General features: G+C 49.9%; 2 protein-coding genes across 2 annotated transcripts; one reads left to right on the top strand and one right to left on the bottom strand.

Annotated features, from left to right (window-relative positions):
• Positions 1-59,311: 59,311 nt before the first annotated feature.
• Grip2 (glutamate receptor interacting protein 2) lies at positions 59,312-88,630 on the top strand. The gene is made up of 23 exons (XM_051203317.1): positions 59,312-59,416; positions 67,048-67,128; positions 67,372-67,507; positions 68,091-68,236; positions 68,866-68,952; positions 69,584-69,659; positions 70,575-70,720; positions 71,454-71,601; positions 71,686-71,855; positions 72,256-72,378; positions 72,650-72,793; positions 74,132-74,318; positions 74,738-74,883; positions 75,485-75,857; positions 75,949-76,094; positions 77,168-77,312; positions 79,130-79,269; positions 79,783-79,962; positions 80,743-80,914; positions 81,900-82,005; positions 85,855-85,998; positions 87,419-87,565; positions 88,448-88,630. Exons 1-23 carry the CDS (start codon positions 59,377-59,379, stop codon positions 88,604-88,606), a joined length of 3,342 nt encoding a protein of 1,113 aa, XP_051059274.1. The 5' UTR covers positions 59,312-59,376; the 3' UTR covers positions 88,607-88,630.
• Positions 88,631-93,164: 4,534 nt separating this feature from the next.
• On the bottom strand, positions 93,165-139,724 carry Slc6a6 (solute carrier family 6 member 6). Its single transcript, XM_051203307.1, has 14 exons — positions 139,585-139,724; positions 128,240-128,479; positions 126,897-127,031; positions 125,248-125,482; positions 116,419-116,551; positions 111,610-111,744; positions 110,662-110,765; positions 110,416-110,540; positions 106,785-106,897; positions 103,349-103,486; positions 102,411-102,513; positions 101,866-101,966; positions 99,706-99,876; positions 93,165-97,229 (listed from the first exon to the last, which is right to left on the bottom strand). Exons 1-14 carry the CDS (start codon positions 139,601-139,603, stop codon positions 97,083-97,085), a joined length of 1,899 nt encoding a protein of 632 aa, XP_051059264.1. The 5' UTR covers positions 139,604-139,724; the 3' UTR covers positions 93,165-97,082.
• Positions 139,725-143,164: the final 3,440 nt, after the last annotated feature.

The following is a 143,164-nucleotide window of genomic DNA, read 5'->3' as shown; positions in this document are numbered from 1 at the left end:
ACTGAGCAGACGCCTATATCAGAGTAGCATGTTTACGGGGCATTGTCTTGATTGTTAATTGCTGTAGAATGGCCCAGCCCACTGTGGGCAGCGCCATTCCCTGGGCAGGTCATCATGAGCTGTATAAGAAAGTTAGCTAAGCATGAATCTGTGAGTGAGCCAGCAAAGCAGTGTTCCTCCATGGTCTCTGCTTCAAGCTCCTGCCCAGACTTCGCTTGGTGAGGAATTGTGACCTGGGAGTATAAGTCAAATAAACCCTTTCCTTCACAAGTAGCTTTTGGTCAGGGTGTTTTACCACAGCAACAGAAAGGAAACTGAAGCAATAGCCAACCTAATCAAACCTGTACAGAGCTTTCACATGGGTGCTGAGGGAGGAAGGGCGAGGGAGGGGTGTGTGTCTGTGGCACATCCTAAGCAATGCTCTGAGGCAAGCTTGAGGCCTGCAGTGGTTAGACCTCACTTCTCAGCAGTTCATGGGCCTCCACTCCCTCTGGAAACTCCCTGAGGAACAGACTCCCACAGGTCTCCTGCTTTAGTGGCCTCTCAAGATTATCCTTCCAAAGCCATCCAGTTCTCCCAATTGCACTGCAGTGGTACTTAGACGCCTCCAGACTCCATCCCTTTAATTTAACTAGAGCCTAACAGGAGACCCCTAAGAATTAGGATTCACAGAGTGAGACAAAAGCTTTGAGTAGGTTGCCTGAGGCCACATGGCCTGCATTGGTCTGGCTGGTCCAGGCTCACTCTGAGCTCTGAAACTGCCTGGCACACCCTGAAGCATATCAGATATATGCAATGCCTGTGACATCCAGACCCACTGAGCCACGAGTTGCACTTAAATAAATCCCTAGGGACCTGTGTGCACATCCACCTTTAGAAAGTGTCAGTGGGCTCACACTGCTTGAAAGCAGCCACACAGAAAATTACCCAAGCCTAACCGCAGTGGGGGAAGAATGAGAGCTTAATAAAGAGTTACAGTTCTCTTCTGCACATTCCAAGAGGGAGTTTTACGACTTTCATAATGAAAAAATAAACACTTAAAATTGAAGAAAGTTGAAACCACAAAATTATATGATATTATAAAGCCAGTAAATTATTAAATGCTTATTTGTATTTAAAAAGTAGGCCCACTTACAGTTTGTTATTGCTTTTTGTTTTAATTGTTCTTTCTGTCCCCACACCCATCCTTTTTCTTCTCTCCCTCCCTTCTTCCGGCATCCAAAGCTTGAAGCTTGGGTAGCAGCTTGGGCCTTGCTGTCCTGAGCTGGTCAGAACAAGAAGACCATCTTTTGCCCACACAATGAGTACATTAGAGCATAGGTCTTACCACAGCTGGATACAGATGACGATTTCCATGTTTACTGACGTGAGCAGCAGGTGTACTTGTGACTGGCCTACCTCAATGGTGACTCTGCCCACAAAGGATGAAATCAGATATTCCTGAATCCTTCATGGGTTTCAGATTCCCAAACTGCTGAGTTCACACATGATCTCTTATCTCCTCTTTTTCTTGCCCTTCAGTGCTCAGCATGAATGTCCCTTCTCAGGGTAGCCTTCTATGACCCTCAGCATCTGACTAAGCTGTCAGTTGCAATAGATGGAAATTGAACTTAGAGAGACTTAAGCCAGAAAGGGTGATTGCTGGTTCAGATAACAGAAAAGCCTGGGGGATGCCTGGCTTTGAGTATCACTGGATCTAGGATCTTAAATGGCACTGCCAGAGTCTGCCAATGACAGGTCTTTCACCTCCCCTCTTGGGCTTTGATGAACTCTCCCTTAGGGCTCCAGAGTGGCTCCAGATTTTTGACCTTCCAGTTTAGAACCCCCACCTAAGGGAGAGTTTCATTTTCTCTCAGTTGTCTTTACAAAAACTAGACTTAGGTCACAGAGACATCTCTGACCAATCATCAAAGAGGTCAAGGACTAGAATGTGCTGATTGGTTAAAGTCAGTGCTTACCCTAACTTCATCCTGCCTGGATCATGTGAGCTGATGGAGAGCAGAAGTGTCCCTAGAGGACCATCCAAAAGGTAAGAACATGAAACTAGGTGGGTGACAACAGCAGTTTCTGGGTTTTGGAGCACCCTTAATGTGCCTTGTAAGTCTGGCTGACTTTGAAAGATGTGTATTAATTCAAGTGGTTATTTGATCAACATCTGTCTCCCTAGCTAGACCAAAACTCAGCACAAAGATTCTGTATGCCCACAGATAATGGCTGACATGCAGTAGGTGCTCATCAAATATTGAACTCTTTCCAACTGCCTTCCCTATATCTCTGCTCACCAGCCTTTGCCTGAGGTGAGCTGGGAACGCTGGCGAACAGGCTTCTCGTTTTAAATCAGATATGCAGCCAGAGCCTCTGCCCAGCTATGCCCAGGGACAATCTGTGTCACAGCATGTTGTCCTTTAGACAAAACATCTGTCTAATGGCCAACAGTAACTAGGAACTGCTGTTACACAGCAGCAGACAGGCTAGGAGGCCAGGGGTTATAAATTCTGCCACACTGTAGGATGGGCATCCAAACCAGGCAAACTCCAGCCTCATCAAGCTCCAAGGACAGTTATGTCTGCCTATTTCAGGGCAGTCTGAGGTTTTCACAGTGGTGCACAAGGTCTGCAGGCTCCCACTCAACAAAGCCAGTTCAAGTTGAGTCTTTATCTACTGAGCTATCTCATCAACCTCTAAATCAAGCCCTGCTAGTCAGTAAGACAGACGTACAGACAGACAGACAGACAGACACACACACACACACACACACACACACACACAGAGAGAGAGAGAGAGAGAGAGAGAGAGAGAGAGAGAGAGAGAGAGAGAAAACCCCTTTTCTGTAGTCACACTTATCCCAACATGTATATGGCAGGGAAGAATGAAGAGCAGAAATGTAAGTGATGGTAGGGGAAGACTGCAGAGTTTTTTGTTTGTTTTTAGAATTACTTATTTTGTGTATGTGTGTGGGTGTGGATATATCACAGCATGTGGAGGTCAGAGAACAATTTTCTGAAGCTGATTCTTTCTTCTCATCATGTGTGTTCGGAGGATCGAATTCAGGTCATGAGGTTTGACAGCAATCACCCTTACTCACTGAGCCATCTTGCCGGCCCTAGAATCTCAAAGTCTGAATTTTTCATATTTCAATGATATTCATATGATAGGACTTTACATGCCAAGACCAGATTTGTGGGTAAAATGCCATTTGATTTTCCTGAGTCTGGCCTTCGGGGTTTTGGAATTTGAAGCCCTAGATCTGATCAGAGGCTCCTGTACTAGGCAATGTTCTAGAGAAGGGCCATGCTATTGGCTGTTCAGCTTTTTATTACACAAATCCAAGTGACGCATCTTTACAGTATACAAAAAGATTACTCCACAACACTGTCTCCTGGGTGATGGGAGGTCCATGTGCTGTGTCTAGCACTGGCCTGACACTTGGCTGGCACTGATCGACCTGCTCTCCCCAGTATGCTGTCATGGAACATGGGACATAGGACATGGGACATGACATTCTAGCTGTTCCCTTGGAATTATTTCTGAGAGGTAAGCTACAACAAGCAATACAATAAAGAAGTATCATGCTACCAAGGGTCTGGTGGCAGGCCTAGGGCCAGCAAAAGGGACACAGGGCCAGAGAGGGAAATGGGAATATCCACTCCTAACTCACACATCTCTCCAGCCCCCTACTTTATCTTTCAAGTTTGCAGGACATGGGATGAGAGATGTAGGCAGATGGGACATCCTCAGAGCCCTAGCATCACCATCTCTTGGTCCTCCCAGTGGAAGATGTAAGCCACACAGAGCCATCCTAGGCCAAGGCAAAGGAACATAAATCAACCAGCAGCCAGCCACCCTGACCCCAGTCACAGGCCTGAGCACAGAGTCTTACTAGCAGAGTTGCCAATGACCAGCTGTATCCCTGTCTCCTTTTTCCATTCAGATCTCAACTGAGGGGCCATGGGGCTGATCCCTTTTCCGGCAGCAGTCTCCTTCCCTGGCCACTCATTTTTCTCAGTGTTCAGTTTTCCTCCTATTCTCCTCTCCCTTGTCCTTAGGAAATGACCACCTCAGGAGTGTGGAGAGAGCTCAGATACTCCAATTCCTCATCTGTATCAGTTACTTTTCTGTTGCTATGACCAAGGCAATGTATAGAAGAAAGAATTTATTTGAGCTTACAGCTCCAGAGGAAGAGTCGTCTGTCATGGTGGAGAGGCACTGCAGCAAGCAGCAGGCATGGGAGTGTGAGCAAGCTGAGAGCTCACAGCTTGAACCAAAGCATGAAGCAGAGAGAGGGCTTGGGGGCAGAGAGAGAGAGAGAGAGAGAGAGAGAGAGAGAGAGAGAGAGAGAGACTCAGAGCCAGTGGGAGTGGGAACACACTAGGAATAGTACAAGGGTTTGAAACATCAAAGCACACTCCCGCTTGTTAGTCTCAGGCTGTTCAATATCCAAATGAGCTCAGCCCGGTCTATTGGAGAATTTTTAGTGATTAGATTAAAGCCAGCATTCATCAGAAACTTGTGAAACTGATTCCTATATGCCAAAAGGAGTCATTTCCCTGACCTCTGGTAGAAGGGACTTATGGCTCTCCATTGATCTACACCTGTGGCTGCATAGCAAAGCCCATGCTGGCCTCGAGGCTCCCTCAGTCCCAATCCACAAGTACTTTTATACACTTCAAAGTCCCCATGCCAGTGTCCTGGCTCTTCCTTCCCTACAGCTACTCACCCACCTTATAAACCACTGTTCTATCTCTCTATGTGTGTGTATGTGATACGTGTATGTGTGTATGCGCGCACGCACACACACACACACACACACACACACACACACACATACACTTTCTCTTATTTTATTATTGTCCCTCACTACGCTCTATCCTCTGTCTCTTGCTGTCTTTCCTGTTATCTCCACACTTCCCTTTCCTAGCCCTGCCACACCCAATCTACTGGCCATGCTCAGTCTACTTGTTTCTTTCTCTTTATTCTCTGGACTCTTCCAGGAGCCTCTGGATGTTTATCCCTCATATCTACAATAAAAACCCTAACCATATCATGGAGCGGTCATGTCAGCAGCAGTTTCTTCACACACCAGTGACACACTCCCTCAAGCCGGTCTCACTTTCCACCAAAGGTTCCTCAGACAGCACCACCAGCCAGCAACCTAGTGTTCAAATGCCTTGGGAGACATTTCTCACTCAAACCTGCTCACCACCCTTGGAGACCCTCCCTCCAAATTCTCCTTATTGGAGACTGCCTTTCTCTCCTGCTGCAGAGGACACAGCCTTTACCCATGCCATCTGCTGGGAGTGTGGGCTGCCCACTGCTCCCAGCTACCCTTCACTGGAGACTGGAGGAAGTCAAGGAAGAGACACTTCTACCATGGGATGGAGGTGGGGCATGCATTTTTAGCATTATTCCTGTCCTAGAGCTCATTTGGGGCTCAAGATGAGGCCAGACTTCTCCTGAGACCTTGTCCTGGCTCAATTCTGGCTGCTTTCCCCATCATGCCTTGGATTGGGGGGAGCGTAGATGGTCAGAGGACACTGGGGCAGATTACTGGGGAGTAAGGAGTTCATTGGAATAGCTATTAATGGACAGAGAGGCAAAAGAGCAAAAGCATGGCAAGGGCTCCAAGGATAGTTCAGACCCTAACACCAGTGACAGACAGCATCTTGGGATCTAAAGAGGGAAACCAGAGCCCGTGTGGTGGAAGTGGAATCTGTTCTTATACTTTCTGGGGATGGTAAGGCCACACTGCCTGTAGACACACTTCTGATCCCCAGGAAGGCAGGGAAGAGGTTGGGAAGCAGGAAGTATGGCTTAGATGTAAACTCATTTCCCAAGTAGGAGATCCTGGCACCAGATAGTCTATTGACTAGGGACTCACAAAATATGTCTCTGTGGAATGCCTGTGAGAGGAGGCTGCTGCAGGGACTGTGGCCCTAGCAGGGGCTGGGTTCTGCCCTTAGTCCTTTCACTCTGAGTGTTTGACTTTAATAAATGCAGACAGTACCAGAAGCTTGGCCCCAAAGGCACCTATCTAAGGCATCTAATAGATGATGTTCATTACGTCAAGGCCTGATCCATAAACGCCCCCAAAGCTATCCTGTCTTCTGGCTCCCCTCCCATCAGCTAATATATATGGGTATGTTAAAATGGTGGCCACGGCATGAGCTTTGGGCCCTAAATGGCTGCATGGAGAGGGTGACTTTAGACTTCACATAAGTAGAAAACAACTTCTGTCACGGTCCATCATTGTGTATTTGGGGATCTATTTGCTACAACAGCCAGCTATTACCACTGTAAGGCCATGTTAGAATGCTGCTTTGTAAAGCACTTCCATGTTGGCTAACCAATGACAAAAGAAATTTGGTTTTCCAGAAATAAAGCAACTTGGTTTTGTTATTGTTGTTTTTGTATGGGGATTGTTTTGTTTTATTTTTGCTTTTTGTTGTTGTTTTTGAGACAGGATTCTATTATGTAGCCTTGCCTGTCCTGGAACACACTATGTGGACCAGACTGGTCTCAGATTCAGAGATACACCTGCCTCTGCCTCCAAGGCTTGTTTTATCCTAATCACTCTACCGACTCCTCTATAAAGGCTGGGTACAAGAGATACTTACCTGTCACCTGACATTCTTTAAGTTACAATTCACCTTCCTTCCTTAGCTACAGCTAGAAGCCAAAAAGGGGGTGGGGACTTTGAGTCCCCTTCTCTTTTCTGTCCTGTAACTACTATACTGTCAGGCAGGGGACACAGCTTGTTACACTACAGAACCCTTCCATGGGTCTCTCCTTTGCAAAGCATGTGCTCCCATTGAGTCTCTTGTCTGTCCTGGAAAATAGCTACATCATACATGGTACCTGTATGCACTTGTTCCTCTCCAGCCGTCTCCACAGACAGTGCACCAGCCCCTGATCTGTCTCTTGCCTCTAGTGTTTCCAGTCTAAACTCCCAAAGGCCACAGAATGAGGGCTCTGCACCCCATATAAGTTGTGTTATAGTCTGTTTTGGCTTGAGTGCAATGTGTCCCTCAAAGGCTCGTGTGTTGGAACACTTGATTCCAAGCTGGAGGCACTGTGCCTTGAGCCAGGGTCTTACAAAGCCAAGACTAGCCTCAAAAATCAATATACAGCTGAGGATGACCTTTGTCTCTTGCTTCTACCTCCCAAGTTCTGGGACTATAGGTATGTGCCACCATATCTGTAATGCCATAATGGCACTGTTTGGAGAAGCTGTGGATCTTTGGGACATGGGGCCTAGCAGGCAGGCGTAGTGCCTTGAGGTTGGGTCTCGAGGCTTATAGTCTGCTTCCCCAGTTTCCAGCTTCTTGGTCTGCTAAGATGTGAGCGAGCATCCTCCCACTCTTGCTGCCAAGTATCCAGCTTCTGCAGCCACCATGCCTTCCCCACTGTGATGGTCACTTACTTGTCATTGTCAACTTGACTGGATTTAGAATTACTAGGGAAATATCTTGCTATATCAAAAGGTTTGACTGAGGTGGGAACATGGACTGGGATCCTGGGCTAAATCAAAAAGAAGCAAGTGTGCTGAGTACCAATGCTCATCTTTATCTGTTTCTCAGCTGTGGGTACGTGTGACCAGCCACTTCAAGCTCCAACTGCCATGACTTCCTATCTGTACCCTCAAACTGTGAGCTAATGGACTAGATGAACCCATGTCTCTTAAATAGTTGCTTCCATGACTTTGGAGCTGAATAATCCTAGAGTCTCCATTATTCTTTTCCTTCATAATTTGCATACACACGTACACTGTTGAATCATACTCTCCATTCCTCACTGCTACATGTCTTAGTTAAGGTTTCCATTGCTGTGAGGAGACACTGTCGTAATCCAGGCAAACCTGGCCCCACTTCTCACCCACCTGTGCATGGCAGGTGTGTATACCCTGGCTCTTTTCCTGCCTTTTCTCTGGAAGGCATGGGGCCTTTCTTGTCCCCGCCCCTTTCTGTTCTGTCTCTGTGTCTCTTTACCACCACCACCACCTCCTCCTCCTCCTTCTTCGCTAATGTACACAGTGTTCTACCTGCAGGCCAGAAGAGGGCACCAGATCTCATTATAGATGGTTGCAAGTCACCATGTGGTTGCTGGGAATTGAACTCAGGACCTCTGGAAGAGCAGCCAGTGTTCTTAACCTCTGAGCCATCTCTCCAGCCCCTACCTTATTTTCTTACCTGCCCCTCAATAAAATTTTCTATATGAGTCAGGTCTACAGGTGTCTGTTTCCCCATCCGCCCGCCATGAGACTGAGACCCTCAAGGTCCCAGCACAGGATGGGGAGCCTGACACGCTTTATTCCTAACATTTGGTGCTATGACTCTGATGGCTACTCTTATAAAAGAAAGCATTTAATTGGGGCTGGCTTACAGTTTCAGAGGTTTAGTCCATTATTGTCATGGTGTGCAGGCAGACATGTGCTGGAAAGGAGCTGAGAGTTCTACATCTTGATCTATAGGAGGCAGGAAGTGAACTGAGACACACTTACTCCAACAAGGCCACACCTTCTAGTAGTGACACTCTGTAGTCTGTGGGACCAATTACATTCAAACCATCACACACTACCTACCAATGAAAACCTTGTGAAATTTTTACCTATAATTAAAAGTCTAGCTCATATGCAGCTTTCGTCAGGAAGCCTCACTCCAACGGCAACAGCATATTACTGAATTGATCTTTCTCTCAATCTCTCTCTGTGTGTATCCTCACACTCACACAGGCGCACACACACATACACATGCTAACGTGTGTGTCCATTTTTGTATGTATTTGGTCTATATACATATGTGTATAGGTCTGCTTGCCTATGCAGGTTCATGTGGAGGCCAGAGGTTAACACTAGAATGTCTTCCTCAGTCACTCTCCACTTTATTTGATTGATTGATTGATTGATTGATTGATTGATTGATTGGAGACAGGGTCTCTCCCTGAATCTGGAATTCACTAGTTTGGGCTCGGAAATATGCCTGCCTAGCCCTGCCAGAACTAGGGTTACAGGTGCATGTTGCCATGCCAAGTTTTTATGTGGGTGCCGGGGATCCCACCTCTGGTCCTTATACCCATACAGTAAGCACTCTATCCACTAAGCTATATCTCCAACCCCTATCTTGTCTTTACATCCTTACTATTTTGCATAGCAGAAGAGATTCTGCTTTTATTATCGAGTCCACTCCTTACTCTAAGTACTTAAAATATTCACTGAACTAATTCCATTTTACATCCACCTGCTTAATATTTGTTGGATATCTTTAATCCCACATCTTTAATCCCAGAACTATGGAGGTAGAAGCAGCTGAATCTCTGTGAGTTCACATGATCTATAAAGCAAGTTTCCAGTTAGCCATGGCTATACAATGAGACCTTGTCTCAAAACAATCAACAGCAACAACAACAACAACAAACTCTGGTTTATTAGGGTGGGACCCAGAAGGCAAGGAGCTGGCCAGGAGGAGGTGAACCAGGAAGGAGGTGAGACGGAAAGGAGGGACCATGTTCTGACATTTCCTTGGGACATGAAGGGCATGGACTTCCTCCCATCAGCCCTTACCTCTTAACGGTTCTAGCACCTCTCCCCAGCTCCATGGGCTGGCAACCATGTATTTAAACACTTAAACCATTGGGGGACACTTATTCAAACCACATTTAAAAGATCAGAACCTGGAGCCCTCTAGGAACATGCTCCCTAAACGATCTCTAGGATGCTGAGATGGGCTCAGGCTGCAGTCTGGCTGAGGGAGGTGGGCAAGTGGTAGCCAGGGTCAAACTACAGGGCTGAGAACAGGGAGGCCAGTTTCCTCTATTCTCCTCCCTTCATCCCACCCTGCACCAGGCCGGGATGACTTCAGCTATATTGTGTTCAAAGAATAGAAGTCTTAGGGCTGGGAAGATGGCTCAGTCAGTAAGGTGCCTATGGCACGAGCATGAGGACCTGAATTCAATTCCCAGTCATCCGCGCAGTAAAGCTGGATGTGGTGGTGTTTGCTTATAATTCCAGCACTGGGGAGGGGGGAGGCCGAAAGAAGCAACTTCCTGGAGCCTCTGGCCAACCAGCTGAGGCCCAAGTCTCACCAAGAAACTATTTCAAAAACAAGGTGGACAGCTTGCAGGGAACAATACTCGAAATTGCCTCTGACCTCCACATACTAATGCATTTGAACACACACACACACACACACACACACACACACACACACACACACACACACACACACAATCTGTAAGTCTTAGGTGCTGAGACGCCTGGGGCCCTAGCCTTTGTTCCATTAGATGCTGCTGCTTTTATCAGGTCCTTGGAGTCTATTTCCCATAGTAACCATATGATAAAGAAGAATGAGAAAGAGAGTCAGCTTCTAGCCTGTCTGGCTAGCAGGGTAAAGCGGTTTCTGAGTCTAGAGAGTTTCCCCTCCATGCCAGAATGTCGTGGGCTTCTTTATCTCTGCCTGGATAGTGCAGACAGCCTCCCACCACCACATACCTCACTGTATGGCCTTGGATGAACCCCTGCCCCTTCATCATCTGTACTTGTCAACAGCTGCAAAAGCCAGGGTTACAATGAGGTTCTTTGTAGAAGGTCTTTCTTTGGACTGCCAGCTTCTGAATAATGACACAGACTTTTTATTAATTATGAAAACTTAGGCTTGCTCCCAACTAGCTCTTAAAACTTAAATTAACCCATTTGTACAATCTACATTCTGCATATGCCTCTCCTTATTACTTTATGTCTGACTTTCTTTATGTCTGTCTGGTGAATCCCTTGCCTCTCAGATTCTTCCTAGAGTTCCTATCTATGCCTGGGAGTTCTGTCTATCCTCTCCTGCCTAGCTATTGGACATTTAGCTCTTTATTAAACCAATCAGAAAGTGCCTTAGACAGGTGTGGTAAAACAGACACATCTTCACACTGTGTGATCAAATATCCCACAACAATTCTTTCTGGATCTGGGCACAGGGAATGCTTCTGCAAATGCACCTAACCTCTTACCTACTTTTGTCAAAGTCATCCTACAAGGTTGGGGAAGGGGGAGCTATGAGCTCTACCTACAAGGTGGGTAAACTGAGGCTCAGAGAGGTGCAGTGATTTGTCTGGGGTCGTGTAGCAGGTAAGCTTATCTGTTGGCATAATAGCTCATGAGAACAAAAACTTTGGTCCAGTCAGTGATGTACTCTAGTATGGAATATGGCGGCTCACACTTAGTAGATACTCAATAAGTATCCACATAGCAAATGTATGAAATGATGGTGTGGGATTTGGGAACCTGGTTGTGTGACTGCAAAGCCTGTGCTCTTTTGAATGTTCAGCACTGTTCCCAGTTAGACCAACAGAAATATCTGGATTATGTTGCAGAAGGCAAAGGGCATAAGCATGTAGAATACCAACTGTGTGGTGGCAATCGTCAGGAAAGAATGAAGAACAGCTAGGAACAATGGGGAGGCCGGGCCACACTCAGTTCCATGTGGTGCCTTGTACAGGAGCTGCAGTGAGAGCACAATGGCTGCTGGGAGCCTGCTGGGTCCTGCAGTAATTGCAGAGCACTGTTAGTGCTGACTGCAGGTATACTCACCCAGAGGGCCAGGCTATGCTGGGGTGATTACTTTTGCCCAGGGTTCTCTGAACTTCGGGGTCTTTTGTGGGCAAAACAGTTTGGAAGTTCATACCCCAAAATGTGCACATGGATATAAATTGAACACATATGCTGTTGTCAATCCATGTCAAATACAAGGAAATCTTTGATTTTTACATGAAGAAAGAAAACTAGCAACAGTGCCTTCCTCTGCCCTGATGTTTTGTCTCAGTCCCCTCTACCCCTCCACCCTCCACCCCTCCACCCCACCATCACCAGGCCCAATTCTGTCTACCCCCATCAAAAGCTGAAATATCCCCCAAACTGTAGTCAGTGTTTGGAGCTCTAGAGTACCTGACCCTGGCCACCCAGAGCCAAGCCCCTCCCTTGTCTCCCCAGGGAACCCTGGCCAGAAAGCCTGGAAGCCAGTCTGGGCCCAGGGTCTGTATCCTCTTGGAAATGCCCTTGGTCTGGTCCCTGTCTACAGCAGGTCATATAGCTGTCACCAGCCTTCTGGCTGGGACATGCTGGGACCTCCCTGCTCAGAAACCTAGGGTATACAGAATGGGGATGTGCACCATGTAGCAGGCATCCCAGCTGCATGGACTGGGCACACTGGAGTGCTATTGAGGAGGTAACAGCCAGCTAAACAGGGTTTTTGATCAGCTGGCTCTCCCTGTGGCTACTGTTCTTTGGGGTATTACACACTTCCATAGTGCCTTCTCTATGAGACTGACAGCAGATACTTTATTCACATGAACTCATTCAACCTTTATGCTCACCTCTGCAGGCAGAGATGACGTTACCCCTCTTTTATAGAGGAGACAACTGAGGCCAAATTTGAAAGTCACCAGTTTGGAGGACAGGTAGCACATTTCCCATTATTTTCCCTTCCATTTCTGTTCCTTTGAGTGCAACTCATGTCCTAATCTGGAGGATTGAGTTGCTTCTGGGTACCCTGGGCTGCTGGTTTGCCTGCCCCCATGACTATGTGCATTGCAGTGGGGATCTATTCACAGAAACACACTGTAAGCCAGAAGTACCCTAGGTTGAAAGCACCTGGAACACCCCTGGCCTGTGTGGCCCATCATAGCTCAGCTGCAGCTCTATGCAGATGTCAGGTCATTCCCCACTCCCCATGGTTGGCACTGACACAGAGCTGAGTACCTTACCATGCATGGCTGTCCCAGCAAAGAACAAAACAGGTTACTCTTTTTACAGAGTAATAAATGCCATTTTCACAGCCTCGTCAAGTCATGAAGTCCAGAGTCAGCCCCTCCTAACACAGGGGCCATCTGTGTATTATCATCCTGCTATCATTTGGATCTTGAGTAGACCCCCCCGAAAAGATCCATATTTTAAAGGCTTGGTCCTCATCATGGCATTCACTGGAAGTGGAAAGACTTCAAGGAGGTGGAGTCCAGCAGTCTTTAGGTCATTAGAAGCATGCTCTTGTAGGGGCTGATCTGGTCCTTTCACTCCCTTCCTACCCTTGAGAACTGCCAAGATGTGTGCCACCACTGTCCCCAAACAACTTCACCAGAGGATCATGGCTGAACCTTCCAAACCTGTGAGTCAAAAACCAATATTTTCTCTTGAAAAGTTGAAGACTTCAGCTGTGTTGGAATAACAGAAAGCTAACTAGCCCATCTCCCAAATTGGGGAGGGGGCAGTCTTCTCTCAAGCCATCTTCAAGGACCATCCCACTCAAGCTACAGATGCCAGGAACCAGCAAGGGAAGCCTCCAGAAGATCCCAGTTGTCAAACATTCTGCACCCTGTCCCATCGTTTATACCTTTGCAGAATTGTATCATACCCTCTGTGCCCAAATTCCTACCTACAGAATTCACAACAATGATGAAATGGCTATTTTATATGACATTCAGTGGCCCATTCAGCACCAATAGGTCACTGAAGACCTTTCCCACACAGGCTGTCCCTGCACCCTGCTGCTGCCAACTGTGCAGGGCCCTGAGTGTCACTGGCCTCTTCTGGGGCCCCTGTCTGAACCTCATCCATTAGCAAATCTACCCCATCCTCCTTGGCACTTTGGCACTCTAGACATAGAGACCATCATTCTGGGCACAGATGGGAGGAACTGCTGTCCCACTGCAGGGAGGCTGACCCTCCTGTGGGATACACAGCCATTAGGCCTAGCTCAGGAGCTCACTTTTCAAACTTGAGTCTGGCTGATCTATCCCTCCCTGATTCTGCCTCAGGCCTGCTGACTAAAGTGATTAATGGTTCAAAATGAATACCAGGCTGTGATGAGCTCCATCAAGGGTTGTTAGCAGCACAAACAAACGACAAGCATATATGTCAGATGTTGTGGGTTGTGCTGACTGGGCTGCCTTGAGGATGGACAGAACTGGGTTTAAATGTCAGTTCTGTTAGCTCCTGGCTGTGTGGCCTTGGGCAGTGTACTTAACCTTTCTAAGCCCTAGTATCTCCATTTGCTAAATGGACCAATTATAGCAGCCACGCACAAAGGTTGAGGCAATACTTTTGAAGGCTAAAGTTTAAATGGCTGGGTTGATAGGATCAAGTTCCTGGTTCTACCACGGAATTTGCGCTAGAACACAGGCTCCTCCTGGCTCCAGCCTAACTTGACTGCTGGGACATTACAGTGTTCTCAGATTTGTAGGTTCAGAGAGTAGGGGAGTCTCAGAGAGACAGCGATTGCCCTACAGACCACACAGTTAAGCTCTGACAGACCTGGGCTCCAGGTAGAGGCTGCTCACCTTCCCATCACTCATTGGGATAGGCTGCTTTGTGCAGTCTCCCTCCCCACTGACCAAAGAGATGCTCTTGTACCCTTCATCTCCACTGAGGATGCACACTTGACTATTCTAAGCTGTTCCTCAGAGCTGAGGTCTGCTTTGCGCAATGGCTACTAACTTGGCTGGGTGGAACCATCCCTAGGTACAGAGCAGACACCCTCCCACTCTACCCCCCACTCTACCCCTAGATCCAGCCTTTGCAAGCTTCTTCATACAAGCCCTATCCTTCCTTAGTCTCTCCGGCCTTACCTGCAAGATGCAAGCCTCAGGCCTCCTTCTAGAGCAGGAGGGAGCCAGGTTTCAGGGCAGTATCCTGGATGACTTTTGTCTGCCACAAGAAAGGCTGGAGGACATTGATTCATTTAGCAGTCAGCTACTTATTCCCTTCATTAGTTTCTTCATTGATTATTTTATAACCTCATTCATTTATTCAGTCACTTATTCACACTCCTTCAGTCTATATTATCATATTCTTCATTTATCCACCCATCCATTCGTTCACCCATTCATTCATTCATTTTTTTACTAACCCATTTATTCCTTATTCATACATTCATTTTTTGCCCCTGCATTCATTCATTTACTTTTATCCATTTATTCATGATGCAACCTTTCTTTCATCCTTGTGTTCATCTAGTCATGCCTTTACTTACTCATCCATCCATCCATCCATCCATCCATCCATCCATCCATCCATCCATCCATCCATCCATCCATCCATCCATCCATCCATCCATTCATGCACATATGCATACATTCCCCCACGCATTCGTTCATTCATGAATCCTTGAGTGGAAAGCGCTGGGGCGGGAGGCAGGTGCTGGCAGGTTGCGGTGCGGGTGCGAGGTCCTCCTCCTCCGGGTTCCCCTCCCGCCTGACTCCCGCGCCGCGCCGCGCCGCCCCGCCCCCGCCGGGAAAGCGCGCGCTCTCGGGGAGCCGCTGCTCAGCCGCGGGCGGGCGCGGGAGCCGGAGCAGAGCCGGCGGCATCTACGGAGCCGGTCGCCCATGCCCCGCGCGCTGGGCCCACGGCCTCCGGAGCGCTTCGCTGCGCCCGGCCCGGCAAGGCCGGGTGGAGCCGCCCGGTGGCTGTGGGGATGCGGGGCTGGCGCAGGAACCTCGCGTTCTGTCTGCAGCGGCTGCCGGACGAAGGTAGGACGCGGGTATGAACGGGCCGAAGGTCCGTGGGGCTGGAGGGTCACCGCGGGACGCGCGCTTTGCACAGAGCTGGACAGGACAGTGGTGCGCACAGCCGCAGCGGAGCCGGGCCATTAGCTGCCACGTGCCTCCTCCTCCGCGCCGAAGCGCAGGGACCCCGATCCCTCAGAGCTCAGAGCCCAACTTTCCTGCGCACTCCCGGCCTGCCTGCGGCGCTGCGCGCACCCGGATCCCGCAGCCGCCCAAGTTACAAAGAGACCGGCGCGATTGGGGGTCCCTTCCCGGATTCCCCTGCCGCAGCGCTGCGACGCGGCACCTCCAGACTGCCCCTCCCCTTACCTGTTGTCTACAAGGCCCGTAGGGTAGAGGATGAGGGTGAGGTGGCAGTGGGAGGACTTGGACAGGGCTGTCACCCCCAACCAAAGTTTGGGTTTAATGCTAATTAGAAATTGCTAGGGCCGCGAGTCCCAGACCAAGAGAGTCAGAAGGCAGCTGCCACCACCCACCCCACCCCACCCCGCCCCCATAGCTCACATTTGAAGGAATCATTGGGTGACACCAGCACTGCCTCACACCTGCCCTGCCTTTAACCTTCACAACCACCTCTCGGGGGCGCTGTGAGTCTTTCCACTTTTGCAGGTGAGAACGGCCTCAGAGAGGTGAAGCCCGGTTCCCAAGGTCACACAGCCTGGAAGTGGGAGTAGTTGGAATGTGAACTTAAATCTATGGGATCCAAGAGCTTTAGATGGCTTTCGGGCCCCCAAGTTGAGTCTTGCACAGTCCCGTAGGAAAGGATCCATTTCTGATGCTTGGTGGGGAGGAGTGGGCCTGGGGAACTGGTTCTGCCCATCTATTCTGCTTAGACCCCCTTCAAGCCTGAGTTGATGGTGCCTTTGAGGTGTATGGGCCTAGCACTCAGAAGCTGAATGACAGACCTGGGCACCTTAGGGACACAGAGGGAGCAGTTTCTTACCTAAGGCAAAGGAGGAGGCACATAGCTGGTGGTATGAAGTGCCCTCAGGGAACCAGCAAACCAAGGAGGAATTCTAGCTCAGTCAGGTGCACACCATCCACCTTCAGGCAGATAGGGACTTTCTGGAAACAGAGCTGTTTCGACTCGGTTGCCCTCACTGAGGCCTTAGTCCTGCCCAGACACATAGCCCAGAGCCAGCTTTGAAGTGGGGCTGTAATGTCCTGTGGGGAAAGTGCTCTCTTTTCAGCTCTCCTGCTCTATGTGCACACATAGGCCTGTAGCATGCGTCACATGGCAGGTGTGCTTAGGGCACCATATGAGGCCTGTGACACCAGTGAGGGATGGGGGCCAGGTACCTGTGACTGTTTTGCCTGTCATTGGTGCCATCTGTTGGACGAAGGCCACTCCCTTGATGACAGGCAGAACTCCACTTGAGTATTTCCTGGAAAATCTTAGTTGGGATGATCCTTAACCTCAGCATTCCAACAGAGGGTGACTGGTGCAACCATGTCAAGCCAGGAAATTACTGTAAACAGACAAAAAAATCTCTGGTTTTCTCTGGACTACAGGAAAATTGGTTCCTGTGGGCCTGCCACTGATGAGAGGCTCTGAGATATCGGTCCCATTGGACAAAAAGCTAGGTGGTGTGAGGTGAGCTAAGCTGAGGCCAGGACCCCTGGTGTCTATCAGAGAGGAGCTTTACCCAGACAAAGGGATGCTTTGAACCAGGCTGACTCCTCTGGGTACCATGCTGGGTAATGTAAGGCCTTGGGGGAGAGGAGTGGGCTTGGGGACCAGACTCAAGTCTGTCTAATGCCTCTATCCTTATGCTTATCTAATGCCTCTATGCCTCTATGCTTATCTATTGCTGTGATAAATACCATAACCAAAAGCAACTGGAAGAGGGAGGAGTTTACTTTGCTTGTAGGTACAGTTCATTATAGTGGGAAGCCAAGGCAGGAGCTCCAGGCAGGAACTGACAGAGACCATGAAGGACTGCAGCTTCTTGGCTTGTTCCCTGGCTCATGTTTAGTTGATCTTTTAAAATATGGTCCAGACTGACCTGCCTAGGGATGTTATTGCTCACAGTGCCTGGGTCCACCAACGTTAGCAGTCAATAAATTCCCCCCAGACATATGCATCAAGGGGATTCCTTCATGGAGGTTTCCTTTTCCAGGTGACTTTAGGTTTGTGTCCAGTTCACAGCTGAAGCTAACTATAACAGCTTCTCTAAGTGCCAACTGTGTGGCCTTGGGCATGTAATCTCCCCCCCCCCTCCATTTTTTCAATCTTACCTAAGCATTGAATTCTTGCATTCTTGCATGCTAGGTAAGCTCTCCACCCTGTTTTGGAATTTTATTTTTTGTCATCCTACCCTGCAGGTGTCATGAAGAGTTTCTGCTGTACTGTCCTCGTATAGGGACCAGCACACAGTAGGAGGTCTTCCTTCCTGATGGATACAACTGACATGACCTTAGATTTTGAGAATGAAACACGATCAGTGGAGAGCTCGGGCCCAAGTGTGGATTTTGTGTTGAGTAGCTTGTGCAAGTCTGTCCATTGCTACAATTTGGGGGAATCCACAGGGTAGTGTCTATGGTATATCTAATTGGTCCACTGCCTTGCACTCAGATGTTGACTTAAAGTGACAGAACTACTCACCACCTTTTTTAGAACCTGGAGTAGTAACCAGGTTCTTTGAAGAGGGAAACACATGGCCATGAAGTTGCAGGGGGCATTATGCGGCTCTTGCTTCAAGATGTTCTCTCTCTCTCTCTCTCTCTCTCTCTCTCTCTCTCTCTCTCTCTCTCTATCTGTTTGTGTGTGTGTGTGTGTGTGTGTGTGTGTGTGTGTGTGTGTGTATGAGAGAGATGTGTAATCCAGTGAACCTTCACCTTGGCCTTCATGTTCCTATAGACAGTGACACATTCTCTTCCATTCATTGCAGCAAATGCTCCATGCAAAACCACACACACACACACACACACACACACACACACACACACACACACACACACAAAGGCCAATGCCTGTGCAGTTAAAAAAATAATAGCTGGTCCTTAGCTAAAAGTTGCTCCAGTCTTGAGACAACAGATATTCAAGGTGCCCAGTTTTTGGAGGATAGTACTGAGAGACAAGAAGAGGCCCTGTACAACCTAACTGAGATGGCCAGCTGTTTACCATCAGCATCTTCCCCCTATCAGCTTGATTGGGTTGCCCCTTTGCTGGTCCTTGCTGCTCTCTGACAGACTTTTGGAATGTTAGCCTGGGGGGGTACCAGAAATCATCATGCTCTACCCTCTCCAAAGAGATGGGGAATGAAGCAGCAGCAGCCAGTATGTTGAGAGCCCTGTTCTGGATGTGAAGGGTCCCACTGTAAACAAAGAGAGGGACAGATAAAGAAGTGGCAGAGTCAGTGTGGAAGGGGCAGCTTCAGAATCTTCCCTGAAATGAGCTGACTTATGGGGGAAGATGTGCTGCAAAGTCCCAGGGAAAGGGCTTTCTTCAGGCAGGGCACATGTGGCTAAGGAAGGTGACTTCAGTTACCTGAAGAATAAAGGCCCAGTCAGGCCCAGAGCAGAGCAGCAGTGATTTTGGCCAGGAGCAGCAGGTGCAGAGAAAAGCATGGATGTTCAGGGGTTATGCATATTGGACAGTGTGACCTGAAGGCAGGAGAGGAGGCAAGAGGGGGAGTGATGGTCTGTAAGGCTGAAGGAACCCAGATCTTGAGATGCAAGGTGTCTAGTCCCTGTGGCAGGGACTTTCTGGTGAGAACCTTGGGAAGACTTAACCCAGGGCTCAGGCTGGCTCCACAGATAAACAGGGTCCTGAGTAGTGTGAATAGCATCTGGGAGAAACATCCTAAACAGAGGGTCTACACAGCACAGGGCAGATGTGGGAAAGCGGTGAGAGTAGAGGCTCCTACATTAGGCCCATGGCTGCTCCATGAGCTGTCCAGGGTGCTGACAGGCGCGTGCCAAGTGCCTGGAATTACAGGCTGTTAGGATGGCATGCAAGTGCGTGCACACGCACACGCCTGTGTCCTGTGGTACCCAGCTAGCTGATGTGTCCCTGTGTCGGTTACCTAGGAGACAACGGGAAAGATGATAGGATGGAATGTGATTGGCTACTCACTCCTGCTGCTCATCTCTCTGTCAGACCCGCAGGCAGGGGTTACAAATGGCCCTTGTGGGCATGCCAAATGCTGGGGAGAGCCTCCGATGCTCACAGCCCCAGGCCCTCTGCATGAGTGTGGCTGCCAGTGCATGCCATGCACTCAGCTTGAACAAAGCGGCATCTGGAGCTGATGGACGTCCTGCTGTGAAACATCTGCTCAGGGCTTTAAATCAGGTTGCGGAGACCCGATAAATTTAAGAAGAACTAGCCAGACCCAGGAAGGGATCTTTTGTTTGATTTTAATAACTGCAATGTCAACACACACAAGCTGATTTTAAATGCCTCCTTGGGCCTCCAAAAATGCAAATAAGGCTTTGAACGGCGGAAGTTATTTCCCATGACGAGGCGAGTGATGTCAGTGAGTGGCTGCCCCGCCTCCACCTGGCCTGCTGGGTGGTGTGAAGCTGTGACTGGGCTTTTATTTCCCTCCCTGTCTTTAGAACATTTCTTTTTCTTGTATGTTGTGAGTGAAGGGACATAAGATCCACATTCTGCTTAGAAAGGTGTCAGGGGAATAAAGCTGTGGGCCACCTTTCCATAGCAGTCGGGGGTGGGGTAGGCAATCATTTAAACAACCCGAACAGACAAAAGAAAACAAAACAGAAATAATTGTCTGTAAGGCCACAGAAGGTCAACTCTGTTCATCTATTCTCCTAGTGCATGCTTCAGGCCCAGCCGCTGATGCAGCAGTAAGGAAAGCAGCAAAGCCCCCTCATGTTCCCTCCCGGGTTCTCTGTCCTAAGCTCAAGTTTTCATGCACCCAAAATGAGACTGCTCAGCCTCTTCCTTATCTTTAGTGAGAACAATAACAAAAAAATGTCTTCCTGTAGTACTGGCATGCCCTTATCCCCAGCATTTGGGAGGCAAAGGGAAGCAGATCTCTGTGGTTTTGAGGCCAGCCTGATCTACATATGGAGCTCCAGACCAACCAAGATTATATAGCATAGCGAGGCCTTCCATCCTCTGCCTTCTTCTCTCCAGTCCTCTTAGGCTGTCTAATTTACTCCATTTGAACATCTGGGCGGCTCCCACTGTTTAAAATCATTCCTGCGGCCTGAGATTACTCAGAAGCAAGACAAGAGCCCACAAGAGAGCGAAGGGAGCCAGGGCTTTTTCATTCTTTGTCACCTCTGTCATACTGACCTTCCGCTGTTCTCCGATCACTTCCTTGACCTGTGCAACTGCCCCTTCCCCCTGTAGCTCACTAAGGAACTGACTTCTGTTACCCACTTTTCCCTCTAGTATGTGTCGTGCCAGCCACTGTCATGTCTATCCTCCATAACAACACACAAGTGGGAAGGCAGAGGAACCACCTCCAGTGGGCGCCTGTTGTGAGCCAAGGCCAGGGCACCCTTTCTCACATGCTTCCTGTGACATGATGCCCACAGGGAGGACAGTGAAGCTTGGGGAGAGTGACTGGTCTGGGCATCCCTGTTTAGCTGAGTGCTCTCTTCCCAGCCTCATGCAGCCCCCTCTCCAGTCCTGTTCCTACTCAAACCTCTATTGCAGACTACCACCTAGGGCTGACTTCCCTCTCAGCAGTGGCCTTCAGCTGTGTGACTCCATTGGATGACTTTGCCTCTGAGCCCAACCCCATCTTCTCTGTAAAGTGGGAACATGAACAGCCTCCAGGCAGAGGTGTGGTGAGGAGATAGAAAGATGAAGGTGGGAGAGGGGGTAGGGTCCTTGTGGGAGAGGAGCAGAGAAATGAAGTCAGAGCCTAGTTAGGGAGAGCAGAGTAGGGCCAATGCCCTCTTTGTCATGGGGCCACAAATTTGAGGGCCAGAGACCAAATAATGCAAGCTTCTATACTGGAATGGGATAAAATCTTGTCCTATCACCGTAAAACTTATAATCAATTAAAAAAAAGTGTGTGTGTGTGTGTATGCGCGCGCGTGTGTGCGTGCATGTGTGTGTGCATGCATGCATATGTGAGTATGCACATGAGTGCTGGTACCCATGGAGGTCAGAGGCCTGGGATTCCCCCAAGAGCTGGAGTTACAGGCAGTTGTAGGCTGCCTGATACAGGGTGCAGCAATCAAACTGGTCATCTGCAAGAGCAGCCAGTGCTCTTATCCGCTGAGCCATCTCTCCAGCTTTTTTTTTTTTAAAGATAATTCAAATAATCTCAGATAGAAACCTCTTGTCTTTTATGAACAAAATATTGTGAAAGAAGTAAAAACATAAAAAAAAAGAGTGCCTTGGGCCAGATGGCTCCTATAGCTACTTGTTAGCCCATTTGGACCTTAGTTTCCTCCTCAGGAAAAATGAGCAGATAATGCTCCCCAAGGAGGTGACATGTGGATGCAGTAAAATAAAGCAGAAGAAATGGTCCAATTTTGCAGAGCCTTTAGGAAGGGGGGGGTGTGATACTGTTGGTGACCCTGGAGCAGGAACCAGGTGAGAGGGGGCTAAGCAGCTCCTAGTGTGCGACACACCCGCGCTCTGTGTGCTTACATAGTAACTATTAGTTTTCATAGCAACCCTATGAATCATTACTTGTTTTAGCTCTATTGGCAGTGTTGGGATGGAAGCCAGGGCTTTGCTTATGGTAGGTAAGTGTGCTACCAATTGGTGACATCCTCAGGCTTTGGTTTATGAGACAGGGTCTCATTGTGTAGCTGGCCTTGAACTCTCAATTCTCCTGGCTTGGTCTTCCAACTGCCAAGATTGCAGCATGCAGCATCATGCCTGGCTGAGGCAGACACTATTTTTAATCCTATTTTTCAGGTGAGGAAACTGAGGCAAAAATGTTGAGTGACTTCCAAGGGTGCATACAATGAGAAGCAGGTCTGGGCCTGAACCCAGGCTGCCGAGCCCAGGGTTTGTTTTCACCACACCACCTTCCCCAAGTTGTCCCTTGGATGTGACATCTAGAGCACCTTTCCTTGCTTGAGGATGGGCTCCCCTCCCCAGGACTGTGATCTACAGAGCTTGATCCTAGGACAGTGAGTCCTACCTCTGGCCTGACCCTGGAAAAGGAGCATGATTCACCAGGCCAGAAGAACAAAAATGGTAATTCTGGCTACAAGGCAGGGCTTGTTGGATTCTCTGTGGCTTGAAATATCAGTTATTAACTTTAAATGAGAGGAGAGATTTCACACCACTTTCCTTTAAAGACATGACACATGCCTTTGAGCTTGTACTGCTCCCCACCCAACTCTATCAGCCAACAGCACACTAGAGGAATTTGAACTTCATTCTTTCTCAGATACATGACAGGGTTTCAGGTGGGAGAGTGACATCTTTAGACAGCTTCCACCGGCTGCTGGAGGGTTGCTGGGCCAAGCAGACTTGGGGAGAACACTGAAGGGCCACATTAAGAGTGGCGCTTGCAGGGTCTTCTTCACATCCTTCCGTCCAGACTGAGTTGTCAACTTATTATCAGCAGAAGAAACAGAAACTCCAAAGGCCAGTTTCACAAGGGAAGCAAACTGAAAACACAAAATAGAACCAAAAAGGAAAAAGGGTATATATAACAAAAAAAAACAAAAACAAAAAAAAAAAAAAAAACCCACCCACAAGGCTCAGGCTGCCTCCAGACTAGGAAGAAGTGTTCATGACACAGGACACTAGCAGAGGATAATATCCTATGTGCAGGAAGATCCCTCCAGTGAAAAGAGATAAGAAATCTAGGCAGTGGTGAAATCTGCACAGGGAGTTATTAGCAGCAATATGGAGAAATGAGGATGGCCAGGACAAAGAAGAAAGATGGCTGCCGCATCGTCTTTGGTAATTGTTATGGTAGCACGGAGGAGGCCCTAACAGAGATAATGGCACAACATCAATTTTTAAAAAAGGTTTTATTTATGTGTGTGAGAGTTTTGCTTGCAGGTATGTCCATGTACATGTGCACACAGGGCCCTCAGAGACCAGAAGAGGGCATCAGAATCCTCAGAACTAGAGTTACCTACAGTTGTGAATAACCATATGGGTGAAGACACTTGGGTCCTCTGCAAGAGCAGCAGTGCTTTTAACCACTGAACAATCTCCAATTCCATAATATCATTTAATTTTTTATTTCTTATTGTATATGTGTAAGTATACATCTCAAGGCACATGTGTAGGCCATAAGACAACTCTAGGGTGTCAGTTCTTGCCTTCTGCCTTTACGTGGGTTCCAGGAGAGAAGCATAGGTCATTTCATCTGGCCTGCACTGTTAGGTGGTAAGGACCTTTAACCACTGAACCATCTTTATAGCCACAGCACAGTATCAATTTTAAGAGGAAATATACAAATTCATAGCACCTAGTGTTGGCGAGACCCTGGAGGAAGCACGTGTTGACATTATAGTCAGCAGAACCATGTTAGAGGGTATTGGACAGTTAGTTATCTGCTAAACTAGAATGTGCTGTCATCCTTTGGTCCTCCCTTCCTTTCCAAAGGATTCTTTCTAGAGAACTATCAAGTACAGGAGATGGGATGAGATTTGTTTCCATGTGTCTAAGTTACTTGTCTAGTTGCTGTGATAAAATGTTCTGCCTAAAAACCATGTCCTTACCTCATCCATGCTGGGGAACCAAAGTTAACAATTTCTTGCATTCCTTTCTGGAAATTTCTTTACCTCAGTGAGCCACTGTTGATACTTTCCCCATTTTTCCATCAATACGAGCATGCCATCCCATGCTTCTGCACTCTGCTGTAAGATCTACTGCGCACAGAGTGTAGCTAAAGCAAGAGAGTGTACCTTTGGGCTGGGTGTGGTGGCGCACATCTTTAACCTCAGCACTAAGGAGGCAGGGGCAGGTAGAACTCTGTGAGTTTGAGGTCAGCCTGGTAGAGTGCATTCCAGGACAGCCAGGGTTACATAGAGAGACCCTCTCTCAAAACAGAGGAAAAACCCATGAGAGAGTGAAGCTTTGAGAGGGCACAGGGTGACCAACTGCACCCCACCCCTGCTTAAGCAACAGCACCACCAACACCCAGTACCACACAGTTCTTTGAAGGCTATTCAACCTTACCCTGCCTTTTTATTTTTTAATATTTACTTAAAAATTACTTTCACACAGTATATTTTGATCATATTCTTTCTCCTCCACAAACTCCTCCTGGATCCAGCCCTCCTCCATATCCACCCAATCAAACAACAGAGAAGAAAACAAACAAACAAAAAACACAATTAAGACAAAAATACCAAAACAAAATGCAACAACACAAAATGAGCATAAAAAGAACTCGGAGTCTGTTCTGTGTTGGCCAACTGCTCTTGGGCAGCAACCTGACCTGGAGGGTGACTGATGTGCCCAGTGACAGTCCATTAGGTTGTCCTGCCTCCTAAAAGTGGCTTATTTGGTAGGAAGAGAACTCTTATGCTGTTCAATGTCCCTGGTTATCGAGTGACTTTGGCTAGTTGCTCAGCAAGGTGGGGACCTTAGGTCCAGAACAGAGCATGTGGGCAGTGAGATGGGCTCCTGTGGAAGGCACTTGGGCTTCCTACTGGGATTTTTCTAGTCCCGAGAGCTGGGGAATCTCATCAGGCAGAGAGCCATCCAAACAGCCACTCTTCAATCAAATAAACAACTGCTCCCCCCTGGGAGGTAATTTATCCCAGGATGAGGAATGAATTCTCCCATGATGCCTCCCTGCAGCCTGAGATTTACAGCTTGCCTTCTGTGCAGAGGTCTGGGCTCCAGGTTGATATCAGGGGTACAGAGTATCTGCTTAAGGTTGGTGAAGTCTTGGATGGCAGGCAGCAGTGGCAGCAGTATTTCACTGTAAGGCTGGGCCAGGCTATAAATTAGCAGACTGAGGCTGCCTCCCCTCAGTGATGCAAAAGGGCCCAGGGAGATCATGCCTGAGAACAGCACTTAAGACCACCCTCAAAAGCTACTTGGTTTGACTTGATGATAGATGTCCTTCTGTATGTATGTTTCTCATATGGGTTGATGAATAAAACACTGATTGACTGGTATCCAGGCAGGAAATATAGATGGGGCTATGAGATGAGGAGAATTCTGGGAAGAGGACCCAGAGAGAAGCTGACAGAGAAGATGCTATGTAGTAGTTGGGTAGATAGGACACCAGACGTTCTCTGGGAAGATAAGACCATGTAGAAATACATAGATTAGTAGTTTTGGGTTAATAATTCAGAGAGAGCTAGCCAATAAGAAGCCTGAGCCATTGGCCAAACCGTTTCTAATTAACATAGCCTCAGTATGTTTATTTGGGGATAAAGGGTGGTGGGACAAGACAGAACAGAAACTGTTTCTACAAAATGGTGCCCAAGGTGGGGCTCTTGGGTTCTAGCTGGAGAGATGGGGTACTGAGGAGAAGAGCACTGGCCAGAGGTTCTCCTAGTGGATCCTTCAGCTGTTTTGTTTCTTCCAAGCAGAAACCAGCTGAGCCCCAGACCTCACTCAGAATAAATGCCTTTATCTAGCACTAGCTGACCTGACCTGGAACTTGCTGTGAAGTCCAGGCTGGCCTTAAACTTATAGATCAGCCTGCCTCTGCTTTCCAGGTATTGGGATTAAAGTTGGGTCACCATGTATGGCCAACTCTGTGTCAAGAGCCAGTGATTTCCTAGGACCATAACAGTGACTAAGAGCTTGGTGAACCCTGTCAGTAGGAATGCACAGGCTCAGCTAATCTAGTAGGGGATTGTGGGGACATATCCATGACAGGGAGGAAGGTGGGAAAGAATGTCAAAAGCTTCCATTGGCATTTGATTGTTTGTTTGTTATGCGTGACACACCATGAAGGGATTCGTGGCTGATTAATAACATGCATGGGACTGTGGAAAGCTGAAAAGGTTGGGGGACCATTCCCTGCCTACCTGTAGGAACTTGGATCTTAGAAGGTGAAAGACGGGGCTGGCAGGACACGGCTCAGTACTGAGGTGATTACTGCTCTTGTGGAGGACCTGGGTTGGGTTCCCAGCATTAGTGTCATTGTCAGGTTCAAAAGGAATGGGGCAAGTGCCGGTAAGCATACCAAAGTGCATGCTGGCCTCCAGGTTTTCTCAATGCCACAACTACCCAGGCCTAAACTGTAGCTCCTGAGCTTCCCTTCCCCCAGCTCCTCGTTACTACACAGCCCTGCTATCTCAGGCATGCGCTCAGGCTCTCCATTCTTGTCTTCCTCTCTTGCCCCTCCCTCTTGGTCTCCTTTGCCCACACTCTCTTCTCTTCCACCCACCCCCTCTCATGGACAAGTCCAGTCTGCTGGCCATGTTTAATGTACTACTTTCCCACTGCTCTGGACTCTTCCAGATACCTTTGGAGGTACCCTCCCTCATATTTACAATAAAAGCCTTCCCCTCAACCATGCCTTGGAGTGTTCATGTCCTCAGTTTATACATCTAAAGTCAAAACCCTCAGTTTATAAATCCACGTGACTCATAACTGCCTATAACTACAGCTCCAGAGGATTCAATACCCTCTAGTCCTGAAGGAATTTGTATACATGAGCACAGGCTCACACACAGACACATTTATACACAGATAAGTTTTTAAATGTAAGAAAGGAAAAAAAGATTACTTGGATATTGAGTTCATGATTAAATCCCAGTGGCTTTATAAGAAAGGGAACGAACACACACACACATGCACACTCACACACACATGCACACACACAGGTCACATGATGTCCTACATGGCCTTGGGATTTTGTAGCAAAAGGATGAGGCTCCTAAGACTTCACACCCAGAACTGTGAGCTAAAATGAATCTCTCCCTCTCTCTCTCTCTCTCTCTCTCTCTCTCTCTCTCTCTCTCTCTAATGAGGTGGGTAGCCTCAGGAATTTTATCATAGTCATGAAAAACCAACTAATGCCCTGTATTACAGCCGAGGGGCTGGAGAATTGGAAAATAGGTTGGCCTGATTCCGTCATGCCAGCCAGTGGCATGGTTCTTCCTTTGTTTTTTTTTTTTTTTTTTTTTTCTCTTTCTGGTGAAGGGAACATCACCTTGCAACATGTTTGCTGGGCATTTAAATCTTTTAAATAACGAAAAAAAGTCAGTAAACAAGAGTGCTGCCATAGCCATTTCCCACAAGATAGGTAGATGCATGATTCTCTGACATTTGGCTAACATTAAAAAAGAAAGTCTTTTTCATGCCTTTCAGATTCAAGGTTTAACTGTTATTACTGAAGACCATCTTGATAATAAAGACCCAGCCATTCTAGCACTTGTGGATTCTGTGTTTGTCTCTGTCACACCACAGGCTTCCCAAGGGCAGCATGTTCCTGCGTTATTAAAAACCCTTCTTGTAGTGTGTCCCATCCGGTGAGCATACCAGGCATGGCTTATTTACCAACTCCCCTACAGTTGGGCACTGAGGGTGTTTCCAGCCTTGCTTATAAAAGCCATGAGAACTGCCATCTGCCTGGCATGTGGCTCCTCAAAGCTCTTCCACAGATGTTATTTCTTGTACTTGTCATTTTTAATGGTCACATAATCTCTGGGAGTGCTGCTGTTCCTCACGTTCTGGGCCATTTCTCCCTCCCATCCCATGTGGCCTCCCCTTCCCCTGTGGGAATGGACCCCTGGCTTCTAGCACCCCTGGGTCGCCTCAAGCAGGGAGGGAAAGTTGCAGCTCTGTCACCAGGACATTTGTTGCCTCCCTCCTGCACTTGGGCTTCAGATGCTGCCTCCCTTTCCTTCCTGGACCCTCCTACTGCTCAGCTAGCCTGGCCTGGGTACAGGGACAAACTAACTGAGTCTCTGCCCTGGGGAGCAAGGTAGGTGGGCTGGTGGGTGGGAGATGCCAATGAATATGTGTTCCCAGAGGGGCACGAGCTGCTCAAAGACAGGGAAGGTGGTCTGTCAGAAAGGGTGACATTTGTGCTGCCACCAGCTTAGGGAAGACTTTGAAGAAGGGTTTCCAGTGATAGGAGCACTAGTTGTCCAGTCCTGGGGCGAATATGTGCATCCGGGTCTTTGCAAGATGGAGGAATGTGGCCACTATGTGTTCTAGGGCGCTGGAGAGTGAGCTAGGAGCTTGCCCACCACCTCCCACCTGTTGTGCCTTCACTGAATGGACCTTCGACTTCCTCAAAGGAACAGCAGTGTGGTCCTCAGAGGAAAGCACTGAGGGGTGGGGGTGAGTCCACCATGCCATTGGTACCTGAGAGCAGCTGCCATAACTGCCTGTGAGGGGAGTTAGGGCTGAGGTCTGTGCTGCACACAGCTGTCCCAGGCTATTTCCAGCTCCTTTGAGTCTAACCTGCCTCCTTGATGTTGCTCACAGGGCCTCCTCTGACAGGTGCCTTAGGTCAGGGTAGGTTCACACATTTTCCTTCCCTTTTCCTGCTTCCATCAATCCAAACAAAGGTACCCACAGAACTACACTTGCATTGACTCGTCCTAGCGAAGCACAGCCAACCCGGCCTCTCATAGCTATGGTAATGATGGGCACCTATTGAGAATCACAGGGAGTTAAACATCTTGAGAAATACTCTCTTACCTGAACTCTGTCCTGTTGCCTGGAGGGTGTGAGTGAGCCCTAGTCAGTCCCTGCCTGTAGGTGGTACCCTGGAGGGAGGTGGAAAGTGGCCCCTGGAGGACAATCAAATGAAAGTGCCATGGATCCCCACACTTAATTTAATGAAAAGGCAGTGCAGGGAGGCAGAGGCAGCCAGGCAGGGCTTATGGACCGAAGGCAGGCATGACTCCAGGGAGATTTATGATGCTTTATAAAAGATTCAGCTCTGGCTGATCTGGGACATGGCCAGGCTTTGCTCCTGGCTCAGTGCCTGCAGCCTTCAAGTCAGGTTCCAAACGCTGTGTGACTCTGGGCCAGTGGCAACGCCTCTCTGAGCTCTTCAGTATCTGCTTCCTCTCCTAGCCCATTGTCTTTGGCTGACAAAGTGTGTTTGCAAGCGTTTCACAGCCATGAGGTCTGCTTGTTTAGAGCCTTTATGTTTCTCCCAAGGTGCTATTCCACTTCACAGAGGAGAAAGTTAAGCATCTAGCAAACCGGAGCCAGTGCTGGGTCTGTGGTTCTTGGAGGCGGGAGGAGCCTCCACAGTGGGCTCGAGGGTCACCTGGGATTTAAGGGGGCTCTGGCTCTTCACAGGGCCTTGGCATCTGTTCTATCAGATTTTCTTTTTCCTTTTAACGGAGAAGTGGCCAGGAGAACTAAGGAGCTAGTATTAGAGGTAGTGCTGGGGCCCAGCCTTCTTCTGGCACATTGCACAGGGGCTTTGGGCTTTCCTTTTCTGGGGCTCATCTCCTCCACTCACCTGCTGTGTTACTCTAAGCAAGTAAGCTGCCTTCTCTGAGCCTCTACAATGAGGATAATAGTCCTCAGCTTTTTCAGAGCTGTTACGTGGATACCTGGATCAGGTGTTGGCCAGAAGCTTTTACTTCAGAGATTCTCATTCCAGGGCTGTGCACTCCATGTAAGGGGCCCCACTCAAAAGCTGCCGGCTCTGTGATTGCACTCTGCACAGCTCCCAGGGCAGAGAAGGGAGGGAGCTCAGTGTACTGTGGTGCAGATGGCAGGCAGCTAATTTATTTGCCTCTTCCTAATAAATATGCACAACACATAAATGAAATATTTCTCTTGTCCCACTCCTCCCGCACGCATGCAGGCAGCAGTAGCCAGCTCTACTGCACAGAGGCTTCCCCTCTGCCTTTGGGGGTGGTCCAGGTGAGAATTGGGGACTCTGCTTTAGCCTCCTTCCTGGCTCAGACTCCTATGAGTCTGTCCCTAGCTCAGGTAAGTGAAGGCCAGGGCCTTCTGTTCCCCTGGAAGGGGGCAGGACCTTACCAGACTGTCCTGGGAAGTGGTGAGTGTCTGTGTTGGTCTGACTTTGGCTGTTGTGATCAAATTCATTTTGACTCACAGGTCCAGAGGTTTCAGTCCAGTCAGCTGGCCCCATTGGTTCGGGGCTGCGAGGAGGCAACATCCTGGCTGAAGGAAGTGGTAGAGCAAAATTGCTCACCTCATGACAGACAGGGAGCAGAGAGATGGGAGGGATGACGACCAGGCATAATCCTAAGGGACATGCCTCCTCCACCCAGACCGTCCCCTCCTTGTTTCCATAACACCATAGCATCAGGAATCCACTGATGGATGAATTTGCTATTGAGCCAGGGCCTTCACAATCCACCATCCAAAGCCTCATCAACAGCAACCAAGATATTATCAGTACATGAGCCTTGGGGATGGCTCAGCTTCAGACCCAAACAGCAGTCATCAAAGCCACTGCCATCCTATGCTGCGTTAGACTGGACTGCAAGACTGTAGGGACACACTCCAAAGGGTTGTACCATGAGGGGCCCATGACTGCAAGCCTTGGCCTGTCTGCCCTGCCCCCACCTGCTTCCTCCTCCACTCAGCTCTCCTATCCAGCTATTTCCCTCCTCTAGCTGCTCCTCCTATATTCATCCTGGAGCTAAGAATCAGCTCGAGGACACGGTAACAATTCCAGAAACTGCTACCCTAGAGCCCAAAGCAGTCTAGGAAGGGCAGGGAGCAGGCACAGGTTATGAGTCAGAAGCCTGGCTCTCCCTCTGCTGAAGGAAAGTCACAAGATTTCTAGAGGGGTTTGAGGAGGCTTACAGTTGTTTTTCTTGAGCAGCAACCACACCAGGTACTGCCATAGGTCCTGGTGGTCCATTGGTGAATGGGACACACCAGGACCCTGCCCAGTGGATCAACAAACAGATGTACACACTCATGACAGGCCAGGTGATGAACATTACAGAAGCATTTGCATAACAGCCAAGATCCACAGCCAGCCTAGGTGTGCATCACCAGAGGAGAGCATAAAGAAAGGCTGGTCAGCATATACAACAGAGTCTGGTTCTAATGAAAGTGCAGGCTGGAGAGATGGCTCAGCAGTTGACAGTGTGCCCTGCTCCCATAGAGGACCTGAGTTCTGTTCTCAGCACCATGTTGGGCAGCACACAACTATCCGTAACACCAACCCTAGGGGAGCCATCTTCCAAGGTGTCTTTGTTACTTCTCTATTGCTATGACAAACCGCTGTGACCAAGGAAACTTATAAAAGAAAGCATTTGACTGGGGGGCTCAAGGTTCAAGAGGGTTAGAGTCCATGGCCATCACGGCAGTGAGCATGGCAGCAGGCAGGCAAGCATGGCAAGCTCACATTTATTCCACCGCATCAGGCAGAGGGGGTGGGAGGAAGAGGGAGGGAGGGAGGGAGGGGGAGGAAGGAGGGAGGGAGAGAGAGCGAGCTCCCATGCTCCCAGAAGCTTCAGGAAGGGCTGCATCCAGAGACTCAGCGCATGCATCCACACCTTCCCTGCACTGCTGGCTTGGTCTCAAGCAGCCTATCAGACTCTATCTTTCTACTTTCTGATGGGGAAAAATTGCCTGGATGACTTTAGCAAACATCCTGGGACCATCGCCCATTAGTCAGTACCTAATCACTTGTCTGTTCCTTGATTGGAGAATGGCTTGGTTGCTTGGATTGGATGGATTAACTAGTACCTTTCTTGGGATCAAGGTCAGCCCTTTGAACTGCACAGGAGCAGTGAGGTAGGGAAGAGGTTGCCCCAGGACAAAATAAGGTGTGAGTAACAGAGGGAGGTCTGGATGGTTTGTGAGCAATACAACTGTTCATTTTAATGAGGAGGGTGGGGCTTGGCTATGCTGCAGAACTCTTCCAGTACACACTTTGTCTATCCATCCACCTACCCACCCACCCACTTTCTATTCGTGTGTCTGTCTCTGTCTGCCTGTCATTTTAAAGAAGTAGCTCACATGACTGTGAAGTCCAGGCTAGACTGACGGTTTCTCTGGAAGAATCTTGTTCTTCTATTGAGAGCCCCTTGCTGTGTAATTGAGGCCATCGTTCCCACATTAAGGAGAGGCGACAGGTTTTTCTCAGTGTCAGTGTATGCCCCCAGATACCATTTTACTATCTGACTAACCTGCTGGGCATCGTGGCTCAGCCGTTTGAGGATCAGAGGCACAAGCTTCCTGACACCTTGAGGCAGCTTGAACATGTCCTTGTCCTTCTGGGGCTGGGGGGAGGGGCAGAGGAGGCTACAGCTGAGGAAAAGGGGAGGGGGAAGGAATGTTCTCCAGCCATCAGTGTGTTACAACTCTGCTGGGGGTGGGGTTCCCCAAGTGTTACAGCTCTGAATGGAAAGGTTCCCTAGTTGTTGGAGCTAAAGGATACCACACAATCACACCACACAGTAAACCTCACATGAGATATTTATTGGGAGGGAAAACCCCAGGAGAGTGACTGCCTCTGCTTGGGTGAGAGAGAAATAGAGGATGGGGCAAAACACAGGGTTTAAATAGGGTTTCGGCACGGGGGTGGGGACGGCAGAGCTTTCCAGGGTAGGGATTGGTGGGTTTTCAAGTACTAAGCTTGGACTTTTTATTCTGTAGGGTAGAACTTGGCTGGCTGTGTCTGGAGGGGCTGGCGCTTGGCTTTAAGGCTGGTAGAGTGTTCTGTGGGTGGAACCTGGCCATCGGAGGTCCTTGGGGGGCAGGGCTGGGGCAGGCTTGGAGGACATGGATCAGTCATAAGTGAATGTTGGTGATTAATTGCCAGCCACGCCTAGCCTAGCACTACAGGAACCCTGCCTGAAGCAGGCCCTGATCCAGCTGAAGTCTGAGCCCTGGGAGAATCCTGGCATAGGACAATTTAGCCATCAGCCACTGTGCCAGAAGGCACAATGCTATGATAGTGACAAGAATCACAATGATTAGTGACAGGGGACCACCACTTAAATGTGGCAGACAAGCTCCCTCCACCCCTCCATGGCAGAATGCTGCCCATCAACGGCTTGAGTTCCTGCCACTAGGGAGCTAAAGCCATAGGGAGGTGCTTGTCTCTGCAGGCTAATATAATTCTAGAGAACGCGGAACTAGTAAAGACCAGTTGCATACTTGGTATCCTACCTAGAGCTAAGGTGAGAGGAATATTCTAAAAATTGAGACTCAAGCAGAGAAGTAGAAAAAAATTACTAAAGTAAAGGACTGATTTGTGGCCTGGGTTAGCCTGATACCAGAACTCGAGCTGCCTCATTTTCATGGGGATTTCCATAGAACTAGTGCCTTCAGCTATGATGGTAACAACAGTCAGTTTTCAATACCAAATACAGAAATCACTACAGCCCACAGAAATCTGCATAGTCTATAGAAACCTTGGTCCACAGAAATTTGCGTAGTCTATAAAATCCATAGTCCACATTAATCTGTATAGTCTATAGAAAACACTGTCCACAGAAACCACCACAGTCCATAGAAATCACACTCTATAGCAATCACCACAGTCCACAGAAATCTGTCCACAGAAACCAGTCCACAGCCATCACCTCAGCGCCTCCTATCTGTAAAGTGTTCACAGTTTAACAAAGCTCCTAATTAGAACCAAACAATTTCCTATGTGGCACTTGTGGTTTGGAAGTCATGGCCCCTAGTGTTGGCCCTGTGCTGAGGCATCAGATCATGTTGAACATGTGGCAAGGCCACTAACTTCACCCGCCAGCAAACTAAAACCAGGGCCCACAATTTCTTTGGAGTGCACACCCATGACCTAAAGGCCTCCCACTGGGCCAATCTCATTACTGCCCAGCAGAGCAAGCCTTTAGTTTGTGGGCCTTTGGGGACACGCCATCCAAACTCCAGCAGTGCCCACCTTCCTTTCTGATCACTTGAGGCTTTCTAGAACATTTCTTAAAGTTAGCCTTATTGATATATAATTTATATGGAACAAAATGTTTTCATTTCAGTCCACAGTTCAAACGTGCACACTTGTGACCACAAACCCAGTCTGAGAAAACTGAGAACTTCCCAGTTTCCCCAAAGGTTTTCCTGAGCCCTTCTGGTCTGACTCCGGCCACCATAAACCTGTGCTATGGCAATGCACATTAGATGTTTCTTTCTAAGATTTCCCTGGAATAGAATCACACAGCACAGCCTTCTAATGCAGGCCTGGCCTCCTGAAGTTGGTGTGCCCGGGGGCACTGTCCTCTCCCTGGTGACATTAGAAATGGCATCTAGTCTGGGCTGCTCTGAACACCCATGAGTGCTGTGTGTTGTGTGGTATCGATAAGGGAGTTTTTGGATGGCTTTATGGTGAGAAAGACTAGGGGCAGAACTACAAAGCAGCTAGTCCCTGGGTGTGGAATAGCCAGATTTAGTAGACAAGTCAGAAAGAAGACAGCCCACTCAGCCCTGCCAGCAATCCTGGGTGACATAACGTTGACCCCATCTCTGTGGTGGTTTAAGTGAGAATGCCCCCCCAGTTGGTGGTGCTGTTTGCAGAGGCTTAGGTGGTGCAGCCTTGCTGGAGGAAGCACATCGGTGGGGCCTGGCTTTGAGATTTAAAAACCTTGTGCCGTTTCTAGTCTGCTCTCTCTGTTTCGTGCTTTAGGCTGAACATGTGAGCTCTCCGTTTTGTGCTACCACACCTGCTGCTGCTGCCATGCCTCCCTGCCATGACGGATGCTTAGCCTTCGAGAACCCAAATAAACTTTTTTATAAGTTGCCTTGGCCATGGTGTTTTATCACAGCAACAGAAAGTAACTACATAGAATCGCCCAGTGTGGAACAGAGACTGGGATCCTGGGGAGACACCAAGCACAGATCCCCTTAATAGGCTGGTGGGGGTGAGGATCAGGCTATTGTTTTGTTACAAATGCAGCCAGGGCTGAGGGACTGCACCACACTTGGCTGGCAAGGGGTTATCAGGGCAGAGAGATCTACAGTGTACACCAAGTGCCTACTTACCTGGGCCCCCAACTTCATAATACCCTGCAACCTTAGTCTGGACAAGGGCTGGGGCAGGTTTAACTTGAGCCTGAAGTGTTGTTAGCTGCCTAGGTCATGTTTGCTGGGACACAGGCAAGGTAAAATTTTATCTGACCTAGATACAGTTTTTCTCAGCGACTGCATGAGTTTCAGGGCAGGACCTCCCAGGCTGGGACCACAGTATGAGCAGCTGTTGGAGGTAGGAATGACCACAAAATGCCTGGAGAAGAATTAGAACAATGGAACTACTGCCATTTTATACTGGTGAATAGTCAAGAACATAAACCACCTTTTAAAATATATTGTATTAATCTGATTTCTGCCACTAAAACAAAGTACCCAGGGCTAGGTAATTTGCAAAGAAAAAAATGTTTTACCTCAGAATAGGGAGGTCCAACTCCACCAGAGCCAGCTCCTGTTCCCCTGTGGGTCTCATAATAGAATTGGCATGTGTATAAGAGTATATATAAGTGTGTGAGTTGGAAAGTTAGACAGATTTGGGGTCAGGTTTGTGCTTTTCTGACAACACACTCCTGTAGAAACTTTTTCCCAAGACCTTCAGGAACTCCTTCCCAAGGCCTGCCAGCAGGCCCTGCCTCTTAAAGGTTTCTGTTCATTTTAGGCTATGTAGCCCTGGCTGTCCCGGAACTTGCAGTGTAGACCAGGCTGGCCCTGAACTCACAAAGATCTGCCTGCCTCTGCCTCCAGAGTGCTGGGATTAAAGAAGTGTGTCACCATACCCACCCCATTACTTCTTAATACTGTCATACTGGGGGCTAACCTTCCTACACATAAACTTTGGGGGGGCAACCCATCTCTCTGTGTCCCTGTCTTCCCATCTCTTCCTATCACTTTTGCCTCCATCTTTCTCTTTGGTCTCTTTTTCTGCCTCATAAACATGTTTCAATTTCTGGTGTATAAACTTGGGCCATTTGTCTCGTGTCCAATCCATCATGCTCATTGCTAGCAGAAGTAATCAACACGAAATAAAACTGACATTGGCTAAAACCATGCACAGGAGAAATAGCCATCGACTGAAAATCGACGAAAGACTCAAACCTCAATGCCAGTTTTAAAGGCTGCACAAATCTGACACGTGAGAATTAAAGCTGACAGAAATAATGGCCCAACAGGGAAACCCAGGAGTGGAAGTGGTCTGCAATCAGTAGTGATGGATGAATCAAATCTTCATTACAAATTTTAATTAGACAAGACCCGATTGCCTTGTAATAGATCTCAATAAAGCAAAAGCGGAGAGAGGGAATATGTGTGGGCAGCTGAACCATGCTCTTTGGAGGATGGAGCAATGGCTTAAGTACAGTTGATGAGGGTCATGCCAGCTGCCTTGGGCATCATGTCTAGGCAAATTCAATCTTCTAATGGCGGGGTCACAGGGACCCTTCCCCCATCTGGAAGGAAGATGCTGGTGCCAAGAAGTGTTTGTAGAGGCTGAAACAATAAGTGGGTAGCTGTCTACACCCAGTGTCACTAGGCTATGTGGTTGAACGTTGGTCAAGTAGCCCTTTAAAAAGTGTCTCTGAGACGTGGGGTGCTGGGAAGATGGCTAGCAGGTAAAGCACCTTGCTGTGCAAGCTTAAGGACCAGAGTTCGTATATCCAGAACTCTTATAAAAAGTTGGGTAGATGTGCTGGCCTGCCTGTACCCCTACTCCCCAACACACACACATTGGAGACAGAAACAGGAGATCCCCAGAGCTAGCCAGACTAGACCAAGTTTGGCAAGAGAAGAATTCAGTGAGGGTCTGAATGTATATGGTGGAGAGCAATCGAGGAAGACACTCAGCATCAACTTCTGGCCTACACACACACACACACACACACACACACACACACACACACACACACACAATTATAATGTTACAGGCCCACACATATAAACATGCATACATTCCTGAGTGAACACATGTATACTCAACCACCCAAAAAGAGTCATTCCATGGACTGGGGTGTTGTGTGTGAGTCAATTGGTAAGGTGATGGTCTTGCATGAATGAGAAACCTGAATTCAATCCCAGAACCCACCTAAATGTCAGCCATGGTGACACATGCTCACAATCCCAGTGCCAGTCAGGTGAAGATAAGCCAGTCTAGCCTTATGGGTGAGCCAGGCTAACAAGAGACAAATGTGGTGCATCATGTAGATGCCTCTATACCAGAGTTTAGTTGCACATGTATGTTTAAAAGAACAAGTCCTTGCTGGACAGTGGTGGTGCACGCCTTTAATTCCAGCACTCAAGTGGCAGAGGCAGGCAGATCTCTGTAAGTTTGAGGCCAGCTAGTTCCAGGACAGCCTCCAAAGCCACAGAGAAGCCATGTCTTGGAAAACAAAACAAAACAAGAAAACAAGTCCTCTTTGTCCCCAGAACTAGTGAGGATATGGGTTGCTAGACAGTAGCTATCCTTCTGGTGGTAGCAGTGTGCTGTTAACATGGGGCTGCCTCTCCACATTTACAGAGAGATTGGCTTTACTTCTAGAGACTCAGACTCCATGTAGCCTATGTCTCCTAAGGCTTATCACAGAATATGGGCCAGCAGCTTCCTTGTTTCCCACCTGGCTCTAGGGAGACAGAGAGTTTGGCAGATGTCTGAGCAGATGACCTCTCCCTGATGACAGCTTCTTAATTGTTTTCTCCTTGCCTTTATTTATGTTCTTTTACCTTAAAGGGTGTCCAGGTCAGTCAGAGCACTCACCCCTTGTGAGATCTCTATGGGCTTGCTGTGCCCCTGCCCCCCACTCACAGGCACCCACACCCCTGGCTTTAAATATATCATTCCTTTGGTTTGCTTCATGGGGTGAACTGCCCTGTCTGTGTATATCACTACCTAAGGCTTGGTCTCACCTCTCCTTGAACCTCTTGTACATGAACTAACACATGCAGCTTCTCTGTGCAGTTCTTCATGGAATATCATGTGTCTGATACCCATCCATGCTGCTGAGCAAAGCAGTGCCTTCATTTCCATCACTGTAATATTCCACTGCATGGCTGAACCGCATTTTAATTACTTTTTATTCTGATGCTGAGTCTAGATGGTTTGCTTTTATTTTACTACTAAGAAAAATGCTATTGTGAGTTTATTTCCCTTCCTTTTGGGAACTTGATGCCACCCTCCTGCCTCAGTTGCTCAAGTGCTGGGGATTACAGGTATGCACGTTCATGCCTGGCTTTGCTGTGAATATTCTTAAATATGCCTCCTGGTGGCTAGATATACATGTTTCCCTTGGGGCTATGCTTTCTAGCAGGTAATTTAACATTTTTTTTTTTTGAGTTGCATTTTAGGACACACATACTTCAAAGTTCTGATTAATGCTACCCAGTGTCTTAAAATGTAGCTGCACCTCTTTACTTCCCCACAGGCAGTGGATGAGGCTTCCTCACACCTGGCACTGTCAGATCTTTAATTGTAGTTTTGGGCATGAATTTACAAACATAAACCAAGCTTCTAGGGGATTCAGATATGTTTGGCGGGAGGCTCAGAATCATAGGGTGAGCTTTGAAAGTTCAGCTCTGGGGCCTGCTGGGCTATTGTAGGGCAAGCCCCGAGTCAGAGCCATCATGCAGGTGTGTTGGCCCAGTGAGCTGCACTCCTGGTGTCCCTTAGCTCCCCACAAGTGTGACAGCTTCTTGTCACACTCTTGGTGGCCTCAGCCTAATGCCTTGGGTCAGGCCTTTCTCTGGATGGAGTCTCACATTTATGTCCCAGAGCTTGGGAAGAGGAGGGAGAGGAGGTCCAAGAGAGGGAGTGATGGGCACTGAAGGTAGCTTCACCCCAAAATGGACAGTGGTACTGAGGGCCCCTTGGTTTCCATGGCAACCTTCATGTACTGCTACTCAGTTACAGTGTGCTTACCCTATGACCTGGCTCTAAGGAAGGGAGATCTGGCAGGCATTCTAAAAGTAACAGTTGACAGCGCCTGGGGGAAAACTCAGATGCCTAAAGATACAGGCGATGTGAGGAAGGTGGGCAGGGAATAAAATACACACAGGCACACACCCAGATACCTGTACACACAACACTTCTTAACTAGGCGATGACTTTGCCCCAGGAGACATTCGGTAAAATGGCCTGGCGGTGTCTGGGGTATCTTGTGGATGAAGCCCGGGAGAAGGAAGGGTTACTGACAGCACCCTGTCAGTGGCCAAGCCTGCAGCTCAGCACTCTGATGTCCACTCAGCTTCATGCTCACAGTTCTCCCACCTCAAACGCTGACAGTGCCTGGGCCGGGGACTGTCTTGTCCTGTCAGAGCACAGCATTGACTTCTCAGCCAGGTGGACCACACTTGGGTAAGTGCTGCCTTGTGCTGCTTATCAGTACCTAGAGGCCAGTGTCTCCGATTTCCAATTCATTGAGCATTGGTACATTTGAAAAACTAAACTGGCAATTATTTCTTAAAGAAAAATTATAAAGCTAAGAGAAATACAAGCCACAAGTCAGGAGTGTGGATGCCTCTGCAGGGTCAGACTGAAGCATCAGGCTCTAGCCCACAGCTCTCCAGCTGTTGCTGCCAAGGATGACAGTGCAAGTGAGTGTGGGGTCTACAGCTTTGCTCCAGAACTCCCCACCCATGTGCTCAGATGCCTGTAAAGGTCCATGCATCCAGCACAGCCTCCTCTTCTCAAGCCTGCCCTGGACAGTACTGCTGTTTCCTTTCTTGAGTGGCTGACTATCTGATGGGGTCAGATGGGGACATGTTCTGCAGGGGTAGGCTGACTCAGGAAAGACACTGGCAGGAAGCAGCTGGTGGAAAGGGCTAACACCCCTGTTCCCAGACATTCCCCCCCACCCTGACTGTTTCCCCTGCATCCACTCTCTCCTCTTCATTAAGTTGTGAGTCAGAGATGCTGGGTTCTAATCCCAACTCAGTTCCTATCACACAGGCAGCCACCTGGGTCAGGGTGGTTACTCTGCCCTTTCCTGGCTATAAGATATGGATGAATAATGGTCCCAGAGGCAAAGGTTTGGGGAGAAAGTTCAGTGAGTAAAGAGATTTTGAAGCATCGAGCACGGCCTGGCTCACCTTGCTTTGCCACACCCCAGCCAGGGATCCAGCACAGAGCGGGGGGAATGGCTGATGGAGAAGCCCGGTCTGGCCCAGCCTCTTCCAAGTGGCATGTAGGGTCCCTAACTACCACACTCAGGCCACCTCTTCCAAGTATCATACGCCATAATTCGCACCTTCACTAACGGCACCTGCCCAAGTGTTCACTCCTAATTATTGCCTATAAAGACAATGCCAGGAATATTAACAGGCTTGCCACCTGTTTCCTGGCAGGTGGCCCTGTGGTACACCTGTCAGCCAGCTGCCTTGGTCCCCAATGAAAATGAGCTGTGTCTTTTTCATCCTGAGCTCAGGACCCTCTAGGAGCCATCAGATGGCTGGGTCAATTCTTGGGAAGTCTCTGCTTCCCTGGAGGCTGCTTCCTAGCTGAGCATCAGGGGCTCTAGAGAGGGTAGAGAGCTTGGAAATTCTCTGTCCTCTGAGTGATGGCAAGGCTTCACTTTCTCTTTCTGATGATCAGTATCCAGTCTTTCCTACAGGGCAGAGATAAAGTGGAGGCTCTCCAGTTCTGGGCCAGGACCCATATCAAAACCCCTGTTTGCTGTGCAGTGGTGGCACATGCACTTGGGAGGCAGAGGCAGGAAGATCTTTGTGAGTTCGAGTCCAAACTGGTCTACAGAGCAAGTTCCAGGACAAGATCTAAAGCTACAGAGAAACCCTGTCTCAGAAAAACCAAACCAAATCAAACCAAAACAAAACAAAAACCTTGTCTCCATTCCCCAGGGGACCCCAGATGACATCACTTCATAGGTACTGTAGCCTGTACAGTGAAGTCACTTTTTGGGTGTCATTTTCTATGAGGTAAATGATACTTTATGAGTGTCATCGCTTATAAGGTGACATACTCATGTGGGTGTCATTATACATGAAGTGATGTCACCTCAGGGTCCAGTTATCTGTGAGGCAATGTCACCTGGAGTGCCATTGCTTGTAAGGTGACATCACTTCCTGGATGCCATCACCTGTAAGGTGAGCCATGACCTCTAGTGACTCCAGACTTCTGCCAGTGAAGGCATTCTCTGTGCTGACACTTGGTGCAGAGCATGTTTATGGCCCTGTGGCTTCCTAAATGTACCTGTGTCCGCTGCCAGTCACCTGACAGAAAGGGCAGGACTTCTGACTCACAATTCAGGGCTAGTCCAAGATTCTAGCCTGTGGCAACTTGGGGAATCCTGGCTACAGGCATCGCTGTTCACCTAAGGGCAGGAAGCAAGAGACAGCAAAGGGTGGGGTTTGCCATTATCTGAGAATGCACCAACCCTGGCTTTCTCCAAGGTCCCACCTCTTAAAGCCACACAACCTCTCAATATCTCCAAGGACATGGCATTTGAGAGATAAGCTATAATTACTGAATTCACAGTAGTTTATATTGTGGAGGGGGAAACTGAGGCCCAGCCAGCTAAACTCCATGACCCTCCTTCTGACCCAGTGAAAGGTGCTGCCAATCTGACCACTCAGTCTTCCAAGATCCACAGGCTCTCCTCCCTGTTCCCCATTTCAGAGACTGTTAAATCACAGGGAAGTTGGGCCCCTGCTGCTAAAAACATCACCATTGCTTCCTCCCCCCCCCCCCACTCAGAGGACTCTGCCCTACCTCTGGCTCACTTGCCTCTAGCCCTTCTATGAGCCCTACTGCCCTGCCCCCTCACACCCTGTACTTAGCCTGTATTCCTCAGCAATCCCTCCCACCCCAATGCTCCCCCACCCCACTACAACCACAGCTCTCTTCTAGACATTCTTCAAATGTTACCTTCCCAGTATGGTGTGGATGACCCTCATCTCCCCTTTTTTATATCCATGGTTTTAAATTTTCATTTACTTCCCAATGGCACTTATATGGCAGGAACATCTTGAGATACTTTTCAGGCAAATCAGAGTTGGTTGGTTGTTTGGTTTCATTTGGTTTGTTTTTATTTTGCCATCCATATCTCTAACAGACAACAGAGTTTTTTGTTGTTGTTGTTATTTCCCATAATGGTAATTACAATAATGGCATCAACCCAAAGGAATTAACTATAAAATCTTAACATCATCTCAGGTCAGGCTTGGTCCTGGTGATGTCCTTTACCCACTACCCACCTCCTGCATACACATCCTGTCATCTTCAAAATATCTTTACACATGATGCATTCACTTTGGGATCCTGTCAAGGCCCCTGCACCTCATTTAACTTATCAGTCTCTCTATAAAATTCCTTCTCCCTCTTTTGTTTGGAGGAAACCAGGTCATCTACCTCTGAGATGTTCTCGGGGTATTTTTTAATGCATCCTCATGTACTGTGTGTGTTCTGCCCACTGGTCCTCAGGATTTGAGGGTTTCCCACCACTGTCTGGCATCCAGTCTGTGTCTGACCCCACACCTTCTTAGGATTGAAGGAGCTCCAATTGCAACCCTCACAAGCCCACAGAGCACCCATAGATGTTTAGGGACATCAACTCAGGCTGAACCAGTGATAGCCAGTGTAGTGAGACAGAGTTGGAAATGTTATTGAAGATATTTTAATATAGATTTAAGCACAAAGCTTCAGAGAAAGAGAGGCACTCAAAAGAAATGAAGATAACCCAAGTGGGAGTATGTGCTTCCCAAGGGGGAGTAGGGAAGAGTAAGACAAACCCAGGTGTTTAGGGATGTCTCAAGGCACTGAAAACAATTAATCATCTCATCATCAGCCACTTATACCATTTTGGTGACTCTTAAGTTACATCTGAGAAGGTTGCACACTCCTTCTCTCTTTCCTTTTATAAAATATACATGAGAAAGTCGGGTAATGGCGCACACCTTTAATCCCAGCACTGGGAAGGCAGAGGCAGTAGGATCTCTGTGAATTCGAGACCAGCCTGGTCTACAGAGTGAGTTCCAGGACAGGTTCCAAAGCCTCAGAGAAACCCTGTCTCAAAAACAAAAACAAAATAATAACAAAAAAGATATATGAGGGATGGCTATGGAGGTGCCATGTACGGAGTTATAATATGATAAAATCAGAAGCCACTAGGGCTGCACAAGGGGTTCAGAACTAGACCTTTCCCTGTAAACTGCTGAGAGTCCCAGAAGATTGTGGTTTTAGCTGTGCTGGAATTTTTGCTCTGCTGCTGGCAGATGCCATTCTGGATCAACCAGATCTAGAATGAAGGGCTCTTGCTCCATCTCACATCCCCAAGGCTTCCCCTGCCTTCCCTCCCTCCCCTATCAGTCTTTGTCACAACTGCTTGCTCTGGTTCTCCCTCTGGCTCTCCTAAAATGCACCCTGCTGGGAAAAAAGTCAAGGTTGCTGTCTCATTCTGTACCAGCATTTGTCCCAAGTGATCGGGGCAGTGTATGGCTCTTTCCCTTTCTTTGGAACATCATTATGCATGTATACATGGCATCCTACAGTTTTCCAGTCTTTCTTCTTTGTTCCAGCTGTCCCAGACTTGGCCAGTGGATGTCCTTCAGTCCTTCCCCACTCAGACTTTGCTGGAACCCAGGAAAGATATTCAGTTTGTCCTTCCTAGCCCAGCCTTAGGTCAGCCCTGGAGGCCCTTTCAGCCTGTAGGAGCTATTGAGAGTCCACAGTCCTGTTTCTGGGAGACAACACAAACTGTATGGGGATACCCTTGTCTTTGCTCTATTTATTTTACCTTCCATTACACTGTTCACTTATTTATTATATTGTTGTGATTCTCTCTCCTCACTGACATCAACACCAGAAAGCCTTGATTTTGTTCACTGTGGGGCCTCTGAGACAGCACACAGATTGATGCATAGTAAATAGTTGTTGAATGAGAAAGGGGATGGGACTGATAGATGGCCCATGTGCTCGCCCTCCCCCAGCCTGAGGGAGCTGTGCAGAGGGGCCCCCACCCCTTGCTGCCTCCACAGACCCAACCTTGGGTCTTATTTATATCAGCAGAGCTTAGGTGGCAGAAATGTCACCACTGGGCCTGTGGGGAAGGAAAGGCCAAGAAGATTAAAGGCATCTCTGATGAGATGCTAATTTGTTTCAGGAAGCAAGTAGGGGTGTCAGATCCCCTGGGCCTTGGAGGCTTTGTGAGGCTGAGACAGGGCTGGAGGAAGCAGAGTGGCCGGCAGAGGTTGGCCTGGATCGTTTTTTGTGGTCCTTCCTTTCTTTCTACCTGTCTTTTGAGATCTGTAAAGCTTGTATGCTGAGGGGAGTTAGACAGTTTTGTGTTCAAATCCTGCTCTCAGCAGTCTCTGGGTCCTAATGATTTGCTGTGGTTTTTAACTGCCCCTATCAGCTGGTACGCAGTCAGCAGGGGTAGGTGTGGCCTAGTCCTTCCTTGGTCAGACTTCTCACCCTGGACTCTGGTCCCAGCTCTGCTATCTGACAGTTTGTGTGATTCCAATGTGAAGCAGCCTCTTCTGCCTGTACTGAGCTGACAGGACACATGGCACACAACAGGGCTTTTTTCAAAGGCAGTTGACCTAGTCTTATGGCTAAGATATGAGACCTCGTTCTACCGCTTGCATGCTGCGTGACCCTGGTGGAGTCCTGCACCTCTCTGAGTCTCAGTTTCTTGATCTGCAAAAGGGGAATGCTCCTTAAACCATCCTGGTGCACTGTGAAGATTAAATGAGATAGGTTGTTAGTGGCAACAGGCTGTTGATTTTCCTGCCTTGATTTCCATTGTGCTTTGCACATAGGGGTGGGCCCCATGTAGAATAATCGTGCTAGTGGCTGCCACTCACTGGCTATTGAGCTCCTGTGTGTGCCAGACTCAACTGTGCACACTGCTCCTGCAGCCACTTCAGGCACAGTCTTAGCCCTTTTAGTCAGAAGGAAAAACAGCTCAGAGGGATACACTGAGCTGATTTGTGTTAAGATCTGCTCATCCCCAAAGGCTTGAGTTCCCTTATCTCTCTACTTGCTGTTTGGATTGGCTAAACCAGAGTCTTGTTGTCCCAGAAGAACCAAGACCCCTCTCTTCTGTGAGTAGGTGTATGAGAGGGGCAGTGGCAGGAAGCATGCTCACTCAAGAGCCCAACTTTAGCTCCCTGGGCTTGTCTCCACCTAGGGCTCCGCCATGCACACCCCAAAGATGAAAAAACAGAAATCTCTCGTGGGGTTGGACAAGGAACCCAGGACCCGAGGCCTCCCTCCCTACCCAGCTTTTGCCAGGGATCTTGCTCCTCTTTCCTGTAATCATCAGGAATTCCCTCCTGGAAAGAATCAAGTCAGAGCCTGCTTCCAGTTGAAGCCTAGTGGTGACAGTGGTCAAAGGCAGTCTTAAGAGCCAGGAAGGGTGCAGGCAACCCATTAGGAAATGGCCTCCTGGGAGACCTCTGGGACCCTTCCTCCCTGGGCTTTTCATTCATCACCCCCTCTATTTACCCCACATTGCTCTCCGCTCCATCTACTCTGTGGGCTACTGGCCTTGGGCAGACTGGGTATCCAGGCCTGGCGGGAGAGACTGCTGAGGAGCGATGGGACAGACCTCATACTACCTGGATCAAGGCCTTGCTACTGACCCTGAAGCAGATTTCTTCTGCTGCTGTGACTTCCGAGTAGTCCTCCAGGCTCCTCCTGAGAGTGCAGCTTGGGCTCTGACCCATCCTAGAGGGCTTAGAGCTTTAAAAACTGAGCCTAAGCAGAATGCTTAGGGGAGAGGGCAAGAGTCCCTTTCTGCTACATGCCTGCTCTGACCCTGAGCAAGTAGCTGCTCCTCTGCTTCAGTCCCCCCAAGGGTAATGATGCCTGCTCAGCCATTGAGAAGGGAAGTATGATATGTCTACTGAGCTCTTTTCAAATTCCTGGTCCTGAGGACTCCTGTGCCATCAATTTGGGCACCCACGAGGGTTTTGGGGGCATGTAGTCAGTGATCTGTGCCATGGCACAGCAGACCAGCACTTCCAGCAGCTGGCTAGCTAGGATGGGCATCTGAGGGCCAAGCAAGGAGTCTCATGCAGCGAAGTTTCACAGAGCAGTTCTAGACAGAGGGACCCACCCAACAGCTGGCAGAGTAGGAGGGGAGGAGGCTGGTGGAGCTGAGCAGAAGCTGGTGCGGGCTAGGCAACACTTTTGGCGGGAAGAGGAAATAGAGGATGGGGGTGCTCAATATAGATTCTCCACACCAGAACTTGGGAAGATAGATCTGCTCTGGCGCCCTGCTTGCTGTGGAGGAAGGGCCTTACTGCTGGCTCTGGGGAGGATTATCTATTTTAGCAACTCGGAAAGGGAGGAGGCCGAGAGCGCCCAGCCTCCACCAGTCAGGCGGCTGGGGCGCAGCGCAGAGGCGCGGGATCTGGGCTCTGAGACTGCGGGCAACTGCGGGGCTCCGGGCCTGGGACGTACTGGCGTACTGACGGGCAGTAGTGATGCTGGCGGTGTCACTCAAGTGGCGACTGGGCGTGGTGAGGCGGAGGCCCAAAGGTACCAAACAGAGGCTGCTGTGGGATGCTGAGGGGGCCACTGGGAGAGACTCTCTTACTACCCTTGGGCCCCTGTCTCCTAGCTGGCTTTTGTCTGGGTGCTTGGGTTGTCTCTGTGGCATCCCTCCTGGGGCTGAGAATCTGGGTCTCTTCCCTAGGCACTTGTCAGTTGTTAATTTCTCTGAATCCTTCTCTGGGGCTCCATCTCCCTGTGTTCCCGATACCTTCCTCTCTTTCCACACCAGCTGTCTTTGTCTGGTCCCCTAGGGGGTCTCTCCCTCTCCCTGGTCCTCCTCCCTGCCCTGATGGCTGGCCTTGTGTCTCTCCCATAAGCTCTGTCCTATTTACTCACACACGCCCTCTCCCACCTTCGCTGTCTTTGTTCAAATGTCCCTTTTAGTGTCTTCCTATGTCTTCACTTTTCTGAGCTTCTCATCCCCACCCCTCATGGGATGTGCCCCAGAGAGCTTCTCTTCCTTCCCTATTCAGACTATGGGACTGTGCTCAGACTATGGGGCAGCCCAGCAGTGTGTGTGTGTGTGTGTGTGTGTGTGTGTGTGTGTGTTCACACCTCTGCTGCAGCTGGGGCAGAGGGGCTGTGGGTGAAGCCTGAGCCTGGCTCTGGTCCAAGCTGAGTCAACTCTGAGCCCTGGTTTCCACTGGTCAGATCCCTGACACAGGTATAGCCCCTTGGAGAGGAAGAGGGACCCCAGGTGGGAACGCTTTGCAGTGGGCTGGGGAGAACAGTGTGGAGCTGGGTGTTAAGCTCCAGAGTCTGGAGCAAGGCCTAGATATCACCTGTGACCACCCTTCCATTTTCCACCACAGGGGATGAGGCTGGTAGGGATTCCTGGTCCTGTGCTTCAGGCTGAGAACTAAGAATAACCAATACCCAACCACACCTTATTGATGCCAGTGTGTGTGTCAGAAAAGCCCTCTCCTCATTTAGTCCCCACTGCACCTCGATGTCAGTCCACCCTTACCTTGTTTGTATAGCAGAAAACTGAGGTTCAGGGAGGTTAAGGAACTTGCCCTTAGGCCACACAGCTGATGCACAGATGCACCGTGGGTGAGCATTTTAACATTTGAAACATGTGAAATGGAGCTGCTTCCTTGAAAGTGGCCAAAGGGTAGTGGGTCCATGGGGCAGCAGAGGGCTCCAGGACCTGTTCTGGCCTGTGGGCAGTTGGAGTCTTCTAGAGGTCCCTGCAGAGACAGAGGTATCAGGAACAGGGTTACCCAGGAACTCTGTGCTGGGCCCCCAGGATCCCCTCTCCCTAATGCTGTTGCTCAGCTCTGTGGGTCCTGAGGATCTTGTAGATGTGATAGGTGACCACATCTCAGGGCTGCTCTCTGTGTAAGTGCTTGTATCTGCCCAGAAAGACCTGGGTTCAAATCTCACTCTCTGTGTGGCTATGGACAGCTGTCAGATATCAGTTTCTTCAACTGTAGAGAGGGACCATGAAAAGCCATCCTCTTCAGATTTAACTTAGAGTCTGGATCAGAGCCTAGCACATAGTAGGCTCTTGAAAGGTGTGGTTTATTGTCCCACCCTCTTCTACATTACACCTCTGTCCCAAGTTGTTCATGCCCTTGAATGTTAAGCTCCTCATGGGGAAAAAGGCAAAGAACATAAAAGACTATGTATCCTGGCTGGCTGAGGACCTACTGTGTGAAGACATAGCCAGGCTGTTGCTGTTAGAGGTATTCTCTGGGAGACACATAGCTGCACATCATTGCATGGAGATATTATTTGAGGGAAGACTCCTGACCTTGGTGGGAAGCAAGAGAGTTCCCTGGCTTCATATTCAAGGTTTCATATTTTTAAGATTTATTTATTTATTTTATGTCATGTATGTCATTCCAGGTGCCCATGGAAGCTAGAAAAGGGTGTTGGAACCCCTGACCTGGAATTATAGGTGATTGTGAGCACCTGATGTGGGTTCTGGGAACCAAACCTGGCTCCTCTGTTTCCTTCCACAGAAGCAGAATCCACTCTTAACCACTGATCCATTTCTCCAGTCCTTCATGGTCTTATTTTAATGTCTGGGGGCATGTTTCCTTACCTTCAGCCAATAGTCTTGTCGTTTAATTGGTATCTATTTACATTTTATTAAGTTGTGTGCCCACATGTGCCATGGTGTATGTGTGGAGGCTGGAGTACAACTTGCAGGAATCTGTTGTCTCTTTCCACTATGTGTGTCCTAGGAATCTAACTCATGCCAGGTGTGTTGGCAAGGCTCTTTACCCATCCTACTGGTGTTACAACCATGTTTTCAATGGGTTTTCCTGTTTCCCATCTTTTCTGAATAAGACCTCCAAGTACTTCACCCTTTGAGTGCTTGAAGGTAGAAATCACAGACTCCATAGCCATATGAGACCCATAGAATATTCTGTAACTTGAGTCTTTCTCTGTCTCACCAGCCAGCTACCAAATAATGACATAGAGACTTCTTATTAGTTTTGAAATCTTGGCCTATAGCTTAGGCTTTTTCCTAACTAGCTCTTACAATTTAAATTAATCAATTTATATCAGTATACGTTCTATCATGTGGCATTACCTTTCTTTCATCTTGTACCTCCTATTTCCTCTCCATGTCTCCTGGCATCTCCTGAGCACCTAGATTTTTTTTTCCCTTCTCTTCCTTTCTCTCCCCGGAAATGCCACCTATACCTCTGCCTAGCTATTGGCTATTGTTGCTGGAGTTACATTCCTACCTGGTCCCGCAGCTGATTTGCCCCCAAATAAGCACACAAAGACTTACATTAATTAAAACTGTTGGCTGATGGCTAGGGCTTCTTATTGGCTAGCTCTGTCTTAATTATTAATACATAACTACTAATCTGGCACGTCCCATCTTCCAGGTCCTTACGTGGTGTCTCTTCATAGTCTCTCTCTGCCTACCTTTCCCAGAATTCTCATTTCCTAGTCCCGCCTATCTTCCTGCCTCTATTGGCCAAACAATGCTTTATTCATCAACAAATAAGAGAAACATATAAACAGAAGGACATCCCCAACCAGGCTGTTCATCTTTTTATTACACCAATCACAGTAATACATCTTCATATAGTGTACAAATATCCTACAACAATATTCTTCAACTGAAATCCAAGGGACCAGTTAGTGTCTGTAGAAGAAAACAATGGTTTTGAGAAAGGCTAGGAGGGCTCTTGAGGTAGAAATTTGCTAGGTAAGTAACAGAGGGGACAGTTTGTGTAACCAGGGCTGTAGAACACAGAATCAATAGATGCTGACACAGGGTATACTTCTCCTGCCTCATTCAACATTTGTGGGGAGCTCTTTGTGCTCCAGTTACTGCCCTAAGTCTTTAGGAGACACGGGGCAGGATAGACGTCCTTATCTGTGGGTGTGTCCACACACCATGGTGACTTCTTCCTCCCTCGTGCTCCTGAGAAAGGATGCTCTCCAGGACCCACCCTGGTCACTACAGCTGGCTCCTGGCATTTCTTATACAGCCCCTCTCACCCCCCACAGAAGCATGAGGCTCAGCTCTGACCCCCAACTCCAGCATATTCCTTTCCTCCAATGCTCATCCATGGGTCCCTCTCTCCTGGGCCTGCCCCCCTCACGGTCTAGGACACCAGGTGTCTTAGAGACTGTGCCAGGGATAAATTCATCCTGGGATTGTTCCAGAATTGCAGTTCTGGCAGGCTGCTCTAAAGCACTTGTTCTGTGTTCTTTGCTGAGTGCTTGTTGTTTGTTAACTACCACACTGGGTACTTGACAAGTACTTCCTTGTACTCCTTGAGGGCTTGGGAGCTGTGATCTAAATTGCCCTCATTGTACCTGGGGAAACTAAGGCTCAAGGAAGAAGTAATTTTTCAAAAGTCAGATGTGTAGGAAATGATGGAGTCTGAGTCTGCCAAGGCAGGATAACTACCCAGTCTAAGCATCTTGTCAGGGTATCTTGTTCCTCAGCAGTCAGTTAGCTCATGCATTTGCTGGAAGCAGTGACCTTTCCCTGATGTCCCCACTTGTGTCCTCACATGTGCTGCTGTCCTGGCTTTTCCAGCATCACTGAGGTGTTCTCTGCTTTCTGGAGCTCTGCCTAGGGGACCTTGGCAGCCTTGATGGGCCCTGAAGCTTCTGGCTGCTTCAGCTATCTAATATTGCCCATGCCTGGCCGCTGCCTCTGCCCCACCCAGTCCTGTCTGTGTCCCTTTTGTGGAGTACAGACTCCGCTGGAACTCAGAGCTTGCAGGGCATGAGAGTCATAGGGGATAGAGCCAGCCATAGCCCTCCTTCGCCTAGCATACACTGAGTGAAATGTGCCTCCGCCTACCCACCTTGCTCACATCGCTGCCACCGGAACCTGATCTCATCAGCTAAGGCCCCCGTGCTGTCTCCGTTTGTCAGCTTGAATGCTCAGTCCAGCAGGACCATCTGCCTGCTTTAATTGCCCAGATAATTGTGAAGGCTGCTGGCCCTGCCTCCTTCACTGCTGGTCTGACAGGGCGGAAAGAACATCTATCACTCAGGAGGACTGGACAGACCCAACCCCCAACTCCCTGGAGGTCCTTGGGCAATCCCACTCTCTGGCCTCAGTTTCCCTTCTGTGCGCTGGTCCTGTCCTCTTATAAATAAAAGCTCCAAAGCTCCTCACCACAACCCGAATTCACCCATGCAGTGCCCTTGGGCTAACCTTTATCTCTGCAGCCCCCACATTCCTGTTTTGGCTGAGGTATCAGTGACTCAGAGCAGATGTGGGCAGGTGGGCGGACATGGCGGCACAGAGCCAGCAATCTCTGATTGCTGCACAACTGGGGCAGCTGGAGTCCCCAAGAGATAACCTTGGACAAGGTCCTTGTCCTTCACAGAATCTATAGGGCAGCTTTACAGAATGAGTGTGTTTGAGGCAGGGAGACAGCTGCAGGTCACTTGGGATTTATAATTTGGGCATGGAGATGAAGGGATGAGGCTAAACTGAAGCTACCCCACAGGTCCTCCCCTTCTCTCCTGGCCCACATGTGGACCCCATTTTACACATGGGAAGGCCAAAGCCACTTCTACACACAGACATCCAGCAAGTCAGAGGTGGGGGTATCTGAGTTAAATTCAGAGCCCCAGAAGGTTCCAGAATACTCTTTTCTCTTTGCCACTTGCCTTGACCCCAAGCTTTTTTAGAGGTAACATCCAGTCAACAGAAAGACCTTAGGAAGTAGGTAAGATTCCTGGAAGACAGAATAGCAGAGCTGTATGCAAAGACATATAGGACAAAGAGTACTAGGGACAGGCGTGTCTGGGAGACTATGGTGCTGAGGCTGGGAGCTGGGTTCTTTTAAACTGTTTGTGCCAAAATAGAGGGATGCTGCAGGGGAGGTTACCTGGGTTTGAACACTTCCCCTCACAATACTCCTGGTGAGCCATAGCTGGAATGTGGGTCCCTCACTTGTCAGGTATCACAGATGACTCAGAAATCCCAGACTCCAGCCCCTGCCTCAGATAATGGCTCCTACAAGACCTCCACCTTTCAACCTCTCCAGGGATACATACTCCTTGACATAGGTGTGATGACTCCCTGGTGGTCCTTTTCACCCCTTTACATAACAGCCACTGGCTATCATCAACTACAGAGTTCTCCTTCCATGTTCAAATCCTCCAAAAGGACACAAAGCCAGGTGGGGCCATGCCAGCCCAATGAAGTACTTTGGGGATCACATGCACATCAAACTGTGGCTTAATTCGGGGTCCTTACAGGCCCATTCCCTTATCTGTCAAATGGAGCTGTTATCCAAACCTCATGAAGGCAGAAGTAGTATCATGGAAGGTGAGGTCCAGTCTGGAATATGGAGTATTGGAAAAAGCCAGATGGTGTGGCCAGTGTTGCAAGTTTGTGTGCATTCTCTCAGAGCCTTAGTCTCCCCCCACCCCCCGCCTCCCTTGTATGTACCACTAGGCACTGGGTATAGAAGATTTTGGTCTGGCATGATCAGTGCTTTGGCTTCTCTCCTCCTCCCTGAGGGTGGAGAATCCCCCAAGAGGAGGTCTCAGAATAGCAGGTGAGTGGCTATCACCTAGTCCAGCCATACACGGAGGCTAGTGAAACCACACCTAATTCAGAAGAACTGTGGCTCTTACTGCCAGGCCAGAGGCTGCATTGACTCCAGTGAGGAACATCCACTAGCTCAAGACAGGCTATCTAAGAGGCGGTGAGCTCTCTGTGGAGGTGTCCCTCAGGGGATGGAAATTCTAAAATGACAGTGATTCTGAGATTGTGCATCTTAATTATTGATGTCTTAGTCACTCAGCCACACTGGTATGGTGCTTCCTGCAGGTAGAGCTCTGGGCCTGGGGCAGTGAAGGATCTCCCACTGAGAGGGAAGAACAGGGTTAGTAAATGGAAGGAATACCGGAGTCAGGGCTGGCTATTGAGTGAAGATGGGAATGAGAACATTCTAGACAGAGTAAAGTAACCAAGGACCCAAGAAGGAAGCACCTGATTCTGATCCTCAACCACCCAAGCTGTGCAAGCTGGCCACATCTTTTTTCTCTTTGGGCCCCAGTTTCTCCTCTTTTTGTAAAATGGGGCAGTGCCCACCTCAGTGGGTCTTGAGACAATGTACATGTAGTATGATATATTCAATAGGTGCTCAATAAATGCTGGCCCCTGGCCTCTATTTAGGACATTTGCTCTTAGAAGGTGATGCCTGATACAAAGAGGGAGGCAATTGGTCCCAAGTTCATCTACAGAGACAAAATGGTCCCCAAGGGCAAGGAGGGGGCCATTGACTGAGTTCAGCTGAAATCTTCACCTGTTCCCCAAGGACTCTGTCCATTTAGTTATTTTCTAAGACACTTAGCTGACCTCTCTCCCTCTATACTTTTCTATGGCTGCCCAAGTGACCCAAGGGTATAAGGTCCCTCCATTCAGAATGCATGCACTCCTGAGGCAGCTCAGCCTATGGTCTGTACAGGGAGCTGCAGGCTGGCAGGCTCTGTGGCCTTGTCAGGTCCCTTCAGGACAGGCAGAACCTTACCCTGTGCTCTCATTGCAGAAGACTCCCACGTCCAGGTTTGAGGCGGATGTAGATATCCTACTCTCCAGGGTTCATGCCCTCCAGGGGTCTGCCCAGGTGTTGGAACAAGGGGTGACAGGTTGTTTCTGTAAATACTGCCTCCATTTACTCCTCCCATGCTTCAGCAGGGCTACCACTCTCCTCCCATCCCCACAGTCATAACTTTTGCTGCACAGGAGTCAAGCAGGAGCTTGGATTCCCATCTTCCAGTGTTCTGGGCCAGTTGTCTCTCTGCTTTGTCTTCCTCTTTCTTCCTACTTTGCAACACCCCTGCCCTCCCCAACCCAGTCCCTTCCTTCTCTCCATCAAAAACCAGGTCTTGCTGCCTAACTCAGGCTGCCCTAGAACTCATGGCTATCCCTTTCCAGCCTCCGAAGTGCTTGCTGGGATTATAAATGTGTGTCCCCCACATCTGGTCCCATCTCCCACTGTCTAGCCTCTCCTGTCTGGCAGGCCTTCAAATATATGCTACTGGCTTTCATGGGTAAGGCTTTAATGTGTCCAAAAAAGGAGAATGAGGCATGGAGCAGGAAGGGGCTTGGGATGCAAGTCCCTGGCCTCTGAAGCATCCGACTCATTTTCCCCCTCTGGCTCCCTCCCACCCCAACACCAATCCCCAAGCCATCACATCTTTAGTGGCTGTCATTGACTCCCTTCAAACTGGGACACAGTTCAGCTCTCCTCCTGTGACCCTTTGGAACTGCTTCCCTGAGGCCCTGGATCCTGTCTGCCCCCAGCCACCATAAGCACGGCCCTCCTGCCCATCTAGAGCCTTCTCCCTTGCTTCTTTCTTCTCATCTGTCTCAGCCTGAAGATCACCTCCTTCATGGGGCTATCCTTGACTACTTGCCCTGAGTTCCCCCACTCAGAGTCATTCCTGTATCCAACACAGGATGTATATTTTCTTGATTCCTCGCTGGTCTCTCTTAGTTGGGGAGCTCTGGAAGTATGGGGCTCGTCTACTTCACTCACTACAGAACAGCAGATCCAGATTAATCCTGAGTGAAGTACTAGGTGCTTAGTAAATGCCATGAGTGAGATACTAGGTGCTTAGTGGAAGAAGAAGCTGCAGGCAGGGTGGCGTAGGACTATGGATGTACAAACCTGTACCACCCATCTTTATATACCCCATGCCTTGAATTTCTCAATCAAACTGTACAAGAGCACACACTTCATCATCCATCAGCCCCTGCTAGGTTGGACCCTCTTGCCTTCTCCCTCCAGAAGGGAGGAAATTACTGGCATCAAAGGAGGCATGGAGCTTATGGGAGCAGGAACCTGTGGAAGCTGCCTCTACCATGACCAGGCTCTGACTTATGGCACCCTGACCCTCCCTGGTCTCCAGAGGCTCCTTAGGTACAGCAGGGGTTCCAGCCCTCCGAACATGAGATCCTTTTGTTCCCAGTGCTGGGCTACCCAGGATGTGGGCTGCTAGGAGCACTTCTGTGTGCTTCCCGGCACTCTGGGCAGGTTAGCACTGCTGACAGATGGCCTGGCTTCCAGCCTTGGCCCACCCCTTAGTCCTGGGGAAGGAAAGATGTGGGGTTCACTGTGACCTTTGTTCCGGGTCTGCACATGGGGCTTCCACAGAAGGTGCTGGAAGGAGTGGTCGGGGTGGCTCCCATTCTGCCTGGGTCACAGTTATGTTTTGCTTTTTGCCCTCCTGAGACCCTGACCCAGTGAACCCTTCATGTTTTTCTGTCCATAGCACAAGGAGCAGGTGGATGTGTAAACAGCGCTGTCCTTGAGGGACCACAGGGATTGGGCCCGTCTCAGTTCTCTTTCCCTGTGGCAGGCAGAATGGCAGGCTGGCTCTGTTTTCCCCAGAGTCCCCACTTTCTGCAAGTGTTTAACAGGAGCAAGAGAGTCCCCTGGCCAGGAACTGCTGCCCCCCACTTGGGGAGGGAGGAGAAGGAAGCCACTCAAGCCCACAGCAATAAAGGGTTTATCTCACTGTCCTCTATTGCCATCTCAGCCTTCCTCTCCGCCAGACTTAATTTCCGCCTGTCACTTGAGGGGCCTGGGCAGGTTCACAGCTTGCTCGTGTCACAGTGGACTCAACTCTGGATTGTGAGAAGAAGGGCAAAGAGCTAGGCGTAGCTCGGTGCTGAGGGGGCCTTTAAGACCCCTCTGGGTCTCAGGTTCCCATTGTAGAAGGGGTTGTCTGCTGGATGTTGTGGTCACAGCCCCTGGATCTCTGGAGATCCTGGGAGTTCACTAGCATGACGACACCAGGGAACATCCCACCTGCAGGGCCAGGGAGAGTCAGCCACAGCACAAATGCCATAGTCTGAACAATTCTTCCAGGGTCTCACCCTCCTCCTTACAGGTGGGCCACTCGCAGCTCATGGGTAATGAAGCTTGACCATGCTGAGGCAGAGCAGCTAGTCCATGTCACAGTCTTGCTATGAGGTACTTGGCAGGGAGGTGATGGATGGATGCTTTCTCTGGCCATTAGTACAGGTGTCTCTATTGTCCACAATGGAATGAAACACCTGAGCCAGGGGTTTGTGCTTTCACCTCACTGTACTGGACCCCGGAGTCCAAGTTAGGTCAGCAGCTGGTGGGGTAGCAGTGCAGCCCCAAGAGTAGATAAAGTATAATCCAGTCCCCAGGCTTCTGTTCCAGGACCCATACACTGCCGGCTACTGTGGTCATGGCCCCTGGGTCTCTGGATATCCTGTGAGTCTATCAGTATGGGGACACCACGGAACATCCCACCTGCAGAGCCAGCATGCCTGTGAGGAGCCCTGCTCCCATCTCAGTATTCCCACATTTTGGGATCCATGCTTATGCTACCATTCTACAACTTAGGAAGCTGAGACCAGAAAGGCTGAATGAGCAAACCATCTCCTGATAATCACACACAGCCTCTGGGTTTGGAGACACAGAGTCCCTGCCAGCTAAGTGGCCCAGCCACCCTCCAGGGTCACCTTATGTGCTGTCCAGTGTGTCGGAGCACAGAGAAGTCAGACCCTATATCTGGGAACTGCAGGAGACCTGGCTCCCGGCCACTGCGTACACCCTACAATCTGTCTCCCTCTCCTCTGTCTCCCTGAGGCTGGCAGCATTGGGATAGAGGGGTGGTCTCTGGAGCAGGTCCCAGAAACAGCTTGGCCTGCACTTGGCTCCCAGGTGGGACTTCTCAGGCATTCCAAGATGCCTGAGTTCCTGGCAAAGACTCCTCACCCTCTTTCCCTACAACCATCTGTGGCACCCCCATTGCCTATAGGAGGAAAGCAAACTTAGACTTCAGAAGCATTTGTTAACAGATAGGTTTGGCCCGAGGGACCACACTTCTAGCAAGTCCCCGGTGGTGGCATGCACGGCATCCCTCAGACCTTACTTGGAGGAATGAGACTTCACAGACCTCCATCTGCTATTTCTCCCTCATCTTTCAGGAAGATTTTGCCCACAGGTTCACATGGTAGCTGCCTTCTCATTTCTAATTCTCCTTCAAAATCGGGCCCCAAAACTTCTTCCTAATTGCTTCCTAGTTTCTAGATAGCCACATGCTCATCATCTGCGCCCCCAGACCTCTTTGCTAGCCCTTGAAATCCTGAGTGGTCCCAGACCTGACTGTGGGATGGAGACTCAGCCACGCCCAGATCAGTTGCTTAGCCCTTCTGTGTCAGAGTTCACATTTAGATCCTCTTTGTTACAAGCCCCCCCCCAACAGTCCCTTCCTCACATGTGTATGGACAAAATTAAATAAAAGTGTGTGGTGGGGGGATGGGGGCAGGGCAGGGCAGAACATGTTTTCCTTTCTGTCTGCTTTTGTCTCTGGCCCCGAGTGCCCAACCAACAGGCTCGCCTGTTAATCCATGGGGTGACCTTTCCAAGGGCTTCTCAACCACAAAAGTAAATTCCAAAGGAGCAGCAAAGAGACCAAGAACTCCAGCTGAGCTTGCCACTGCCAATCAGAATCTCTAGAAACTTGTCTGTCAAGAGAACAAATGTTTTCTTAAAGAAAGAGCAGATGTCATGCCAGACGCCTGTGTATCTTTTGCCATTCTTTCCTCAAGGGGACTGCAGATGGGCAGGTTCTGCTAGAGGACCTCTGGTAACTTCTTTCCCACTGGTGTGGAGTTGGGATGCCCAGGTAGCCCTCTGTGCCCTCGTGAAGGCCCATGTCTTTATGGTCAGTCCCTCCTTGCCATTTCCAGTCAGAGGGACACTTGGAGCCTGTGTTCTCTCTCTCTCTCTCTCTCTCTCTCTCTCTCTCTCTCTCTCTCTCTCTCTCTCTCTCTCTCTCTCTCTCGATATGACTCATCCATATGGGATTCAGGCCCATCTTTTCCATCCTCACTAACTCTCCCTTGGCGGCACAGTGCCCCTAGATCTTTGACCTTGGCCTCAGTACTGATCCAGGGAACTTGCCCAGTGCCTGAACCTTCCCCTGAGACCCTCTAGTTCCCTCTCTACTCAAGGAAGGCCTCCTAGGGTGTGAGAGCAAGGCAGAGACTTGAACCTGTAGACAGATAGAGAATACAGAGCTGGCCTGGAGTAGACTGTGAGTACAATCTGACTTCCATAGTGACTGGGCAGCCAAGAGTTCCCTGGGAGTGAGGACCCTGTATCTAAATCTCGGCTGTATTCTCTGGATGCCCTGTGCAGTTGCACAGTTTGTGGATAGCCCCTGTTTGGTGCCGTGTGTCACTAATGCTCTGTCCTTCTTCTCAGTACCAATGTGTAGCCCTGGGAGGGTGGAATAGGGCAGGAACAATGAGTAGGTACCGCACCCCATCTAGAGGGTCCTGCAGCTACATTAGGATCTTGCTGGTTGGTCTTGGGACCTAAGTGAAGGAGGCCTATCAGAGTGCAGGATTGGAGCCCATCTGGGATAGGCAAGGACAGCCTGCCAGCTGTAACTGCAGCCCATGACCAGCTGCCTCTGCCCATCAAGCTTAGATGTGGAAGATCCCCGGCCTGGCATATTCAGTCCTCATCTCATGTAATATGGACTTGTGGACACTGTGTATGGTAGGCTGTTAGGTTCATGGTCCCTAAGCACCTCCTTCCAGAAAGAAAAGTGAGGCAGAGAGAAGAGGGGATCAGTGCCAGGGTCCTGGGAAGATTGTCAACACCTGTAGAGGTGCCCAGGGGTGCCATGGCCAGAAAGGCTGTACTTTGCAACTTATGGCTGGAAGCCCGTGCTGGTCCTGCTGAAATCTTCTCCTTATAAGAATAAAGTTTAGGAAGCCCTATTCTCCCTTCCAGATGTGAAAACTGAGGTTCAGGGAGGACAGTCATTGGTCAAAGCCTTGGGGCACTCTAGGAGCAGAACCTTTGTGCCCAGGACACTGTGTAAGGAGCCAGGGTCACACTCTTCTAAGAGCCTGGGTGCTGCCATATGCCCCCGGGGCTGAGGGGGTCTCATATACTCATCTTGGAGCCACCGTGATGAAAGCCTTGTCCCCTTTAAGTAGAGAGCAGGCTGCAGTGGGTGGACTGTGCCCAGCCAGTGGGAGGGAGCTCCTGGGCCCCTCCTTGGGAGAGTGAGGGAGGGACCTGGTGTGTGGCTGGGAGCTGTGGGCAGTGCAGAGACCGCGGGCATGCTGTGTGGGCTCAGCCGGGACAGCCCTGCAGAGGCAGGTAGGTGGAGCATGCAGACACCACACCAGCTGAGTGCTGCCAAGTGGGACCTGGATGGTGGGAATGGGGCTGCCACTCTAGGGGACAAGGACTTTGGAAGTTGGATTTGAAAGAAGGCATGGGATTCCTAGCCAGGCAGGTACTAAGGGTTGTCTGCTCTGGAGCTGTCCTGTCACTGGAAGGCTGCCTCTCGGGGCTGCACCTAGGGTACAGGTTACAAATTGTTTAGCCAGGAACCCAGGGAGGCTGCCCCTCCTGCCCCAGTGGGGAGTGCTGCCAGGCATTGGGAGCATGGGGCCGTCCACTAGGACTGAGCCTTCCCCAGACCAGGGTAGGTCAAGGCTTCTGGGAGCCCTGGGCTCTGAAACTCAGAAGAGGGGCGGGGCACAGCTGCTGCATTCCTAGATGGCAGTGGTAATGTCTGGGACTGGGGAGGAGCTGTGAGGTGAGTATAGTGATCCCTGTCTCTGTCCATCTGTCTGTTCCCTAACTTCAGCTAGTTGAGCCAGCCTGACACCACTCCCTGATGGTGTGATCACCCTACTCCCTGTGCCTTGGGGTCACCACCCTTCAATTCTCCCAGTTCCTTACATAGTCTACACACCCCTCAGGGTCTATGCCACTGAGTGTCACAAGTGTTCAAGAGACACTTCAGTCTTAACAGTCTGAGTTGGGAACCACAGAACTCCTGTGCTTGGCTTAAACCCGAGCCTTCTAGGCTTTTACTCCACTCTCTATGGCTTTCAGGCTCCCACCCCGGCAGAGCCTGTGTCCTGGTCTTCTGGCCTCTGGGCCCCCACCTCTAGTGGGGCCTGCGATCTGGTGTTCTGAGTTCCCAGGAGGGAGTGGCTAAGCCTGAAGTCTGATAATCGCTCCTGAGCTCTCAGGGCCTCTGATGCATATTCCCTCACTACTGTAGCCCTTAAGAATCTCCTCCTTAGGTCATAGGACCACACTATTACACCTGCATCAGTACTGGTTGACTTCCAGGAATGTAGGATCTAGGCATTCTGTCTTTCTTTATCCCTTCCCTGTTCCTCTATAGGTCAGCTTTGTTTCGGTTCCTTTTTGTTAATCACCAAGCTTCATGTCACAGAGCCTATTTCAACAGTTCCCTCAAAAGTCTCAGGACCCAACATGGATCCCATGCCCATTGCTAAACCAACCACAGGGCTTCTCACTGGCCAGGCCTAGTTGTAGGACCTCTTCTAAGCTAGGAAAGGAGACTAACAGGTGGTCACTGGCATGGGGGCTGAGGCCTATGTGTGAGTGGAATTGGGATTGGGGTCTGTGGAGCAGGCAACCTGGCTCTCTCTGGCCTGAATGGACTCTGCCAGAGTGGATCTTTCCTCAGGGACTGTCTCCTGAGAGCCTCTAAGAACTCCACAGGATGGAAGATAACATATACAGTAGGTCTGACTCAGACTAACATGGCTGAGAACCCCACCTATCACCCATCCCAGCATATACATACAGCCTTTGAATCCTGCCTGAAGGATGGGCATGTCCTCTGACTCCTAACCACAAAGATATCTTTGTCACCATGGGCTGCCAGGCTTTAGTGAACACTGGCCGCTCAGCCAGACTCAGGACAATTGAGGCAGAATGTATGCACAATGGAGGATCCCTGTTGGCACCCCCCCCTCTCAGGGGTTTCATTGGAGCCCCTTCTAGTCCTGGGCTGTGGCCATGGGGGAATCTTAGAGGCCACCCACTTGGGAGTCAGCCAGGAGCCTGGAGCCAGGGAGAGGTGGGCTCCACCCAGGCTCCATCCCTTCCTATTCCTGGCTTCCAGTCACTCATTTGGCTTCTTTGATGGCTGTTCTCCTCACCCACAAATGGGGACTGAGTTCAAGAGTTAGATGCTTACAGAACACTAGAAAGCCCTACCCCCACTGGAAGCACAGTGATGTCTTTCTGATCATGTTGAGTGCTGAAAAGAAAAACGGCAAGAGTTAATAGGGACTTTAAGAGGTTTTGGGATGAGTCCATACACAGACTCATGGGCATGGCCTTCCTGACTGGGGACATTTTATCAGGTTACTGCAGGAGGTAGAAAGAATGTCTGGATGTCTGGGAAGTCTTCCAGGAACAGGGAGAACTCTAGTCATGGCTCCAAGGAGCCTTGCCCTACCTAGCCAGCATTTCCTGCAACCTCACGTGGGATCTTTGGTGCTCTTGCTAGGGGAAGGGAAAAGAGCTAGGAGTGAAGGATGAATCCTCCTTGGGTCAGGCACACCTGGTTCCAGGATGCTCGGTGGCACACCAGCTGTCTCCCCACCACAGGGATGCCAGTGAGACTGACCAGTTTTGAGCAGTTTGTGTGGATGCTTGCAGTGGGCTGTCCCAGGAAGAGCCCAGCAGAGTGGCCAATCTGTGTTCTCTCTGGCCACCTTGGCACTGCACTATGAGGATTCCTGTTTGATGTGTGGCTGCTGGGCTCATGCCACTGAAAATGTACCATGGTTGTCATATCTGTTGTCCCATGCATCTGCCCGTGGAAAGCAAGCTTCCTGGAGGCCTATTGGCTATAGAGACCAAAGCCCACACTTTGGCCCTGTGCTGATGCAGCCCTTTGGGGACAGGGGTGTCACTGTGGGACAACCTCTCTTGGAACAGAGAGGTCCCTGAGGTGTTATCATGTTCAGAGGGAGGGGGCATACAGGGCAGGACCAGATGACCTGGGAAGCCATGTGACCTGGGCTTGAATGCATTCAGAATCTAAGTGTCCTTATTGTGGGTCCCCTAACTTCTGTGTGCCTCAGATTCTCCATCTATCCCATGATAGTGACAGTGGCACTCTGGACTCAGGCTTATAATGAAGACAGAGTGGTGGTGACTTTGAAGTTCTTAGAACAAGGCCTGAGGCAAAGCTTGCTCCATCTTTTGCCATGAGGTAATACCCTCTCTGTGCCTCAGTTTCCACCCCCCCCCCCCCCGTGTATCAGTGTGCCTAGCTGGCCTGAGTCCAAAGTTCATCCTTCCCTCTGAATACCAACAATGACTTCTGTATCCTGGTAGTGAAATCAAGGTTGGACAGGGATATGATGCAAGCAGCCACTCTCCAGGAATTGTCACTGAATCACCACTGTCAAAGTGGGATACTAAGAGACCTTGATCCAGCTGTCATGGGAAAACATGGATCCTACTAAGGGGTCTTCATCTTCAGCAGATGCCAGGCGTCAGCTAAGTTTACAGTACCCCCCCCCGCCCCATGTCCCCTTTCTGCCATTCTACTTGGGCGGCACCCTGGCACAGCAGCCTGGCAAGGGACAGACTTCCTTTTCCCTTTGTCAGAGCTCAGTAGCTCCCCGGGGCTGCAGAGAGAGAGAGAGAGAGATGTAAGGCGGATCAGCAAGATTTGACTAAGAAAAAAGAAAAAAAGAAAAAAAAAAAGAAAAGAAAAAGCCCCCCCTCCCCAGCATCCTAGCTGCAGCAGCCAAGACCAGGTGTCCAAGCCTGTGCCCTGGCTCCCTTTGGGCCCCGGAAGTGAATTTCCCTCTGAAGCAATTTCTACAGCACCAATTGACTGACATAGTGCTCATAATTGGCCATCGCTGGAAGGAGGAGACTAGAAAAATGCAGATAAAAATATCCCTGTTTTTTTTTTAAATGCACATTTCTAGCTGAAATTGGTGGGAAAGATGTTTTTTGAAAAGCCTTCATCTCTAAGCATGTAATTACCAGGTACAAGAACCCCCATCCAAAAAAAAAAAATTACAAGAGGACAGGAGAATGTGAACATATTCCCTGAGGGAGGATGCTGGGGGCCAAACTCAAAGGAAGCATCTATAAATAAAGTGGTCCCCTAACTTCTCACTGTTCTCAGCGAGGGAGACACCTCCCCCACTATGAAGAATAGAAGCTCAAGGCACGCAGCCAGTTGGCAATTCTGACCCTGCCTTGACTCTTGGTTTGAATTCTGCCTCAGTCTCTCTTATCCCAAGGTTTTCCTGGGTGGGGAAAGGTATGATGTTCCTCCCGAAAATGCATCAGTAGATACCATCCATTCCTTATGTGTTGTTCTGAATATGACTGGGGGAGGAGAAAGTCTTGGATTCAAAAGTCTCTTGCCCAGTAGACCTCCTAGCTGGTAAGACCACCTCATCTCCAATGGAGCCTCCTGGGCTCAACCTGAAATGCCTGTCTTGGATCTGGCCTCAGCTAACTTCTCTGTCTCTCTGTCTCTCTGTCTCCCCCCCCCCATATGTGTAGATAGGTGTATGTGTTTGTGTGCACTCCTGTGCACATGCCTGGATTTTTATGTGGGTTCTGGGAGACCGAAATTCAGGTTCTCATGCTTGTGTGACCCCTCTCCCCAGGCCCTACCTACTGACAGTGCCATTAACCTGTTCGTGACCTTGTCCCATCAAAGTCTGGAACTGCACAGCTGACAGCCAGCACCCAAGGCTAGCAGGATTTGTATGAAGGATAAAGTTGAGGCCGCTCAGTGTTACAAATAGAGGATCCATGTGACTTAACTGCCCCATGGAAGTTACCATGGCCAAGTTCAGCACTGGACAAGATCTGAATATTGGGATAAGAAGGTGGGGAGAGTCATTTTTAAAGATGGGTTGTGAGGACCTCAGAGGGACACTCTAGCTTTCCAACCCTGACTGCCTAGAGTATTTGGGGATGCCCAACCTTCAGTTCTTTTCCTTCTATTTTATCTTCAGGGTTCAAGTCTCCACTTTCAACCTACAGGTATGCAGGGCTGCATCCCAAAGGAGTCACTGATGTGGATAAACTTGGTCCTCAGTTTCCTTGAAACACAGGCCCCCCACACCCTTCCCCACAGATGCATAAACCTTGAAGCTTATCTCTCATCTCCCCAACATAGCCCAAGAGGGAGGAGCCTATGAGGCAGGATCTGGTTTGCCCAGATAAGACACATTTCAATTTCAGAATCATCTTGGTGAAATACTAGAGACATCTGTACCACATCGCCGATGGAACGCAGCCTTTCTAATTTTATTAGCTAAGAAATGTCTTGTTGGAGATAATGAAGGACGTACGAGGGAGCAGTAAAGGGAGGCATTATACTAAATGGTGTGTTGCCTGCATCGGCGACGGCTGTGAACATGGGTCTGGAAAGGAGGGTGAACACAGAGCTGCTGGGACCCCACTCCAGGAGCCAGCCCTAAAAATGCTGCTCATTTTAATTGCTGTTTGACTGGTTATTTACCAGCTTTGGAGGAAGCAGAAGGAGCCTGGCCATTCAGCAGAGTAAATGTAACCCAGAGAGTTTCTCATGGGTTAGATCAAAGATGATGAAGATTTCCATAGGCCTCAGGTGAGCTGTGGCCATGACCCTGGCCAAACCTTTCCCCTGTGTCGGCCAAGCATGTCCCTGACCATAAACAGTAGTCCTCAGTGGAGGCTGATGTGGCTCCCTCCAGGAATACTTGGTAATCCCAGGAATAATTTTTAACTGCCTCGGGATCTATTGTCTAGAAATGGAGAGACCAAGAATGCTGTGAATCTTCCTACAATAAAGAGACCCCTTCCAAAAACAGGAAAGAAAGGCAGTAGAGTTGAGGTTGAGAAACTCACTGAGGCCTGGATAGTCCAAGGTGTCTTGACTTAGGCTGATTTGCCCAGGATGACCCCTAATATAGCAAGACCTAACTGAGATGAGGCATGTGGCCTTCACCACCTGTAGAGGGACTATGACTTCTGTCTGACACCAGCCCTGAGGCTTTGGGGGAAGATACCTCCCTACAGCTGTGGAGTGACAGGCACAATTCACTAAGAACAATGGACCTTTCTACTCTGAGCAGGACTTGTTAAGGGACATGTGAAGGATGAAGTGAGGTCTAAGGAAGGAGTGGGAAGCTGCACATACACCTGGTACCAGGGAAGGATGCCACCTCCTCAGACAGCACAGAGAGCCTGCCAGCTTAGTGGCTGTCAATCAGGTACTGAGAAAAATGAGCCTTGGCAGATACAGAGGTCCTGGGCCATGAGGTGGGGATGGGGACACAAAGTGTACTTTGGAACTGCTGGACTGAGCCTCAGTTTCCTCATCTGTCACAGTGAGTGTCAAATGGGGCACAGCTGTGAGCATAGGAAAGTCCAGAGAAGGAATTGTGTAAAACAGAGGTCCTGCAGGGAGGGAGAGGCAGTGGCTTCGCCACAGTGCTGGTGACCCGGACATTCTGTAACTTCAGACTGTTCTGAAACACAGATGAGGGGGAGCCTGGGAAAGAGTGAGGAGGCCAATAACAGACAGGGAAAGGCACAGCTCTCCCAAGCCAGTGCCCACCACTGAGCCATTAGAGTTTCTGGGTTATGCAGGTGCTGCTGTGCTGGGGTTGTCCCCGGGTGTCCAAGATGGGATGCTTCCAAGGCCTGAGAATAGCAAAAGCTACAAAGCTTAGATCACATTCCTAAAACAATTTCATCTTTGTATGTTACCTGTATGCATCCCAAGGACAGTCAGCCTCCTATACTGCCTGTCCCTCTGCTGTGGGCCAATCAACCATGCATAAAATTATCAGGAGAAATTTGTACTGAACATGCACAAGTCTTTTTTTTTTTCCACCATCATCTTACATATTGTGTTACCCAGTCATCTAGGCTAAAAGGTACTCGTTGTGTAAAATAGTATACTGTTCTGTGAATGGACTGGAGAATCTGCACTCATGGGGTTCTTTGGGGCTCAGAGACATGATCCTGGTGGATACTGAGGGATAACTAAGCTGCCTCATCTCTAGATTTCTTAAAATGCCCAGCACAATGTCTGTGTTGATCACACCTGCCATCCTGTGTGTGCTATCCTGCTCTTAGGAATTCATGTTCAGTATAGAAGCATTTTTTTCTTCCTGAACATTTTTTCATAGTTGAATCTGCAGGTGTGGAGACAGAGGACTGACTATATTTTCTTTATATTTGAAATAACAGTATGGGGTGTTTCTTTGTTTTGTTTTGGTGAGGGCCTCATAGCATAGGCTGACCTGGAAGTCACTATATAGTTGAACTCCTAACCTCTCTCTACCTCTGGAGTGCTGGGGTTACAACGTGTGCCACCACACTGTGCTCTAGTAAGTCTTTAAAAAGTCCCCCAAAGACAAATGTCTGTGCAGATGAGACATGTCCCAGGAAGATAAGGAGACAGGAAGTGAGAGAAGGGGGGTAAGGATCTGGGAAGAGAGTGGCAGGCCGCAGTCTATCTGCTGAACGTAGAGAGGGGGGTGCTGAGAAATGATGCCTGATGAAGCAATGGGAAGGACTTTTCATTTAGTAAAGCTAAGGTTGGTGAACTTACACATCTAAATCCTGGGACAGGGCCAACAGGCCTGGGTTCTAAGCTAGGTCACAAATCCCCAGCTGTGTGATCCTGAATGTGAGTTCTTCCTCTCTGAGTCTTAGCTTCCTTTCTGGATAGTTGGGCAATATCACCTGTGATAACAATATGAACTGTGACATGGGCATGTCAGATGCTCAGCCTTAGAGTGGCTGAGAAACTCCAGATGTGGGGATCCTTAACCAAGCATTCTTAACCCTGAAGAGACCCCCAGGACGCCTTTACCAGATACCAGGTGTAACTGATGAATGGCATGTAGTAGAAAACTCCCCACGTGGAATGAAAATGAAAGTTTCTGATTATAATTTCTACCTTTCTCCCACAGATGATGGGCCTTACTCAAAAGGAGGGAAGGACGCACTGGGGCCTGATGGGGCCCTGGTGTGCCGCCGCCAGAGCATTCCAGGTATGGTGAATCGTGCTTTGCCTGGAGCTCTGCCCTGAGAATTCCAGTGACTCATGGAGTGTGGGCACTGCCACTAACTGGTCCTGTGCCCTCCGTGTGTCACTCATCCTCTCTGGTCCTCCCTGGTGGAGGCGATGCCATGCAGTCTAAAGTGGCTGAGTGCCTACCTCCCTGCCCTAGCCTCCCCAGTCTTGATCCCAGAGTGGGCACTGCCTGCTTGCTCATCCCCCTGTCTGCCTACAGAGGAGTTCCGGGGCATCACAATGGTGGAGCTGATCAAGCGTGAGGGCAGCACTCTGGGCCTGACTATCTCAGGAGGAACTGACAAGGATGGGAAGCCCAGGGTCTCCAATCTGAGACCTGGGGGCCTAGCAGCCAGGTGAGAGGTGTGGGGCAGTAGATAGGGCACTGGGAGACAGATAGGTGAGGACCTTGATGTCCGCCACGGAGGAGCCTCTAAGTGGCTGGTTCCTTCAATTCTGCTATGGCCACAGCATCCCTTCCAGGCAAGACCATGCACCCTCTGACCCTCCCCCAAAGCACGTTCCTGGCAGATTCCCATCAGGTTTCCAAGTGTACACACTGTTCTGGATGTTTCCTTAGACAACAAGGGCTGGATGTTGGCCCGAGCATCCAGACAAATCAATCAGAAGGGCTGCAGAAGACCATGGGAAGAAAATAAGGGAGGAGTGACAGATGGGACACCATGGCTCTACTTTGCGCTTATACAGAATGGTCAGAGATGTCACCATGATGCTGTCACCAAGCCAGCACAGTGGGACAGGCTGAGGAGTTCTGTGTGTCACACCTTGCCTTGGTTGATCAGGTGCTTGTGTGGCCTTGGATAAAGGAAGGACCACTCTGAGTCTCAGCTCTCTGAGGATCCCAGGGGAGGGTGGTGTGAATGTTGGTACCCAGAGGTTATCATTGGTCCAATGCAGACTCTGGCTTTCTTGCTGTAGAAGTGATCTGCTGAATGTAGGCGACTACATCCGCTCAGTGAACGGGATCCATCTGACCCGGCTCCGACACGATGAGATCATCACACTGCTGAAGAACGTGGGCGAGCGCGTGGTGCTGGAGGTGGAGTATGAGCTGCCCCCGCCCGGTGGGTGCCCTTGGACAGGGAACCCTGTCCACTGCCTCAGGCATGGGGGTCACAGCTGCCTCCCTGCCCAGGCCTAGGGGGCATTGGGGATCACCTAGACAGGGTGGGTGATGTCTAGAGGCTGGCCACACATGCTAGGGCATGAATACAGTATGTTGTCACCAGGTGGTGGTGGGACCCTACTCATAACTTGTCATTTTGCATAGTTGGATCAAAAGGAAGGTCTGGGGACATGGACTGAAAAACCTGTTCCCTAACCCTTCGCTCCTGACCCTACTGCCCTGCACTGAGCACAGAGGCCTAGGACTTCTCCCAGCTCTGAATTTTCAATGTTAGTCTAAAGGCTTAACTGGAGTGATGGGAAGCAAGCCTGGCCTAGCGCCCAGTCTTGCTTCATCCTGTGCTCTGCTGTGGCCCTCATGAACAGTCAGGTCCTCTCCACTGTCTGTGGTGGACTAGGTGTGGGCAGAGATAAGGAGCTCCCAGTGCCCCGCCTCCTCTGCCTGTAAAGTAGAGAGAGGTCAGCTGTCACTGTGACTCTATGACTGGTCACTTCACAAGTCTTGGGCACAACTATCAGCACAGAGATGTGACAGAGAGACTCAAAGGAGGCCTCGATTTCTCCATAGCTCCCGAAAACAACCCGAGAATCATTTCTAAGACAGTGGATGTCTCCCTCTACAAGGAAGGCAATAGCTTTGGATTTGTTCTCAGAGGTCAGTGTGACAGTCATCCTTGGAGTTGGGATGACAAGAACAAGGTCGTTGAGAATCCATGCATGTTCTGTGTTACATTAATAATTGCAGCATACATTCTGCTTAGAACTTTATCTCTTAGATGAAGTTCTCTTATCTCTTTATCTCTTAGAACTTTATGTCTGTGTGTGTATGCAACATGGCATGTATGTAAGGGTCAGAGGACAGCTTGTAGGAATCAGTTCTTTCATTTCATTGTATATATGGGTTCTATGTACCAAACTCAGGTCATGAGGCTTGGCAGCAAAGAGCTTTACCTGAACCATGTCTCACTAGCCCTTGCTTAGGACTTTAAAGGACCCTGGACCACTGACTGAGTCAAACATTAAGTGGACAATTGTGGGAAACAATGAAGTATGCACAGCTGATGAGAGCCCAACAACAGAGATGGTAGGGAAAGATTCGCGCCAAAGTTAGGAGTAACTGAGTAACTAGGGCAAAAGGAAGAGAGGATGAGGTCACAGGAAGTGCATGCTGTTTGAGAGGATGTGGATTGTTTCTTATTTCTCATCCCACCTGTGGGGAAGGAGGATGCTGAGCTGGCATTAAGGACTTTGCTTACCAGGGAAACTTCCTGTTGAATTCTGTCCAGGAGGTGCCCATGAGGACCTGCACAAATCCCGCCCATTGGTCCTGACTTACGTGCGACCTGGTGGCCCAGCAGACAGGTGAGCCTGCCTGAGGCAGAAGCATCTGCATCCTCTGGCCACTTGACACATGTAGATGTGGGTGCTGTGGGGCCATCTGAGGCCCTGCATCTTCACATCACTTCCCAGATGGCAGACTGAGGCCAGGAGGGGACAATCTGCCCAGAGTCACTCAGGGAATTAGTTGAGGTGGCTAGGAGAGACCCCAGCTTTCTTCTTCCCAGGGACCTTCAAACTCGGCTTGTGGCAAAATGCTGTGGGCCTTGTGACTGGCCATCACTGGGACTGTCTGTGAAAGCCTCTTAAAACCCAGCACTGCCTGGCTCAGCCCACCAGTGTCTAGAGGACAGGGTGTGGGAGAGGAATATGTCCAGGCCCTGCCCCATCCCCTGACCCCTCACCCTTGATCTCTGAACAGGAGACTCCTGACCATTTTAAGAGAAGCCCAGACTAGGCTTGTTGTTGATCTAAATTTGTCTTTGGTCTGAGGCCCTACATGAGTCACTATTCATAGAACCTCCTGGAATAGCTTTGGCACCTGTCAGGGGTGACATTCCAGGGCAGGGATTAAGCCCAAACTGGAGCCCTGTTGAGTTCTTTCCCAAGCTCATCTGTCACTAGGCCAGAGTCACCACTGGAAAATCAGGGTGGGGACAATGGGAGGAGACTCTATAATGGGCAACATGGTGCCCATAGGCCACCCCCATCTCTGATGCTGTGTGTCCCCAGCCAGATATGCCTCTGGTTCAGGAGGTGAGTGAGTATTCTTGAAGAACACCCCTAGCTCAAACATGCTGTGATGTAGAAGGCATCAGAGCTGGCCTGGCACATTTTACTTGCCCTCTCTGTCTGTTCAGCCCTAACTTCCTCAGGCTTCCCTGCATCCACTGACATCTCTGTGCCCTTCAGCTGACTGGTCTTTCACCTCCCCCACAGGGAGGGCTCCTTGAAGGTGGGTGACAGACTGCTCAGCGTAGATGGGATACCACTGCATGGGGCCAGCCACGCTACAGCAATAGCCACCCTGCGACAGTGCAGCCATGAGGCCCTTTTCCAGGTGGAGTACGATGTGGCCACCCCAGGTACGCTGGAGTCTGAGGGCAAGGGCTAGGGCAGGAAGAGGTCCCAGATGCTCAGCATTACAAAGGCTGTGTGATCTTGGACCGGTACCTTAGCCTCTCTGAGTCTCTTGATTTTGTCAGGCATCTCCTGATTTCACTGGGGATCTTGTAGGAACAGTACAGGTGAAGTCTCTGGTCCTGTGGGGGAGGGAATGTCAGTTAGCATACTGAGTAAGGCAATGTGTGTTAGGTGGCAAAGAAAAGAGCATAGGGAGAGGAAAACCAGCACATGTGTGTGCACACACACATGCACACACAAGCAGCCTGCCCATAGGTTCTAACCAGGACATGAAGTGAAGGAGTGAACCTTTGGGGAAGCTCTAGGTAGCATGTGTACATACAAAGGCCCTGGGGCAGGAGTATTTGGCCTGAGAGTGCAGCGCCAGCCTGGCTGCAGGGGAGAATCCAAGGCAGAAGCAGTGGAGGCAGAAGCCCCAGGGCTACAGAGTGAGGAGCTGTCTCGGGGAGACCTGGTATCAGACCAGGGTGCTTGAGGTGCAGATAGAGGATGTTTCTGAAATATGATGGAGGCCCAACCTGATTTGCTGGTGGCTGTATGTACCGCTTCCCCTCCATGCCACCCCTTTCCTCAGTAGTAAGGGTTAAAGGACAGGAGGGCTACTCCAGGTGGGACAGTGAACATGTTTACTTTCTACAACTCTTTCTCTTTGTTTTCCTCTCCCCATCATTCCAGACCCCGTGGCCAATGCTTCAGGTCCATTGGTGGTGGAAATAGCCAAGACCCCAGGATCTGCCCTGGGAATCTCTCTCACCACTGGCTCTCACCGGAACAAGCCAGCTATTACCATCGACCGCATCAAGCCAGCCAGCGTGGTGGACAGGTGAGACAAGGCAGGGGAGTGCAGAGCCGTGGCAGCCCGTGGCTGTGTCCCCTAGACCAGCCCCTCTGTGCCCCTGTCCCACAGGAGTGGTGCCCTGCATGCTGGAGATCACATCCTGGCCATCAATGGCACCAGCACAGAACACTGCTCACTGGTGGAGGCCACCAAGCTCCTGGCCAGTGTGACTGAGAAAGTACGGCTGGAGATCTTGCCTGCACCCCAAAGCTGTCGGCCCCTGAAGCCCCCAGAGGCAGGTAGGCAGCTTAGCAGGTCTGGGAACCCAAAGTTGGGATGAGATGGGGAGAATGGGAGAGTCACCAGAGTTCCGGGATGGAAGCCCTGAGCAGACAGGAGGACTGTGTGAAGCTCGTACGCTGCCACACTTGCCAGGGAAACTGAAGCTGCACAGGGTTCTGTGGGTAGCACTCATCTGGGAACCTCTGGGCCATGGCCTGGCCTTCCTGCCTGTCACTGCAACTGATGCCTGGGCACAGTGCTTGGCACATAGTGGGTGGCAATGTGTGTGATCAGGGTGTTCCTTGCCTCACTGGCTTGGACAGGGCAAAGATCTTGGATCTCACTGTGTGTGTTGGGGAACTAGTCTGCTGAGTGGCTCCAGACATCTGTGATACTTTCCTCTTCCCTCTGCCACAGTGAGAGTACAGAGGAGTGAGCAGCTGCACCGCTGGGACCCATGTGTCCCCTCTTGCCACAGCCCGAGGCCAAGCCACTGCAGGGCCCCCACCTGGGCACCTGGAGGCCAGGACCAGAGTCGATGTAATGTACCTGCTGCCGCAGCATGGCTGTCATCCTTCCTGGTGGGCGGCGTCTATTGTATGGGACACTGGAGCAGAGGGCTGCCCCTTGTCATTCAGCCTGTCCCTAGAGGCCTGTGGAAATCCTAGTCAGGGAGTCACACAGTAAGGGACTTTGGTGAAGGGCAGAGGGGATGCCTGTCTCTGTCTATGTGGCTGTATGGTTCTCCAACTCCACCCCTGCAGACCAGGGCCCTTCTGGGGCTCACAGGGCTGTGCTCTGATCTCCCCAGCCTTGTCCTCAACTCCCTTCTCCTCACCAACCGTGAACCCCGCCTTTCCCTGTGCCAACGCCAGCACCCTGCCCCGAGGACCCATGAGCCCCAGGACAACAGCAGGGCGGAGGAGGCAGCGAAGGAAAGAACACAGGAGCTCTTGTAAGCTGGAGGCCGTCCCCATGGGGCCCCAGTGTGGCACAGCATGGGGCTGGGGGTGAGATTTGGGGTAGTGTGCCAAGTAGGGTGAAGAATGGACTTAAACATGCAAGGCTCACCCTGGTCCCCTGGGTGTGGTGGGCCACACATTGGAGTTCCCAGCCATGACAAGAAGGAGCCTCTGAAGCTCTTGTGTTCAGTGTCTGAGGTCTGTCACCAAGAGCCTCATAAGATCATTCTTGTGATGTGTCCAAAGAAACCCGCAAGGACAGAAATAGGTTGAGGATAGATTGCCTGTGGTAAGATGCAGGTTCTGGGGCAATGGGTGAGGAGTTAGTGATTCCTTTCTTTTTCTGGTTTGAGACAAAGTCTCACTATGTGGCCCAGTCTGATGTAGAATTCAGTCTTCCTGCCTCAACCTCCCAAGTGCTATGATTTCAGCCATACACCACCAGACATGGCCAGGGGTTCCTTTGGGAGGGAGGGAATGACAATGCTCTAAGCACCACTTGGTCCATCCTGGGATGTGAACAGCATGTTCATCCAGCACATTTATCATGTATATGCTTCTCAACTGTCAATCACTCTATACCATCTCTATTGGCCAGGTTGGCAGATGTCTGCTTACTGTACTGAATAATTCCCAAAGAGCAATAGCCGTGGGGCGAGGGGTGTATCTCAGGCAGTAGATTGCTTTCCTAGCATGTATGAAGTCCTGAGTTTTATCCTTAAGTACAGAATAAATGGGCAAAGTGACATATGCCTGTAATCCCAGCATCCAGGATGGGGAGATAAGAAGGTCAAAGTCATGCTCAACTACGCAGAAAGATCAAGGCCAGTCTGAGCTACATGAGACCCTGTTTCAAAACAAATAAAAAAGTGCTATAGTAGTGATTCTAGTAATTTTTTGAGAACATACTGGTATAATAATTATATTTTATCATTAGCTACAGTTAATCTCTTTCTTCCTGAGATTTGCTTGTAGGTGAATTCTCATCATGGGTGTCTGTAGACTTCAGTGCTATCCATAATTTCAGCCATTTCCTGGGGTCTGGGAACATATGTTCTATGGATACAGGGGGTTCTGTAATATAATAAATAATACAGGCTTCTGAACCTCTGTTTTACAAAATCACAGTCTCTAACTCCTAGCCACTGGTTGTGCAGGGCAGACGCCATAATGCCCCTGCACAGACATAGAAACCCAGACCCATCCCAGGTGGCCCCGGGATTCCTGCACACCTGCCACTCTGGCTCCCAGACCTCTTGAGGACTCTCAGTGGGCAGCTCTGGAAGGCCTCACCAGTGTTCTTCTGAGCATTAAACCCTCCTTTCCCACAGTGTCACTGGCCTCCAGCACGGTAGGGCCAGGTGGGCAGATTGTTCATACGGAGATCACGGAAGTTGTGCTCTGTGGAGAGCCCCTCAGTGGCTTCGGCCTCCAGCTCCAGGGAGGCATCTTTGCCACCGAGACCCTGTCTTCTCCACCACTGGTGCGCTTTATTGAACCTGACAGCCCTGCTGAGAGGTGAGCCCACTGCCTTTATGGGCCTGCAATTTGGGGAGCTCAAGCCCTGTGGATAAACTGAGTCACAACTATGGGCCCCAGCTTCACAAATATACCTTTCTTAATCACCATATTGTCCCTACCTCCAGCCCATTTTACAATTAAAGAAGGGGAGGCTCAGAAGGGTGGGTACACTTACCTAGAATCACAAAGTACCTAAGCCCTGCTGCCTGACTGCCTCTGGGACTCGGTGTGTCTTGTGAGGACAATTGAACCATCTCCAGTGAACAGACAGAGAAACTGAGGCCCAGCAAGCTTAAGCCCTTAGCTGGAGGGGGTGCTTGTCACAGAGACCAGGAGCCGAGAGTGGGCCCCCACCTTGCATCACAGCTGGGGTTCAAGTCATTGGCTTCTTCTTCCCACTGGGCTCTGGGGGTTAGGTGTGGTCTGCTGCAGGTAGGGGACCGTGTCCTAGCCATCAATGGCATTGCCACTGAGGACGGAACTATGGAAGAAGCCAACCAACTGTTGCGGGATGCAGCACTGGCCCGCAGAGTTGTTTTGGAGATCGAGTTTGATGTGGCAGGTGAGTAGACCACCCATCTACACACACACACCCTGAGACCCTGGTCCCCTCACCCCCTTTCTGCTCCCTGAGACCATGCACAGTAAATGCCTAACCCCTGCATAGGGAGGTGGGAGTGCCATACAGGAGTCAGGAGGACAGAGTGGATTGCGTGCAGCAGGGACATAGAGTGGGACTGAAGGTCTCCGGAAGCTAGATCAGGGTGTTTGGTCCTGGGAGGTCTACACTATGTGGATAGGACACTGCCTTCCTCTGCCATCTGTTTCCCCATCTGTCAAACAGCGGGAGACAGGGGTGTGGAATGAATAAGTGACAAGTTGTGAAAGCGCCTGGATCCAAGGGGGCCAAGTTTTGTTGCAAGCCCCACACTGGCTAGCAGGTACCATCTCTGGCCTCTGCCTTGTCTCAGCTGTTTGGAGCCAAACTGTCAGCCCTCTAGGCCTCAGCTCCCCCCTACATCAGGCAGAAGCAGCTGGGTAGGGCTGGAACCGTCACTTTCTGATATTGCCCTGCCCCAACCCATGAGAGCCAGAGTGGGTGCAAGATGCTGATCTCTGAGCTCTTCCGGAGTCTCTTGTCACCCTTGGCTGTTGGTTCACAGAATCTGTCATCCCAAGCAGTGGGACCTTCCACGTGAAGTTACCCAAGAGGCGTGGCGTGGAGCTGGGCATTACCATCAGCTGTGAGTCCTCTTGTCACCTTAGTGGTTTACCTCACCACATCTCCACAATGGGCTGCAGCCTGATTTATAGAAGGGAAACTGGGGCACACAGAGGTGAGATGATTTGTGCACAGCCACCCTGCCAGGAAGTAATGGGATCAGGAGTCAACCGTATCTTCTCACAACCCCACCTTAAACAGGGGCCCTTCGAGATTAAATTCACAGCCTGTCTCCCCTGCTCCACAGCAGCCAGCAGAAAGCGAGGAGAACCCCTGATCATCTCTGACATCAAGAAGGGCAGCGTTGCACACAGGTGGGACACCACATGAGCAGGGGAGTGGCCATGGGGGGGCAGTGCCCACCTGTGCACCAGGCTCCTCCCATCTGCACCCCCACTCATGCAGGACTGGCACCCTCGAGCCAGGCGACAAGCTGCTGGCCATTGACAATATCCGCCTGGACCACTGTCCCATGGAGGACGCTGTGCAGATCCTACGCCAGTGCGAGGACGTGGTCAAGCTGAAGATCCGGAAAGATGAGGACAACTCAGGTATGTGCCTGGGAGACCACGTCTGATGGCCACCTGCTCCGGAGAGCTGGGAGGGCTTGTGCATGGATCCCTGCTACCCACATTCCCATGCTCCAGGACCCTCAGGAGCCACTGCAAAGCTCCCGAGTGTGAGATATTGACAGGACTGATGTGCAGGGCTGATATCTGAGTGGCTTGCGGGTTGCAGGGCTGGTCCTGGCATAACAGAGGCTGGCCTGAACTGGTGAACAGGGAAAGAAAAGGGGAAAGAGGCAGGAGAAGCATAAGGGGGTGTTGAGGAGTGTGACAAATGGAGTGTGAACCTCATAGCCAGAGAGGCAGTAAGTTTGGGGCCCTCACCCTGGAGAAGACGCTACTGGTGACCAGTCTTGTTTTTTTTTTACCCCTCCCCTTGTTTCCCTTGTCTCCTGTTCTTATTTCGTTCCTGCTTCTTTTTTTTAATTTCCTTTTTACTCATTATTTTTGTTTATTTTGTTTTTATGTATATGGGTGTTTTGTCTGCATGTATGTCAGTGCACCACGTGCATGCCTGTTGCCCAGGGAGACCAGAAGAGGGAGTCAGAGCTCCTGGAACTGGAGTTACAGGTGGTTGTGAGCAGACATGTCGGTATTGGGAATTGAACCCCATTCCTCTGGAAGAGCAACCAGTGCTCTTAACCCTTGAGCTATCTCCAGCCCCTGCTTTCATTTCTTTCCCCTTTCCTTGTGTTTGTCTTACCCTCCCCTCCTTCCTTTCCCGGTCCTTCCTCCTCCCTCCCTCCTCCCTCCCTCCTCCCCTCACTTCTCTCTCTTTTCTTGGCTGTAAATCTTGAGTTGCTATGGGTGGCATGTGAATCTGTGTTTCTATATCTTGGTTCCATGTAGTGTTTTTCTTTCTTCCCTTCATGGCACTTGGGCAGCAGGCTGGGAGCCTGAGGTGACCTCCAGGTCCCCAGGTTGTACCCTGAAGGCCTGAGCAGGTGTGTGAGGGGTTGTTGAAGTCATAGGTGGTTGGAGAGTACTGAGGCTGGGGAGGGGTGGGGACCAGCCCTCCCCATCCTGGTCCCCACCCTCAGGAGTCTGTCCACTTGTAGATGAACAGGAGAACACAGGCGCTGTGAGCTACACGGTGGAGCTGAAGCGCTATGGTGGACCCCTGGGCATTACCATCTCCGGCACTGAGGAACCCTTTGACCCCATCATCATCTCTGGCCTCACAAAGCGTGGCCTGGCTGAAAGGTAAACTCTGTGGTGACACAGGAAGTCCTGGGGACAACCAGGAAGCAGAAGGTGGGCTTTGGGACCACCCAATCTAGATTCTTACTTCTGTTTCAGCATTGAACAACTCAAAGATAATCACTTCTCTGAGCACCCGCTCCCCATCCTTCACAGGAATTTTGCCTAGCCCAGCAAGCAGAGCAGAGGAAATGGGGACAGAATGGGCCAGGGGACCACAGCTAAAGGGTCCAGCAGGGCAGAGTTGCCTCTGAGAGTCTGTCCCCTTAGTGTCAGCACTATGAGGCCTCTATGTGTCTGAATATCAGGGGTAGTGCCCCATTGCTAGACCCCCTAGTGAGGCTTATCCTGAGACCCTGGGGCTTCTGGGCTGCCTGCTACTCAGAGTCTCTGTGGCTGTGCCAGCGAAGGAACCTTGAGAAGCAGGTATCCTGACTTCCCCTTGGTGAGGTAGATAGAGGTGATGGAGGACCTGGGTGAGTGAGCCCCATCTTTCAGCTTTAGCTTTGCAAGGGATGAGTCAGGGGCACTAGGAAGTGTGAGTTGCCCTGCATAACAGGGCAAGTGCTGGTGTGAAGAGTGAACTTCATAGGGTCTGAGCATCCAGCGCAGCTGTCTAGCCAGGATCCTAGCCAGAGTCCAGACTCAGGCTGGACTGCTCCTGGAGCGCCCTCTACTGGATTCTAGAGAGACTGCAGGGGCCTAGTGGAGCCTGGGGACTCCAAAGTGCTGGCTGGAATGGTGGGTGGTTCACAACTTTCTAGGCAGGGCAGAATAGTCCAGAGCAGCTGCAGTCCCTGCGGCCTTGCACTCCAAAATGGCTTTCTGAGTGAATAGAAATTACTCTTAAATAAATATGCATTTCAACATGTAACCAACATGCATTTTTTAAAGCTATCGTGCAAAGTAATGGATTTCATCATGGCATTTTCATAAGAACATGCCACCATTTGTTCTTACTCCTCCCCCAAGGCCAAGCCTCTATCCCTGTGCCCCCCTCCTCCTGATCCCCTTCCTTCCCTTACATAGCCCCCTCCTGTTCAGGTCCCAAGTATCCACCCACTCTCCTCTATTTCCCCTGTGCCCCTGCTCCCTTATAATCTGGTCCCTGTCAAGGTCCTTTTATAATTGCCAGAACCCCTCCCTATATAATTTTAAATCTAGCTTCCACATATGAGAGAAGACACACATGATTTGTCTCTCTGAGTCTGGCTTATTTTTTTCAGCTTAATTATTTCCTACAAATTTCATTTTTCCCTTTAAAGAATTGTTACCTTGAACCCCACCTGCCACCTGCCTCCGTCTCCCAAGGGCTGGGATTAAAGGTGTGCACCGCCACACTGGGCATCTATTTTCAGTTTCTTGAGAAGCCTCAACATTGACTTCCTTAGAGAGTGCCAGGCCAGCCTGTGCTACATAGGCTAGCCTGTGCTACACAGCAAGACTTGTCTCAGAATGAGAGGAGGAAGAGGGTGACTTTGAGTTGAACTAACAGAGGTACAAAGCCTAGAATCAGGGGAAGAATTGTCCAGCAGAAGCTCTGAAGATGACTTGGATCCTTCGCCCCTCTCTTTCTCTCTCCTCTTCCCTCATTCTCTCTCTTCCCATCTCTCTGAGGTGGGAGGGGGCTCAGGATTCCCCTGTGTTTCTGGAACACTGAGAATACCAGGGTGTGCCGATCTGCCTGACTATCCTTCCTCATACACAGCTGGAGCCAGCCAGGCCTGTGCCTTGGGCCTCTGTGGGGATTTGAAGGCAGAACCAACACACTCTGAGGCCTGAGCATCTGGACCTCATTTGTGCTCTCTGTCCTCTCTCAGAACTGGTGCCATTCACGTGGGGGACCGCATCCTGGCCATCAACAGTGTGAGCCTCAAGGGCCGGCCCCTGAGCGAGGCCATCCACCTTCTGCAGGTGGCAGGGGAGACTGTTACACTGAAGATCAAGAAGCAACTAGACCGTGAGCCTTGCCACTTCCTGGGGATCTCCTGGCCTACAGAGGAAGGCCAGTCCTGGGTCTGGCTATGTGCCACCAATCCAGAGAGAGGTTGGGGTCCTTGGACCAGCTGATGAGGAGGCCTAGAGAGAGGGGCCCTTTGCCATAGTTGCACAGTGGAGTATGGGGTACACTTTGGGTCTAAATCATGCTCCTCACTGCTTCATATCTCTTCAGGTCCCTACATGTTCCTATGTCCTATGTTCCTATGTTCTATGTACGCCACAGTTTATCTGAGTCTTGGGGGTCTTCTTTTTAATCTGGCCTCCACTGTTATTTACCAGATGACCTTTGACTTACTGTTCATCTTCACAAACCTCAATTTTCCCATCTGTGTGATGGGTTTACTTACTAGTATGCCCCATTCACATGGCAGCAGCCAGATTGCCAGGTGCCTGGTAGTTCCCAGAGATAGGGAAACTGAGTCTCATAGAGCATCTGTGTCTCTGAAGTCACAGGTGATACTCCTCTTCCCAGGTCCCTTCCTCCCCCGCCAGTCAGGCAGCCTCAGTGAAGCCAGTGATGTGGACGAGGACCCTCCAGAGGCCCTCAAGGGAGGCTTGCTGACAGCCCGAGTCTCACCTGCTGTACCCAGTGTGGACAGTGCTGTGGAGTCCTGGGGCAGCTCGGCCACAGAGGGTGGCTTTGGGGGCCCAGGTAACGAGCCTGGGATCTTGGACCGGCTCTTGTGGAGGTGATCCCATTGCCTGCCCCTCTGGAACCTTCTCTCTCAGCTTCAGAGGAAGCTCCTGAGGGTGACCTGACCAACTCCACCCTTCCCCTGCCCCTTGGAGGACTCTGTAGTCCCATCTTTCCTCATCACGAGCTGAGCACAGAGCATCTTCCATTCTGTCTCTCTCCTTATCCCCATACCTAGCACATAGCAAGTGTCAGCTCATGTTCATTATACACATGTGAGAAGTGACAATGCACAGGTGAGAAGGCAGACAATGCTCTCTTTGCCAGTGTGGCTGAGGCCCACTGGAGCGGCCCTCTGGCCTGTGGTTTAGGCTCAAGGAATTAGAGAAGCATCTAGGGGTTCGTGATGGATCCCCACTCTGTTTCAGTTAGGGCCTTGGCTCTCTCTCCCTGAGTGTCCCCATCCCAAACTCCAGGGAGCTTATGCTCAGGACTCCCTGCTTGTCTTCAGGGCTCCTGCAGGCAGGTCTGGGAGTGTGGGCCAATCAGAAACTCCCTCTCAAGGAGGCCCATGAGCAGGCCGCGCCTGTGGAGCTGACCATGGTGCTGGAATTTCAATGTCACCTGCTGGATGGCTGGATGTTCCAGGGACTTGCTAGGGTGACCTGGACTTCTGGTCTCTCGGGTCACTTGAGCCTGAGAAGGGTACAGATCTGCCCAGTGGTATCCAATTACTGGGAATGAGGGATGGCAAGACAAGGATGGAGAGAAGACCTACATCCCTCTCTCCACCTCCAGGCTCCTACACTCCACAGATGGCAGTTCGGAGTGTGACTCCCCAGGAGTGGCGTCCCAGCAGACCAAAGAGCAGCCCCCCACCCATTGAGCCCCGGAGGACAAGCTACACACCTGGCCCTGCTGATGAGAGCTTCCCGGAGGAGGAGGAGGGGGACTGGGATCCACCGATGAGGTCTGTGGTGGGAACACTAAGTGGGGGAGGTAGCCAGAGGGTAACAACATCAGGACAAGGAGAGCTGGGATGACAGAAAAGCATTCCTGGCCTGAGGAACAGGGCTGGAAAGGGTGGCCTGTAGAAAGATAGCAGCAAACCTGTCCTAGTGAGACAGCAGCCCGGCTTGCTCCACCTGAGTCTGTGTGAACTGCAACACCAGACTCAGAATGTGAACCCAGACTCACTCTTCAGCTCAGACTGCATGAGGCATGACCCTCAGTTCACAGCCACCAGTCCTGGGCTGTGCATGTTGCATGTGTATGACTGGGCTGGTCCAGCAGCCAGCTCCCAGAGTGGGTCCCCACAAGAAACACCCATGCCTCCTCTGCCTGGGTTCTCCTCTCTATCTGTGCTAGCATTGTTCTCCTTAAGAGCAAAGCCAGGACTTTGAGAAATGAGAACTTTGTAAAGCATGGTGTGGCAAATGGCCAAGGGCTCTGAGAGCTGTCAGGGGTCAGGTGGGCCACCAGGATGGGTGCCATCCACCCTTCCCCCAGCACAAATATCCCACCTTCTCCATCTATCTGTGTCCTGGCTGGTTCTGGTTCTGTCCTGTCACTGTTCCGTGGTGCCATGTGTCTGGGTGGGATCAGAGGCTGTCTTCTGGGGCTATCCCATGGATCTTTCTGTCTGTCTCTGTCTTCTGTCTGTCCGTTTGTCTTTCTTCTCAGGCGTCCTGTGTCATCGCTTTCCACCCCGTCTCATCTGCCCCTGTTCTAATTGGCCACCAACAGTCACCCCTGCGTCTCTCCCCCCCCCCCATTCTGTGTCACCAACCACTGCCCTGGGGCCCCAGCACTGCCACCGAGGACACCCGCCTGCCTGCCTGCACACCCTATGGTCCCTGGAGCCCAGAACTGTGCCCTGGGCAATGAAGACTCCTCAGGCCCGGCCCGCCCACCCTCCTGCCTGCCAGGAGTTGACGCTGTGGTTCCTGTTGCAGCCCAGCCCCTGGCCCCGCCCGAGAGGAGGGCTTCTGGAGAGTGTTTGGAGAGGCCCTTGAAGACCTGGAGTCCTGTGGTCAGTCAGAACTACTAAGGGAGCTGGAGGTACTGTTACCTGGCCAGAGGACCTGCTGGGCACCATGTCTAGGCACACTGAAGGGCTGGGGAAGGCTACACATTGATAGGGTCAAGCTCCTATGTCACCTGGGGATGTATAACATCTATATGACAAAAGCCACTTTAAAAAGGAAGGTTTGGGGCTGGAGATGGCTCAGTGGTTAAGTGGAAATCCATGTAAATGCAGAGTGGGCATGGCAGCCTGCTTGCAAATCCCAGCCTCTGGAAGGAGAAGTCAGGGAATACCCAGACCAAGCTAGTCAACAGATTAGCTATTGAGATCCTGCTGCAATTAATAAGATGAAAGAGCAATTGGGTGGAGGGGTTGATTCTGGATGTCAACCTTGGACCTCCTCATGCACTCAGACACACATGCCTGTGCACCCCCATACATGTGCACATATGCCCATGCAAATACACATATCCACATATGCATATCACATACATACATGATAAATTGAAATGGTGAGGGGGATTTGTTTTGGCCCACACTTCCAGGACACAGTGCATCATGCCAGCACATGAGGCCACAGCAGCAGGAGAGTGCTAGTCACTTATCTGCATCGAGGAAGCAGAGCCTTGAATGCCGTGCTTGCTTCTATATTCCCTTTTGTTCAGTCCAGCCCATGGGTTGGTGCTGCTCACATTCAGAGTGGATCTTCCCTCCTCAGTGAACCCAATTTAATGGACACGTCTCCAGGCTTATCTCCTCACTGGTTCTGAGTTCTGACAGGTTAATAATCAGCATTAACTGTTACTGTATGTGTCCTCTCACCTGGGCACCCTGGGTGTAAAGGTGTCTTTATACACAGACAGCTGTGAGGGACATGCACACACATGCATATATTTAAGGCATGCATGTCTGAGTGTGTGTATGGAGGTACTCTGAGGCCACCCTGCTGTCTTTGTGGATGTGTGGCATATACGCACGTGGTATGGGTGATGAGGGGGATATAGGGGCCAGCTTTGGGCAAGGTCGACATCACTCATGTATGAGACTGGAGGATCTGACAGTCATTCTGTGTTCAGTTTAGGGAACAACTGAAAGCTGATTCATCTGCTACCAACACCACCCCCATTTTACTCTAGCATTTGTTGCCTGAGGCCACTCCTCCATCAGCCTTGCCAATTAGCAGGTTTAAAAACAAAAACAAAAAAAACCCTCCTGTTTTGGTTTTTTTAATCTTTTCTGTTTGTTTTCTGTCTTGCTCATCTTAATATTCATTTTATTAGACATTTTTTTAAACATAAGTAAAGATACTTGTCCTGGTTTCTTAGCGATTTACTTTCTACTCTTCTTTCTTCATATAATATAGTTCAAAGCTATGAGGTGACCTGTAAGCCCTGAGTTGGCTGTGACCCCAAAGGTTTTGTTTGTGGGACTCTTGTTGTCTACTCAGTATCAAACATTTTAATGGTTTCTACTGCTGGGTGACTTAAACTCTTGAAATCTGCAGAAATGCATGTTTGGGATTGTCATTGTCAGGGTTTCTATTTCTGTGATAAACACCAGGAGGAAAGGGTTACTTCCACATCATAGTACATTATCCAGGGGAGTCAGGCCAGGAATGCAAGGCAGGAACTTGGAGTCAGCAAAAGATGAAGAGGCCTTGGATGAGTGCTGCTACTGGCTTACTCCTCGTGGCTTACTCAGCTTGTTTTCTTACACAGCCCAGGACCACCTTCCCAGGGTGGCACCTTCCACAGTGAGCTGAGCCCTCCCCCATCAATCTTCAAAAAGGAAAATGCCCTGTGGGCTTGCCCACAGGCCAATCTGATGGAGACATTTTCTCAGCTGAGGGTCCATCTTCACACATGACTCTAGCTTGTGTTAGATTGACATAACAGTATCGAGCAATTTCCTACTTTAATCTCTCTCCCAACTCACCAAGCCTCTCCTTGGCTGTATTTATCCCAATATTTAACCCAATTCCTAGAAATTCTTCCAATTTTTACATTTTTTATTTCCCTAACATCTCTGCTTTTCACATCTTGAGAATTTCTTTTTTAACATCCTTTTAGCTCCCTACTTTTTTGTATGTTTTAGACAGACTTAAATTTTCCCTTGCATTTTCTATTAGTACTAGCCACCAGAGTTCAGGTTCACCAGTCTGTTGTGTCTACATGGTCATGGTTGAGGTTTGGCTATCTGTTGTGTCTATGGTCAGAGTATAGGTTCACCTCTGATGGGTCTGTGGTCAGATGGACTTTCCAACTTCATTGCCGAGCTGCCTTAGCTGCAGTTACCCATGCCCTCTATTCTCTGTGGTAGAGGAGTATCCCTAAGGTCTCAAGTCTTTGAACTTCACTAGCTCCAAACTAGTTTTTTGCCTGCGTGTATATGTGCCCTACATGTGTACAGTTCCCACAGAGGCTAGAAAAGGGCATCAGAACTCAGGAGTGCTGATTACATAGGCTGTGAGTGCCATGATGTAGCTGCTGGGAACTGAATCCAGGTTTTCTGCAAGAGCAGCCTGTGTTCTTAACCACTGAGCCATCTCTCCAGCCCCTTTACCTTCTATTTTGAGACAGGGTCTCTTATTGAACCTGAAGCCTAGCATTTTGGCTAGACTGTCTGGCCAGTAAGCCCCATGGATCCACATTTCCATCCTCCATATAACCCTAGGATCAAGGTGCACACTTCCATGCCTCTACACAGGTTCTTGGGACCTTGACCCAGGTCCTCATACTTGTGCAGAAAGCACTCCCCCCACCCACTGAGCTACCACTTCAGCTCTCTACTCTCTAAGGACCCTTACCCTAAGATCCCCAGCCTCTGATCTTACTCGGTGGACTCTGGTTCTCCAAGAGGTGAGGACTACCTTTAAGAGATGTGCAAAAGACACCTACATCCACTGCACCAAGGTTCTCCCCATCTCCTCCCTGACAGCTTGCCTGGCCCTAAAACAATTGTTTTCTCAGTCTTCCTGGCACTTGGACATCAGTGCCAGGCAGAACTATCCACCAGAGTGGAAATTATTTCTAGGCTGGGGAGATACATGTGTGCCTAGGAAGCTGAGTATCACAATGGGAAAGGCTCGCCCTACTTTGACAACTCTGTGTCCCCTACTCATATGGTTTGTGGATGTTCCTTTCTAAATGTGGTACTCTCAGCTCACACTCACCTACCAGGCACTTCTGACTCTGCCCACTGCTCCATCCTTTGGCACGGCTCTGCTCCTTTCTCATCTCCATGCTTGTCCAGATGACCCTTTTCCTTTGACTTTTGCTTGGCAACTCCACAGTCCCACCATGTCCTTCCTGGCCACCATGCCCTCATAACACACACAGGTCTTCACTAATTACTTGTCCCAGAGTCACCCTCTTGCCACCATGGGATAAAAAGTCACATACTTACTGTAGGCTGCAGGCTACTGGAAGACCTTTATCCTCCAGGCTTTCCCACAGTCCAGCTTTGCAGTGTTCCCTCTGCCAGTGGTGCTCATGTCTCCCCTTCCTGTTGGAGATAGCAGCTCTGGGGACATCACTGGCTCCTCTCTGGCGCCTAGACTCTCACTTCCCATATGCCTTGATGATATGAGCCGAGGCTCAGAGCCCTAACTGTGGAGTCAGATTCTGAGTTCAAATTCTCTCACTAAACATATTTGTAAAACAGAAAATGGCTTGGTACTACAGAACATAAGATGAGTAAAACTTGTGATTGCTGAGAACCAAGCCCAGCACAGAGTCTGTCCTTAATTCCCAGAAGCTCTTGTTCTGATCCTGTGATTGGTTAATGGCCCTCCTCCACTGTGTTCACCCTGTGACCGAGCGCCTGCCTGACAGAGCCGGATGGAGTAAGTATATGGTGTCTGAGTGACAACCGTGTCCCCACAGGCTTCCATCATGACAGGCACTGTACAGACTGTGGCTGTGGATGGCAGACCTGGCCTTCGGCCCTGGCGCAGGAGCCGGGAGGTCCGAACATCCCATGAAGACATACAGGAGCTGCTGTTGCCAACGCCCCTGGAGATGCACAGGGTGGGCACTGGGGTTGGGGGTTGCAATCAGGCACAGAATGTGGGCACTGGGGGCCTGGCACCAGGAGGCGCTTAACTACTTGGGATGCTGAAGGCCTCCTTGCCTTGTTGAGCTTTATTCTCCCTCACTGAAAAATAGGGACTTAGGAGTTGGAAAGATGACTTAGCAGCTAAGAGCACCAGCTACTCTTTGAGGGACCCAGGTTTGATTCCCAACACCCACAGCAGCTAGAAACCATCTATAGCTCTAGTTTTGGGGAATCTGATGTCTCCTTCTGGCCTCCAAGGGCACCAGGCACACAATGGGTATGCAGACATACATGCAGGCAAAATATCAAACACATAAAACTTTAAAAACTTTAAAACTTTAAAAACCCAAACCAACCAATCACCACCAACAAAAACACCCAGGGATTTTTATTAGATTTTCTATAACCCTCACCATTTGGATAATTACACCCCACAACGGCTATTCATTTTTCAGCAAGCTTTATCCCTATATGCATGTGCACAGATACAAATATGTGTGTTACATACACACATGTATACACACACATGAAAGTTGCATATATGTATATGTACATATATTCAGTTAATCCTCCCTGCCTACAGGTTCTGAATTTAGTCCACCAACCACAGATCAAAAGTATTCAGGGAAAAGCTAGGCATGGTGGTATAGTTCTTTAATCCCAGCACTTTGGAAGCAGAGGCCAGCAGACCTCTGTGAATTCAAGGCCAGCCTATCTACATAGCAAGTTCCAGGCTAGCCAGAGCTACATAGCAAGACTATTTAAAATAATAATAATAATAATAATAATAATAATAATAATAATAATATAATAATAACAACAACAACAACAGTAAGTATTCACAGAAAAAAATCTGTATTGAACATGGCCTGACTTTGGACCTCATTCCCAGAGCACTGCAGTGAATCATCTACATAGCATTAACTATGGACTAGGTCCCAGAAGCCCTCTGCAGAGGACTTGGGCATGTGGGCAGGCAGGCACAGGTTCTATGCAGGTCCTACACCACTGAGCATCTGCATATTGGGGGATCCTCACAGGGGCCAGGAGATACCAAGAGATAACTTTACATGACACCATAGGCAAATGATTGACATCACCTTCTCTCCACCTCCTGCATCTCTTGCACCTGTGTGTATCTATAGAAGAACCAAAACATCAGAGCATCCTGGGCTTGGCCAGGGTGATGAAAACACTAAGATCCCCTACTCCACTCTCTAAGGGACCCTTGAGCACTGGAACATGCAGGTTGCACTTGGCAAGGTTGATATCACAGGGCACAGGCTCAACAGGCTGCTGAGGGCAGCCTGGAGTATGGCCAGCCAGTAAGCTGGGCCTGGATACCTGGGACATAATGGGGGTTGGAGCAAAGGCAACCCTCTCTCCTCCCAGGTGACTTTGCACAAGGACCCACTGCGGAATGACTTTGGCTTCAGTGTCTCAGATGGCCTCCTGGAGAAGGGTGTCTACGTCCACACTGTGCGCACTGATGGGCCAGCCCAGCATGGAGGTCTGCAGCCCTTTGATAGGCTTCTGCAGGTAACTCAGGGGGAGCCCAGCACTGGCCCAGGGACAGAGCCTGATTCCCACTATGAAAGCATGAGGAAAGGCCAGTGGGATGAGTCCAGTGAGGCTGCTCATACAAGAGCTGAGGTTCCACTCACTGTTGACTCCCTGGCTGAGAGGGCCTGCCTGTCTAGTAACTGTTCCTTGAGACACGTGACCTCCTTAGACTTCATGGTGGAGGAAATCACTTTCATCTATTTCTTGCCTTCACTCCAAACTATTATATGACAGGTCCCTTCCCAGCCTATAGCCAGAACCAGTCACACGATCTTCTCACAGAAAGGGAGTCTGGGAAACAGAACTATTCCTAACTCGGCCTCCAAGACTGCCCTTCCCTTGTTCCAGCTATTTTTGTCCCCTTGTTGACTTTGTTGTATTTGTTCTAGATGTACTTAATTTATGTTTTCTCCTAAATCTTGGTGGGGACAGGACTTCATTTCAGGAAAGTCAAACAAGATCTATCAATGAAAAGCACAGTTCTCACCTCAAAGGGGATGAGAGAGTTTACTCTGGAGTCATGAGTGATTGAAAGCAAGACAATTTTAAAAATATTGGTGGAAATCCCAGGTAGGCTGGTTACAGCAAGTCAGAAATCCATGCTCTAGGCCTCTGATGCCATTCTTAGCTTGGGAGGTTGGCAGAACCTAGTGATCACTTGATCATTGAAAGGATGTTAGGTGAGACATAGGTGGGCAAGGAATGGCTATTCAATGGGAACTAAGATCCTCAAGATAAGTTCTAAACGTTGATCCCGCCATGTTCCACCCTCTCTCTAGCTCATCAGTCTTATAGGTGCAACTTCTTTCTAGAACTTTCATTTATGGGAACTCTGTCCCTCGGCTATGTACTGTGCAGGTCAACCATGTTCGCACTCGGGACTTCGACTGCTGCCTGGCGGTTCCTCTCCTGGCAGAGGCTGGGGACATCCTGGAGCTGGTCATAAGCCGTAACCCACTGGCACAGAGCCGCCGGACACCACGAGTACCAGGCCCCAGAAGTCCTCAGATGCTCTGAGGTCATCCTGTATCTCAGATGGAGGAGTGGCCCACTCGTCCACTTGTGGGTCTGCAGATTCCACACCCAGTAGAGTAGCATCATAAAGTTGGATCTTCAAGATGCTCAGAGGACCCCACCTAAAAGGGGTCGGCCCTGCTGCTCAGCCAGGATAGAGTTTGGGACAGACCAGCTCAGTGTAATAACTGGAATGAGATGCCAGTGTTTCCCTTCCTGGGAGGCAAATAAACAGAAGGACAGTCCTAGACTGAGGCAAGAAGTGTTCAACGATCCAGCTGTACAGGTGGTACCCAATCACACAGGGACCCTGCCACTGGGAAGGATATGGCACAAGAAGAATAGCATCCTCCCTTGTTGTGACAGTCTCCAGCATCCAATGACCACACTGGGAAACCCCAATTAAGGATATTCGAGGTGCCAAGGAATGCTAGCCCTTCCTTCAGATTGGTGGCTCAACCATTTCAGCTTCACGAGTGGTTCTGAACCCCAGAGCAGAGCTGTGGCCATCACCTCTCCTGCTCCACAAAACCTTAGCCCAAGTCACTACTTGGGGTGGAAAAGTGCAGGAGCATCCACTCACCTGCTATTCCAGCAGATAGGGAAACAAGGTTGAGTCACAGCTCTGCCATCGACCCTATCTATGGAAGGAAGAAAGAGAAAGAGGAAAGAGAGAAGCTGACTGAGATGGAGGGGAAATGGCTGAAGGACAAGAGTGGCAAGAGGGATCAATGTCCAAAGAGGCTATTCAAGGAGGTCCCCACTTCACAGCTGGGGACACCAGCATCCCTTAACTCGGGCTTCCTCCATCTCGGCCAAGCAGAACCCTTTCAGCTTCAAGCAGGACCTAAGTCACCTCCCATTGGTCTGGGCTGAGGATTGGCTTTGTGTTTGCCCAGATCAAGGTCTCAAGGACCCAGGGGTCTCCAACCCAACCTCATCTCCCCTTCTCTGCCCTTGAAACTCATTGCCAGAAAGACTCCCTGTTCAAGAGGGCAGATGGGGGCCCAAGAAGCCATTCTTTACCCCTGGTTCCTTTCTTGGGTAAATCTGAGCAGACACAGGGCCATCTCCACCTATCCACTGAGACTACTTGGCTCTCTGCTCTTCTGTGGGTTCCCCCAGACCTTGCCCTTTGTGGTGGCTTCCCCAGGGTCCTTCATGCCTGTGCCCAGGTAATCCAGCATCTCTGCTTTCACTGCCCTAGGGTACAAAAATACTTCCCACCCATCACAGGCAACAAACAAATCAAGACCTTCAGCTTTGAGGGCAGGTGAATGACACAGCAGAGAGGTGACTCCCAGCCACCAGCACCTGCTACTGTGTGATCTTGGGCAGATGGCTCAGCCTCTCTAGGTTTCTGGTATGTGGCATGACTGACTGTACTCTAAGGGCCCTTTGACTTGGGAAATCTGTGTTCCACTCAAAGACTCCAGGCTCTGAAAATATAACTACTCCACCCCTGCCCTCCCCTCGGGCTGAGGCTCTCCCATCCTCCCAGACATATGCAACTAGGCCAGGCAGGTGGACCTCCTGGCCATGGCCTGAGGCCTTCTCATATGCAATATCCCCCTGGCTTCTTTCTCACAGGGGTGTTTACCCCACACAACAACCCTAGCTCCCTCCCCAGTGAGCATCCTGCCTGCCTATGACACCCCCACCCCCAGAGCTGTATTTTTCTCTGGCTAATATTAGAACATAGTCCTTGTAAAGTATTTTTCTATGTGGGTTTTCTTAGGGCTCCCAGAAAGCACCCAGCACACCCATGACTCCATTGTACAGGCTGGTCTGTGGTCTGTCTGGGGCCCATGGATAAATCTTTGTCCCACCAGATATCACAGTGACTAGGGGGAGATGAGTGCTATTGGGATGAATTTTTAATAAAATCGGTTATATGCACACAGTAGGTTGTTTGCTTTATAATATATATATATTTATATATATAATATTTATAATATATTATATATATATATATAATAACAGGTTGATGAGGTTCAGTTGCTGTGTGAATCTTGCAGCTGCTCAACTTCTCATTTGTTTATAAAGTGGTCCATGAAGCTAAAGAGATGGCTCAGTGGTTAAGAGCTCTTGGTTCTCTTGCAGAGGACCTGGGTTTGGTTCCCAGAGCCCACATGGTAGCTCACACAACCATGTGTAACTTCACTTCCAGGGGATCTGACACCTTCTTCTGACCTCTGCAGGCATTAGGCACACATGTGATATATGTACATACACAGACAAAACTCTCATAAAATGAAATCTTTAAACAAAAAACACTGGGCTATTTTGGGGGCTGGAGAGATGGCTAGTGGTTAACAGCACTTACTGCTCTTCCAGAAGACCTAGGTTCATTTCCCAGCACTCATAACCTCCCATAACCCCAGCTCCAGGGGATTGACGACCTCTTCCGGCCCCAATTAACACTGCACTCACATGCACATACCTACCACACACAATAAATAAAAATCTTTAAAAAAAAAAAAAGGGGGGGGTTGTATATCCTAGTGAAGACAGTGAGCTGGTCATAAAGTCCTTTTAGGAGGCAAAAACAAAACAAAGAAACAAACAAACAAACAAAAACAAAACAGTGAAAAAAACAACTTACTGGAACAGGGTAAGGAGAACTGTAACCCAGCAAGGACATCTCTGAAGGAGTGATAGTCATGGTAAGAATTGCAGAACAGAAGCTAGACCTGGAGGTAGTGTCCCAGGTATGTGGGGTTGGGGTGGGGGGCAGCAAGAATAAAGGACCTGTGATAAGAATGAGTCTAGAAGATTCTATGGCTCAGAGGCCTGGTGGCACTGGAAACTAGGCTGAGAGATGGGATGTGTCTTAGTCTGTTCAGCCAACCTTTGGCAGTGCTGAAGGGAGGTGCCAGGTGTGTAGTCTGGAGGTCTGGCTATTGCTTATAACTGGGGCAAGGTAAGCTCACTGGTTCTGGGGTCCAGAGCACAGGGCCAGGCCTGGGGGGGGGGGGCTTGCAGATCTAAGGGCAGAGAGAAGCTGTTCCCTCAGGGTTGTCAGTGAGTTCACTGTGTGGGGAGGGGCAGGTAGGACGCAAGGCACCTATGTGCCAAGCCTATGTGCCAAGCACAGCTCAGAACACTTTTAAGAATGTTTAAAATCTTCCTAGCAGCCTCAGGGAATGACTCTTTGACACATTTCAGAGGAGGGACTAGATCTGGTTGGCTAAGAGACCTGCTTAGAGGCACATAGGTTAGTGTAGGCTGAGACAGATGAAGGGAGAGAGGTGGACAGGGAGAAGGCCATCAAAAAGGCTGCAGGAACAGTGGTGAGGTGCTCTTTTATTCTGTCCCGTCTATGAAATCAGCCAGAGCAGACCCATAGTTGTCACCCACCCAAGATCTGGCTGGGAAGTCAATGTATCTTGGAGCAAACCTGGTCTGGGAACTTCCTCTCAGGGGTTCTTACCTCTGCTAATACAGGGAACATCCCTTATATGAAGACCTGAAATCCAAATTCGGAAACTGGAAGCATCAACACCCCAATACAGTGGATAATTCCACACTTGATATCATGTAGCAATTAAGCTAAGACAAAGGTGGTATTAGACCTGGGGCCGGGGGTGTGTGCAGTTCTACGACAGTCTGATTAAAGCAAGCTGTGTTTAGAATTGGCCAGCTGGCTGCCTCTCCCAAAGCTGGGATTACAGAGAGCAGCCTCTCACTGGTCCTTTTACAAGGAAGGGTTAGGGTTGATAGAAAACAGCGATTGAGAAAATCGGCTGTTAGCACCTAGACAGAAGAGTCAGGACTCAGAGCTCAAGGCTGCATGTGAGGTAGATAAGTGCAAGAACACATCAACCACATGGAAGGGGAGATACCAGGGCATCAGGGAAGATGTTTTTATAAGGTTAAAGAGCAGTCATATACCATAGGTTCAGGAATTTAGCAAGGTAAAAGGTATGGGCTAGTTTACAAGCATAGTTTTGAGGATAGTTGGGCTTAGGAAACAGGCACTCACTCTTGTAACAATGTATAACAATGTGGCTCATGCTTTGGCTTCATAGTGCCAGGCTGGGGAACTCAGGGAGGCTCAGTATAGGTGATGTGCTTGACTTTAAACCCATGTGAGTTTGCCATGCAGGGGCTAGAGAACAATCTAGTGATTGAGAGCTCATGCTGCTTTTCCAGGAGACTCTGGTTCACAGTTAACTGTAACTTCTTCTCTGGGCTCTGATGCCCTCTTCTGGCCTCTGTGGGCACTGCACTCATATGCACATACCACCCCTACCCCCCCACCCTATGGCACCCCCACAACATCACCCCCTCCCCAAACACACACATGTCTTCTTAAAAGCCAGGTAAAAAGTTCTTGCAATCCCCTAGCTGGGGAGGAGAGATCGCGGTGACTCCCTCAGGTTCAGAGGCCAGCCTATTCTAATTAGCCAGCCCCGAGCTAATGAGAGACCCTGTTTCAAAAGCCAAAGTCAGCAAATGCTCTTAACAGCAGAGCCATCTCTCCAGCCCCAGTGAAATCCCTTTATAAACTGTACAGTGCCTGCCAAAATGTAAAGGTGAAATAAAATCCAACACGCTGTTGGATTTTAAAAAGGAAATGTTTATTGTTGTGTTACAAGGTGATTATAAACTCCTCTAAAAAAAGCAAAGATGGATTTAAAATATCAATATACATATTCATCTAAAAAGCAAAAGAGGAAAAAACGGAACCCTGCAAAATGCAGGGACGTCATCATTAAACACCAATACACAGAGCTTATACACTGCAAGACAGGTCACACACCAAGGATCCTTCAAACAAGAACGCTCCTCCCCTTGTTGGTTGGTTTCAGGTTTTTCTGTGTGTGTGTGTGTGTGTGTGCGCGCGCGCGCGCATGCGTGCGCACGTTTGTTTTTTTATTTTTTATTTTTTACAAAAGTTTAAAATATCTTAAAAATATTTTGAAGTTTTAAAAAATGTCCTGATGAGCCAGACATATTTCTGAAGGAGGCAAAATGTACGTTCTCAGCTTTCTCTTGTGCTAAATACAGAGTCACAGTTGTTAGGGATTGGAAAGATTAATTGGGTTTAAAAAAAAAATGGAGCTACCATCTCATTTTGAAGCCAAATATGTAACAAGATGCTCTGCCCTTCAGGGAACATGCCAGAACATGCCTGTAATGACACCACAACCCTCCCAAAGAACATGGAAAACCAGCTTCCTGTGAAGACCCAACTACTGGGAGGTCAGCATGGAGGACGGGGGGTGGAAGCACTGTCCCCCTCCATCTTGGGGTATCTGGGGTTTTTGTATGTGGTTTTAGACTTGATGAAGAAGGGGTGTGCACACAGAGGTATTTACAATGTCCATAGGGACAGGGGTCTCGGGATTGAGTGGGACTGTGAGGGGCCTTCTCTAAGGTGCCTTCCTGGCTTGTGTCTGCGTCTTGGAGAGAGGAACAGGACTCGTGCCTATTTAGACTGATTGCCTAGAGCATTGCCCCGTCTGCCCAAAGAAGCAGGCTAGAAAGCTGTCAGCCATGGTAGTGGCACCCTACAATACAGAAAGCCCCTTCCTGTGCAGAGGGGAAACATGCTGCTTTCTTCTCATGCTTTGCCATGGTCTGCATGTTTTCCAGGGTGTTAGGAAGATAAGGTCTGGGGCCAGAAGCATAGAGGGAACCTTCCCCACCATCTTCCCAAGAGGGAAAGAAATCTCCTCAGGCTACATGGAGACCAAAGGCCTGCCATTACAGCCTGCCTAAATGTCTTTGGCCCTCAGTTTCCTGTGGTGCCAGTTGGGGTGTGGGATGGGAATCAATTCCTAGCTCCTAAGGGCTTTAGGGAGGAAGGAAGGATAGCATGGGGCTGGGGTGAGCCAGACACTGAGGATGGGCAGAAGTGGATGCTGCTCTTTGCTCCATGAGCATGGGCAGGGGGCCCATATCAGTCTGGCCTCTGGTTGTCAGGGAAGGCCTGACAGTTTACTTGACAATACCCCAGTCCTGCTTTCCTTCTGTCCATACCTTGGGGAGCCCAGAGCAACAAATGACTCAATTATCCAGTCTACTCAGCTCCCAATGCAAGTCTCTCCTACTCTAGGCCTCAGTTCTCCTGTTTACAAAAGTGCCTTGGATTGGGGGACCTCTGGGACTGTTTGCAGTGCCCAGCAGGGATCCTCCACTTGGAGACTAACATACCTCTTGGGACCAAATAACATCTCCCAGGAGAATCCTCCTGGGCCCAGCCTGGTCCTCATCTAAATCTGATATTGTACCTTGCTTCCTGCCCATATCTAACAGGCAGGATACAGTCTGACCTGTTCCAGGCAAGGGGACAGGTTAGTTGGTTGACAGCTTAGCCCTCTCTCCAAGAGGCAGGAGGACCAGAGTCACGAGCTCTACTTCAAAATGTTACTTACATGCAGACATAGAACCACAAGCATCACAACAAGGGCCATTGGGCCAGGGGCTGGGTGAGAGTGGCAGGCATTGAAGACCAGTGCAGGGACACTTTTGAGGAGTGGACTCTGGAGGCGGCTGGCCTTTATCCAGGCGGGGCCAGGGGACTTGGCCCACTGCGTCTTTGGTCTAGAATCTGGTCTGGGAATGATAAAAGGCCTTTCTCAGGCCATTTCCAGAATGGTGCCATTTGTCTGCCAACCCAAAATACTGAAGGCTCACCAGAGTGGCGTGCCTGGTGGAGGGGAAGAGCAGACAGGCATGACCATAGATGCTGCTGCAGCTGGATGGGCCCCCTCTCCCTTACACTTCACCTGTCTTCAATCACCCACAGTGGTGACTTTTAAGGTTCCATAAAACAAAAGAAAAACAGGGCACATTACAAATTGGTAAAATCGGGGAAGAAAAACTCCAACAGTCACAATAACACAAGAGCAACCAGAAATACACAGGACAATAGGAACATGGTAGAATCACAGGTGGCTGACTCAGCAACCACTGGAAGAGGACTAGAGGGTCACTTGGCAGAGTACATTGCTTTGGAGACAGAAAAATGTGTACATTTGTCAAAAAGAGGTTCAGGATGGCACAGCTGGGCCCAGTGGAAGCTGGGGGTAAAGATGTAGCGCCCTCTACTGGTTCAGAAGGAAACAGCCCTGCCTGAGGTCAGCCAGTTCTGGGGCATTGGTCTCTGTGGAGATAACCTCAACCTACACATTTCCCTTTGTCTTCTCTCTTTAGTTCCCTGGGGGAGGGGAGGCAAACACCTATCCAGCAGCCACTGCAGTGGCTTGGAAACAGTATCTAAGGTCACTACCAAGTTGACTCTGCACTTGAGTTTAATCCTTTAAGATCCAGTATCTATAGCCACTCTGAACATTTTGTGCAGGGAGCTGGATGACTCTTGGAAGTCATCTTTAACAAGAGTTTGCCAAGGAAGGAAAGTGCCCTCCTGGGGTACACTTGCCAGTCTGGGGTACACTCAACCTCCTGAGCTGCTAATATCCTTTGGTCCACTGGCTTCCTTCCCTCCTTCCTGGCCCTCACCAAATTGCATTCTGCTTAGGGAATGCCCTGATCCCCACCTGCCATGACTGTTCAAATACAACAGCCCCTTCTTGTGTGTAACCCTGACCCCAGGGTCCTGGCAGCTCCTGTGGACTGGCCTCACTCAGGTGACTGTATTAAATGCTCAAGAAAGGCTGAGGCTTCTGCCTAAGCCAGCTGAGGCTCCCAGCCCCCAACCGCATTCCTACCAGCCCTTTAGACTTCCCATTCCTGCCTCTAAGACCTGACTCCACCCTCTACTTCAAAATAAATGGGAGGGGTCTTGGCCTCGACTTTTCTTAGCTCTTAGCATCAATCCTTCATGAGGAGGGTGGGATTATTATTTTGGCATCTTTCTTGTTGGCTGAGAAAGAGAGAGGGTTCTTCCCATAGCCCTGTTCAGGCCTGTTCAGCTAATGGGGGGAGGGGGCTCTCCTCAGCTCTGCTCTTCCTCCTGAACCAGCCCAGAAGGGACTAGACCTTCCTTGAAGATATATCCACCATCATAGGAAAATTCCACCCAGAATTTAGTTTTTTTTTTTTTTAAATCTCTTTCTTTTTGTTTGTTTTTGGGCAGAACTTTCTGCCAGCTATAGAAGCACCTTGGAATTGCTTTTGAAAACGAGATCCATTGCTGGCAAGACCGATTCAAGCGGTAAAGTGTATGACAGACTGTAAGTATATATAGTTATATGTTAAAAAAAAAAATACAAAGAAGAGTTTACCAAGTTCCCATAAAATACATCAAAATCGATAAGAAAGTCCATCCTCTCCCTAGGACGTAGGCCTGTGGGTTCTTTTTGTACAAAATACTCCCCCAAATCAAAACAAAATACACATATACAGACACACACATGATACACACACACACATACACATAGAGTAACATTTTCTGTGACAATTAAAAAAAAAAATCCTAGTACAAATATAAAGCTCTGTAAACCTGGTCCTATGAGAATCTAATGTTAGTAAACAGCAGGAAAGTGGCGCCTGTCGCATGGCCAGGACCTCACATCATGGTCTCCACGATGACGTGACTGGGTTTCATGAGCGCACCGTTCATGACGAGGGTTGAGCGGGAGTGGAAGGGTGTGGCCCCCTCACGCTCCACAGCCCAGCGGTTGGGCTCCCTGGGGGTTAACAGGTATTTGATTCTCTGTAGAAAAAGATGAGGAGGAGTCAAGAGGGGACTAAGAGGGTTCCTCCCTGCCAACCTCATGCATACCCTGGGGTATTCAGGTATGCTTGCTGACCAACTGCCATCCATTCTGGGCCTTCTGGTGATTTTCAGAAATGGAGGGGAACAGCCAGATGTCCTACAGTGGTTTCCACAGCCAGCCCCTGTGTGTGTGCTTAAGACAGGGCGCACAAAGCCTCAGGGAAAAGCAGGAGGAGCTTTTCCCTGAGGAGCTAAGTCCTGTTTCCCTGTGGTTTATTCACTCTGGTTGCTTCAACTCTGCTTCTACGGTAAATCTTCAGGTTGGGTAACTAACCTAAGGCCCCCCACCTTCTCCAAGGCCTCCCCCAGCAAGCCTGTGCTTCCTGCCTTTGGGAGGCAGTTCTTCACAGCCAGCCCCTTCTCCTGCAGGGTTGGGAGCCTACTGCAAGGGAGGGTCCTGCCCTGTCAGATAGGAGACAGTGGGAGAATCCTCAGACCCTCTAGGCATGGAGCCCAGACTTCCCAGTGTGCTGACCATGGAGCCCTCTCCAAGGACTCCAGGAAGTCACCAGCAGAGCTAGGAATGGAACTTGGCTCACACTTCCCACCTCCTGCCCACTTCCTGCCAAGTGCCTGCTCAGACTGAAATGGGCCAGCAGGGGGGGAAAAAAACTAGAAGGGAACAAAAGGCCCTCGTAGGTATTTATATTCAACTATGGCATATTACAGCTGGAAAAGCTGCTTACAGCCTACATGTGTGGCCTTGAGTTTCCCCTGGCACCTCTAAGGGGCTAGGGTGAAGCAACTTATTTAAAGACATTATTTCACTTAAGAATCCACATTCTCTTGGAAAAGCTCACAAAACTTGATAACTCCAGCTGTGTGGCTCCTACTAACATACCTGAGTTGCTCTAAGCAGGTTAACAGAGCTGCAATCTTCCCCATACACCTAGCCTGCCTTGTCAACTTCAACCCTGCCTCTCCTTCATTGGAACATCAGGTTCCATGTGCAAAGTAGAAAAGTTGCACCTGTCACTGGCAGCCACCAGCCACTGGGGCTGCCCACATGGGAAGGCTCAGCTTGCTCTGGAACCCTGATAGGGTTAGAGATCCAGGTGTGCCACCTGGACATCTTGTGCTGCTGGGGGAGGGGGAGGACTTTGACTCACTCTAGCTGTGGGGAGAAGTCTTTGCCCTCACTGCCCCTCCCTCCCCCCAGCAGCTCATTCTGAATGAGCCTGTCTACACATGGGCCAGACCAGCCTCTTAAAATCAGGCCTTCAGCCAAGCTGTGGGGCTTCTACCCATAATCCCCTGAACTAGGGAGGCTGAGGCAGGGGTATTGCATATTTGAGCCAACAAGGGCTGTGTAAGTGGGTGAGTTCCAGGCCAGCTAAGCCAATAGATTCAGACACTGTCTCAAAAAACAGTTGGTTGTTCAAGAGACCCTGCTCCAGTTTTAGTGACTACACTACAGAAGTTGTCTAACCTGGGCAGACTTCTACAAACCCCTGCCACGTCCAACTAACTCATGCCTGGGTGGTAACAACTTTCTAGAATGGTAACCCAGGTTGGCTCAAGGCACCAGGGGCCACCTGGAGGGCTCAGGGCAGAAGCAGCTACCTGTCAGTCTTGGGATCCGGTATTTCAGCACAAACAACAGAGAGATTTACACTCTAGCTTAATGGTAGGGAGATGGGAGGGGTTGGGGAGCTGGGGTCCTAGCCCCAATCCTCTATGTGCCTGGACTGGAGACCCTCAGGGCCTCAGACTAGCATGTGCCCCTGGCTCTTTCTTCTCCCAGCCAACACAGCCCCCTCCAAGGGAGGAAGCCTGGGCCAGCTCAGGGGGGAGCCAGAGCCCCAGGACATCCTGGCTCCAGATTCTTTTTGTAAGAGAATAAAAACAGCCCAGAATAAAACTGGGGCCTTGGAACCGGCCCAGGCACAAAGGTTAAAGTAGATTCTAAGAAAGGGATTTCGTGGAAAAAGCAGGGGACTGCCAGGCCTGGAGGCTCCTGCATTGTGGGAAGAATTCCTGAGGAGGCTGGGGGAAGGGAGGGGGCGCCAGGAGGAGACAGGCAGTTCTAGAGGCTGGGAGCAGAGCGGAGGGGCAGCACACCCCAGCACCATGGGGGTGGTGCCGGGTTTCCTCTCCAGAGCCCATCTCCTGGCCTGACTCAGAACAGGGATCCCACACCCTTTAGCATGGCACGTGAGGCCACTGTACCTCTATCTGTCACCGACACCATATTCTACCTTACTATGTTGGACATTGCCTCTTAAGCCCATGGTTGACTTTAAAGCCTTCTCCCCTGTGAATGGCACCTGTCCCTGTTCCCCCACAGCATACTCCTGCTTTGGATCCCCTGATTTTTGTACAGTGAGAGGACTTGGGACTCAGAGAGGGTCACATAGAATCTGGCACTGGCTGTCCTCCACCCCCACCCCCACTGCCCATGTGTCACACTCACCACTCGGAGCGGTCCCTCCGTCCGGCAGAGGAGGATGACAATGACCAAGGGGATACATATCATGGAGATAAGGGCCAGGCCCCAGCCCAGCCCAATTGCCCAGTCAGGGTACACGTAGACTTTGTTGTAGGTCAGGGGTACATACTTGACAAGAGAGAAGATGAAACATCCCTGTGGAGAGATGGGGCAATCAGAGGATCCCTAGGTATTTGAGAGCAGAGTAGGCATTATCTAGGGCAGGGCCTCTCCCTTATCCTTATTACATAGACAGGATGCTATTAGGCTTTATAGGTTGCTCCAGGGCAAATCGCCCGTTCAGCATCCTTCCATGGCTCCCCAGATCCTTTGGAATACCAACCATGTCATCCCATAGCTATGACTCCCTCCTTTGTCTTCTGTCCCCAGCCCTTAGGACTCTTTCTAGCTCTTCAGCATGTGCCCAGGGCTGTTCCCCCTGTCTGTCCCTTTTCCTTCATCTTTTCACCCTGCTTCCATTCTGGTGCACCTGGCGTTGCTTGCCTAGGCTCCATCTCTTCCTTCCAGAAGCCACATTCAGCAGTTTCCCTCCCTCTAGAGCAGTGGTTCTCAATCTGTGGGTCACAACCCCTTTGGTGAGGGGACCTCAAGCGATCTTTTTTTTTTTTTAAAAAAAATTATTAATTTTTTTCTTATTTTACATATCAAATGACCTTTTCACATTGGAAAACACAGATATTATTTACATTACAACTCCTAACAGCATATAGTTATGAAGTAGCAATGAAAATAATGTTATAGTTGGGGTCCCCACAGCATAAGGAACTAACAGTATTAAAGGGTTACAGCGTTAGGAGGGCTGAGAAGCAATACTCTAGGGCAGCTCTGTTTTCTTTAACACCAGATGCAGTTCTAAGCATACACAGCACGTGCTCAAAATGTCTAAGGCATAGCTGAAAGCCAGATAGCCATCCCCCTCAATGCCATGGCCTCTCTGCACACCAGTCACTAGGTCTGGTTCCAGGGACAGGATACGGACCTGGCCTTGGTCCTGAAGAGTAGATGTGATGGGGTGAACCCTGAACCCTAAAACTGTGCAGAGTCTACTTCTGCCTTTGAGGGGGCCTCTTGGGGGGCCTCCCTAGACCCTTCTCCTTGGGAGGAGGCCCCCTGGGGAGGGTCATGTGTGAAATCAATCAACTACTCATTGCCTAGCAACAGGTCTGATGGGAAGTAGTGGTGCTGGGTGAGGGCAGGTGGCCCATGGGGTCTACCTTTCTCTGATGCTTTCAGCCTAGAAAGCTGTGGCTTAGGTGATGTGAACTCCACAGATGGTGGCTCTGAGCTCTACCTCGCCTTTCCAGCAGGGAGCCTTGTTCTGCCTCATAGTGCAGTACATGAGAATCTGGTCCAGTCAACTCTCCAGAGAGGAGAGAGAAGGAAACCTGGCTTAGTGTGAGAGGAACTCCAATCACAAGCCTGGTGTGAAGGAGAATGGGGGTGGTGGCCCCAGCCCAGCTAACAACATCTCTGCGTGGATTGGGCCTCCTGTTGGTGATCTCTTGACTTTGTTGGGAGATGTGTATTGAGAGCCACAATCACATCAGATTCTACTGTCACTGAAGGCCCTCGTCCGGATGTCCTTGTCACAGAGGTGGGGAAACTGAGGCCCAGATTGGAAAGTAAGTTAGCATGTCTACTTGGTCTGGCATGGGAGTAGAGGTTACAAGGAAGGGGACACACTAATCCCTAAGCACTGGTTCTAAAGTGAAGGACATATGAGCACAAGGTGCTGGCCAGAATAGCAGTGTGGGTGGGATTCACACACACCGATCTCTAGGGCACTGTCCAAGATCCCCTGTGAAAGCTCAATGGTCTTCACAGCAGAGTCTTAGGGAAGGACCTTGCTGAAGGTACCCATGCAAGCAAGCATCAAGGCCACTCCAAGGTGGCAGGAAGAGGAGAGCAGCCTGGCCTACTGTCCCTGGAACTGCCCTTCCTGTTTCCTCTTTTTCACAAACTCCTATTGGTCCCACAAAACCCTACTCAACCAGGCAACAAAAAGCAACATGCCCCTACTCTCCCAGATACAGCTGAAGCTGGCTCGGTTACAGCCCACACCCAGGAAATGCTAATCAAAAGGCAGGCTCACAAGGTGAGAATGTCAGGCTGGGTAAGACTTACAATACAGAGAGCTGGAGTGATGACAGCCCAGCTGTACTTCATCCAGGGCCCAGGCCGATAGCCAATCATGTCCTCAATACCGTCATATAAGTTATCACCGCCTACAAGAGACAGCAGTGCCCCATGGTGACACAATGGCCAAAGCCAGAAGAGCCCTAGGAAACAGTGCAGCAGGGGTCACCTGGGGGCCTCTAACTACCAGGCCTGTGTCTCCATCCCAAGCATGGCCGCATGTGTCTAAGGCAGCTTGACACTCAAATGTAGTTGGGCACCTGCACTTGCTGGAAGACAGAGCCCACATCTCAGGGTGGTCAATCTCAGTTTTCTAAGAGGTCAAAATGGACCATTTTTAGGCCAAAGAGTAGGTCGCCATAGGCTCTGGTGTGACAGCAACATATGTTCACATCTTGTGCTTTCAGTAAGATTTTTTGTGATATGCTCAAGGGGCATCCCGGGGTGAACATTCCAGGCAAGGGAAGTTTTTCCATTAAAGTCTCTGATCAAATGAACAGCTTGAAAAAGGATGTGAAAACATGTAAACTCACCATATATCCAGGCAATAACAAAACATTCAAAGAATGCAACCCACAAAAGGCATACACCACTAGCTGCATAGTAGTCAAAGAGTTGAAACACATACATGCCACCCTGTGAAGGAAAAAAAGTCAAAGATAAAGTTGGTTTGCTATATGGTCTCCAATTCCTTTCACATATAAAGGGCTGTGACAAATCTATTCTTTTTTTTTTTTTTTTTTTTTTTTTTTTTAATTCTAGAGAGGCGGAGGAGAAGAGAGGAGGAGGAAGATTATATTTAGGGCCAAGTGTACAACAAATACTCTAGAGTCCAAGACAGGCAAATTGCTGTGAGCTCAAGGCCAGTTAGGGCCATATAACAAATTCAATTTCATGTTTGATAAAACACACAGGGTTAGCCACACAAAAGGTCACATAAGTCTACACTCAAAGGTGGTCTTAAAACCAAGTGTGGCCAAGTCCAGGGAACCCACAGTTTCTCCTTCAGGTGAAGGCCTGAACAGGGTTTGTGGTAATGATTGGCAACATTCTAGAGAACTGAGGCAGGTTGTGTCCAGGGCTCATCCCCTCTTGTCTGTCCCTTCTCCATTCACTGCCTTCAACCCTTCTGTTCCCTTCTTCTCCTAGTGTCTTCCTCCTATTTAAAGTATGGGCCCTGTCGTCTGGGCATCGCAGATGCTCTCCTCAGCAGACACCCACACAAACAACTTGCAACACAAGTGCCAGGGCCTTGATTTGACCACAGCATCTCAAAACAGGAGTGTCAGGGAAGCTGCATGGTCATTGAGAGCTGAACAGATTAAGGATTGATTGGGGGGCCAAGCCCAAGGTGGTATGATAAGTACCCCCATCCCAGCTGCCTCCACTGTGTCCTTGGAAGGAGGCTGGGCATCAAATCCAAATGTAAGAAGGGAACTCTCTCACACCACTCAAAATAATAGCCACCTACCTCCGTCACCATCGTCAGCCCCAGCAGGTAGCTGATGCTACACAGGATGGCGATGAAGATTTCCCGACGATAACCCTTCCTTAGGAAGGACGGGTAAAGATCAACCAAGGATGTGATCTGTCCTTCGACTTCAACAAACTGAGGGGTGAGAAAGAGAGAAGGGGCATGAGGAGGCTCAGCGCTGACCTGGAACTCAGAAGGAGGGCTTGGGCACATCTGACAAAAGGGAGGAGTAGGAGCCCTGTCCTGTGTCCTGGGCAACATCTCACCAGATCCACCTGGAAATCCATGTAGCCAGACTCTGGGCCATGCAGGCAGCCACCTTGGTCTGTTATCCAAGAAACTTAGGACAAATGGCTCTACTTAGATCATCCCTGCCCTCATCACTGCAGACTCACCCAAGAGCAGCGGCTTCTCTAAGAAGCCAGGGCCAGCTCTCGGTCCTGACACACTTGAGGGTGAGTGCATGGCCTTCTGCTTGCCACACATATCAAGGCAATGAATGCCTAGCCTAGCCCTTCACATGGCTGCTCAGCCACAGCACAGCAAGCAGGTCAGCCTCTGTACTAACCAGCTGGAAGATTTTGGGCAAACCCTGGCCTCAGTTTCCCCATCCAAAGCCCAGAAGGCACCTTCCAGTCTGACTCACATAGTGGCTTAAACCCACTGGAAATCATGTGATACAGGAATCTTTGGGTTCCAGACATCATAAAGAAAATTCTGGAACATACATACACACACACACACACACACACACACACACACACACACACACACACACACACGCACACCATGCTCGAGGATACTTATCAGTCTTTCTACATCTTTCCATCCTTTTTGTACCTAATGATTTATCCTGGAGACTGTTATGTCCCTATACAAAGAGCCACCTTGCTTTTAATAGCAGCATAATTGAGATGCTAAATGCTGGGGATGTAAACACTTGGCAGCGTGCTCACCTAGCATGCAAAGGCCCTGGGTTTGATCAACACAGGCAGGGTACACCTGTAATCCCAGCACCCAGGAGGTAGAGGCAAGAGGATCAGAAGTTCAGTCAGACCTGACTATACAGTGAATTTGAGGCTAGCCTGAGATACATGAAATGCTGTCTTGAAATAAAAAGACAAAAAGGTTTGGGGACAGAAGTTTCTACAGAATTCATATGAGAAAGATCCAATCATGGAGGCCTTTGGGAGGTGGTAAGGGAGAACATAAGAATGGATACAGAGAGAAACACCCCCTTCACATGCCGGAAGGAGTGGCACTCTGCAGCCAGGATTCTAAGACGTCCAAAAGGTCCTAAGCGCTGAGAGAGAAGTGAACTTTATGGTCTCTTATTGATGTGCCCAAAGAGGATTTGAACCTGAAAAACAACTGAGTTGGGGCAAATGGGCAGCCCTGATGACCAGCTACCAAAACAAGTTAAGGTGAAAGGCTGTGTGAATCAGAGCCAAGATGGGCCCCTCTCAGCCTCAGTTTCTCCTGCTACGGAAAGGGCAACAGTGACACCCAGGCCAGGACACTGCAGGGGCAGGAACTGATGTATCAAAACCTGGGTGCAGTGGGCTGGGGAAGAGCATGCATTTAGCTCTTAGATCACATTGTTGGCATTACGAATAAAGAAAACTGTTGGTGCAGAGCTTGAGGATAGAAAAGTCCCCACGACAAAGCCTGATATCAGACATGCTCAGTGCACATGGAAAAAAAAAATGGCTGAGTGACTTCTGGCACTTAGTGGGATCTCACACAGTGGATTCTCTGCACCTCCATGGAAGGCTGGCTTCTCCAAAGCCCTCCTATTTCTCCAGGTTCTGTAAACAAACCAGAGTCTATTTCCTTGCTCATCTGTGCATGTGTGAGTGATGATGCCATCAAGTCACTTAAGCACCAAGCCTTAGGAGCCTGCTCTTCAAAGCAAGGTAAATAGGAACATCCCAAAGCCAGCTTTCAGAGCCCCTCAAAATTCTCCACTTAGCCTGTGGCTTAGCTGAGTCACACATCCTGTATTGAACCCCATTCCCCCAGGAGAAAACACCTGGCACCTCCGGCTGGGAAGGTTGGGAGCCTGCAAGGCCTGCTTGGAGCCAGGGTGATATCATGCCTAGCCACTTATTAACTTGCATTTTTTTGTTTTCTTCTTCCCCTCTGAGCCCTGGAAGATGTTCTAAAAGCCACTAAAAGGCACCGCATGGGGTCTGCTCCCAGGGTCAAGCTCTCAGAGCAGGAATGATTAACAGAATCTCGCTTGTTTACAACAGTGGCTGTCCATCACCAACTGCACAAGGATTTGCTTTTCTGGCTCCAAAAAGTTTTCACTGTCTTCTCTGCTAATCTGACCCCTTGGCTGCCAAATCTTATACGGTGTTCTTGACCTTACCAGCTGCCTCTTCTGGACTCACTCACCTGTGTTTGAACCCACCCTGACAGTGCTTTCTGAGGCTTGGGAAGGGGGATGAGGAGTCAGTATCCAGACCTGATCTCACCCCCTATTTCAGTTTGACAGACTTCTCCTGAAGCAGCTGGACCCCCAAGCCAGGCTACCCAGGAGTTTCTCCTGCCTTCCCTGTCTCTCTAGCTGGCCTGAGCCCACAACCTCCCACCCTCCCTGCACATACCACAGTCTCCCTCCTGGAGTCTCAAAAATAAGCCCACAAAATGACACCCACTTCAGGGAAAGAGACCCACAATCTCCCATGAATCTCATGGGCACCTGCATTCTCTATGCCTGGCGCTGAGCCTCGTGCTTCACAAACTATACCCATTAAGCCAGATGAGGAAACTGAGGCTCAGAGGAAAGATGATGAATGTGGCATCATCACACACAACAATGCTACATCTCCTGAGCTAGATGCAGCAGCTGGATGGCTGACACCAGCGTTCTCTGGTAGTGAACTGTCTCCTATGGAGCCCTAGCAGGGGGCTGGGGCAGGGTGTAGAGTTCAGAGCACAGGAAAATGGCTGGGGGGCATGGCTTAGGGCAGAGTCCATGCTTAGTGATGTGAAGCCCTGGTTCTGCCCAAAAAAAACAAAATAAACATGCAGATAAGACAGCCAGAGGCTAGGGGACAGGCTGGCCTGAATCAGGAGTAGTATGCCAAATGTGATTCAGTTTTTGTAGACATCCTTGGGACTGTGGTGGCCTGGATAATGATTGACACATGCACTGACCTTTGTACCTCTGGGTTCTGGCCTTCTATTTTTCATTTATGGCTTGACTTTAGCCACCCTCATCTCCTTTGGGAGAATAGCCTTGGGCAATAGGGTAGAAGGTTTCCCCCCCCCCCCCACTGCTGGCCTGAGGCCTTGCACTGGTTGGCTAAAATCACTGAGGTAGCAGCTTGAGGGGGAAGGGTCTGAACATCCCCCCAGATTCTGTAAGGATGGGTTCTCACAATGAGGCTGCCCACATGAGCACCAGAGCCCCACATCCACGTACCTGGCTGTCCAGTCCAAGCAAGAGGAGCATAATAAAAAACAGAATGGACCAAAAGGTGGGCAGCGGCATCATAGTCACAGCTTTTGGGTAGGCAATGAAGGCCAAGCCAGGACCTAAGGGAGAGAAACGGGGAGGGGGACACAGGAGGACAAACAATCAACACCATGTCACTTAGAACCCTGGGCCTCACAGATCACTCATGTCTGAGTGAGGAGAGGGTCACCTAAGCCCAAAGTGCAGGGGCCAGGGAAACAGACTGGTGGGGCTTGGGAGGGGCCCCAGGCAAGCATCTGTCTCCTACCTGTACATGGCCTCCTCTCAGGTGAATCTAAACCCATATAGACACAGGATCCTAGGGGCAGGGAGCAGGACTGAGCCTGGGGCTCAGGTGGCCACAGACTGAGGAAAGGGAGGACCCACCCCTCACACAACCAAAGCCGCACACTGACGCTGGCTGGAAGGAAAGCTGTGGTTATGTGATTCGTGACATCCTCCTTTGCAAGGAACGGTTTCTATTTTTTAGTTAATGGCTAAAACACTGTTTGAATGGAAAGAAAAAAAAAAAAAGAAAGAAAGAAAGAAAGAAATTTAGAAGTATGCCCAGTGGGCCAGTGGGGCAAACAGCTTTTCAGACATGCCTGTGGGGCCTCTGTTCCCCACAGGCACCCAAGTTCACACAAGGCAAGGTAGAACCAGCCAGGCCTGGCACTGAAGGGAGGCGGCATGGGGTAAGACAGGTCCCACATCCCAGTCCTCACCCACCACTTCATCTATATTGGGCTTCAGTTTCCTCTACGTGAAACATGAGAGTCAGGTGGCCCCAGGATCCTTCTGTTCCAATTCTCAGAGGTGGATACCACTGCCCCGAAAAGGGCTATGGATTCTTATCAACAGGAAGCTCTGCCCCCTCCCCCCACCCCACCCCAGAGGCAGAGAGGGACAAGAGCTGTGCTCACTCGAGTGGCTCACAGAGCCATTTGAACACAAACATCTGCTTGTAAAAGCCCCCAACTAGATGATTGGTGGGGGGCACATTATCTAGCTAGTACTTGTGGAATCAACTACTAGAAACAAATCAAACCAATTAAGAAGGCCAGACTGCAGGAGACTTGGAAGACGTTCTGTACTTTAAAGCAACCATCAAAACCAAGCAAATGGCTTAAGAGGAAAAAAAAAAATCACAAAAACAAACCAATTTTGGAAAAAAAAAAAAAAAAAAAAAAAAAACAGAACTGGAACCAGAACTCACTTAAAAGCATCAACAACCGCAACGGCGGCAGAGGGCAAGTCTTTCAGTGCCGTCTGAGAAACTGGGGAGAGGGGCAGGCGCTAAGTGGTTGGTAGAAAATTCTAGAAGATTCTTTAAGGTGGGGCTGCTTACCAAGGCAGAAGCTGCTTGAAAGAGCAAGACCGAGGGGAGAGGGCTGGGTGCAGAACACATAACTCCCACCCGGGATATCATGAAACACACTTGGAATCAAGTTAGAACTGGAAATGTACTGAGCCCCTAAATTCCAAAGCTCTAGCCCTGCCTGGTCCACCCCAGGGGTCCCCTGGGGAATCAGGGCTAGCCAACAAGACAGATGTAAAATGTGGTACCCCCACCCTAATACCAGATACTGCGAGCAGACTTAGTTCACTTATTTCTGCCTTCCACTTTAGATTTTCTCAAGCCAGCCTCAAGAGAGGGGCTAAGCGCCCTTCTCCAAAGCAACAGTGAACTTGGGAGAACAGAAGCTGAGAATACTTAGGCCATTCTGATACCCTGCCAGCACAGCATGCTGTGTCCTGTCTGGGCTTCCCTCGGCTCGTTCAAATGTGCTCTTCTTTTGTTATCATGCTTGCTAAAACTCTTATGGAGGCACTGTCCTTCTCACTGTGCTGGCTGTTCAGACATCACTGTGGGGAAGGAGTGATGAGGTCTTTGAAGTGGATGGAAGAGGAAACAACTGGGGCTGACCATATATATGGCACGCAAATACCCATTGTGCATAAAGATCCGCTTGACGGGCCTCATCTTCCTCCCTAACAAGCTTCCTCCCTGCCCTTGGGGACACCCAGTTACTGGCTTGGAGTCACCTTGCATGTGCAAGCGGAAAGAGTGACATTTGCAGAGGGGGTGGGCGCCTTGCTATACAACTTCCAATCCAGGGTGTGGTACCAGTTCCTGTGGCCCTGGTCTCTGCCTTGGAGCTCGAGGATGGGCAAACAGTTCTTGTCCAACTGGACATAGAGCAATAGATACGTGTGTACAGTGTGAAGTTCACACTTGGGGGGGGGCGTGTATCTGAGTTAGACCCCAGCAGCCCATAGTAGGATGAGGGTGCCTGAGGTCAGAGGAGCCAGTGAGAAGGGAAGAGCTACCGTAGACGGACTTGCAATGGGTAGAGGCTCAAGTGTCCAGACACACTGCCTGTGGCCCTAGTCTGCCCCAACCCAATCGAGCAAGGGTCCTGAGTTGGGCCCTTGCTCTCATGTGAGACATGAATATCTAGATACACAGTGTGGAAGTACCCTGTGACCTTCCAATACCAGGGCTTAGGACTAGGGAACTAGGACATGACCTTGAGTGGTCCAAGGGCAGAGAATGACAGGGACTTAGGGTACCTGCCCCTGGTCTGCAAAAGCCCCTAGAAAAATGATGCACAGTCTACCCCAACCCCATCCTGGTGGCCTGAAGGGAACTCCATCCCAGAGTCCTTGGCAGCCTCCAGAAGGCTCCAGAGGGGCTGTGGGCAATTACATTAGGTTAGACAATATCGCTCTGCAAGAGACTTGGGTGGTGGAAGGTGGCCCCTGGGGATCTCTACCCCAGCTACCACAAGGCTAAGCAGCAGGGTGAGGCCAAGGCCCAGTCCTCAAACCCAGACTCCTAAACACTGTGATGAGGTGGTAAGATTCTAGTCCTTGTTCCAGAACCATCTTCACTAGAGCTCTGGGTCCCATGTTGCTAAGGAAGGACCCACTCTGTACAGACCCTGAGACTGACCAACCATTCTGTGACGGTAGGTGTCTTGAGTAGCAACATGGGACCAACTGGCCCCCATTCCCTAAGGGCAACAGTGTCCTCATGTCCTACTCCCAAATGGGCTCTGTCAGGGTCCCTGGGTGCCCCCCCCCCCGCCTTCTCACTCCTGGTGACTGTAGTGGAGGCTGGGAGGGATAAGGCTTGGTAAACAGACCTAGAAAGTATTAAAGAATGGATCAGCCTGGTGGTGGGGCTCGCCAGGAGCAGAGTGCAAACCGCAGAAATGAAGGCTAAGATGCCAGCAGCGCTGGTGATGGTGTGCTAGCTGTGGCTGCCCTGGGTCTCAGTTGGAAAGCAACTTCCATGGCTAAAGCCAGCGGTTGCTGGGGAAGGATTGGGGGCTGGAAAACCACAACTAAAACAGCCACCAATTCCCTTCTCAACCGCCCTTGTTCCTCCCACCTTCAGTGGGCCAGGATGCACTGAAAACCTTGAAATGTAGTTTTTGTACTCAGGTATGGGGGAATGTCTTGAGGGGAGAGGGGATGTCTATGTAAAAGTCAGGTTCCCTCCATCCCCCTGGGGTCTGGCTCCATGCCTGCAGTACTCATCTTACACACTAGGTGGCAGTGCCCACCACCACTGCCACCGACACCACCGTACCTGACTCAGCCACATCAGCAATGTCCACCCCTTGCTCTTGTGCCATGAAGCCCAGGATGGAAAAAATTGCGAAGCCAGACACAAAACTGGTACCACTGTTCAGGCATCCCAGCAGCATACAGTCCCTAAGTTACACACACGTCAGGGGGTAAGTTAATCACAACACAAGGAAGCCACGCTCCCTACTTCTCTTTTTCTTTAATCATCATTTCTAACGTTCACCGGGCCCGCCAGCGCGACACTTGCCTGTACGAGTTATACTTGTACTTGTTGTAGCTTCCCAGTGAGGTCATGGCCCCCAGGCAGATGGCATAGGAAAAGAATATCTGGGTTCCTGCGTCGATCCAAACCTGAGAGGGAAGGAAAGGGCATTAGGGTGAGGGGCGCTGACAATGTGAGGATTTTTGACCAACCATGACAAGGTCTACATGGGTGTTGATGAGCTAAGAGGAGCCCCAGAAGGCAGAGACAGTGGCCTCCTGTTTGTGCATCAGTTAAGAGACTGGATCAGAAGTACCGCTCCGGGAACCTTGCTTTTTGTACCTACAGAATGTGCCCCCAGCCTACCCTGCCCTTCAGCACGACTTCCCACACTCAGTAAAGAGTTGTCTTTACTCTGTCTACTCCTAGGTCACCATGGTCTACTCCCAGGTCAAGGCAGCCTTGATGGCTAAGTCCAGGGGCCTGAATTAGATAGACCACAAGGCACTATGTCCCATAGCTCTGGAAGGCAGCAAGTCTACCTTCCCAGCTCATGGCTCAGGCTGGCCATCAACCCTGCCCTGCTCAGAGACCCAGAAATGCTGGCCCCTGGGAGGGAACTGAACAGCGTGGGATCCTGGGACAAAGGTCTCAAAGGACACACAAAAGCCTCCTGGGTTTCACAAACTCTCGACGCCCCTCATCAGCTATGTGCTATGATAGGGACTTACAATATGACCCCCTTAACCTTCAGGGCCGCCATCAATTCTAAATCCCTCCCTCGTCTGAGGATACCTTCCTGAATACCAAGCCTCTGCTCTTGGCATGACCTTAGCCAGTGCCATGCCTGAGGCAGACTCTGGAGCTTGGAAGCACCACAAGGCACCATTGGTCCAGTGGAGGAGTGCCTGGCAGCAATGGCCGGCTACAGGTGGGCAGGAAAGAGCCATGGGAAACACAGTCACCTGCACCCCGAGCACCACCCTCCCATACCTGTGGGTCCTCCAGGCGGCTGATGTCAGGGTACAGGTAGAACTTGATGCCTTCGCCAGCACCTGGCAGGGTCAGTCCACGAACCAGCAGCACCAGAAGCATGGCAAATGGGAAAGTGGCGGTAAAGTAGACAACCTGTAGGGGCGAGAGGGAGTCAGGCAGACCTGTGAGCATTCTCGCTGCAGTGGAGTGCGGACATCCTCTTCTCTCAAAGCAGCAGGTCACCCTGGGAACAGCAAGGACTCTGCAGACACGCTGGTGGTCCCCTACCATGTAACCTTCAGCATGTTGCTTAACCTCTCGTCCTAAATAGGACATATGGATCTAGCTTATGGCTGAAAAAAATAAATAAACCCTGTGGCTAATTTACATAGCTCATCTAAGTTCAGAATTTAAAAAAGCGGGCAAGATGGAAAACAAATCCTCCCCACTTTGAAGAGCTGATCACTAGGAGAAAAAATACAGACAATACAACTGAGAATCTAATCAGGGTCTATGCCACAGCTCAGCCCACTAGCTGTCACATGGCTCTCAGCACATACCAGCTGCCATTACACTGTCAGTGCGCCACTGGGGTAAAGAGTCAGAGAGGGCTGGAGCGATGACTTGGGTTGAATCACCAGCTGTTTTTGCAGAGACCTGAGATCAGTTCCCAGCATGCACTGGGTAGCTCAGGACTACTTGAAACTCTGGTTCCAAAAGATGTGGTGCTCTCTTCTGTCTAATGCAGGCACTAGGCACACACACACGTAGGAAAATACCCACACACATTCAGAACCAGGTGTGAGTGCACATCTGTAATCCCAGCACTCAGGAGGCTGAGGCAGGAGTATGCAGGACCTGCATGGGGACACACAATGAGAAAAATGCCTGGGCCTTCTCTTGCTGAGAGATGCAAACACAATGAGTACTCTCTCTGGGCCTTGCTTTCTTCTCCTATGAAATGAGGACAAGAGTCACTGCAGCCCTTGTCAGGGGATGGGTGAGGCTTAACACAGTCAGACGACAGCAAATGGTTGTCAAGACTCACAGCCTGACTGATGGTGACTTGAAAGGGGGTGAGTGGGAACTTCTCTAAGGTCATGGCCAGAATGGTAAAGGCTTACAGGAGACCCATGAGGTCACAACAGGCCAGAGTCGGGGTGGGGGTGGGGTTAAGGAAGGCCCTCTGCCTAGTTCCATGAGCTATTTGGTCACAGGGCAGTTAGCCTTTAAAATGGTTGAAGATCTGAGGGAGGCCATCACTTTCTAGGAAGTCAAGCCCCTTAGAAGGGAACTCAAGAACAGAGGGGTGGCCACCATCCCTCTCTAGACTTGGTCTCTCCACCTCTAGATGAGAGCCTTCAACTGAATAGGCTTAGGTTCCCAGCACTGAGGCTGCAGGGCAAGGAGGTGTTAGGCCCAGAGGGTCAGCTGGGGTTGTCACTCACCTGTCCTACCTCCCAGTTGGCAACTGTGGCTGCAGCTTCAAGGGGGAACTCTGACCTTGCCCTCTGTCCAAGTCTATAGGGAATGTCTGGAAATACTTAACAACCCAAACAGTGGTGGCATTCTACAAGGCCCTCCTGTCCGACACCCCTCCCTGGATGCCTCTCTTCCTCCAGGCCTCGGTGTCCCCAGCCATTCTTGTTTCTTTTCCCTTGAAGGACAGACAGACACCCGGGACAAAGGCCAGTCAGGAAGCCATTGAAAGGGTAAAAGAATGAAAATCTGTCTGTCCCCTCCCTTCCTGTGGATAGGCGGGCAGGCACCCCTGGCTAGATCCCCCTCTCTGAGGCTCTGCAAGGCCACACCCAAGCTGGTAAACAATAGCCACACACAGGAGCCCCTTAGAGGTCCCCAGAGGGCTACAGCTTCAAAGCAAGTGGATTGCAGCCAGAATCACTGGACTCATGGGGGCTGGGGGCTCCCTGGCTTGTCTCTTGCCTCTTTAATAAGCACTTATTCGATGCCTGCTATGTGCCCAGCATGGTGCTATAAATTTACTCAATACTTAGCATACCTGGATGAGCTCAGGACCATTACAACCTACCCCTTCCCTTTTGAGAAAATGAAGCCCACACTGGCCACTGTCACCTGCCTGGAGTCCCCAAATAGGAGGCTGTCAGTGGTGGCATCTGATCTAGGCCCAGTACTTTCAGGGCGCCCCCTTGTCTTCAGGAGTGTTACTGTTGTTGACACCGTGTCGTGCTGCTCCAGTCACTTCTCCAGAAAGCCACCTTTGCTGTTCCTTGGATGAGCCTGGGAGCCCTTCTCTCAACTTTTCCGTGACTGTCCCTTGAGGTCTTCCAGAGAGAGGCTGGTGCCAGGCTGGTACCACAGGCCCCTGACGGTGGCCCAGTAGGCCTTGCTGTGGGACATGGTATTTTTCCACTCCTGTTTCTGATCCTCCACTACTCCTCTGAGCTCAGGGCCAGAGGCCTTATAGAAAATGTAGGCTTGCAGGACCTCACCCCCAGCCTCTGGAGGTTGGTGGGTAGCAAGAGGGAGCTAGCTTCCAGCCTCCTGTTACTCAGCTTTACTTGGGAATGCATGGCCTGGGCAGCAAGAGTCATTCAGTCATTCACTTCACACCAGGGGAAACTGAGGCTGAGCAGGTGAGAGGGACTTGCAGTCTTTCCATTTGTATGGGCAGAGGTTAAGTCCAGCCCCAGGTCAGGCCCTATCTGCCCTGGAGTGTGACCACAGGCCCAGCCATGCACATGTCCAGGCCCTTCCTAGGTGAGCATTGGCAGTCCGTCCTCTTGTGTGAGCAAGCAGGAACATGCCTGGCTTCTGCCTCAATGCACCTACAACCCAACATAGGGGTAAGACTGAGAGAGGGGAGGAGGAAATGGCCAGAGTTCAAATCCCAGTTTGGCCACCGATGAGCTGGGTAGCACTGAGAAAGTTAGTTAAGCTCTCTGAACCTCAGTTTCAATTGTGCAGGATCGAAAAACTTCTGGAGGATTAAATGAGCTGCCACCCAGCTCTGAGAGGCCATGTTAACACCCCAGCTACCTGGCTTGTTGAAGGAGTGAAACCACTGAGTTTGGGGCCTATGTCAGACCCTCAGAGAGTTGGAAAGGCCAAAACCAAACACCTGAACTTTGGAGCCCAGGCCTCCATCCATCAACCTCCTTTCTCCTGGACTAAGCTAGCCACGGAAGCAGGCTTGGCCAAGAGGGTTCAGCCCTCACGGCTGGAAGCCTGGTCTGCAGCCAGAGCTGGATGCTGAAGCCAGCCGGCGGGTGGGCCTGGGTAGGCAGGCAGGCAGGCAGGCAGGCAGGCGGACGGCCTCTGAGGGCCTCTCAGCATTGAGCTGGAGGAAATCCACAAAGCTGTTTGTCTTGGCTTCTCTAACTCATCAAGCCCGCTATTGTTCAAGGAACCAGGGCGTGCCTGCCCCTCAGAGCAGGGTGTAGCTCAGCATAGGTTGGGGGAGTAGAGCTCTGGCCAGTCACAATTTCACAGGGGCCACAGCTGCAGCCTGGCGTCCTCTCTTTGGCTCTGTCTCCTGTGTAGTGCGCTGTGTCCCAAATATTGCTGACTGTGCCTGGTAGACATCAACCTCCTCCATCAGACTGGGGGCTTCCTACGTCCAGGCCAGGTACACCACAGGGCCTTTACACTGGCCATTGCCTCTGCTGGCAAAACTCCCTCAGATACTCTTTTTTAAAGACAGGGTTTCTCTGTGTAACAGCTCTGGCTGTCCTGGAACTCCCTCTGGAGACCAGGCCTGCCTCTGCCTCCTGAGTGCGGGGATTAAAGGCGTGGATCCTACTCCTTCTCATCTTCACTCAGCCACCTCAGTCACCCCTGCCTGGCCACCCTATAGAAGATTCCCCACGCTCCTTTCTTCTCTCCTGTAACTCTTGGCACCTGTGTCCCATGCTCATCTCTCTTCCCAGCCAGCTACAGATGCCAAACACTGTGGATCCCCTCACTGTTTCTAAGACAGGATCCATACACAAGAGGCTCAAAGGGCATCAGTGCACCCCGAACACGACTGATGTTCTCTCCAGCATCCTCAGCACCAAAGCTCCCTGAACACTCCCTGACAGACTCGCTTCCATGTGGGGAAGCTGGGGCAGCAGGCAGAAGGCAATAGCTGCTTACTCAAGAGTGTGGCTCAGGTCTATTGGTCCACAGATCTGAGGTACTTAATATGCCTCATCTCAACTCTCATGTTCACCTTTTGACAGCTGAGGGGACAGGCTTGGAAGGAAGGGGAGGACAACTGCTCTAGGACAACTACCTGTTCTCTTCTGAGTCTCAGTTTCCTCACTGTTTGGAGGAAAGCAACAGGCATGCTCCCAGGACCACAGTGCTCAGGGTCCTGAAGGAGACAGGCAACATCATGTTCCCTCTTTCTGCTTGCCCTGTGGTGTGGTCCAGGCCTGGCTGGTTTCCCTTCAGACTGAGGTTCAGTATCGCAGTGGGCTCTGCACTCCAGTACCAGGACAGTGATACAGGGTAGCTGGGCAGCCCTGCTTCAGCATCTGTTCTAAACTCCAGGTGGCAGCCAGCCTGCTATGCAAAGCACACTGCAGTCTAATGGAATAGCCAGCAGCAGCAGGACTGCCGACTGGCCTTGGCTCAGCAAGTCTTGCTCATCACACCAACACTGCATATGAGGGGCAGGGCAATGGCTAGACACACAAGCTCAGTGGGGGAAGCTGGCTGCCCACCACTCACGAGGTCATTAAGCCTGTCCTGTCAGAGCACTCTTGTATCCCAACACGGGCTCTTCTCCTAGGGTAGAGCTCTTTGAGGAGAAACTGGCCATAGTATGGCTGTCCCTGAGGCAGAGGACTGGAGTCCACTCACCTTGCCTGTGGATCGAACACCCTTCCAGATGCAGAAAAAACAGACGAGCCAGACTAAGAGGAGGCAGAGCGCAAGGTCCCATTTCAGAGCACCTGGGTGGTCGATTCCGGAGGACAGGCTGAGCACATTGCGCCTTAGGGGAAAAAGAACAAGAAAGAGGTCAGAGGCTGGGGGCCACTTGGCGGCAAAGCCAGCACAGGCAATGTCCTGGTTCTGTCTCTGGCACAATGACAAAATAAAATACAAAATGTTCATTTTCATTCCATCACCTGGGAGGCTGAGACAGGACTGCCTTGAGTTTGAGGCATGCCTGGGCTACACAGTGAATTCCAGGCCAGCCTAGACTAGAGTGTGAATGAATGAACAAATGAACGAATGGACGAACAAAGGAATGATCAACACCTGCCCCCATCTCCACAGATACGCCTCAGTAGCAGCCCCTGGCCTAGGCACTGCTGTGTATAAGCCTTGGGACCCATTTGTCAGGAAGACAATGGAAGGGACTAGGGTAGCAGGGCAGTCAGGAAGCTGCAGAATCCTTATCAGGTGACCTCAGGCTCAACCCAGCTGGGCCATGGGCAAATTAAGTTCCCCAAGCCTCCATTTCCTCTTTTGTAAAATGGATACTGATTTGGGTAGTAAGGTGGCTCGGCATGTAAAGGTGCTTGCTGCTGAGCCTGCTGAAATGACCTGTGACCTGCACAGTGGCAGTAAAGGACTCTTTCAAGTTGTTTTCTCTCTCTCTCTCTCTCTCTCTCTCTCTCTCTCTCTCTCTCTCTCTCTCTCACACACACACACACACACACACACACACACATACACACACACAATGTTTTTATAATGGAGCTGATTATCTGTGGGCAACCTTCAATTTTAACTGTGGGCCAAACACAGGGTTCAAATCTCCATTTCTGCCCAACTGCTAACCCCAGGCAAGTTACCTAACCACCCCATACCTCTGTCTCAGTAAAATGAGGGTGGACCCCTTTTCCCAGCACCCTCTGTCCTAGTTCCCTTGATCTAACTCTGACTGCTATCTGGGAATGGTGGTTTACACCTGTAATCTCAGGCTGAGGCAGGAGGAGTATGAGTTCTAGGTCACCCAGGGCTACATAGTCAGACCCTGTTTCAAAAGAACAAATCCAATCAATGGGGGGGAAAAAAAGAAAGAGGAAAAAAACAAAAACCAAAAAACTAACCCTGAATGTTATCTAGATCTTTCCCAAGGTGTAAGCCTCAGAAGGGCAAAGTGGGTCCTGTATGGGCATAGGGTACCCATCTTGCTGCAGAAACTTGTAAGGAAAACACCACAAGAATGTCCAGTATCATACCAAGGTCTGGAGGTGGCTGACCCCTGACACACGATCACATGACTGCAGGGTGAAAGCATACCCACAGAAGCTACTGGCATGTAGCTGGTGTTTATGTGGAGGCTTACTCCCTCCTTCCCTGCCAGGGTTTTGGGGCTCTCTGAAGCAGACAGGTCCATAGCTTTCAGGACAATTCCCAGGGAGAAGAGGCCACTAACCCTGCTCAGAGCCACATAGCAGAGCTGGAGGTCTGTGGAGTCAGAGACCTCCAGTCACCTTTGGTAGTGTCTGCTGTTTACATACACTTGCCTTCACCCGGCCCCTCCCTGTAGGGAAGGAACCGTAGGAGGCAGCACAGCATGCTCATAGCTCAGATGGCCCTGAAACCTACTGTCCCAGTACCCCATGTCCAGCAGTGCCCACGCTGAATGCACAGACACTGAGCCTCCAGGTTACATGCCACCAAGTCTTTAAGCTGCCAACCACAACAGAAAGGACACAGGGTCCCCACACTCCAGGAGAGTTCCAGACAAAGACAGTTCTTACAGCTGCAGGCAGGCCCACAGGAGTGGGGACTATGAGCCTCGTTTTGTCCTTTCGTAAACTGGTAGTGCCCGTTCTTACCCAGGCTGCTTCTTGGGAAAACATCCTAGGATATTTATTCTAGGCTTTCAGTGGGTTAATGGGACCCCCATAGTCAGGAAGCCAGCTGGGTCTTAAGAGCCCTCTGGACCAGGACCTTTGGCTTTTTTTCCTCCAGAAAAGCCTCAACATAGGAATTTTGAATAAACCCAAGGGTCCTTTTAAGTGGTCTTCAAGCAACATGTTTAGTCCACAGTCATTGTTCTCAGGACCCAGGATGATACCTGGAACACAGCAGGATTCAACAAACAGCTACTGAATGAATGAACCACCCAGGAAAACCAATCCTCACAGTACTAGGTCAATGCAAGAAGTAACCCCAAGTCTAAGAGGAGGGGCAACTTTGCTTGGTGCCTTAGTTCTTATTCTGCTGCTCGCAGTGACATCAGTGCCCCTCACCATGTCACTAGAAGAGTGTTTGACCAACACACAAGACACAAAAGCCAGCAGAACCTGACTACATACCTTTTCCATTGATCTCATTCAATTCAAGGGGTAGAACCCATTGGTCGAATTTCACAGATGGGAAAACCAAGGATTGGAGGGTCCATTTGCCCACATTTGCAAAGCCACTAAAACTCCAGGCCTGTCTGAGTCCCAAGGTTATCCCAACTGCACCACAACATAGTCTGATTTTAAAAGAAAATAGCACCTGCTTTTAAGGACCTGCAGGCTGGCTCAAAGGTTAAGAGCATTATCTGCTCTTCCAGAGGATCTGGGTTCAATTTCCAACACCTACATGGCAGCTTATAACCATGCATAACTCCAATTCCAGGGAATATTAGACACACAAGTGGTGTGTATACATGTACATACCTGTATACACACACGGGGGGGGGGGCGACACCTATAGGCATAAAATGTAACTAAAAGTTTTTAAACGATAAAGGGGCCTCCAGTCCTCCACTACGAGCTGGGATCATCTGGTGTCTTGGGGCAGCATCATGGGGTACCTTCACAAAACAGGCTAACAGCCAACCACATGCAGCTGGGCCCCTGCCAAGCTGAGACCTGGCAGCACCACAGAACAAAAAGCCCTTCCCATTCAACATTCAGCACTTGGGTAGCAGCCATGGAAGCTCAGCACACAGGGAGAGACAGCCCACGCTCCTGTGAATGGGCCACATGGGGGAGAAGAATGTGGCCCTAATCCACACCTTCACACACGCAGCCTTTTCCCTAGACTGCCCTCAGGAAGTGTGTCCTCTGCAGCTGATGCTCCAAGTAACTTGCTGTAGAGCCCATCTAGCCTGCCTTCCTTCCCACTGGTTCTGACCATCTCATGGACAGCATGCTGACATAGTCTACTAAGTTAATGATCGGCCATGAGACTGCCTCTTTGTCTTTTGTCTTTTTGTTCTTTGGGGCAATCTATCAAGAAGCTCAGAACTCTAAAGCCAGATCCTGCTGGTCCTGAGATCCCCATCCAGGTCATGACCCTCTCTCTCTGTCCATTCCCACCACCCTGTTAGAGCAAAGCCAACTAACTGCCCAACGGAGAGCCCACTGTCACCAAGCACTGCCAAGTAGAGTTGCTCTGGGTAGCTGAGACAAACTGAGTCCTTTTACTCCTCTACTGCTGGGGACAGTCCCTGTAGGGTGGCACCCAGTGACACTTCAAGGTGGATTTTCCCTGACCCAGTAGCTCCATTCCCAGAACCTTCTGTTATTCTACCAGCATGCCCCCTGCCCAGTACCCCTTTAGGATACAATTAGGCCTTGAAGTGGGCACAGTGGAATACCATCAGTGTCAGGTTCTTGGTGCTCTGGTGAAACAGAATAACATCCTTGGGGGACAAAGTAAGCCAGCAGGGCAGGGGATATCTGCACAAGACCAGCTGCTGTGATCAAGAGAACCTGAATACACCCCATCGAGCAGGCGCTCCCAGGGGACAGGGACTCACAATAAATGCAGCTCTTTTGCAGTGTGAGTAATTCATATATACACTTTATAGACTTAGGTGGGGAGTGACACAGGGTTTCTCTGTCTAGCCTTGGCTGTCCAGGATGTCACCTTGTAGACCAGACTGGCCTCGATCTCAAGAATTTCACCTGCCTTGGCCTCCTGGATGCTGGGATTAAAGTTTTGTTTTGTTTTTGAGACAGGGTCTCACATAGCCCAGGCTGGCCTTAAATGATTGACCTTCTTGCCTCTACCTGAAATTACACAGTATTGAAATCATACAAGTCTGTCATCGGGATTCATATAGCTTGCTAGGGTCACAACATGTCTTAGGAATGGAAGGAATAAGTCTGTCAATCAGGCTCTGACAGCCCCAGGCAGGCCTGAGCTGGAGAGTAGCCAGCCATCTGAATCCCAGCAGGGACCCCTCCACCAATCCTCTCAGTGCCCTCCCTCCTTCCAAGGGTGCCTTCTCACTGCTCTGAGTAGAGCTCAGTAAACTGCAAGGTGCATGCATGACACAAAGCTGCCATACAACATCACTTGTGGGTGCATCCTAAACACCTATACCCCGCCATGATTCCCTGCTCAAGCCCTACTGTACCCCAAAGCCACTACAATGAGTTCTTCCTAGCTTCTCTACTATATTGTCCTCTGCACTTGTCAGAGGGGCCCCACAGTATCTGTGATGCAGACTCTCATCCTTAGCTCCACATCCTCCCATGGTCCCAGCCTCCCTCCTAACCTATCCCTCTCACCTTCCACTCATGTTGATGCTTTTAAAGATATGGGGAGTACCTAACAAGACTAGGGGAGCAAACAGACAAGAAGGTGGACATCACGGGTATATAGCTGTCTACTCTACCTCCTTCCCTCACCTGCCCCTTGACTACTTTTTCCTCAGGGGTTGAATGTGGTCCCTGAACTGTTGGACTAGCTGCTTCCACCGTTCATAGACAGTCTCTTTCCCAAGGGCAACCATTTTTCCTGGACACCCTCCATCGAGAGCACTCCAGCCCTCTCCTTCCACAGCACTGGTTCTACACTCAGCACTTTCCCATTATGATCTTACTTTCTGACTGGTTGATGTGTCCATCTACTAGCAACTCAGATCTGTGCACCACGTGGGGCCTGCATCTGTCTGAACCATAACACCCAGCACATGAAGACGCTCACCTGACATTAGCTGAGGGAATTCATTACAGCCATTTGGTGACGGGGAAACTGAGGCTCAGCCTCCCATTAACCCAAAGCAGTAATCAAGCCTGGGGCTGATTCTTTTTTCTTTTTTTTTTTTTCTGATGCCCCCTGGAACACATCAGTGTGTCTCTGGTCAAGACTCCCATCCTTAAGCTTCCCAGTAGTTTCTTCCAGAGGTAAGCTGCAGATCTTTTCCAAGAAAAGGGCCACTTCTTGCCAGGATGGAAACTAAAAAGAGAGAGGCCGGCCTGGACGTGTGTTTGCAGCCGGCTGCCCTGCTGCCGTCCAGTCAGCACTTGGAGATGTAAATTCATCCTCAGAGTGGGCCAAATCGTTTCCTTTTGACTGCAGGCCAGCCATTTATTGGCCGCAGCAGTCCCCTGGAGACTGGCGGAGGCAACAATTATAAAAGGGCCGCCAGCCGGAGCATGGGGCCCCCACATAGCCCTTCCCACACCACCTCCTCCTTCTGACAGCTACAGAGGAAGATTGGCTGAGCATGGCTTGTTTGCAAATATGACTCATTTCTTTGATTCTAATAGAATCTAATGATCCATGCTGGGCTCCCAGGGGGCTCTGCAGGAGCCTCGGAGGAAGGCCTGGCTCCAGCCTGCTGAAGGGCGTTAGGCCAGACCTGGCCCCGCCTGTCCTCCAAGGCCTATGAGGGAAGAGATTTAGGGACAGATGTGACCTCAGAGGTGAACAGCAGTGGGATGAGACCTTAAAGGCAGACGCTCTGTGGCCCCACCATGAAGCCACTAAACATACCCTAAACCCAGTGTAAAATATGGTCTCTGGAGCCTAGTGGCTCCTCATGGGAGCCTCTGAGGCTGAGAAGGTGCCAGGCTTTGCAGACAGGGTAAGTGTGGCAGGGGCACAGTGATAGAGAAGTCCATGCCTAACCAGAGACTAGAGAAATACAGATGTGCTCACACACAAGCAGTGTACCATGTGACCCGTCGTCATGGGCTTGGCTTCAAGGCCTGCCCTGTATCACAGGGACGGGAGGTGGGGTGGAACACAGACAAAAAGTTTACTAAGAGAAGACCTGTGCCCATACTGGGTCCCCAGAAACCTTAGCACACAGCTTGGTCCAGGTTCCTTACTGTCAGAGAGCAGTAAGTGCTGGGGTCAGGCTAATTCTGGCTCAGAGCATAGAAGAGGGGACTTAAGCTTGGCATTCCAACCATCCTGACCCCAGAGGGTTGGGACATGTGGAAGCTACACTTAGGCCACATTGGGAGGGGAGTTTTCCTCTGAGGTCCTCCAGCCTCCATGGTAACCAGCAGAAGGGAGGGACTGACAGAGTCCTCTATCGATTAGAAACTGGAGGAAGGCTCTGCTCCTACCATGCCTGTTACCTTTGGCTCCCAGACCAAGGGCAGCTGGATTTTGCATGCATGATGGAGGGCCAGTGAACTACATGTGAAATGTGAGGAAGAGGTCCCCCCACAGTGCCTTACTCTTTCCCCCACTTAGGAAGCCTCAGGGGCCAGCAACAGGCTGACTGGATAAAAACACTAGCCACTATATCTGATGGCCTGAATTCAGTCCCTGGAACTCATGTAAAAACATAAGGGAAAAAAATGATGCCACATAGTTGTCCTTTGACCTTCACACACATCATGATGTGCATACCTCAACATTCCTAAAATAAGTGGAGGAAGGGAAGACTTTGCATCAACTCATAGCACCCACCCTTTCACCTTCCTTTCCACTGTTTCAAGCCCAAGACAAGGGGAAGTTCTTGGAAGCAGGAAGCCCTGTAGACTCCCTGATGCTCCTGCCCACCTCACCTCTGCACACAGGCTCAGCAGGAGGCTGGGGGAGTGGGGGGCTCACTCACCTCTGCCTGCTTTGCAGTTCTGCTCAGTGGACCCCAGGCTCAGGTGCTGTGAATGCTAAGGTATTCTCAGGTCCTAGACTACAAAGTCAGGTCAAGAGCCTGTGAAGGCCAGTGTGGGCAGAAGCTAGCACTCCTTGGGCACAGCATATCCACAGATACCACAGAAGGGCCTGCAATAAAGCCTTTGGAACAAGGTGTTTTCCTAAAGCTAGGCTTTCCTGATGAGAAACAAAAGCCAAGTGCTTTGTGCAAGGCTTCTAGAATACAAGGGTGCTGGAATACTCAGGCTGGGAATGCCTGAAGAGAGGGCAAGGACACCAAGCAGAGGTCTTCCAAGACTTTCGTGCCACAGTGACAGGTGCCAAGCAAGGGCAAAAAGAGCATGACTCCCTTGCCACCAGAGCCTGTGGACATTTAAGGGGGCCACATTTAGATTCTAACCCCCCCCCAGAAAGAATGCTTAACCACAATGAGGACACAACATGAACAGTACCCTGAAGTGAGGGAGCAGCTTTTCAGGGTGGCCATGCAGGGGTTCATTCACCTAGGGCTGCAATATAGCCCCTATGACAGTACCAGGATCATCCCAGGGATGGACACTGAGGCCAGAAAGACCGCATCTGTCCAAGACAGAAGTGGCAGAATGAAGGTTCAAACCTGGACAGTAGACACCTCAGAGGCTGGCCAGGTGCCAGAAGCCTAGGAGGGTTAGGTAGCCCCGGTGTCCAAGCCATGCCAAGAACAGCACAAAAAGGCCAGAGCTATGGCCTTGGGCCCCTTCAAGGAAAAGAGTAAAATGCCAGCATTCCTTTGTTTAAAAACTTCACTCTCTGAAGGGTGAGGAACATGCTTTTAATACCCCTTCCTTTGTTTGCTAGGCCCCAAGTCCCCAAAAGCCCAGAGCCCTGCCAGTGAATGTAGTATAAAGGCCCAAGCATGGCACAGGCCACCCAAGGAAGAACAGCTGACCCATCCTTGTAGGAATCATAACACAGCTCCCTCCTGATAGGCCCTAGTTTAGCTTCCTTGAAATAGGGCAACATTCCCCCAATGAGAGGGAATCTCATCTCATAGTAGTCTGGGACAGGCCTTCCTCTGTGTTCACCCTAAGTTAAGGGTACATGCTTCTAAGGAAAGTGATATGCTCAAGGGTTTCTAATCAGCTTCCATGAAATATTAGGGTGTCCTGGAATGCATGCACACACATGAGAGTTCCCCAAATGCTATTAACACAAGACGATATCTACATGTTGTTCACATGCTTGCCTGTCCGTTGCTCTTGAGCTGCCTATGACAAGTCAAAGGGGAAAGACAGCGATGAGATCACAAAAGCCTCTCCATTGTGAGGCCAGCCACAAAAGAGCCACTCACAGACACATGAAGGAGCCCAAGAGCAGACCTACCAAGATGAGCGTAACCCAAACTGGCACCAAGTAGTCATGAGCTTAACAGACAACACGTGGTTAAAACCACCATGCTTGGGAATGTTTGTTATACAGCAAGAGCTAACTAACTGATGCATAGTTTTACTATCAACTCACCTAAATGCATTTTTCTGTGATAATAGAAAACATTATCTTAATGTATTTTTTTAAAATATATTAAGAAAATTTTCAAACACATGTACGCCTATATTTGGAGAAAATTCTTTCGCAGAAGTTGTATGGAGTAAGAATGATACATTTTCTTCATTTGGCAGTTAAACTAAGGCTTAAAGTGCAGTGGGGTGACTTGCCTAAAAAAAAAAAAGTATAGCCATAATTGGTAAGCCAGGGTTCAATTCCATCTTGTATGAGACAAAGACATGGAGTTATCTCCAGCTGTGTCTTCCTGCCCTCCAGAGACAGGGTCTCTCCCATTTCAGGATGAAGATACTGTCCCTTCTAGACCTGCCCATGCCCCTCCTTCTTCCCATGATGTGGCCTTACTCCCAGAACTCGATGACAGGCGAGGTGAAGTTGGTGGTGCTAAGGGAAACCCAGAGACTCTCATTCCTACGCAGGGTGTCCTCCATGCAATGTGGTGTGTTCCAGCTGTGGTTGCAGTGGGCCCAGGGAAGCTCCTTCTGGAAGGAATGGAATAGGTAGTATGTGGCCCAGGCCAGGATGACAATGTAGTACACATTCAGGAGGGACACGATGACGATGGATGCGTAGCCAATGCCTGTGGGCAAGAAAACCAAAATGGACACATGTCAAAAAGGAGGCAATTTCAACTGGGAGGCACTGGTGTGCCTGGGCTGTGGGCCAAAGGGGCCTCCTCAACAATAAACAGAAAACAGTCACAGGATGAAGGAGTAACTGGATAAAAGGACATGTGAATGAGTGGTCAAAGAAATGGTGGCTGAATGAATCACAGGAATGAAAGAAATAGGGACAAGACAATGACCATGCAGGTGGATGGTAGAATGGGTGGCCAGAAACATGGATTTTCCATAAAAATGGATGGATAGAAATGTAGATGGACAGATGGATGGTAGATGAATAGAAATGCATGAATAGAAACATGGATGGATAGATAAAAATATGGGAGGATGGATAGATGAATAGAGAGATGGCTAGATGGATGAATAGAGATAAATGAAAATATGGAGGAAAACATGGGTGGATGGATAGAAATATGGAAGGATGGTTAGATGGATGGATGGATGGATGGATAGATAGATGGAAGGATGGAAGGAAGGAAGGAAGGATGGATGGATGGGTGGGTGGGTGGGTGGATGGAAGGAAAGAAGGGAGGAAGGATGGATGGATGGATGGAAACATGGATAGGGAGACAGAAATATGGAAGGATGGGTAAATAGATGGAAAGATAGATTGGTGATAAGATGGATGGATGGATGGATGGAAGCATGGAGAGATGGATAAATGGAAAGAGAGCTAAACAGAGTTTATATTCATACATTAGTATCTACTTGTTGTATATACATATAGTCTAATTCGTCATATGTGTACATATGGTGGTTAGTTGGGAGGCTGGATAGCTGGAAGAAAGGGAGATGGATGGCCTAACTACTGAGTGGCAGCTTAATGGGAGAAAATAGTAGGTAAATATTTATGTGGGCTAATATTCCTATTCCTCCTGCCCCAACACAATAGTGATTACTCCAAGTAAACACTAAGTACCAAGCACATAATGGAGCCACCATCAACAGAGTGCTGGGCATATACACAAAACACTCAGACATGACTGCCATTCTGTCTTCCCAGTAACTCTATAGGGTGAGAGTACTGTTTTCTAGATGAAGAAATTGAGGCTCAAATAACTTCCCTAAAACCACCCCAAAAAAAGGATGAAGTGAGGCCTGAACCCAGTCCCTCAGATTCCTGCATTTTGAGAGAGCTGCCAGCTCGCTTTTCCAAGCACCCCCAGAGGTATCCCCAAGGGGACTTTCTGAGTAGCCAGGAACAGGCTGTATTTCCCTTCTCCTTGCCTCTTCGTGACACTTAGTCACAACATGCTGCTGCCCTGCATCTGGCACTGATACATGTGAGATGTGATACGCCCAGAAGGTGTCACTAAAAAGCCTAATGGATTTAATACCTATGGACCAAGGTGATGCCAGCTACATACTCACCAGAGAACAAGGGGCAGATCTTTTCCCAGCAGGTGATGCCCCCTTCTGAGGTGTACTGGCCTATGATGACCTCCAGGAAGAACACAGGCAGGCCGCTCCCAAACAGGAAAATAAAATACGGTATGAGGAAAGCACCTGCCAAGTGAGCAGAGGGTGAAACTGTGACTGTCACAGCATGGCTGTTAAATTGCTCACTCCCAAGACCTCCCAAACAAAGGTCAGGAGTGAGGGATATAAGTGTGGAGACCAAACAGACTTCCCTGAAGATTCTCCAGGCCTGCCTACCCGTCCCACCCAATAATCTGCAAATCTACCAGGTTCTTCAAGCCATCAGGCTGGTGCCTATGCCTGTCATCGTAACAATAGAGGCTGCTTGATCTGCTAGACCTAGAAACATACAGCTTTACCCATCTACCACAGGCCAGCCTGGGTCAGTGGCCAGGAGGGCCCAGAAGCAAGGGGGGGGGCAGGAGATGGAATCTCCAGCTGGTGGTAGGTGCCAGGGGGAGACAGGGAACAAATTATCTGAAGGGGTACACTAATGGCTTCAGCAGGTCTATAAACCATGTGATTTTGTGGGAACCTTGGGTCTTCGCTATCTGCTTTGTTTTAGGGAGTGTCTAGGATACACATCAGAGTTCCCGGAGCACCTGAGACCTATGAAGTCAAGAAACCAGGTGCTAAGAGGAGGCTCCCCCAAAAGCTGCTCTTTTACCATGGCAACAGACAGTATGCCCACCTACAGTCACATGACAAGTGGTTACCACCTACATTCTTCTCTGGTCCCCCTCTGCACCAGCAGGAACATCTCTAGGCTGGTGCTGCCTAACCTTGACACCCGAGAGCTCTCTCAGAGACCTTAGTAGAAGGAGACACAGCCCACACAAAAATCCAAACCTAACCCCATCAACTCAACTACCATAGCTAGAATACCTTCATGGATATCCTCTGCCCCCACACCCCTTGCATTATGGCAAATGATACTGGTTTGCCTTCTACAGAAAGAGACAGAACTAGCTTTTGGGAACACATAGGGTGAAGTTAAAAAGCAAAATCAGTACCAAAGATGCTAAAAGAGAAAGCTGCAAGCCCAGAGGTGGTGGAATGTAGGAACGGAGGGCATGGATGTCTGTAAGGGCATGGGTCAGACAGAGCAAACCAGAGGATCATAGAGATGGAGGGAGGGTTCTCCAGAAGGTAACCTAGCCAGAGGCTAATACAATGCCACCCTGCCCTCAGGCATGCTGACCCTGGGGCTGGGTAGGCGAGGCCCAGAGAAGGCCAGAGAACAGAAAAAGACCTCTCACACACTGACCCTGGCCTTCCATTTGACCCAGACTCACCTCCACCATTTTTGTAGCAGAGGTACGGGAAACGCCAGACGTTGCCCAAACCCACGAAGCCTCCGGCCACTGACAGCACAAAGTCAATCTTGCTGGACCACTTCTCCCTCTGAGGGGGCTTCCCCTCGGCCTCATCCTCAGGCCGTGTACCTGGGCTCTTCCCTGGAGAAGGCTTCAAGATGTCTTTGTGGAAGTCTTTCAGACACTGCAGCTTCTCCTTGGTGGCCATTCCCTCGTTTTCTGTGGGAGGCAGAAAGCCAAGGTGGATGACGAGGCCTACCCAGTAACTCCTAGCTCCCCACGAGTCCCCATCATAGAAGCCATATAGACCCCAAAGATCTCAAAAATTCAGGTCTGAAACACTCGCAACCCATAGAAGCAACAGGCTCCATTTCCCTGGCAACAGGCTCCAAAGTGGAAGCACTGGTAGCCCAAGATTGTCCCCAAACATCAAATTTCATTCAGCCTCTGTAGCCTGGGCAGTTCCAGACACACAGCTTCCAAAGGAAAGTCTGTCTGCAGCTCTCCACTCCAACAGGCACTTTTCTAACTGAGGTCTGCACAGAAAATAGCAACTCACATCTCAGTTACACCTCCATGCAGAGCCCAGAGAGGGGCCTGGCCTATAGCAGGTACCTGCTCTCAGTGAAGAAGCAAAGCAGGGAGATGGTGTTGGCTGCACAGGACACTATGCAGGGAAACAGGCTTTACCATCAGGGTGTGGAAAATGGGCAGTCACAGAATATGTTTATAGCAGAAAAAAAATAAGGCTTTCTTATGCAGACTTACACAAGGATGCTTGTGGCAGCTGAGGATATGATGCCAGGGCAGGTGTGGAAAATAAGCAAGGAAAGCCTGGCCCATCCCCAGATGGTGAACTAGGGCTTGTTACTTACTATCCATTCTTCAGTCCTGCCTACTCCAGGTTAAACCCTAGCAAGCAGGAGTCTTGCTCTCTGTTTCCCAGCTGGGCTTGGCCTAAGGAGGCTTCCTTCGCCTGGCACAGTTCAGAGTCACCTCCCTGCTTGGACTAAACCCTCGGTAGGGGGTTGTACCAGCTAATGTTCATTGCCTTCTCCTAGCATCTCCTCATGTCAGAAACACGAGGAGCTTAACTGAGAGGCACCGTCACATCCTGTGGTGGTCACCATCCATGTCACCAAAGGACACATAGCAAGTCCTTTGATAAGCAAGTAATCAGGTACATCTAGACACCCTGCCAATCCAGGGTCCCATGTGCAATGGTTCACATACAGCATGGCAGAGAGCCACAGGATACGGACGAGCTGGGGGGGAACCCAAGGCTAAGATGGGGTGGTGGTGGCCTTTAACCTCAGCACTCAGGAGGCAGAGGCAGGCAGATATTTGAAGTTCGAGGCCAGCCTGGTCTACAAAACTAACAGGCTCCAAAGCTACAGAGAAACCCTGTCTCAGAGGAAAAAGAAGAAAGACAAAGAAAGAAAAGAAAAGAAAGGAAGGAAGGAAAGATGGGTGGAAGGAAGGAAGGAAGGAAGGAAGGAAGGAAGGAAGGAAGGAAGGAAGGAAGGAAGGAAGAAAAAAAGAAAGAAAGAAAGGAAGGAAGAAAGAAAGCACTCGCTGAAGTAGATACAGAGTGTGCTATTCCCTGCTCACGCCGCTGGGAGAGCACCTTCACCTGCTTGGCTGTAGTCTGACTTCCCACAGCCAACCCCTACCTGAGCTCCAACTGCACACACTTCCCAGCTGGTGATCTTTTGGTTTGTGGAGAGAAGGATTTGTCCTGTTTTGAGCTCTGAAGCTGGCACACAGTAGGGCATTAGGAAAATGCTGCTATACTGACAGAACCTCAGTGTTAAAGGGGACAAGGGAAGACCTTGCACTGAGGTCCAGAGTGGCTGCCAGAGACACTGAGGTATACAGAAGTGACATGCCAGGTCCCGAGGGGGCTCTGCAAGGAGCAGAGGCCCAGAAGCTCAATACCCCCACTTCCCCCACACCTCCTTCCTCTCACTGGCTGGCTTGGGGTGGAGGACCCCAATTGTTTTGCTATCTGGCAGTGAGCAGACCAAAAAAGGCTTCCTGGAGCCACTGGGCAGCCCCGGAGTTCTTCCTCTGTCTGGGGGAGCATCCGCATGGCCTTTCTCTGTGGCTCCCCCGGGGCCCCACAAGGCTCAGCAGGCCTGTGGCCACTGTGAAAACAGCTCAAGCAGCCAGCATTGTTCCTGCAGCAGGTCAGCAGCCCCCGATGGTTATCTGACCAGCTCATTGTGGCCTGCGGTGGGCGCATAATTGGAGGATGTGGGACTCCACTCCCTCCAAGGGAAGGGTCTGCTCAAGAATGACCTGGAATCTCCAATTGAGAAGGGCTGATCCACCCTTTGGACACGTCTCAATCCTTGGGGCTAGGAAGACTTCACAAGGTCAGCCTAGCTTTAAACTTAAGAGGAGGAGAAGGGCCAGCATCCAACATCAGGAGGGATGGAAAGGGGACAAGGGTCTTCTCGCCTCATAGGCAGCTACTGGCCAAGGCTGGCTGGCCCTAATAAGGAGCCAGATTCTAATGCCCTATGGCCTGCTTCCCTGACAGCCCTGGTTACATTCTGGACTCCCAGACCCACTAACAACCCTCTAGAAATATGGGAATGGATAAATAACTGGGGTTCCCAAAGACCCCTGTCTCTAGACTCTGCTTTACTACATAAGGAATCTATCTTTGAATACTCTTAGGATTCTATCTATCATCATGTTACCCAAGGCTGAACCATGATGGTTGGAGGTCTGAGTGAGGCAGCGCAGTGCCTGTCCTGTGACTGCAGTCAGTCAGGTGCACCCAGGAGTGTGCCCTCCTTCACCATCACCTTCCTATGAGTGTAATCCAAGAACTAAATGGTTCTCCATTTGCCTTTGGAAAACCCAGGGCCCAGTGGACCTGCCTCAGCATCACCTCCAACCTTCATGTTGGCTGCAAATCACAGGGCTACCATCTAGGGAGGGCATCCCCTAGCCTCAGACTTTCCTGGGTCCAGTCACAGGCACCCTGTTCTCTTCCCTCTTGGATTCTCATTCCAAGCCCCTTGCATGTGCCTGACCAGCGGCCCTGCAATATACTGTTCCAGCAAGACCTGCAGATCCACTCTGTACATTCTTGGCATCCACCCCCACATTCCCTGTCACCATGGCAACCTTCTCTCAGCCAGCAGCCCCTAGCTCAGGCATCTACAGCAGCCTCCCTATAGGTCTCCTTGCTGCTCTGCTGCCCCCAACCTATTCTCATGCAGCAGCTGATGGCAGCTTTAAAAAAAAAAATCACATTCATAATGAACCTTTCAGTTCATTGTTAGAGAAAAACACAAGGCCTGCTCCAATCCCTGGCCCTCCAGATCCCAAGCCCCAAGCAAGACCCTTACAAACCCTTATCTTCCACCCATGTGGGACAGCCCTACAGGAATGCTGTAGCTTCTCCCACTCCCTATGCCAGCTGTTCAAGGCCCTGTGGTAGCAGCTTGGTAATGTGAGCCCTGACTGAGGGGCTGAGGACCACGTAAAGGGACTGAAGGACCTTAGGTAAGGTACTCAGCCTCTCTGATCTTCAATGTTCTCATCTGTAGAGCAGTAGTGCCTGTCATGGGGTAGAGAGAGAGAAATGAGGGAGTATACAGAATAGTCCAGAACAGCACATGGTACGTAGCAAACACTCCCTAAAACAATAGCTGGTGTCATTTTTACCAACCCCAGGGTAGGCAATGAACAAGACCAAAACAACTCTGAGGCCACTGGAACGAGGCAGTATCACAGAAACTCCCAGTTAGGCCAATCCACCCTTATGGTAGTCAATCGGCTACAGTATAGCACAGTGAGTCCCTTCACACCACCTGCCGGCAGCCTGTTTCTCCAAGAAAGGAGCGGTTTCTCTTGGCTCAGGTTGTTCAGAGGTGAAGATGCTTGATTCTCATCCTAGGAGCTGCCTTCATGGTTACCACAGTTACAGTGGTACAATGCAAGGAGTTACAGGCTCTGGGATGAAGTGTCCCTCCCCACCCAACTGAAATCACTGTCCCTTTTCTGGGGGGCAGCAGCTAGATCCAGCTGTGTTTGAATGCTAGCTTGCTTGAAGATCACCAGGCAAGTTTTGCCATATACACAGCCAAGTCAACTCTGGTGTCAGTGTCATTGTGGTTTACAAGATACACTTTTGTACCCTCTAGCCAGCTTAAAGCAAACAAACAAACAAACAAACAAACAAAAAACAAAAGTTTTTTTTTTTTTTTTAAGTACCTAGGCTAAACTATCTTGTTCTTCAGGGAAGGGGGCAGGAAGGGAAGTGTGGAAGTATGCAAGAGGAAAGACAGGGTCTCATATATCCCAGACTGGCTTTGAACTCAAGTAGAAGGATGACCTTGAACTTCTGATCCTCCTGCCTCTACTTTCCCCTTCTGCTGTGCTGGGATTACAGGCCAGCACCGTCACACAAGGCTAATATAGTTCTGGGGTTTGGCTCCAAGAACTTGCACATACCACACAAATGCTCTACCATGGAACTGCTTCACAGCCCAGAGACTTCTAACATGTTCTCACACAAGAGAAGCAGAGAAGTGGTAGCCTGCCTCAGGCCACACAGGGGCCAGGACAGATGGAGCCAGCATCCCCATGTTGCTTTACACTTACAGCAGAGGACAGATTAGAAGAGTCTACTGTGCAAAGAGAAAGCTGCTGGGTCAGAGAAGCAGCCTGCCCAGCGCAGAGCCTGCAGCCTGGAGACTCAGAGACATGGCTCCTGCTTGTCTGCCTGCCTCCCAAAGCCTGCCTATTCTCCTTGGCCTTCAGACATCCATGCACCAGCCAGGCAGGACTTGAAGTTGATTTAAGCTGCCCCTGCCTCCCCAACATTTGCCTCTGAACTCCAAGACAAGGAGGCACCAAGTCCCAGTTCTCCACCTTCAGAACCTTAGCTCGAATAAACAGCCCCTACTAGAAAGAATTAAACTCTTACTGTTGCTGCCTTCACCATTCAGGATCTCTTATCAAGGAGGCAGGCACGTGTCTGCTTCCTCTTGTGCTTGTCCCCAGCCCACCCCAGTGCCTAGCACACAGCACGTCCTCACAGAGAGCTTGGTAAGAGACTGGATGTCTCTCAGGGAGCCTCTGCAGGAGGAAGGAGCTGTTCTGTATTCAGCGTAAGCAGCTCTAAAAACTGGGGCAGGAGATGGGTCACATACCCACTGCACAGGAGATGCCTTAGCCTGAAGGCCCTGTAGAGGACAGTTTGTGGCTAGACTCCTTTGTACTGCCCTCTCCAGAGAAGAGGCTCCCTCCTGCCCTTTCCCTGTTCACTGAAGAGCCAGTAGGCATGAGCTCCACGAGGAGGCCAGAACAATGCTTTGTGACTCAGGGCAAGTGACAACCCTCAGTGCCTCAGTTCCCTCATTGTAATACACTTGAGAGCTCCCACCACACAATGGTGAATGATAACAAAATAAATATTCAAAACCTGTCAAGAGAATTACAGTGGTTCAGTGTTCTCTCCATACCGTAAGTATGTAAGACAATTGGTTTGATACAGCCATCCCATAACCAATATGTATCTAAAAATCTGGTGGGGCTGAAGACATGGCTCAGTAGTTAAAAGTACTTGTTGCAGCTGAGCATGGTGGTACATGCCTTTAATCCCAGCACTTGGGAGACAGAGGCAGGTGGATCTCTGTGAGTTTGAGGCCAGCCTTGTCTACAGAGCTAGTTCCAGGACAGGCTCCAAAACAATACAGAAAAACCCTGCCTCGAAAAACCAAAAAAAAAAAAAAAAAAACAAATATACATACATATATATATACACATGTATGTATACACACATAACTATATACATACATATACATATATACATGTATATGCATGTGCCACGCATGGTGACACAAGCCTGTAACCCCACCATTTGGAAGATTGAAGTAGTATGATTTCCAACAATTTGAGACTAGCTTGGGGAACATAGTGAGTAAACTGAATTACAAAGCATGATCCTGTCTCAAAATAAAAATAAACAAATACAGAGGCCAGAGAGATGGTTCAATGGTTAAGAGCACTGACTGCTCTTCCAGAAGACCCAAGTTCACTTCCCAGCACCCACATTGCGGCTTACAGCCATGTGTAACTTCAGATCCAGGGAATCTCATGCCATCCTCTGGCCTCTGTTGAAACCAGGTACACATGTAGTACACATACTTGCCATCTCTGGCCTGTTTGCATTAGGCAGACATGTAAGTAGACACACAGACATGCTGGCAAAACACCCATCCTCATTTAAAAAATTATAATCATGAATAATTTTAAAGGAAAAGAAAGAGCTGCATTTAACAGTACCCACATGCTTTCTTTAGCACTATGCTAAGTTCCCATAGGCAGTCTTTTAATTAACTCCCTCCAAAGGTGCCTTCATTGTCTTCCTTTTGCTGATGATACTGCCCAGAGAGGTGAAGGTCATTTGACCATGGCCACACAATGCATTCTGAAGTGTGAATAGGCTCCTAGGTCTGTCCAAACCTCCAAAGCCCATGTTCTCAACCATCTGTGACAGTCAGGAATGCCATCTCTACAACTTCACAATAAAATAGTCTTGGGGCCTTTAAGCAGCCAGCTACAGGCTGGTGAGATGGCTCAGTGAGTGAAAGTGCCTTGCCACAATCCCTAGATGTGGCATCTACAGGATGGAAGGAGCAAACTGACTCCTGCAGGTTGTCCACTGGCCTGCTTACAAGCAGTGTGATCAGTGCACACACAAGCCCACTCACACTCAAAAAATGTAGTTTTAAAGTTAAAACCAGCTGCAAGCCACTGAGCCCGATGACAAATTAGGGAACCAAGCTAAAGAGCAAACAGGGAAGTAACCGGCCACATGATATGACAGACTGAACCAGGGGTCATGGGACTGTGATGGGGGGCCCTGTGCACAGAGGCCTGCCTCTAGTCAGCAAGGACATCTCACAGAATTCAAAAGGGGTTCACTGGAGCAAAGTCTCCACAGACTAACAGCAAATGCCCAGGTGCAAGGAGCAGGAGGGCTGGGATCCATCCGTAATGTCTGAGTAGGAGAGTTGGGATCCATCAGTAATGTCTGAGTAGGAGGTCTGGGATCCATCAGTAATGTCTGAGTAGGAAGGCTGGGATCTACTAGAATTGTCTGCAAAGGGTCTGCTGTTGTGCTCAGGTTCCATTCTTGGCCCTAAAAGGTATGTAAAGAGCATCACTGGATTAAGTGAGCTGGGTTAACAATATTTATTCTCTGCCTTCTAAGCAGGGTAGATGTTTCTGTAAAGAAAACACAAGAGCCAGGGTGGTGATACTGACCAGTAACCTCAGCTTTTGGGAGGAGGCACCAGGATCAGGAGTTCAAGATCATTCTCAGCTACATAATAAGTTTGAGGTTAGCCTGGGCTACATGAAACTGGCTCAAGCAATTTTTAAAGGAGAAATTACTTCTTAAAAGCCTTTAAAAAAAGAAAAAGCATGCCTTTAAGCAATTTAATCATTTAATTGGATCACATGGCCTTCATCATCCTTTGGTAATCTATTTTTGCAAACAGGCTAAGTCAAGTGTGACAACTGAACCATCTCCTGGAGTCTGGCAGGCAAAAGCAGAACAGAAGAGCAGGGACCAGGGAGGATGGACAGCTCTAGGCTCCTGCCACCAGAAGTGCCTCTGGGACTGGGATCCCCTGGGACCATATCCTCCATAGTGTCTCAAGAGAGCTGAACTGCACTAGTATGTCTTCCAACTTCTCTAACACCTATGCTCCAAACACAAAGAAAAAGGGGCGTGGCCCAGCCAGGTCCACTTTGGTCTGACCACTGGCCCAGCTCAGTCAACACAGCCACAATGAAGGGCAAGTCGAGGCTTGTAAGGGTATACTGGCAAGGTAGGCCTTGAGCCCCAATGGCCTGTCCCCATGAGGTCAACCAGGAAGCTAGTGGTTTCACTGGAAAGGAACAGAGCACAGAACAATGAGCAGCAGTACCCTCAGAGTGAAAGTGAGATTGCTGGAGCATTAGCTTACCCTGTCTACCTGGGACTCAGCATCCTACTTCTGATCTGGCTGCAACCCCACCCTCTGGAGCACAGGATGGATGCTGAAGCTCAGAGCAGGAATGCTCTTGCTCCACATCCTCACCCAGAGGACCAGAGGACCTCAAGATGGGACCTACCAAACTGAATAATGCCTCTTACCGGCTTACAGGGGCAAGCAGATAGGGTGAGGTGGGTTTTGTTTGCAGCCACATGCACAGCTGGAATTTATATCCAGACCTTCATACTGCCATCAAGCCAAGTTCTGTCTAGAAGATCTGGTGGAACAGAGTTCTGAGAGGAGGGAAAAGTATACACAAAGACAGCTATACTAGGACCTGGAAGGGTGACTTCATGGTTAAGAGCACCAGCTGCTCTTCCAGAGGACCTGGGTTCTGTTCCCAGCACACACATAGTGGCTCAACATGACGCTGTTCTCGGTCCTTTACAGGCACTGCATGTATGTGGTGCAGACATGCATTCAAGCAAACCACCCATAAAACAAAGATACATCCTTTAAAAAAAAAAAAAAAAGATAATAAACCAGGTGTGATGCACACACCTTTAATCCCAGCACTCAGAAGGCAGAGGTGGGTGTATCCCTGTGAGTTTGAGAGTTTGAGGCCAGCCTGGTCTATATAGTGAGTTCCAGTCCAGCCAGAGCTACATAGTGAGATCCTGCCTTGAAAACACAAAATTTAAAAGACAGATACATTAGACCTGGCAAATAGACAGTGGCCAGGGGATGCCAATGCCTGTGGGCACAGGACCTCCAAACCAGGTTTAAACTTAGATTTATAATGAGTTTCCCACTGTCCCACTGACTACTAAAACCCTTCCATTTATAAGCCCCAGCTTTCCCTGAGTGGCCAGCCCTCCTTCCAGCTTAGGAAAACAGTCTGAAGGGCCTTGCTTAGAGTATTCTGTGACTTTCTGGTCATTTAATCCCCACACCTGGGAGTTACCTACTGCCCTTCTGAGCAGAGCCACTCATGGGATGGGTGGAAAGCAGCCACCTTTGTGTGCAAAAAGGACCAATGGGTAGCAGACCTCCATTGGTAGCTGAAGGTCCACTACTGGTGATAATGGGGAAAACAATGTCTCTAAACACAAGGCTAGCACCAGACTCTAGAGATGAAGCCAAACTCTGCAAAGCACGGGCTTCCCCTTCAACAAAACATGACTCCAAGCCTGGCTCAGAGTGGCAGTTCTCCCTGGTGGCAGGAGGTGGCTGTGTGAAAACAAAGCCCCATCTGTCACCTGCCTGTCATCTACTTGTTTGGTCTGGTTACAGGGTCACCCTATTGTTCCCTAAAATCAGGGTTAGTGGGAAAGCACATTTTATTAAAAACACAAAAAGTTACGGGAAGTTCAGAGGAAAGACAGGAGGGCTTCCAAGGCAGGAAGGGACCTCAAAGAAAGGGTACAGGAAGACCCCTCCCCTCTGAGCTGAACACCCAAAGCCTAGGTTGGAGGCTAGCTTGGTAACCTAGTTACCAAATGCCATTCAGCAGACCTCCAGCTTGTGGTAACAAAGCTAGGCAGGGGGAGAAGGGGGAGGAGAGGGGGGGTAAAAAGGAGGGGAGAGGCAGATGAGAGAGGGAAGAGAAGAGGGGGAAGGAGGGAGAAGGGAAAGAGAGGAGGAGGAAGTAGGGAGCCCTGACCACACCATGGTGTCTCCAGGGTGCTCTGAGCCTGTCTTAGAAGCAGAGCCCAGGAGTGTGCCCCTGGAGACTTTGTACACAAAAAGCTTCAGGACACCTGGCTCCTGACCTGGCCAGCCACCTGTCTTCTTTAGCTCCTAGGTGGACATGCTCTTGGCTCTGAAGGGACAGCTCTGCTCCTCCCCACTTTCTCCTCCCCCTCAGCTGAGGAGCCAGGGGAGGTGAGTCAGCAGGCATCAGCTCCTGGCACTGACTCTCCCAGCCACAGGGCTGTCATTCACCCAGCAGCAGGGCCTTAGGCCTCTTGTGGTGGTGGGAGAAGGGGGCCCAGGGTCCTGAGGCAGGCATGCAGAGCCCAGGATTATTTCTGGAGGCCTCTGCCTCTTCTACAAACCTCCCCACTTTCCACCCACAGAAACCCAAGGCTGCACCCTGTGTCCTCTTTGAAAGGGAAGTAGAACCCTTCTCTCACTCTGTAGAAATGCAAAAGAAGCCCCAAGTGTTAGGACACCTTGTGACCCCTCCACACTGCCAGGCCCCAAAAGTTGTCAACTGTGCTGTCCGAAGTCATGACTTCATGGAGAGCAGGCAGTATACTCTGCTAGGTGGCCTTAGGCAAGTCACTGCCCTTCAGCCTCAGCCTTACCATCTGTGCAGTGGGTGTGATATCTGGCCAGTGTGTGATATTTATAAATACCCTCTCCCCCCAGGGTTCCTCTTTCAATGCTTCATTTTTTCCCCACACAGGAAGGACAGCCTTCCTTCCTGGCACCAAAGCCCAACTGGACTATGACCTAAAAGCATGGCAGGAGCAGTTACCTACCCAGAGCCACCCTTGGTTCTGAGCAAAGGGGAAGCTGTGCCTGCTTCCCCACCCCACTTTCAGAAGCTGAAGACCTCCGTAGGAGGCTTTCTCACACCCCATATCTTGGCTCAAGTGTCCCTGACCAGAGACAGGAGACCATCCAAGAGCAATGAACAGAACCCTCGCCAGGTAGTGGCAGCCAGCCTCCAGGGCAATGGCCTCAGGGCCCCGCCACATCACCAGCCTGTGCTCAGCTGTCTGTCACCCTCCCACCAAGAGTCCCAGCTGCTTCTTGACTTCAGGCACAGTAACACATCAGAGAATGTTGAGGACCCTGTTGGTACAGGGATGCCTGCGGAGAAACAGGGCAAAGCGCAGCAACAGACACTAGGAGCGAGTGACCCGCAACCTGTTCTCAGCCCCGGAGTACAATTTCCCCCAAGATGGAAACTCCTGTTACTGTTATTTTGGAGAGCCCCGAATCTTAGCTTCAATTTCTATCATACAGCACATTCCCCCTGTACCACCCCAAATGACTCTGGGGTGAACTTGCTGTGGTGTTTTCCCAAAAGTTTGTCGAGTACCAGTGAATTCCCTTGGCAGCTGCATGACAGGGCCTCAGAAACCCTGGCGCATCCATACACAATCCCACTCTGCAGGAGAAGAAACACAAAGCCCTGGCTCCACAGCACCCTTCCATGGGTGGCCCAACATGGATGGCCGCAGGAAATGTGCTCCAGAGAGGGAACTGGAGAGAGGTGGTGAGGGGGAGTGGGGACACGCCTAACACCCCCACCCTGTGGATGTAATAGGTTCCAGAGGCAGAGAATAAACTCCTATTGCAAACCTGGGTGCACGGGATTCATATCTAACTCTGTCAGGCTGACGGACGTTGGTGCAGCGGGTGGCGGTAGCAGCGGCTTCCAGGGCTACAAGATGGTGCCTAACACCAGCTACTGCTTGGCTAAAAGAAAAACTCAGCGTTAAAAATCCATGTGGGGAGTATCAGGAGGTTGACACAAATCAGCTGTGTCTCCCTCTGTGCATAGGGCATCTCCCAGGGCAACCCCAGCAATTGCCTCTCCACTGCTAGCCTAGGTAAGTAAGCTCTTGTGATAACCACCCAGGGAACAGCACTGCCTTCTCATGACCTGCCGCTTAGGTGGCATCACAAGATACTGCCACACCACCTACTGGAAACTCATCAGAGGAATGCCCCCAGTTCACTTGTAGCAAACTCTGCCTGGCAGCCAGGTCAGCCCCAGCTCCAGAACTAGCAGCAGCCTGCAGTTGCCTTCAGAGCTCTCCCTGAACTTCTCCTGGAATCCAAGTTTCACCACCCCTTTCTGTCCAATCCTGGGTGGGTGGCTCCCTTTTGTATCCCAGGACCGACACATCCTCCTGGTATTCCTCTTTCTGGCTCTAAACTCTCGGAGCACCCATATTTAAGGATATTCCATTTAGACTGAAAGCCTTCTTTGCCATCCCAGATCCTGCCACATCACACCTACCATTCACCTGGGGCTGGACTCTGGTTCAGAACTGGGAAATTTGGGCAAAGTTTCAAGATCTGCTTGAGAAACCTTGGCTACTGTGTAGTCCTGAGAGGCCTGAAACTCATCATATGAACCAGGCTGGCCTCAAACTCATAGAGATCCATCTGCTTCTACCTCCCAATTAAAGGTGTATACTATCTCCCATTCCCAGCCGACCAGGCTCTGGTCTAATGGACTGTAGATCCTTGGGGCATAAGCTAGGGTGTGGGATCAAGACCCATCTGTACCTATTGACTCGGTCTTAAAGGTGGAGCCCAGAAATCTCACGTGCTACATCCACTTCCCAGAAGTCATAGAATCAAGGCTGGGAAGGGCGGGGTCATAAATTGGGAGGTACTGGATAAAATGTCAAACAAAATTAACCATCAGCCTTTGTTTGGCTGATACAGAGCACATGTGGCAGGCTTCCATGGGGGTGGGGGTGGACAGCAGCTAGCAAAAGCTGAGGGTACTTCTGTCCCTTCTGTGGCAGCTCTTCCAACTCTGGACAGGGTCAAACACTTTGCCTGCCTTAACTGGAAGGAGTTTGAGAGACAAAGGTGAGGGCTGGTGGAGAAGCTTCTGGGGCTGTGCAGTTAAGTAGGGCCTTCATCTCTGATCCAAGGAGAAAGTATCAGAGGCTGCACACCCAACCACAGGCAGCCAGGGCCACAGAAGCTTGCCCTCAGCTTAGCATCCCAGCAAGGACAAAAAAAATTAGCTGGGCTAGCCTCTCATAGATGGCACCATAGCAAGGGACATGTCTTGGATTTGTGAGAGGGGACACTGTCTCCTACAGTGGTGGGAACAGAATGTTCCCAGCCAGAGAAATGGCTATAGAATGCCAACAACAGGGCAGACCCTGGAGGCCTCCATCTCCGCTATTGCAGACTGCCCCTCACTAAAGTGAGATTAAACCAGCTGACTGAGGAACCCTACACCTGGGGCCCCACTGTCCCTCCCACACAGACCAGACTCCCGCACAGACCAGACACAGGCACACTGGTCTCTCTCAGAGACAGGAAACTCACAAAGCAGTCCCCAGAGAATAGGCCCTGCTTAGTAGCACTGTTGGGATTAGGGGAGCTCACAGAGGCCCTTAGAGCAGTACCCGGCACTGCAGGTGACAAGACAGTGACATTCTCCCTAAACTTCTGCTGCCAGGACTTGGGCACAGCCCTGCTGAGTGTCTGATTGGCTCCCTCACTGCCAGAACTCAAACATGGGGTGTCATCCTAATACCCAGCCTCCTCTGCTACCCCTCTCCCTTAAGGAGGTGACCCTCAGGTGGAGGGCTGAGGACAGTATCAATCACTGATTCAGATTCATATCTTCCCAAAGAGCTTTGCCCCCATGGCTGAGTAGACTCAAGCATGGCCTGTGTCTGTCTGGGACAAAGCATTCACCAGCTGGAATTATTCGAGAGACAGGGTCCCTAGTATTACAGTTCTTTGGTCCTTTTCTGCAGTGTTGGGAATGTAGCCCAGAACTTCAAATGCTAGGCAAGTGCTTTGCCAACCAGATGCACCCCAGCCCATTCCTTTTCTTTTTGCTATTAAAAATGTTTTCTTGGGTTGAAGAGATGGCTCAGCAGATAAAAGATACTGGCTGCTCTTCCAGAGGGTCCAGGTTCAATTTCCAGCACCTTCATGGCAGCTCACAAATGTCTGTAACTCCTGTTCCAGGGCATCTGGCACCCTCACACCAATGCACAGAAAATAAGATTTAAAATGTTTTCTCTTTTACATTGCAGGGAAAGTAACTTGTCATCTTAAAAAAAAAAAAAAAGAAAAGAAAAAGAAAAAAGAAAAAAAAAATTTCCATGGGACAGGAGAGATGGGTTAGCAGTTAAGAACACATACTCCTCTTTTGCAGACTAGAGTTTTGTGGCTCCCAACCATCTGTAACTCTAGTTCCAGGGGATCCAATGCCCTCTTCTGACTGTTGTGAGCACTGCACCACATGGTGCACATACATATATGCAGGCACACTTCATACACATAAAATAAAAAAAAAAAAAAACACAAACCTTTTTTTAAAAATCTCCATAGGGGCTTGGGACATATGGTTCAGTGCTTTGCCTAGTATACAGAGCCCCTGGCCCCACCCTCAACACCTCTGACCACCCTAGCAATTAAGTGGGGTGTATTTCTGGCTCTCTCTACTCCTCAATGCTACCTCCTCAGGGAAGCCCTCCTTGCACAGCCTACAACCATCTCCCAGCAGTGTGGCTCTGGTTCCCCAGCAGTAATCCCGTACCTTCTCTGGTGGCCTCAAATTGCTTTGTGTTCCAGGACAAGGGCTGGGCCGGCCCCAGGTGCACTGAGAAAGACCTGGGTTTGCTGTAGTCATAGCAACCCTTTGTTCCTCTAATTCCAACTGTTTTCCTATGGTTCAAATAATAACTGCAGCTGACATGTGGCCACACAGCTCTGGGTGCTTTATATAATTCCATCTAATAAGTCTTTTTTTTTTTTTTAATCAGGCTAAATATTTCCCTTCCTCCCTTAAATCCTTCTCCAATGATTGCTGCCGCTCACTTATCTCCTAATTAGTCCAATGGTAATGGGCCTTGTGAGCATCTTAGCATGCAGAGACAAAACACTCAGGAAATGTCCTGTGCATGTGGAGAGATACCCACCTGCTCAGGCAGTACATTCTAGGCTGGCTCTAGGTATCCAACCCTTACTAACCGGTGAGATGAGAGCCATCACCTCATTCTGTGGATGCCCAACCAACTCATGAGGTTAAGCCAGGAGGTTTACATAACCAGGAAGAAACACACTCCTGAGTATTGAACCCTAAACTGCTGAGCTCAGGATTATTTTCTTCAATTCAAAGTCCGACCCCCTTCAACCTGGCACAGGAGACTAGTGACAGTGGCTAAAGTTA

Source organism: Phodopus roborovskii, unplaced genomic scaffold (genome assembly GCF_943737965.1).
Source record: "Phodopus roborovskii unplaced genomic scaffold, PHOROB, whole genome shotgun sequence".
NCBI lineage: Eukaryota > Metazoa > Chordata > Mammalia > Rodentia > Cricetidae > Phodopus > Phodopus roborovskii.
The sequence above is the reverse complement of the archived record's forward strand: the minus strand, read 5'-3'. Positions and strand labels throughout refer to the sequence as shown.

Bases quoted from the DNA above. Each gene is read 5' to 3' on its own strand.
- Grip2 (XM_051203317.1), top strand. From the start codon at position 59,377: ATGCTGTGTGGGCTCAGCCGGGACAGCCCTGCAGAGGCAG. The intron at 72,794-74,131 runs GTAAGCTGGAGG...CCTTTCCCACAG, and splicing joins GAAAGAACACAGGAGCTCTT to TGTCACTGGCCTCCAGCACG. The intron at 82,006-85,854 runs GTACTGTTACCT...GTGTCCCCACAG, and splicing joins AACTACTAAGGGAGCTGGAG to GCTTCCATCATGACAGGCAC.
- Slc6a6 (XM_051203307.1), bottom strand. The intron at 125,483-126,896 runs GTGAGTATGTAG...TCTTGCCCACAG, and splicing joins GATCTGCCCCTTGTTCTCTG to GCATTGGCTACGCATCCATC. The intron at 111,745-116,418 runs GTGAGTGGACTC...TCGCCCCTACAG, and splicing joins GTGTTCGATCCACAGGCAAG to GTTGTCTACTTTACCGCCAC.